The 106,332-nt window shown below is 51.5% G+C and overlaps 4 protein-coding genes across 8 annotated transcripts; 3 read left to right on the forward strand and 1 right to left on the reverse strand.

Annotated features, from left to right (window-relative positions):
• The first annotated feature begins 236 nt into the window (after nucleotides 1–236).
• Iqca1l (IQ motif containing with AAA domain 1 like) lies at nucleotides 237–12,136 on the forward strand. Its single transcript, XM_051203242.1, has 19 exons — nucleotides 237–312; nucleotides 853–1,180; nucleotides 2,247–2,366; nucleotides 3,091–3,276; nucleotides 3,836–3,907; nucleotides 5,130–5,335; nucleotides 5,775–5,859; nucleotides 6,439–6,564; nucleotides 6,685–6,760; nucleotides 6,978–7,084; nucleotides 7,626–7,709; nucleotides 7,801–7,859; nucleotides 9,086–9,168; nucleotides 9,305–9,412; nucleotides 9,925–10,124; nucleotides 10,419–10,505; nucleotides 10,745–10,922; nucleotides 11,237–11,475; nucleotides 11,933–12,136. Exons 1-19 carry the CDS (start codon nucleotides 302–304, stop codon nucleotides 12,038–12,040), a joined length of 2,463 nt encoding a protein of 820 aa, XP_051059199.1. The 5' UTR covers nucleotides 237–301; the 3' UTR covers nucleotides 12,041–12,136.
• A 2,907-nt stretch (nucleotides 12,137–15,043) lies between these two features.
• On the forward strand, nucleotides 15,044–23,498 carry Asb10 (ankyrin repeat and SOCS box containing 10). The gene is made up of 5 exons (XM_051203243.1): nucleotides 15,044–15,421; nucleotides 15,554–15,821; nucleotides 18,106–18,625; nucleotides 22,949–23,062; nucleotides 23,313–23,498. Exons 1-5 carry the CDS (start codon nucleotides 15,106–15,108, stop codon nucleotides 23,496–23,498), a joined length of 1,404 nt encoding a protein of 467 aa, XP_051059200.1. The 5' UTR covers nucleotides 15,044–15,105.
• A 7,236-nt stretch (nucleotides 23,499–30,734) lies between these two features.
• Nucleotides 30,735–51,604, forward strand: Gbx1 (gastrulation brain homeobox 1). Its single transcript, XM_051203240.1, has 2 exons — nucleotides 30,735–31,717; nucleotides 50,969–51,604. Exons 1-2 carry the CDS (start codon nucleotides 31,186–31,188, stop codon nucleotides 51,517–51,519), a joined length of 1,083 nt encoding a protein of 360 aa, XP_051059197.1. The 5' UTR covers nucleotides 30,735–31,185; the 3' UTR covers nucleotides 51,520–51,604.
• Nucleotides 51,605–54,045: 2,441 nt separating this feature from the next.
• On the reverse strand, nucleotides 54,046–105,138 carry Agap3 (ArfGAP with GTPase domain, ankyrin repeat and PH domain 3). Of its 5 annotated transcripts, none has more exons than XM_051203219.1 (18): nucleotides 104,506–105,138; nucleotides 80,514–80,572; nucleotides 80,202–80,289; nucleotides 79,879–79,964; nucleotides 79,657–79,798; nucleotides 78,995–79,129; nucleotides 78,727–78,854; nucleotides 76,884–77,042; nucleotides 73,276–73,368; nucleotides 68,393–68,497; nucleotides 63,122–63,290; nucleotides 59,399–59,578; nucleotides 57,967–58,104; nucleotides 56,264–56,418; nucleotides 56,067–56,157; nucleotides 55,709–55,931; nucleotides 54,817–55,072; nucleotides 54,046–54,695 (listed from the first exon to the last, which is right to left on the reverse strand). In XM_051203219.1, the coding sequence occupies exons 1-18, from the start codon at nucleotides 104,834–104,836 to the stop codon at nucleotides 54,489–54,491; spliced, it is 2,745 nt and encodes a 914-aa protein (XP_051059176.1). In that variant the 5' UTR covers nucleotides 104,837–105,138; the 3' UTR covers nucleotides 54,046–54,488. The 5 variants fall into 5 exon arrangements, with proteins under 5 accessions (XP_051059176.1, XP_051059173.1, XP_051059174.1 ...); XM_051203216.1 differs by lacking the exon at nucleotides 104,506–105,138 and adding an exon at nucleotides 81,794–82,853; XM_051203217.1 differs by lacking the exons at nucleotides 59,399–59,578; nucleotides 104,506–105,138 and adding an exon at nucleotides 81,794–82,847.
• Between the last annotated feature and the right edge of the window lie 1,194 nt (nucleotides 105,139–106,332).

Raw genomic sequence — 106,332 nt, forward strand, 5'->3', positions numbered from 1 at the left:
ATGTACTAACTCTGCCCCCCCCCCCCAAACACATAGATAGCATCAAATACAGACTGTTACTTTATTGATAGGTACAAGAAAAGTGTCAGCTGTCCCACACTGTGCCCAAGGATCTTTCAGTGTGCAGCTTCAGGGGTGTCTTCCTAGACAGTGTTCCCAAGCCTGCATTTCCAAGCCCCACCCCTCAGCTTTAGAACATGGGTACAATGGGTCAGAATTCTTCAAGCCAGATTGTTCTGGCCCTGGCATAGCTTCTGCAGTCCCACCGGCTCACAAAGGGCATTGAGGGGCTGAAGACACCATGTCTGAGGGGTGAGTCCAGGGCTAAAGGGGACAAAAAGCAAAGACCTCACTGACCTGAAAGACCCAGGCGGACAGGGAGGCTGGGTTCTGGCAGGCCCTGGGTGGGTTTGGGCATTCCCATGGCCCCTGGTTGGCCTGCCTGGGACTGGCTTTCAGTCTGCAGACTTCCCCTGGACAATTCATTCCTGACCCAGGACTCTGTGGAACAGACGCATCTCTCCACTCAGATCTCACCCACAGCTCCAGACCTTTACTGCAAAGTGGATGGGGCAGTACTCTTCCTTACAAAGGCCTTCCTGCTTCTAGACTCCCCTCCTCACAGGAACACCCAGGCCCAGGCTATTGACTTCCCAGACTCTCAAGCCCTCCAAGGCAGATCCGTGCCCACTCATTCTCCAGCGGCCCCTTACTTCACTCAAATTCACTTTGACACCATGAAGAGCTTCACTCCCCCTTGCCCCCCAAGTTCACAGTCCCCCAAAGGCAGCACCTCTGTCTCTGTGCCCTTGGTAATGCCGGTGAGGCACACAGCTAGTGCACTCTCCCTAGAGCTTACCAACGCCTCTGGGAGGCCTCCCATGTGACTCTGGAAGAGGTGCTGGAGAAAGAGCCTTCTCTACTGGAACCCGTGCCCAGCCGGGAGCGGCAGAGCTTCCAGTACAGGCTCTCGGTGCTCTACCTGTACTACCTGGGGCTGCTGCGCCGCTTCGACATGGCCTACGACCAGATGGTGCAGCCGCAGAAGCGCCGGCTGCTGCGTCGTCTGCTGGACGGCGTGGCAGGCCGAGTGCTGGAGCTCAAGGATGAGCTGGTGCGTGTTGACCTGTGCGAGACCCACTGCCTGGACAGAGTGCTGCAGGATCTCAAACTGACCCCAGTGCGTAAGCAGCCACTCCAGGCAGGGTGTGGTTTGGAGGGTTGGGCCTGTGCGGAGTCATAGGTCAGGACTGGGCGGACCTTGACCAGAGGAGATTCTTTTAAGGAGCAGGGTGATGAGGGTTGAAGTTTAGACTCTCAGGAAGTGGGGGCCTCACACTGCATCTGAGAACACCTGGGAACCTCAGGAGATGGGTGAGGAGGGCTTATGGAGGCTTGCTTCTGAAAGTATTGTCCCTTAGCAGGGCAGTGGTGGTGCACACCTTTAGTCCCAGCACTTGGGAGGCAGAGGCAGGTGGACCTCAGTGAGTTTGAGGCCAGCCTGGTCTACAAAGTGAGTTCCAGGACAGCTGGGGCTGTTTCACAGAGAAACCATGTCTCAAAGAACTTAAAAAGAAAGAAAAAAGGGAAGGGAGGGAGGGAGGGAGGAAGGAAGGAAGGAAAGAAGGAAGGAAGGAAGGAAGGAAGGAAGGAAGGAAGGAAGGATAGATAGTATGGTCCCTGGTCATTACCTAGGAGTTTGTTGGAAACGCAGAGTAATGTCTCAGACCCGCTAAATCCGCACTTATTTCCTGAAACATCCCCAGAGACTTGTGAGCACAGCCAAGTTGTACAGGTTTCAGAGCTCAGCCCTAGGCAGTCTCCAGTCATGTCCCATCAAGGCCAGGATTCAGTCCTTTCTCCATAGCCAAAGGAGCCTCAAGGTTTCCTCGGCTAGCTCTCAGTGGACTTGGCAGTGGGATGTGGGAGCGGGGTTCCCAAGATCCCAGGTACCTACATAGGAGTCACAATGATAAAGGCACTATCATATCAAATGCTTGCTTCCCTGTAGCTCCTGAGGCACGACTGGGTTTGGTACCCTCAGAATTCATCTCAATCAGGTGTGGGTCAGGATAAGAAAGGGGTGACTCAGGGCATAAACTAGCATCTGTAAGGTTCCCATCCCAGGCCTCGAGGTGGGAGGGAGATGCTGTCAGGGAGTATAGATGTGGCTGGAAACCCAGCAGATGGCCAGAGGGCCTGGGTTTCTAATTCCTGACCCTCCTTCTCCCCATATTGTGCTAAAGGCAGACCTGGAGGTCCCCATCCCGAAATATTTTCAGCTGGAGCAGTCCAGCGCTATGAAGGCACGACAGCAGATGCTGGCTGAGATCCTGGCAAGACTGGAGCCACTGATGTCTCAGGAGGTAATGTCGCTAGAGTCCTTTAGGTCAGCACCTGAGTCTTGAAAGCCTTAACAAAGTAGGTGGGTTCAGCTGTGTGCCCTCCGCTAACTAGTTAGATTTATAGTGATGTATTCAGTGTGACCACCTTGGGAAGAGGCACGGAGTTGTGATTCCAAGTTCATCTTCAGGGTCATAACACCAGATTCAGGGCCAGAAATAAGCATAACTAAGCAGTCCCTAAAAAGTCCCACCCTTCACCATTGTCTGGACTCCAGTCTCTGCTGCAAGGTGGGCTAAAAAATTGTTACAACTCTCTCTTTCTGGGAGACAAGCTGACCCTTGGACTGGCAGCAGGTTTCCAGCACTTTCCTTTTCCTCCCATGACCTTCCTGGGTGAAATTCTAATTCCTTGGGGTTCATTGTCTCAATCACCTGACAATCAAAGAGAGGGGCAAAAGTGTCTCTTCCAGACATCTCCATCCCTGCCAGTGTGCTCCTACACCTCTTTCCCCAGGACAGACAGGCCCTGCCCTGCCCCACTTCCACTTCAGAATGTTCCTTGGCAATCCCCAACCTCCTCCAAGACTGCCTAAGTATTCCCTGGAGCCCTCCAGCACCTTGCAGGAGAGATCTCCAGTGCTTAGGACTATGTACTGATAATACATCCTCGGTGACTGATCTCTCAGCTGCCATCCTGGGTACAAGCTCTCCCCATGTCTTCTTCTTTTGTTCCTGTTATGGCCAGAATTTCCGAGGAATGAGCCGGACTGAGGCTCTAATTCTAGTGCAAAGTGCTGAGCGGGCCAGGCAGGGCCGACTACGAGCCACCTTCATGCGAGAGATTCGGAAAGAGGAGGAACGGGATAGGAGGATTCGGGAAGATGGGCGACAGAAATTCAGTCAGGATCAGGGAGCCATTGTCATACAGAAGGTAACCCTGGGTGGCAGAGACAGGGTATAATAGAGAGAAGTAGACTCCTCTCTCCTAGGAAGAGCTCAGTAATTAATCCCAGGAGTGAAGATGCCTCAAGTCTGTGGTCCACAGCTTGATGATAAACCTGGAACTTATCTTTCAGTGAGCCCAAGTGCCAAAGGTGTCTTGGGGTGGATGTGCCTTGCACCTAGGAAAGCACACTGGCCACTCTGTACCTATATCCTAGGAAAGCACACTAGCCACTCTGTACCTAGGTCCTAGAGACATGGTCTGTCATCTCTAGCCCAGTTCCCATAGGTCAAAACTGTTGAGAGAGGCTGGAAAGGTTAAAAGCACCAGCGGCTCTTGCAAAGGATCTGAATTTGGTTCTTAGCACCCACATGACAACTCACATCCATCTGTAACTCCAGCTCCAGGATTGTCCACCACCCTCCTTTCTCCAATGCCACCCTAACATCAAGGGCCAAGACCTTAGGAGACACCCCTGCTGCTGCCCCCTAGGCCTGAGGTCACACGGCCTGGAGAGCATCTGAGAGGCATGTGTCCCCGCCCCCAGGTGTGGAAAGGTTACCTGCAGAGGAAACGCATTGAGCAGGATCGACGCACGGAGATGGAGTTCATTGGCATGGTAAGCCCTCCCTGGCCTACACAGGGCTCCTCCTTCCCTGTCTGCATCCTCTGCACCACTATCCCAGGGTCCACAGAGGCAGGGCAGTAGATCCTGCCGGAGAAAGAAGGACAGGGGACTTACTGGGCTTTTCCACTCATTCCCCTTCTAGAGCATTCCATAGGATCTCAAATGTGGGGGTGAGCACAGGAAAATAATGGTGCAGAGCATCGTGAACCTTGCATCCCTGCCCTAGCTGGAAGGAGAGGCTGCAGGGATGGGACCAGCAGAGCACCCCATGGTACCCTCAGGCTCCTTCTAGTCTCAGGGAACCACTGGAAGCCATGCTAAGATTGCAGGCTCCCCACTTGCTCCCCACAGGCTCCCCACATGAGCTTCTCTGCTCTGCTGAGTGCGATTGCACATGAGGGCATGCACTGGGAAGGGGTTGAGACCCTTGTATGATGCACGTTGGAGTGAGCAGCCCATTCTCTTAAAGTGTCCTCTGCTCTCAAACCCTTCCCTCATGGCAAGGGTCACAGGGAGAGGAGCTTTGCCCTGATCCTGTGGAGACCTGGCTGGCAGAAGGATGGGAGGAGGGAGCAAGGCCAAGGCCAGGGGGACTAAAAGGAAGGCTTTTCTGGGGTGCAGGTTGGATGATTACTAGGGTACTGCTGAGTATGAGTAGAGGTCAAAGATTTGCTAAGAGGTTGCAGAATGGAGCCCTCCAGGAGGGAAGCAGGGGTGGGGGCAAGAGCAGTGGGTGAGGAATGAGCCCGGCCGCCCGGGCCCATCAACAGTGTGAGCTCAGCGTTTTCAGTAATTGTCTCTGCGCACAGTGATATTTAAAATACATTTGGGAGCCAATGAGGCGGGAAAGTGGCTGTGAGAGCGGCTGCCAACTCGGCCGCCGGGCGGGGCATGCATGGGGGCTGGGGCCCCAGGCTCAAGGGGGAGGGTTGCTGGGGGGGGCAGCCCGGATGCATCTAGCAAACTCATTACCAGGGTAATTTACACAGACAAATTTCAGCTCCAAACACAATTTCTCCTGATGCAGGCATGCCCGTTGCACATGAAGGCATGTGCACAAGAGTTGGGCAAATGTGTGGATGTATTGGGGAATGAGTGGGGGCAGGTGTGTGTGTGTGTGTGTGTGTGTGTGTGTGTGTGTGTGTGCAAACATGGGGGTGGGCCATCCCATGTAAAATCCTGAGCCCCCCTGGCTTCTCTCCACCTCCCCTAGCTCCCCTCGCCCAACCAGACAACACGCCTGAGCATCCTTACCCAGGCCTTCCTCGGGGAGGAGTCACGGAGGGTCCGGCAGGTAGAAAAGGAAGAGGAATTCCAGGATGCCATAGGGAAGACTCACGATTCTCTCACAGAGACTGAGGGACCTGACATGAAGGAGAAGATGAAGGATCAAATCCGACAGTGGTTTATTGAGTGCCAGTCAGTGTCCATAGCCGCAGCTGACCCAACCTTCTATCTTCATCCCTTCTCATTCCATTGTCCTCAGAATAGCGCTCACCTCATCCCAACCTGTTCTCCATCAACTGTCACCTTTTTCTAACACTCTTGGTCTAGACCTTGAGCCCCACTATAAGAACCATCTCCACAACTGACTTCCCACTTGAGAAAAGAAGGTGCCAGGACAAAGTGGGAACAGGACTGTGAACGGCCCCATAGCAGTCTGCCCTTTCCATTCTAAACTACCTATTGTTTTCTATCATCCCAAATCTCTCTGCCCTTCCATCATTTATCCTTCCTTCTGTCTATTCAGCCATGCCCTCTATGTGCCTGTCTACTCATCTCTCCACCCACCCATCACTCTACCAACCCATCTATCTATCTATCCACTCATTTATCTAACTACATTGTATCCACTCAGTGCCCTTACTGGTCGGTTCCCTGATTATCCAGATGAGGCTTCGGGTGGATCCTACCTGATCTTTGCAGACAAGACTCCAGAGCAGGTACTCTTGAGACAGGGACAGGTCCAGCCTGGGATTATAGTCAACAGTGAATGTGAGCTGAGGATGTGGCAGTGGATGGGGAAGTGTCAGCCCAAACAGAGATAGCTGTGACTAGAGGAAAGACGAGTGGCTAAAGAGACTGCATGGGACTAAAGGCAGCGATGGCCCTGAAGAGGGAATGGTCTGGAGAGACCATTGAGGCCCAGAGTCACATGGCCCTGGAAGTGGGCAAGAGCTCCGATGAGAAGGGCCCTCCTCAGCATTCTCTTCTTGTTTGATCCCCCACCCCCCCCAGCGCCATTTCTGAACACTCAGCTGTCTCTACCTTGGCAGTTTCCCCCGGCTGTGAGAACCCAGGTCTGCCTGTGCCAGGCTTTGGGTTCTTCCTGTTTTGTTTTGATTTTCCAGACAGTTTCACTGTGTAGACCAGGCTGGCCTTGAACTCACAGAGATCTACCTGCCTCTGCCTCTGCCTCCTGAGCGCTGGGATTCGGGTGTGAGCCAGCAGCACACTTGGTTGGACTCCCCCATTTCTGTGAAAATCTCGGTCTCCAGAGCTCTGCTTGTTGTTGGATCCAGGTGAGAAGAGAACTGGAGACACAGGCCCAGGAGAATAAAAAGAAGGAGCAAGAGAAGAATAAGGAAAGAGAGAAGGAAAAAAGGGAGAAGAAGAAAAAGAAAATCAAGGATGAAAGGGCCAGGAAGGTTAGCTAGCTCCCAGCAGAGGAGCTGGTGGGCAGGGAGGGAGAGCTCCCAGGGAGGGTCCTCCTAGCTGCCTGTAGACACAGGTCAGGAGGAAAGGTTGGGCTCATGTTTCCATTCCAGGAACCAGATGTGACATTCAAAGTGCTGCCATCCAAATTTATCCCTGTAATTAATGCTGGCCACGAGGAATACACAAGTAAGAAGGGGAGGGCTAGGGCTGCGCTGGACCTGGGGATGGAGTGTCTCAGAGCCCTGTTACAGGTGTGACAATGGTGGACGAAAGGCAAGATGTTAAAGGAGTGAGTGATGGTTGCCTGGGTGAGAATGTTAAAGATGTTAAAGCTAGGAGTCTTAGGAGTCTCTTTCCTCTCTCTTGCTCTCTGGCCTTTTTTTTTTTTTTTTTTTGTGGTCAGGTATATGGAAGAGCCGCTATGACAACAAACACCCCAGCCAGAACTTTGACTCTGAGACCCTCCGGGAAGAAAAAAGGAAGGAAGTAGAGCTAGAGATCCGGGCACAGGTGTGCAACACAGGCCAGGTTCCCCCTGGTGTCCCATCACCCACACCATCCCCGGCTTCCCCCTGTCTCCTTCCCCTTCAGGGACCAGTAAAGATGTGAGAGCAGGAGGAGGGCCCAGAGCCAGTCAGGTGGGCCTGGCGCTGGCAAGCTGCACCCCGCCCTCATGACTGTACCAGGGCTAACTACCGGAAGGGGTGTGTCATCCTTCAGTCCCACCCTTGGTAGGACCGTGGCTTCCAGCAGCCCGCATAAAGCCTGAAGCTGCTCAAGTCCCAGAGATTTTGAAGGGTAGATTTCTGGCTCCAATTCTATTTTGTGGACTCCATCCATGTTAATGGCTGATGAGGGTGGCTTCTCATGTCACTGAGAACAACCTGTGAACTCAGTGCTGGTGTGGACAGGAGCAATGGAGGGGAGGAGTCTAGTGGGGAGGCTGTGGGGGCTGTCTTCTCCTTCCCTTCCTGTTGACGCTCCCCTGTGGCTCCTCGTCCCCTCCCACGTCTCACCTTTTGCGTCACCACACACCCTGCCACGTTCCCAGGTGGATGAGCTGATGAGACAGGAACTGAAGAATTTGCGTCTGGCGGTGGACAAGGAGGAGGGCAGGTCCCTGAAGGCTCCAAAGGCAGATGAGGGCAGAGGGCTGGGGAGGAGAGGGTGCCTGGGGGGTGAGCAGGGGAGAGAAAGGGATTACCTGTATACTCATTGCCCACCAGAAAAAAGCTGGGAAGAAGAGTGGGAAGAGGAAGAAGGAGAAAGATCTGACCCCAGACAGGTAGCGGATGCTGCTGCACGTGCCTTGCACTGTGTGGGGTTGTGGGGGTTCAGGGTGGAAACCCTGGTTTCTGGGCTTGGTTTTGTTGCTGTGTGGCAGTAGGGAAGTTACTTCATCTTGCTGAACCCCTAACCTTGCCCACCAAGTGCCTTTAAAAATGAAAACACCTCTGGGTGTTGGTGGTGCACACCTTTAATCTCAGCACTCAGGAGGCAGAGGCAAGAGTATCTCTATGAGTTCGAGGCCATCCTGATCTACAAAGCCAGTTCCAGGACAGCCAGGACAACACAGGGAAATTCTATCTTAAAAAATCAAAACCAAACAAACAAACAAACAACATCAAAACAGTTGGGCTTGGTGGTTGCCTGCCTGGGGCATACCTGGGGGATGGGGGGGGGCAAGTGGGTCCCTGAAGCTCACTGGCTAGCTAGTCAAGCAAAATTGATTGACTTTCAAACTGAAAGTGAGAGACCTGTCTCAAAGAGAAAAGGTAGAGAGTGAGCAATCAAGGGAAGGCAACCTGGTGTTGACCTCTGACTTCAGTATGCATGTTCACACGCATGCACATACGCGTGCACGCGCGCGCACACACACGCACGCGCGCGCACACACACGATTCATCATACATATTACTTCTCCAACCTTTGGTTGGCTCTGTCCTTTCAATCTGTGCCTGTTTTAACCACACTGAGGGCACCAAAGAATCTACCTGATAATGCCAGCTGCTTGAGAACCACAACTCATAAGGGCATTCATCTATTCTTTGCTTGGGAAGAGGGAGAAGAGGGTTGCAGTGAATCCAAATTTCAAACTGTGGACATGGAAGACTGGTGGGCATTTGTCACGGGGGGCGTCGGCTCCTACCTGCCCCCTGATGGTGGCTGGGACCTTATCTTCTAATTCTGGTTGTCTAAAAGCTTGGTCGATATTTCTTTTTGGTTTATCAAGACAGGGTTTCTCTGGTAACAGCCCTAGCTGTCCTGGAACTCGCTCTGTAGACCAGGCTGGCCTCAAACTCACAGAGATCCTCCTGCCTCTGCCTCCCCAGTGCTAGGATTAAAGGTGTGCGCCACCCTTGCCCCAGCTGCTCTGTTGACATTTCTGATTACAGAATGTTACCAGAGGACCCTTCCACTCCTCTTGTGCCTACAGTGCCCCACCCCCTCCTTTTCCCTTGTCCCCTCCCACTAATGTCTGTGGGATCCTTCTACACAACTCTCCACCAGGTCTGTGGACTCATTATTTGAAGAGCTGGTTGTCATTGGCCTTATAAAGAAGAGTGTGCTGGTGACACTGAGCGACTACATTGGTGAGGCCCCTCTGCTTTTCTTCCAGCAGAGCTCTCCATTACACACCCACGCTTGTGTGCTTTCTTCCAGCAGAGCTCTCCTTTACACACCCACGCTTGTGCCATTCATCAGGTGGCCCCTCCCTGTCCCTCACAGGTGACTGCCTCTATCTTGGGTCCACGCTGACTTTGGCAAACAAGATGCCCATGCCTTCCCTGTTTGACATACGACAGAACGTGGCCTTGTATGGGGTTCTTCGGCTGGGTGAGAACCCCAGTGAAAACCAGGGCTGTGTAGGACCAAGGGGGCGTGGCTGAGGGGAGTGTGCAAGCCTGGTTTTCCCCACCCTTAATGGGTATAAGACCCCTGACTTTCACAGATTCTTCTGCAGTTACACTCAGATTGGGCCATCCCAGAGAGCAAGTGAGTCCATGACTTGCTCAATCCCAAGTGACATCTTATAGTCTTGTTTTTCAGAAGGGCAACCCTGAAAGCTTATTAATGCCAGAGGCCAGGAGCTTCCAAACCAGTGTGCCATGTGCCTTTCACCACCACCCACCATAACCCAGGGGTGGAAATGTGGATAGAAAGCACACGGTTCCCTACCATGGGAGGTGCTAAGCAGGCTGCTGCCGCAGATGGGGGGAAGCTGCTCAGGTGTTGGGCAGCACAGCCCAGACCTGCATCTCCCCCTCTCAGCCCCAGGCCTGGCAGAACTGCTAGGCCCACCACCCACCACCCAACTTTGGTCCACAGCCCTGTCTACTTCCTCCCAGGCTCCCACGACATACATTCCATGGCTCCCCATGTCCGCTCCATCCTCCTGGTGGGACCCTCTGGAATGGGGAAGAAGATGTTGGTCCATGCAGTATGCACAGAAACCGGTGCCAACCTGTTTGACCTGTCACCTGGCAACGTGATGGGCAAATACCCCGGAAAAAATGGGGCACAGCTGCTGGTGCACATTGTGTTTAAGGTCTGCGGCCTTGAGACCGGCACAAGGGTTGGTCTCTCAGAGCGGAGACAACGGCAGGGTGGGTTTTCTGAACGCTGAGATACAGGGACCTGTACCGACATCTTTCCAGCAACCCTTGTGGGATCCTGGGTTCCCCTGAAGCCCCTGTGCTGGGCAATGTGGGGAGGAGATGGAGGAAGAGGAGAGCAGTAGAAGCTAGGGACTGCAAGGTCAGCTGCTGGGGTCTGACCCGGGTGGGGATGTGACCCTTGTCTAGTATGTCTGACACTGGTTTCTCTGCTCCAACCTATCCAGGTGGCCCGGGTCTTCCAGCCCTCTGTCATCTGGATTGGAAATACTGAGAAAACCTTCTATAAGAAGGTCCCAAAGGAAGAAAGGAAGGTGAGGGATGTGGGCAGAAAGGGCTGTGGTGGGCAGCCAGAGCCTGGGACGAGACTGGAAATCCTGCTCAAATCACTGAAAACTAAACTGCCATCTTGCTGGTGTTCTCTGTTCTTGTCATGCCTGCTTTAAAAGGCCGGTGACACTCAGAACTGGCCTAGGCCACGTGCTCTGAGAAAAGGGGTCTCACAGGCCCAGTCACCATGTCTCAAGCCTACAACCTTCCCTCTTTGGAACAGTTGGACCCAAAGAGAATAAAGAAAGACCTCATGAAAGCCACTAGACAGCTGAGCCCCGGTGACCGTGTGATGCTGATAGGCACTACCAACCGCCCACAGCTGGCTGAGTTGAAGGGGCTGTGCCGGTTCTACGAGCGCATCCTCTTCATACCTCGGCCAGATTATGCTTCCCGTTATGGTGAGGCCTGGAACCCAGGGACCCCTGCCCTCCCCATCCCCCACTGCTGCTCTGAGCCTCAGCTCTCACTCCCAATGACAGGTCTGGAAAGGCCACAGACTGGCAGCCAGGTTCACTGGCTCCTGACCTCAGTGTTATGGCCACTGGCAGGACACTGGGTGTGTAACTAAAACACCCCGTCCCTCCAGGTCCCATACCTTCCTGGAGAAACACGTTGCTCTCCAGGGCCTCGTAGCTGCTTAGGCACAGGCAGAGGCTGTGGGCCTGGCTCTTCTGATGCCCTCTGACCCTTACACACTATTCTCTGCCTGCAGTGCTCTGGAAGCGCATGATAGAGAACCGGGGGACACAGCTGACCCGGAGTCTGGACATTAGTGCCCTGTCTAGGGTGTCTGATGGCTACACACCTGGTCACATTCTACAAGCCATCCAATCAGTGCTGACTGAGCGGCGGCTCCTTCAACTGTCCAAGAGGCCACTGGTTGCCTCTGAGTTTGTGGGGCACCTGGCAAGGCTGGATCCAGTGTACAGGGAAGAAGAGGAGTCCCTAAAGGTGAAGTTGCTGGGATCGACAATGCCAGCCCTAGTCAGCCTTCTGCGTGCCGGGGCTGCTCCCATTGTTCCCCTGTTGCCAGGAGATGGCTGGGGTAAAGGAACTTGGGTTTCTGCTGGGAAAGGAACTAGTAACACCAGGGATCCTGGTGTAGGAGCCTGAGCAAAGAGACTTCAAAGTGCCACCTGGGCTGCTGGCACTAGCTGCCACTGTTGATTTCATGACCATCCTCGGAGGCAGGTTAACATTAGGAGTCACAGAGGCCAGTAGGCGTGGAGGGAAGAGGGCGTGTGCCTCTGCAGAATGGCTGGCACTGTGGCCTAGAGACTAGGAGACGCCCTTGCTGTGGTGGGACACCCTCCCCACAAATCCAGGAGGATGATGGGAGGAGATTGCGCGGGGAAAGGAGGATTGCAACCAGTGGACTGAATAGATCCCTGCTTCTGTGCCAACCCAGGAATGGTATTTCAAGACTCCACTGGGAAAAAAGAATATGAAATTTAGCAAGGACCAACAGGAGGCTGAGGAGGCCAGGCTGGCAAAGGAGAAGAAGAGGAGGAGGTGATACCCACTGTCTGTGGGGTGTGCTGTGGTGGATGGGTGGCGCCTCCAGGCTCAAGAGGCCAGACAGACACATAAAGGCCCAGGTGGCTCCTGAGGGCTCTCTTCTCTTGTTTATCATCTCCATACCCTCCTGTCCCTGGGCCCTGTCCCCTTTCCTCACCTCTCTGCCCGGATCATGTAGCCTCTGGTGGGGCTGCCAGAGCCCCTCCTACCACACCTGGGACTTTATCTTGTCATTCCCTGTGCTCACTCTCTACTTCACTTGCTCAGGGTACTTAAGTGGTGGTGTGGGTGCGGGGTGGGGCCAGTGGGAGAAGATCCAAAGGGAGAAAACCAAGTTGAGAAGGGAGTTAGCCCTGCTTATGGCCCACTGGCAACCACTCCCTCTGCAACCTGTCTGAGCCTGCGTTTTCTTCTTCATGAAGTAAGGAGAGGTTGGATAGGGTACCCTCTAAGGTCTTCCCCATCTGGGACTCAGTTATGGTAGGGCAAGGGATTGAAGGAGCTGAGGGTACTTGGGTGAGAGTAGACGTGGGGCTGGGTGAACCATAGAGATGGGTAGAAGCAATGCCCTGAGTGCCCTTCCCTCCATGATGGTGAATGGTTAATATTGACTGTCACCTTGGCAGGATCTCAAATCACCTTGAATACAAGTCTCTGGCTATATCTGGAGGTAGTTTGTAGATTGGGTTGATTACGGTGGGAAAACTTAGCCTAAATGTGCATGGAGCTATTTCATGAGTTGGGTTACTGGAGCAAACACAAAGGGAAGGTAAACTAGGCTTTAGTATTCTTCACTCTGGGCGTCCTGATTTCGGAAGCAATGTGACCAGCTGCCTCATGTTCCTGATGCCTACCTGCTCAACACCATGGGCTGGGTTCCCTTGAACTGTGAGCCATGTGAGCCACAATAAACACTTACTTCCAAAGTTGTTTTGTTGTTATTGTTGTTGTGTAGGGTTTTGTTGGGGGTGGTGGCTTTTTGTTTTTGTTTTGTCACGGCAAGGAGAAAAGTAATTATTACAACCTCTTTCCAACAGACTCCTCCTAGTAGGTGGGAAACTCAAGAGGCCAGGATTACTGTGTCAGTAAGGGCTAAAGAAGATGCAGTGCTCTCAGGAGGCAGACATGCCAACCTTGTACAGAGAGGGTCTGTGTAACTGGAAAAATAAAAATCCAGTGACAGATATTGGGGTTCAAACTGCTGATCAGATAGGCAAAGCAGCTAAACAGAGCTCTACCCAGACTGAATCAATCCTGCCCTCAATGTGCCCCAGACTGAATATCTGCTCTTCTAACAGAGATCCATCTGCCTGTCTTCTGAGTCCTGGGATTAAAGCTGTGTGCCACCACCGTCTAGCTCTATGGCTAACTAGCATGGTTGCTGGGATTAAAGGAGTGTATCGCCATTGCCTGACCTCTGTGGCTTGTGCCTAGCTTTGCATTCCATAACCTCAGGCAAGCTTTATTAAATCATAAATAATATTATCACCACAGGTCTGAGAAAAGTCAAGTCAGTGACCATGGTGCCTAGTCAGTGTGAGCCAGACCAGGTGTGAGCCCAGAGCCCACAGCAGGCAGACTCAACACAACCCAGTCCAAGAGCTTGTCTTTGCTTTCCCTGCCTATCGCTGCCTTCCTCAGCAAAAGCAGTCTCTATTTTCTGGGCTGAATGGCTTCCTATATCACTTCCAGCTAAGACTACAATTATGGAGGGGTAGAGATGCCATGTAGGAGATGATGGGAGTCATTCAGAGAGTGAAGTTGGCACCTGAGATGGGCAGAGGAAGCTGGTGCCTGGGATGTGTATGGGGGCTGGCACTAAGAATGGATGGCAGGGAGTTGGTACCTGGACTGGGAGTGGGGGTCAGCACCTAGGATAAGCACTGAGGATCAGAGCAGGTCAGCAGCTGGGATGGGTGTGGAGTGATTCTCTGGCTGCCTGAGGACTGACCCTGTTTTCCTGGATGGAGCCTGTCTTCCAGAGAACTCCTGAGAGTCTCTGATGCTCGTCTCTACCAGGTTCCTTTGGGTTCAGGAGCAGAAGTTTGTATTCTAGGGACAAGGATCAGCAGCTTCCCTTGGAGTCACAAACTAGGCATTTGGAGCTGACTTGGTGAAAGAACCAGTGACAAGCAGGAAGGACCTTAGATCCAGTCCTGGCTCTAGGGCAAGTTACCTGTGTGTCCCTGGGCACACCCCCTCCTCTGGAAACTTTTCCTGTCTGTGATGCAATGGCTCTGGCAGAGCATCAACCTTGATGCCATTCAGCCACGGGACTGAAGCTGGGGGCTGCTTCCCCAGCACTCCGCTCTTCAGCGGGAGCATTCCATGGGGGCTCGGAGCCCAGTGCCATTGCCAGCTGGCTTGGCAGCTCTCTTGCCCCTCCCACACTGGGCTCTCCCTGGTTGGGACCCATTGCTTGCACAGTCCAACTTCAGTGTGGCTCGTTTGCTCCTTTGTTTCCTTCCTAGAAGCCAGCTATGCCTGGGGGAAGGAGCTCCCCCGCCCACAGAAGACACCGTCTGGGGTGCCTCCCCTCTGCCCCTACCTGCCAGATCTGGAGAGCTCCATCTTATTCCGCCTGCAGGACCCCTCGGTCATCGCCACTGCTGTGCCGTGACATGGCTCTGCAGAATGCACTGTACACTGGGGACCTGGCAAGGCTGCAGGACCTGTTCCCCCCACACAGCACAGCTGACCTGCTGTTGGAGAGTCAGGCCGCTGAACCTCGCTGGAGCAGCTACCAGAGGGGTGAGGGGCAGGGTGGGGGGAGGCCTGAGATGGGAGCTGGGCTGGCTGCCTCAGGAACACAGGTTCCAGGGACTGAGGGCAAGTTGAAGTCCCTAGCTGCTGTTCCCCCACACTAAACTTTCCCAACAATCTAGACCTTGGCCCAAGATAGAAGTCATGTGGATCCCAGAATAGCTCCTGCTGGACATTGTGGCCAGCTCAGGTTCCAGCCAGGGACACCAGGCCTCTGCCCTATCTTCCTGTGTCCCCTCCTTTCATCCTCTCTACCTATAGCCTCTTCCTTTGCCCCTTTGATCCTCTCCCTTTCTCCGAATGCTCATGAGCTGGTCCCCAGAGGAGTGCAGGGGCCAGGGAGAGCCTCAGGGTGACAGACACACCCTCTGTGCCAGACTGGTGGAGAAGCCTGACAGAGAGTCTGAGGAGCACCTTAAGCCTGGCCTGGGACCCATCATCACCCGCACAGCTTCAGGACCTGCCCTTGCCTTCTGGCAGGCAGTAGTGGCTGGGGATGTGGGCTCTGTCTCTCAAATCCTCGCAGACTCCGGCACTGGCCTGGCTCCAGACTCCATCTTTGATACCAGCGACCCAGAGCGATGGAGAGATTTCCGCTTCAACATCCGTGCTCTGAGTATGGGCGGGGCATGGACGGGTCTGAGCGGGAGAGGGGAAGCTTCAGACGAACTTTGGGTTCTTTCATCCCACCTCTGCCATCTTCATCCCTTTGCCTGGCAGCCCTTTACCTCCGTCCCTCTCTTCCTAGGACTCTGGTCTCTAACATATGAAGAGGAGCTGACCACTCCATTGCATGTGGCAGCTAGCCGTGGTCATACTGAAGTTCTGCGGTTGCTGCTGAGGCGTCGGGCAAGGCCAGACAGTGCCCCTGGAGGCCGCACTGCGCTGCATGAAGCCTGTACTGCAGGTCACTCCGCCTGTGTCCATGCACTGCTGGTGGCGGGAGCTGACCCCAACATGCCTGACCAGGACGGGAAACGCCCTTTGCATCTCTGTCGGGGCCCTGGTATCCTTGAGTGAGTGACCTCTCATCCTGGATCCATTCTCAATGGGGCAGGATGTGCTGGTGGGGTCAATATACATTCACTCCCAAGACATCCATTGGTCCCAATTAAGAAACTGTAGCAACAACACCAGCTTGAGGTGGGTTTTTTTTTTTTTTTTTCTGCTCCCCTGGGAGAGAGAGAATGGAGAGCAGGAACAGGGGCCCAACCTCGTGGCCTTCCCTGAGGGCTCTGACCAGCTTTGAAATGGAGAAGATAGTATTGCTGTAAATTTTTAATGTTTTCTTTGCCCATCCAATATTCCAGGCATTGTGTTAAGCATGGTCCTATCCACAGGGAACCTGTCCAGTAGTCCCAAACAGACTATAAAGGACTGAGTAAATCCCAGTGGGTAGAGTGGCAGGCTGGATTCCCACATCAGCAGGGTAGGCTCACATCTGTGGGCTCAAGAACAGCTTAAGGACTAGGCCTCATGGTGCGTGCTTATAATGCCAGCATCGTGAGAGAGGGGGAGAGGAGGGTTAGGAGTTCAAGGCCATAGTTCACTGCATACTGAGGTGGGAAAGGACTAGGTTCCAGGGCTGGAGGTTCAAGGGTGTGGCTCAGTGATGGAGTGCTTGCTTAAGTTTCCCAGGGTCACATCCCAAGCACAACAAAAGAACGAATTTAAGCTCATGAGAAAGTTATTGGCACGTCCAAGTATGTCTGTGATTCATCTTCTATGGGGAGATATTCATTTATGTTGACCTAAATGATTCTGACCTGTGATTCAGGACCCTGAGAGCATGAGACCCACTCACCACTTTGTAATCACCATGGAATCTGAACAGGAGGGGTCTCAGAAACCCCACGAACTCATGCCCTCCCTTCATGACTGCATGCCTTGCAGAAAGGGACAAGTCATCCATTGGGCCCCTCCTATGAACCTTGTCCCCTTGTTAAACTCACTCACCCCCAGAGGATTTCATGGGGTTAGTGACATTACAGTAAAAGGAATATTCTATACCAGCACCGTCCAATAGAAATCCAAAGTGAACCAGGACATAGTGACATACACCTTAGTACTAGCACTGGCACGTGCAGGCAGGAGAATCTGGAGTGACTTTTAGGACAGAGTAGGTTAAGTAACAAGTTTCGGGTCAAACCTTGTCTCAAAAACAAAAACAAAAACAAAAAGCCGACTGAGAGAGAGAGAGAGAGAGAGAGAGAACAAGTGAACCACAGATGTAATTTAAAAAGTAATCTAGAAGCCTTACTGAAAAATTAAATAGGTAATTGCAGCAAAATACACATAAAAATTTCCATGCCATGGTGTAGACCATGGTGGTTCTACATGGGTACGGGGAGCCAAACAAGGATCTTTTGGAAAAGCAGCCAGTGCTCTTAATTGCTGAGTCCCGTCAGCTGCATCTCTTACTAATGTATAAGCCTGTGCAAGGTTACCAGTCCTTGTGGCTTTGGTGTCCCCTGGGATGTGAGAGTAATAGAGTACCAGGAACTGAGGCTGGGCCATCCAAGGAACACATTCCAACCACATGGTGACTCCTTGTGACTTATATTCTTATGAGGATGTGGGGGATGATCCCTGCAGAAAGAATTCAGGTTTAGTTTTGTTTTTAAAGGTTATTTTATGTGTATGTTTTGCCTACATATACGTGTGTGTACCATGTGTGCCTGGTGCCTAAGGAGGTCAGAAGAAGGCTGTAGAATTTCCTAGAGCTGGAGTTTGGATGGTTGTAAGCCACCATGTGGTTGCTGGGAATTTAATCTGGGTCCTCTGGGAGAGCAGCCAGTGCTCCTGATTGCTAAGTCACCTCTCCAGCCCCTGAGGGTTTGGTTTTAAGGCCACTATGCTGGGGCTGAAGAGATGGCTCAGCAGCTAAGAGCTCTGTTTTTGCAGAGACCAGAGTTCGATTCCCAGCACCCATATCAAGCAGCTCACAACTGCCTGTAACTCCAGCTTCAGCTTCAGGGGACCTAATGCCGATGAACACGTGTACACACACACACACACACACACACACACACACACACACACACACACACTCCATGGCTTCGATGGCTACTGCCTGCAACCCAAGAACTTTGGAGGCAGAGACAAGAGATCATCTGAGTTCAGGAGTTGGAGAGCAAGCACAGAGGGTCCACTTTTGATTCTGCCTCCTGTTTCTGGGAAAGCTTGGATGCAAGGAGGGTGTAGAGCCACGAGATTCCTATAGTCCCCGCTGTGTTTGCTGTGCTCAGACCAGCAAAAATGCAGCATTGTTCCTCACCTACATTGTCTCTCCCTGATTAGGTGTGTGGAGTTGCTCCTGAAGTTTGGGGCACATGTGGACGGTCGGTCTGAAGATGGAGAAGAGACTCCTTTGCACATAGCTGCCCGGCTTGGCCATGTGGAACTAGCAGACTTGCTTCTAAGATGGGGTGCATGTCCTGATGCCCGCAATGCTGAAGGCTGGACACCACTGCTGGCTGCCTGTGATGTCCGCTGTCAATCCCCCGCAGATGCTGAGGCCACCACCAACCGCTGTTTCCAACTGTGTAGCTTGCTGCTCTCAGTTGGGGCAGATGCTGATGCTGCTGACCAGGACAAGCAGCGGCCCCTGCACCTGGCCTGCCGCCGGGGTCATTCAGCTGTCGTGGAGCTGCTCCTGTCCTGTGGTGTCAGTGCTAATGCCATGGACTATGGGGGACATACACCTCTGCACTGTGCTCTGCAAGGTCCAGCTACAGCCCTGGCCCACAGCCCTGAGCTCATGGTGCGAGCTCTACTCAATCATGGTGCTGTCCGAGTCTGGCCAGGGGCACTTCCCAAGGTACAGAGGTATGGGGCTGAAGGTTAGGGAGAAGGTCATTATGGTGTGGGGACCAGGAGAGCTAGACCTGTGTTGTGTTTGCTTCTCAAAGCAACTTGGAGCACTTGAGCAGATAGATTAGTTTCTTCTTTCATTCAACAACAATAAGTGAGACCTAAGAATAAGGGTATACAGCAATAGCAATCGTGTGTGTGTGTGTGTGTGTGTGTGTGTGCATGTATGTGTGTGTGAGTGTGCATGCATGTGAGGAAGATGGACTGAGGACTGTGGGACAGTTACAAAAGATAGGAAGAGACAGGAGAGCCAGGACCAATGAGGGGAGCAGCCAGGGCTTGGGGGCGGGCCTTCTTTAGCCCTGAGCTGACAAGATAAGAGTCTGCTGCTGACATAGCAGCAGATCAGCTGAGCAAAATGTGCCCGGGACCTGGGAGAGTCTCCCTGAGGACAGAACTCGAATCTGCTCTGAGCATTTGCAAAGGAACACAACCCTACTTTTTGAAAGTTTAGGACACCCCTCCCCCACCTCTGCCTGCTAGCTGCCACCACCCTCTGAACATGCTTTTCACTGTCCCCTTCGTTTTGATCAATGTCCCTGGAGTGAGTTCTACTTGAGATCCTGGGTTAGAGTGAACTGGGAAGGGGCTTGGCCCATGCCACGTTGAGCTACATTGCAACATGGAGGCTGCTGGGCCTGGAGTGGAGACAGTTGTTCTCAAAGGGGGTATCTCAAAGCTAAATTGGCCTTCTGGGAGGGTGACAGCTATGGGCAGGTCCCCGCCAGCCCAGCACTCCTCCCGGGAGACATCCCTGCTGTCCCTGCCTCTCTTCTTTGCTCACAAACCTAGCAGCATCTGTCTGGATTCCTAAGCAAGACCAAATAATTAAACAGCCCGAGAGTTCGGCAGATTGGTCTCCCCTTTGGGAAAATACAAGAAAATCAACAATTAACACTAATTAATCTCCTATTAACACCAGATAATTAGGAGACAAGCAATTCCCTGTAATCTGACTGTGGTTCTGACAGCTAATGATTTCCCCGCCAGGCAGGGGCAGGAAGGACCTGGTACAGCAGCAGACATCTCCAGACCCCTGCCTCTACCCCTATACCTGCCCCCACCAGCCTGCTCCAGCCCTTAACTGTCTCAGGGAAAAGGGTGACTGGAAGAGTGAAGGACACCATTTGTCCCTTTCTTACAATCTACAGCCCCTCTAGTCTTTTCTAGATGACTCTGAGACTATCTCTGTGACATGCCAGCTTCAGCATTTCTCCAGAAGACTGAAGCCTTGCGCTTGATGCTGAAGTTCTGGATGGGTCCCTAACTTTGGCACTTATTTGTGTGGCTGTATGGAAGTCACTGCAAGTCTTTGGCTCCCAAGCTCCTAGCACAGCATGGCCTCTGCTGAAGGGGGTGGAGTGTTGTAGCACAGAGAGGGCCAGTGGCTACCAGACCGTGTGCACTGGGTTGCTCAGCCTGCCAGCGGCCTACAAGCCTGGTGAGCATGGAAAGCATAGGCTCTGATGCAGGGTACACTGAGTGCCGGTTGCTTCTTCTTCTGTGGCTGTTTCCTCATCTTTAAAAAAAAGTGTGTGTGGTCCTTACATCCTAGGGTTAGTGTAGGAAATATGGTTCACAGGTGTTACCTTAGAAAAGGGTGTGACCTACGCATTGGTGCTCTGGGTGAGTTAGCTGGTGCTCTAGGGTGAGGAGGGTACACGAGAAAGCTCTAAGCAGTCAGGAATCACACCAGGATACAGGGTGAGGTGGCGAGGGAGAGAGCAAGAGCAGCTGGCCCAGCCTCAGTGAGGGCTGGAGGGCCTCCTGAGCCTCCTGGGCTTCCTGGGCTTCTTGGGGGTGGGACTTGGCCCGGGTACTCCTTGGAGGGAGGGAGGAAGGGCACAGAGCAGTGGCGATGTAATGAAGTCCTGGGCAGGCTAGGCTGAGGTGGCTGCCATAAGCGCTGCCCAGAGATGGGACAAGAAATGGAGGCCCTGGGCCCATGAAATGCTGGCTCCTGGGTCTCCTGTGCCTGAACAGGTCTCTGCCGCCACGCCACCTGTCACTGGTGTTCTCCTGAGAAGCAGGGGTTTCCAGGTTCCTAGTGTATGCAGTGTACGATTGTGTAGGTGCAGGTTATGTGTGGAAATACCCCCCAGGGAGATAGCACATGGCAGTTTCACTACCTCCAACTGCTGGGGTTAAAAGCATGTCTGATTTTTTTTAACTTAAGACATTTTCATATGTATGAGTATTTTGCCTATATGCTTGTCTGTGCACCACGTATATGCCTGCTGTCTACAGAAGCCCAGAAGAGGGCGTTAGATTCTTTGGAGCTATAGTTACAATGGTTGTGAGATGCCATGTAGATGCATCTTCTTCAAGAGTAGCAAGTGCTATTAACCACAGAGGCATCTCTCCAGGGAAGACTTTTGTTCTATGAGAAGGGTCTCATGTAGCCCAGACAGGCTTCAAACTCTCTGTGTAGCCAAAAATGACCTTGAACTTCTGACCCTTCTGCCTTTACCTCCCCAGTGCCAGGATGACTGGCCTGCACCCCACCCCAAGTTTAAATGGTACTTAAAATTGAAGCAAATACTTGGTGTGAAAGCAAGCCCTGTACCACTGGAGCTATGTCCCCAGCAGAAAGTCCAGGACAGAGCCCGGGAGAGGCAGTGTAGTAATTGGTAGCCAAGAGCCTGTGTGCCAGCCATGTCCTGCTGGCACTGCAGTCTGGCTAAGCTTCATGACTTTATGTTTTGTTTTGCTTTTTTGAGTAGGGTTTCTCTGTGTAGCTTTGGAGTCTGTCTTGGATCTTGCTCTGCAGACCAGGCTGGCCTCAGACTCACAGAGATCCTCCTGCCTCTACCTCCCGAATGCTGGGATTAAAGGCATGGCCCATTACCACCTGGATGGCTTGGTAACTTCTCCAAGCCTCAATTCCCTTCACTTTAAGTTGGGGACAATGACGGTCCATATCCGGTAGAAATGAGGATTGAGGGTCCATGACTGCAAAGTGATAGAAAAAGAATCTGGCACAAGCCATGTGAACATTAGAAACACAACTGCTGGTTTTCTGGCACTGCTCCAACAAAGCACTACAACAGGGCTGGGCCGCCGTGCGCGACTGTCCTCCTGCCCAGTGTTGAAGACTGCAGCTGGAAATAGAGGTGCTGGCGAGATCGGTTCCTTCTGGAAGCTCCAAGGGAGGTGAACTGTACACTTCTTCCTAGCTTTGGTGATTCCCTGGTATCCCTTGGCTTGTCTGCATATTGCTCTGAGGTTCTCATGGGGCCACCTTTCTTCTGACAGGCCCCGAACTTGTGATAGAACCAAGGGTGACCTTGAACTTTGGATCTTCCTCTTCTCATCTCTTGATTCCTGGGATGGCAGTCATTTCATTATACACACAGTTTATGTGGTACTAGAAATCAGACCAGGGCTTCATGAATATTAGGCAAATTACAAAGCTACATCCAAGCCCTGTCATTCATGTCAGAATAACTGCCATATTAATAGAGACCACCCTAATAACCATTGAGTTGATTGAATCTGCAAAGTCCTGTTTTGAAACTGAGTGCAGTGATGCAAATTTGTGATGCCAGCATTCAAGAACTAAAGGTCCTCTACACTGGGTGGCTTACAACAGCCTGTAACTCCAGTTCCATGGCATCTGGCCCCATTCTCTGGCCTCTGCTGGCACCCTCAAACTAGCATACACACACGGACACATAAGACACATAATAAATAATGAAAGAAAGAAAGAAAGAAAGAGATAACAAAATTTTGCCAAGCATAATGGCACACTTCTTTAAGCCCAGCACTTGGGAGGCAAAGGCAGGTAGATCTCTGTGAGTTTGAGGTCTGCCTGTAACTTAGCATGGCTATATAATGAGGCCCTATATCAATAAATAAATAAAAAGGGGCTGAAAAGATGGCTTGGCAGTTAAAAACACTTGCTGATCTTCTGAAGGACCTGGGTTTGAGTCCCAGCATCCACATGACAGCTCACAACTATCTCTAATTCCAGTTTCAGGGGGAGCTAATGTCCTCTTCTGGCCTCCACAGGCAGTGCATGTATGTGGTACACAGAAATGCATACAGCCAAAACATTCATATACATAAATATAAATAAAATCTTTAAAATTAAATAAGCAAATAAAAATAAAAAGAATCAAGTAAATAAGACCTCATTTTCAAACTAGATCACATACAGATCAGCTGTTAGAACTTCATTATATCTGGGGGAGAAAGTTGACCCTACAGCTGTCATGGAATCACCTATGTGGTCTGATAGGATTCCCTAATGAATCTCTTTCTCTTGCAGGTGCTAGAACGCTGGTGCATGTCCCCAAGGACCATCGAGGTGCTGATGAACACCTACTGTGTGGTGCAGCTTCCTGAGGAGGCCAAGGGCTTGGTACCACCTGAAATTATGCAGGTCAGTGTCCAGGGCCCTGAACACATCACTCAGCATGGCCCTGAGAGACACCATTCCCTAAGGGTCAGCCTTGTCAGTCTTCCACAGAAATTATCCAGCAGCCTACTCGTGTTCTAGAAAAAATATACCTTTTGGAGAGATCTCTGAGGGTTTTTATGAGGTTCTTGGAGTCACCATCCTGTCCCTGTCAGAAGAAATGGGAGCTGGTTGTCCAAGGCTGTCCTCACTGAGCCCCTTTTCCTGTCTCCAGAAGCACCGTGGGTTCTACTCTTCCCTCTTTGCCTTGGTGAGGCAGCCCAGGTCATTGCAGCACCTTAGCCGCTGTGCACTCCGATGTCACCTGGAGGGCAGCCTGCCCCATGCACTGCTTCAACTTCCCCTGCCATCCTGCCTGCTCCGCTACCTGCAGCTGGAGTTTGAGGATATGCTTTACTAGGTGAGCCCTGGCTTCTGGGGACAGCCATCATGCTTGGGGGCAGCAAAAGACTTGGTTCTGGACTGAAGGAGCTGCTTCCAGGGCCACTGGGTTCTTTGATTCCTTGCCTCTCCTTCCAGGTGTCAATGCCCTAGGAACAAAGCAGACTCCCCTAAGGGCACCTTTGCAATGACTCAAGTCAGGTCATCTTGTCAGCACAAAGGCCATCTTCAAATCAGGAACGGATGCCTTGATCCTCACTGGAGAGAAGAAAACAGATGAGCATCCAGCTGATACTGATTCAAACCTGTGTGTTCATTGGAAATCTCCAGGCTGAAGCCCAGAATAATGGTGCAGATGTTAACTTAGCCCTTGGAAAGTAGAGGCAGGAGTGGGGAAAGTGGCCAGATTGTGTTACTTGAGTGACACTGTCTTAAAAAAAAAAATCTGCAAGTTGTGTGGTCTGATACTATCCCCAACAAGCCTCCACCTTACTTGAGGTGACGCCTCACATAGACTCAGGATGGGCTGCATCATTTGCAAGCCGCCTCGCCTGTCCCTTCTGCATTCACCAGGAGGTCCCAGGCCCACCGGCCCTTCTCCTCAGGTGAGACACAAATAGCCTCCAGAGTGAGAGCTTGTCAGAATAGGTGGTCCGAAGGTTGGGGCAAGACAGAGGCGGGAGCAAAAGAAGCTGGTGGACAAGGGCTGGAAGAGCTGGGACAGCCCTGGAAAAGGGGCTCAACATATGCCAGAGAGAAAGTAACCATGGCTTGGTTACTCCCAAGCACCATGGGCCCAGGTTTAGGAAAACAACCGTTTTTACCCCTCCAGGTCAGTGAGCACCGCCCAGTGCACATCTGGTTCTTGCTCCTTTTACTGTGTTCCTTTATTTTTTGTATTCTATGTAAGGGTGTTTAATCTGAGTATGTGTGTGTGCATAGTGTACATACCTGGTGTCCTTGGAGATCAGAATGGGAAGTCAGATCCTCTAGAACTTGAGTTACAGATGGTTGTGAACTGCCATGTGGGTGCTGGGAACTGAAACCAGGTCCTTAGGAAGAGCAGTCAGTGCTCTTAACTGCTGAGCCATCTCTTCAGCACCTTTAATCTATGTTTTGTTTTGTTTTTTCGAGACATGCTTTCTCTGTATTGCTTTGGAGCCTGTCCTGGAATGTGCTCTGTAGATCAGCCTGGCCTCGAATTCACAGAGATCCACCTGCCTCTGCCTCCCAAGTGCTGGAATTAAAGGCATGCACCACCAATGCCTGGCTTAATCTGATTCTTTAAACACAGCTTTGTGGTAGCAAGAGTGTTGAGTTGTCACCAGAGCTGGGTTCTACTCTTGAGTGTCATTAGCTTGTTGTGAAACAAAAAATGTTCTCCCCTAGACTCAAGCTTCTACTTCTGTAAAACGATAGAGCAGTGAGCGCTGCCACTGCCCACACTGAAGTGCCAGGACCCTACAAACTGGACAGTCAGCAGCCAGCAGTGGGCGGGGCAACCCAGCTGCAGAGCACCTGATGTCAAGGGTCACTGGCTTGAGAGCGCTTTTCCAGTCCGCTACAGGAAATCAGACTATATGATGAGGGACCTGGAGGAGGGACCAGAAGGCTGTAGAGACAAGCGGAGTGAAGGTGGGGGACTGGCCTCTGAGCCTGGCCTCACCTTGAACTGGTCTGCCAGCCCAGATTTCAGGTGTGAGCACGTGGCTAGAGGACTGATGAAGACGACGAGTGGCATCTGGTATGATCAAAAGGGGCCAGGATTTGTTTGCACCTTCAGCCATGGAAATGCCTGGCTGTCTGTTCCCTGCAGGCTTGTACTTTACAAGGATAAAGGTTGGGACCAGAAGATGATTTCCAGGTGTTGACAGGGAACCCACTGCAGAAGGTCCTTTGCCATTCTGCAGGAACCTCTCTGGGAGACCCTGTGTAATTCCTGAGATGAGGGGTCTTAGGGAATGTCCCAAGTTCATTAGCTTGCCCATAACTGCTGTGCCTCCTGTGTTCTGGCTGGCAGGCGCAAGGCTGCAGGGGACACCAGGGCTAGCCTTCTGTCCCCATTACTCTGCTGAAAACACTCGGCAAGCAAGAGAAAGCTGCACATAGTACTAAGTATAGAGACGATGCAAACAGTGATGTGACAGCAATAGGGAGTTATTTTGGATTCAGTGACAGTGAAACCTACTCTTTGAGGAGGTTGGCATCTAACCTGAGATCAGAATGAAAGGGAGGAGCCAGCATGTAAGTAGAATGTGGGGGGAAAGCAGAAGAGTAACTAGGCCAGTGTCCCTCAGGCTGCCTGGCTGTGAGCAGAATCCAGAAAGCCAATTAGAGGGTAGAGCAGCCACCCTGGGATGAGAGGTAGATAGCAGAGGAGGAGGAGTGGATAGTGCTTGCTGACAGACTTCTCGTGGGACTCACCCAGCATGCCTCACCGTTTGGTTTTGTTGTTTGTTTGTTTTTGTTTTTGTTTTGTTTTTTGCTTGAACAACTAGGTGGGTGGTGATACTAATTACTAAGGCAGGGGAGGTAGAAAGGTCTGTGTTGCCAGATTAACCTGTTAGACATGTCGAAGATGTGTTCAAAGGCCAGATGGACCAATGAATTTGAAGTATATGAATCTGAAACCTTAATTCAAGAGGACCTTGTTGCCCAGGGGACAACTGCCTATGCATCCTCTTTACGGATTCTATTTAGTCCCTTCCACACACTGCTGGGTGGGTAAATATAAGGCTCTGAGACATGACCCTGCCCTCAGAGGATTAGCAATACGATCATACCACCCTCACAGGGCACATGTGAACTAAAATACAAAGATCAAGGTGTGGAGGATGGGAGTGATTGAGAAGGCTTGGCAAAGGGGTTGGAGCATCAGAGTTTCTTCTGCTGTGCCTGGGAAATACAGGGTGTGGGACTCATTTTCAAGGAGCTAAGAAGGGAAGACAAGAAAGGTGGTGCTGAGTGGTTGGTTTGAAGAGGCTGTGCCTAGCTTCATGCCTTGTCCTTAATGAAGCAGCAGCGTTAGGAAGGCCCTTTCTGGGGTTAGACATCCAGACACTTGCGAGCCAGGGAGCTTCCTCCCCAGCCTCCTGGATGATGGTCCCGCGGGCCCAGAACTTCTCCCTGGTAATTGCTTTCCATAATGTGTTTGCTCCAAACCAATTTCACGCCTCCGTGAGGACTCCGCCCTGCACTGGAGGCGCGGACCTCCCTACCACCAACCTATCCGCCTGTGAGCGGGTGGGCTCACACATACCACATATTCAACATAATAGATACACAGAATTCTAGAGCCTTGACACAATGAAGATGCACAAACCTTCATGCATGCACACTAGACTTCAAGATACTCGTGTACAATTCTCACCCGAACCCCGCACTTACTGTGAAGATGCACAGTAAGCTTGAACCTCTTGCCTGGCTCCAGTCCCTTTGCCCTCGGCGCCTCTCTTAACTAACGCCAGGGGGCACTGTGGCACTCCGTGCCTTCCTCGGGATGACTGTAGTTGCGGTCTAGTGCCACCAGAGGGTACTCGCGGACAGAAGCCGAAGTGGCCCACATTGGGAGGCTCTCGCTCCCGCCTGAGTGAGTCGGAGATATGGACCTGTTGGCTTTGGCTTTAGAACACTTTGTTCATTGTGTGTGTGTGTGTGTCTTGGATGCAATTACCAGAACATAAATGAGAGGCCAGAAGATAAAACCTGACATAGACCAAGCAGAGAGGGTATATCAAATTATGTATCCACTTGTAGAGGAGCATGTCTGTGGAGAAGGAAGGGGGGTAGGGGGAGGGATATCTCCATGAGTTTGAGTCCAGTCTGGTCTACATGGCAAGAACTAGGTCAACCAGGCCACATAACATAAGCTCTGGTTGTTTGGTTTTTATTTTTTATTTTTTTTTATTTTTTATTTATTTATTTATTTATTTATTTATTTATTTATTTATTTTTTGAGCTAGGGTTTCACTGTGAAGCCGGGGTTGTCCTGGAACTTACTTTGTAGACCAGGCTGGCCTCAAACCTATAGAGATCCACCTGCCTCTGCCTCCGGGATTAAAGGTGTGTGCCAATCCCCTGCCTCCCCGAATGCTCTGTTTATAAAAACCAAATGAGAAAATAATCATATTTGAGACCATATTTCCAACAAAGAAGTGAAAAGAGAAAAAGCAACAAATTCCTGTTCAGGAACATTTCCCAAAGCTATGTGCAGTGAGAGCCGGCCAATTCACAGTACATGCACAGCTCCATTAGATTTATTTTTATGTGTATGAGTGTTTTGCCTACATATACATATGTGCACCACGTGCATGCCTAGGGAGGTCAGAAGAGGCTGTCAGATTCTCTGGTACTGAAGTTACCAAAGGTTGAGAGCTGCCACGTGGGTGCTGGGAACAGAACCAACATCCTCTGAGAGAGCAGCTAGTGCTCTTTAAGGGCTGACATATCTCTCTAGCTCCATGGTTCCATTTTAGGAAAGAACAGGGGTTCAGTAGCAAGGTGCCCATTTCCTGCTGGTTCAAATTGGATGGGTTTGATGACAGGAGCATCTGTCCTTGGTCCTGAAGTGCTGCCAACTGGGTGGAAGGTGAGTCCCTTCTCTCTCCGGCAGGTATGTTCTTCCTTTGTTCCCTGCAGGAGGAACTCATTCTGGAAGACACTGTCTCCTACTCATGGAACCCTTGGTTTTTAAGCAATCAGAGTAGATGATATGCTCCCTCTTTCAAACAGAGAAGTTAAGCTGAAGGTGCCAAGGCCATGCGGCTCAGGGAGGGCTGGAACTTGCTTCCAAGTTTTGTTTTTTGTTTTGTTTTTTTGTGTCTCAGTTCCACCCAGAATGCAAGGGCAAGGATAAGAATGTGGGCTTCAGCAGTCACCCCTAAGCATGAGATACTAGCTACTAAGCATCAAAGAGCAGAGCAGTCACTCTTCATGACCCCAGTGGGGCAAGGGGCTGGGTTACACAGCTCAGTATCTGGCACACACACCAGGTCGATACAAAGCCCCCAGGTGTCAGTTAGCACGTCACTTCTGAGTAGGTTGCCCATTGAGATTCATTGGTACCAAAATATAAACTTCAGCCTCTTTGCCAGCTTGTGTCTACTGCTCTGAGGACAAGTTCTAGACAATAAGCTCTTGGTTTGAGATAGGTGACATATATTTTTGAGACCAAAAGATCTTTACCCTGGAGCCCCGAAGAGTGCACAATCAATTTTGTGCCATAGAGAATGGCAGATTTGTTGAAGTGTGCATTTACTGTCAGGGCTTTGGGACTGAGATATTTCAACACATGTCCTTTTGAGCTTTTGAAATTTTGTTCTATGTGATGTTATTACCTATGCAAAAAATGAATGCAATTACTTTTAAAAATGGCTCTTCTCCGTGTGTTATTTGATTGGTGCGGAAACTGCTCATACAGCTTTAATTGCAGTAATTGTAGCTCAAAGTTCCCTCCATAATTCATCAAGTCAATAAGCCTCTATTATGTATCCAACACTGTAAAGCCATCAAACCAAGTACTTGACCTCTCCCTTCTTAAGTACAACATGCTTTTGAAATCTGGTCTTCATTATCAGCCCTGTGGAGGGCTTGGTTAACTTAACAAAGAGTTGTTTGGAAGACTGTCTTTTGGTGTAGTCTACTTCTTTAGTGTGAGTGGGGGTTCCCAGACCTAAGCTAAAGCCCCTCTTCTTTCCCTGAGGTGGCATCTTCTCCCCGGTCTCGTCTCTTGTTTTCATTGGGTGAGTGTAGAATGCAAAGTATATCAGGACTGCATAGAAATGACAGCTTCTTCCATTCATTTCTCTGATGAATTTTGAAGACCTGACCTCCCACCCCCCTCTCCTCCCACTCATAGGGCCTCCCTGTAGCCTTGGCTAATCTGGCCTCTGGCTCAGACTGGTCTAGAACTCAATGTGTAGCTGAAGATGACCTTGAACTTCTGATCCTCCTGCTGCTCCACTTCCCAGGCTGAGAATACCACAACCAACTTCAATACCTGTCTCATTTAATCCTGCCCTCTTCCTGGGTGCTACCTAAGGCACTTAGAGTATTTCAGCCTAACAATAGCTCTGCTCACTAGCTAATATAATATGCCCGACAAAAGTCACTGAGACCCAGCAGTCTATCTGCCCTCCCCTGTCCTCTGTAGCAGCTCTGTAGCTGTGTGATAGGTTTTCCTCTTTACCTGAGTAGGATCACTCGCACTCCCAAACTGCATCTTATTGAACTTATCTGTCTTTGTTATTGCTCCTTCTAACTATCAGGCTCTTCCCGGCCCACCTGAATAGTTTCCTAGTCCAAAGGCTGTGCTTTTTGTTGGCCAGGCTTACTGTGCATCCTCAAGTTTGGGCCACTCTTTTTGTTGATCTTATTCTCATTCACTGACCTGAGGTGCTTAGGCAGCCAAAAGCCGATGACTTCTGCCTCTAGAACAACAAATCTGCTGCTGGAAATCAGAGGAGGGGGACAGTAAAGGCGGAATGGGGGAGGTGAGCAGAGTCATCTGCAATTAGCAGATAATTAGCGCTACTGACCCTTGGGGCTCATCAGCGCTCCTGGGGCCAGCCCCCAGCAATCAGCCAGGGCAGGTCGAGAGTGTCAGGCCCGAGAATGAATAGGGCTCATCAGACGCGCTGGAGCCAGGGAGCCAATCAGGGAAATTAATGGAGAGAGAGAGAGAGAGAGAGAGAGAGAGAGAGAGAGAGAGAGAGAGAGAGAGAGAAGCGCCAGAGACAGACAGACTGACTGACACAGACAGAGAAGAGATATGGATAAAGGCAGGGAATGAGAAAATAAGATTAAGGTAGACTGGAATAGAGAATCAGAAAGAATGGAATCGGAATTAAGGAGGCCAAATGGGAGGGAAGTGTGAGAGGAAGAAAAAAAGAATGTGAACAGTGGGAGAGAGGTGGAGGGGAAAGGGGAAGAGAGGGTAAGTACTTGGTCCGGTGTGGGCACTCAGGAATTCACACAGAAGCGAGACGTTGGAGACAGGAGAAAGAGAGAAGGGGCAAGAGTCAATGCTTAGAGAACCGAGTCCAGGTCAAAGAGTGCGAAGGGGCTGGGAAGACAGTAGGAAAGCGGTCACCCACGAGTGGCCCCAGGCGCGCACGGAGCCCTGGGCGGAGAGCGCGCCCCCTGCTGTCTCCCGCCGGGTCCGGGCTCCTAGGGACCGCCGCGCAGAGCTCCCGGGGTGGGATGCCGTCCGGAGTACATCCTCGCAGCCCGAGCACCCCCGCCCCGCCGCGCCCCGTTCGCCCTTCGAGCAGCGCTGAGCGGGTAGCAGGTCCGGGCGCAGGGAGGGGACCTGGCCAGCTGCCGCCGCCTCCTCCTCGCCCGCCGCAAACTTTCACAAAGCGGCGGGTCCGGCCTCATCAATCTGCATTAATAATAGTTGGTTGGGCCGCGGGGGGCGGGCGGGGTCCCGGGCCGGCCGGGCCGTTGGGAAGCGCGGGGCTCGGGGCGCGGGAGCCGGGAGCGGCGGCGGGCGGAGGGAGCAAGTGAAGCGTAATTTGAGGAAGATGGATGAGTCCGGAGGGCGACACCCCCAGCCCGCCCGCCCGCCCCCTCCCTCCTTATGAGTGAGGGAGCGCGGCGCCGGAGCCACACTGCGCCGAGCCCGCGCCCCGCCGCCACCTCGGCCCGCGCGCCCGCAGCGAGCCCTGCGTGTCCGCGCGGGGCGCACGGCGGGCCCGGGCAGCGCCATGCAGAGAGCGGCGGGCGGCGGCGCCCCCGGGGGCAGCGGCGGGGGCAGTGGCGGCCCGGGCGCCGCCTTCTCCATCGACTCGCTCATCGGGCCGCCGCCGCCGCGCTCGGGCCACCTGCTCTACACCGGCTACCCCATGTTCATGCCCTACCGGCCACTTGTGCTGCCACAGGCGCTGGCCCCCGCGCCGCTGCCCGCCGGCCTGCCGCCTCTGGCCCCACTTGCCTCATTCGCGGGCCGCCTGAGCAATACCTTCTGCGCAGGGCTGGGCCAGGCGGTGCCCTCGATGGTGGCGCTGACCACTGCGCTGCCCAGCTTCGCAGAGCCTCCTGACGCGTACTACGGACCCCCGGAGCTCGCCGCTGCCGCCGCCGCCGCCTCCACCGCCTCGCGAAGCAACCCGGAGCCGGCGGCCCGGCGCACAGAGGGAGCGCTGGACGCAGATGAGCTGCTGCCGGCGCGCGAGAAAGTGGCTGAACCCCCGCCGCCCCCGCCGCCGCACTTCTCAGAGACTTTCCCGAGTCTTCCGGGTAAGTGCTGGGGCCGTCCTGGGCTCGACCGTCAGGAAGTCCCAGACCCGGGACCAGTTCAGAATCCCTGCCACCTGCTTGGAGCCCTGGAGTGCCAGATCCCAGCTCGTGAGCGATGTTCAGTCCCCAACACCTCCAGGTCCCAAAGCCCTGTTCTGGCCTCGGAGAACCTGAAGCCTCACCGGTGGCACGCTGCTACTCTCCGCGGCGTGTTGGAGTCCACAAGGCTCGCCCTGTCTCTTTTTCAGAATTCCTTCGTTTTTTCTCAAGGATGGGATTCCTGAGGGTTCCAGCAGGATCCCACGGTGACAGAATTTGGGGCAACTGTGAGTTTAGAATGTGGGGGGGGGCGCCTTCGGCATCGATCTCTCAGCACTCAAATGGTGGTCACAGGCTTTGTGGGTGCAGGGCAAAAGGAGGGTCTGATGAGCCTGTGGCTTCACCTTAGCAGAGGTCACTTTTGAATTCTCGTTTAGACTAGAACCAGGTAGGGCGCTGGACCATGGCAGGCTGGGACTAGAGATGCTAAAGGTTGGGAGAGTTGGGTGTGGTATAAAGAGGATGAGTTGAGGATCCTAAGATTCAGCTGACAGGTCATTCAAGCACCTTAGGAGGTGGCCGTCTCCACGGAGACACGGTGTAGTAAATGAACCCTTGCCAAAATCCATTCCCTCGAAGTCCTCTTGTCCTCAGTATCCTAAAGCCAAAAAAGCTTTCTCCCATCCAGACAGAGCAAGGTAAGCTGTGATCGAAGCTTATGCAATCTGGTGAATTCTAATTAAGAAAAATTGCTTGTGGAAGGGTAGAGAGCTTAAACTTCCTTCACACTAGGGTGAGTCCACTTCTGCTCGGCACCCAGCCTGGTCAATGGAAATGATCCGAGGGGTCTGGAGGCTGACCATAGCTGGGGCAGGAAGAGGGCCCAAGAGCAGGCCGGGCAGGCTGGCAATTCCTGGCGACAGGTTTCTGCTGTGGAACTGCCCACGGGGCTGTTCACGTCTCGGATGATGGGGGGGCTGTCAAAAAGCCTGTCTTCTAGTTTTGATTTGGTCCTGGGCATTTTGACTGTGGGGATTCATCTGTTGTTAATTCCTTTTTCGAACTAGTTGACCCATGAGGAAGTCAGAGTAGCGGCTCCTCCCGGAGGACCCTAAGCAGAAGGGAAACACCTGGAGACAGGAGACAATGTTTTCAGGCCAAGAGGGCGGTCAGAGCAGAGTGTGACGGATGCAAAACAGCAGGAGGCCCGTAAGAAGGAAGGGTTGGATAGTTCAAACGGGAAAGATGAGGGCTGGCTACCGAAGAGGTGCTGTGGAGGCTACGGGGCCTGGTGGCAGAGCCAGGCACACATAAGAAAGCCTTAAGCTGGAGGGAAGGTGGGAGGGGACCCACATGTATAGCAAACTGAGGGGGTGTGCCCTTACCATGGGAGAACAAGCTGCCAGCGTCCCCTGCCCTTCTCTCCACTCTGATGTATAATGGGGGTCCTTTCCTGAAATAAACCCAACATTGGCTATTAAACTGAATATATCAACAGAAGAAAAGGACGGAAGAGAACCCCTGAGAAGAAAGGAGTAAGGGAAAAGCTGTGGCGGCAGACACTGACTGGAGATTGTGAGTAGGGAACCAGCTGTCCATGCGAAAGGGAACTCTGGGCTGGGCTGAATGGAACATAAACAGCTTCACTGAGTAGGAAGGGTTCTGTCACAGGAGGGATGGGAGAGAGCTACACAAAAATGCCCGGCTTGTCGAGTTTCAGCAGTGCTTTGGGACCGCGGGCCTGTGACACAGACAGGGAGGAAGAACAGATTTCCTGCTCTAGGAAAGGATCTGTGTGCATTGCTGATAGAGCGCTGTTTGTTGGCAATGCAATGGGAAGGAGACTTGAGAGGGAGGGTGCTGACAGCTTCTGTGCAGAAGGCCATGCCCCAGCCTGTGTGCTGGAAGAGCAGGAAGGAGGAGCCTCAGAGGGACTGGAACCTGTCTTCATCCTCAGGACAGCTATCACAGGCTTTGCCCACAACCACCCCCCCAGGTGTGTGTTTTCCTTGATGCAGCTACCTAAATGTTAGGCATAAATTCCATCGGGGAATGACAGCATATGGCACCCGAGGCTGGCTGAAGTGGGACCTTCTTCTGGGGACTGTCTCGGAGTATTTGGGATGAGTCTCCACTGCACATGCAACAGGAACCCTCACAGATGAATTCATCTTTCCTGCTGGGGGCGGGTGGCTGGCTTTGGGCTGAAGTTGTGGCTCATTCACACTTGTTGAATGTTTAATGTGTCCTTGCTAGCCCCTTTAAATGACCTTATAGAATAGCTGGGTGTGGTGGCACCTGTCGCTAGGCTGGCAGAAGAGGAGTTCAGAGCCAACCACAGCTATATATTATGTCAGGGGACAGCCTGGGTCACTTGAAGCCCTGTCTTAAATAAGGACAGAAGAAAACTTCTAGTGAAGATGGGCCAATTTGGAGAATGAAAAAGTTCTATAGTTTGGGAATTACAGGAAAGTTTTTTAATTGGTTAAGAATTAAGAAAGATGTCACTCTATGTGAGAATTGAGGAAGAAAAAAAACAGAACGTCATTATAATTTGAGTGTAGGGGTAAAAGCTGTGGTTAGCAAAAACAAACAAACAACAACAACAACAAAAACTGTGGAGAAATGATGGCTAGAAAAAGCACTGAGAATAGAAGACTGAAGAGAGTTCTAGACTTGGAGTGTGAGGAGCTGTGGGGTTAATGGGGCCTTTTAACAGGACTGATGAGGAGGAGAGAATTTTAAACCTGCAGAGAGGATTAAATATGCATCAATAGGAGTGGGGTGATAGAGTACTTGCCTAACATGTGTGAGGTATTGGGTTCTATACACACAAGTGCTTGCACATACTCAGGCTCTTACACACTCGCATACATACACATGCACACACATGTACACACCAACAAAAGAACCCAAAGAAGTGACAGCTGACTACTAGAAATATCAAGCAAGCCACTTATTAATATATGTAACTTAAAGGCTTTCACTAGCTACATTAAAAAGATAAAAGAAACTAGTGCAATGACTAACAATCTTATTTAATCAAATGCATCCAAAATATCATTTCAGCATTAATCCATACATATTTTGTATCCTCTTTTCATATTGTCTTTGAAATCCAGTGCATATATTCTAAACTCCCAGCTTGGCCGTCTTCAAACTAGCTACATTTCAGGTGCTGGCGGTAACCATAAGGGTAGTCTCATGACAGCCATGGAGGAAGGAAATGGTGTGGCAAATCCTCAGCATCCTAGGAAACTGGGCAGAGGACTGCAGGGAGCTCCCCAGGACAAAACCAGGTTCAGCCCCAACTGGGAGGGTCTGAGTTGGTGATGGGGATCTGGGAGTACCAGTCATAGCTCAGCCATGTGCCAGGTGTGGCCGGGCTGTGCAGCACACAGCTGATGACTGGATGGGATGCTGGGTACTGGGGGGGGGGTAATGGGATAAAACTGCCCTTTGGAGTACTCCCCTTGAAGGCTGGACCTCTTAGATGAGAAAGCATGGACAGTGAGTGGGTGTGGGTGTGGGTATGCCGTGTGTAACCATTAGATGGTGATAAAAAATACCAGGAGAGACCGACACCAGGCATGATGCTATGTTGGCCGTGGAACAAATGAAAGCATTTCGTAGCTAGGGTGGTGTAGAGGATGAGAGCGTGTGAGGGGCAAACCTGAGAGATGTCAGTGGAGTGAACACTGGTTTTTTTTAAAACCGCACAGGTGAAGATTTGCTGATTTCAGAATGGAGATTGCAGTAATAATGGTAATCACACAGGGTACAAGGAAACTTCAGAGCAATGTGGCATCGAGGGCTGATTGCTGTAAGCTAAGCACCTGATTGTAACTAGGGAACATTTTTGGATGACCATTAATTAATTTCTGAATAGGTGCCCATTATGACTGTTGAGATACGACATTTATCTAGGGAGACAGGAAATGATGTGCCTGCTGTAGAGCCAGAGATTTCAACTGTTAAAAACAAGAGGGGGGTTGTTTTTTTCAATGACAAACACCTAGAGTATATTTTCCTAGAACTTTGAGAAAGTGCACAGAGAAACTGATTGTTCCACTGACTTTTTGTTTTGTTTTGTTTTGTTAATTAAAACAGGCTATCATTCTATTTCCCAGGCTGACCTCAGACTCACTCACTGTGTAGCCCAGGCAGTTCACCTGCCTTAGTCTCCCAAGTGTGGGGGTAAAGGTGTGGGCCATTATACTCAGCTTACTCCATTGGCTTTTCACATGTTACTCTTATCTTTCTGAAATATTTTATTTTATTTTTAAAAATTACTTGCATGTGTGCACAGAAGCCAGAAGACTGTTGGGGCTCCTGGAGCTGCCGTTGTTACAGGCGTTGTTACAGGCAGTCGGGATCCACCTGATGTGCTGGGCAGAACTGGGTGTGCACCATCTGCTGAGCCATCTCTCCAGCCCTTTTTGTTTTTATTTTGAGACAAAGTCTTGTGTATCCTAGGCTGACTTCAGAATCAACATATGAAAGATGACCTTGAACTCCTGATGTCACAGGCCCTGCTAACCCTCCCTTCACTTTCTTTCCTGTTCTCTTTCCCTCCCCTCCTCTCCCCTCCCCTCTCTTCTCTTTTTGAGACAAAGTCTCTATGTATCACGGAGATCTGCTGCCTCTGCCTCCAGAGTGCTAGGATTAAAGGTGTGCACCACCATACCCAGAACTTCACTGGCTCTTAAAGGCAGACAAATGTTGAGATAGAGAGATGGTATCAGCTCTTGCTGCCAAGTCTGAAGACCTAAATTCAATCCCTGGGACTGACATGGTGAAAGGGGAAAACTGACTCCCAAAAGTCGCCCTTTGACCTCCACACACGTCCACACAGACACACTAAATAAATAGTAATGCAATTGTAAAACTTGTTTAAAAGACAGACACTGTATTAGCTTAGTGCAGTTGAAGGAACAGTTATTTAGCAGTTCTAACTCAAGGGCTCCAGTCTCAGCTTTGTCACTATTTTGCTCTGTAATTTGGATGCCTGCTTCAGTTAGAGAATATTTTATTGTATGTCTGCTATGGGTCTAGTGTGTTCAAGACACTTTGGGGGAATCACTGTCACATAATTTCCTTAGGCTTTTACTTTCTTTATCTAGATCAAAAGTTTTCATTGAGGTGATTTTGTGCATGTTCGTGTGCTTGTGTGATTTTTGTTTTGTTTGTTTGAAACATGTTAGGCTGCCCTGGAACTTGCTATACAGTCCAAGCTGACCTTGACCTCATGGGGGTCTACCCGCCTCTGTATTAAAGGTGTCTACCACACCCGGCCTGGGAGGGGATCTTTGATGTCCCTTTCTATTCCTACATCAAGTGTTTAAAGCAGGGATCTGAACCTGAATTCCAAGGACCTCCTTGTGGAATCTGTGGACATAGTGGGAGACTGTACATCTTTACTCTTTTTTTTAGATTAATTTATTTGTTATGTGTACAGTGATCTGCCTATGGAGGACAGAAGAGAGTACCAGGATGGCTGTGAGCCACCATGTGGTTACTGGGAATTGAACTCAGGACCTCTGGAAGAGCAGCCAGTGCTCTTAACCTCCGAACCCTCTCTCCAGCCCCACATCTTTATTCTTACTAACCAGTTTAATTTGTGATTATGGAAAAAAAATCATAATTGTCTTAGCAATACATGAAGTTTTTTTCATGAATAGAAATCACATGTTTTCATGAAGGGTTTCATTCTTTGGAGAGATAATGTTTCTTGAATATACCATGATGATAAGATTAAGCTTAAAAATTTAATGACTGCATTATTAAAGTATTTTGTTTTAATTAATTTTTTTAAATTTTATTTTATGCACATGAATGTTTTGTCTTATGTATGTGCACCATGTGCATGCCTGGTGCCCACAGAGATCAGGAGAGCACATCTGACACACTAGAACTAGAGTCATGGATTGTCATGAGCCCCCTACATACCAGGTAGGTGCTGAGGGCCCAATCTGGGTCCTTAAGAGCCAGTGCGCATGCCATGCCTCTAATTTAATCCCAGCACTCAGGGTGCAGAGGTGAGCAGGTCTCTGTGAGCTGAGGACTTTTAAACAGAGGAACCCTGCCTCGAAAATAAACAAACAAATTAATAAGTAATGGTGCTCTTATCTGCCCAGTCATCTTTCCAACTCCTTTTTTTATTTTTCAGGATTTTATTTTATTTTGTTTTATTCAATTTTTTCCCCGACTGCCTCTGCCTCTTAAGTGTTGGGATCAAAGGTGTGCACCAACCCCAGTTGGGATTTCATTTTATTAAACCTGGTTTACATAGTGACTTCCAGAACAGCCAGAACCATGTAGTGAAAGCCTGTCTCAAACAAAAACAAAGAAGATTTTACTTTATTTTATTTATTTATTTTGGAGACTGTTTTTCTCTGTGTTAACAGTCTTGGCTGTTCTAGAACTCTTTTTGTACACCGGGCTGGCCTTGAATTCCCTAGCACTGAGATTAAAGACATGTGCCAACCACTGCCCAGGCTATTTTAACTATATGTATATTGTGTGGGTATTTGCACATGAATACAGGTACACTCTGAGGCCAAAAGGAAGTACTGGATCCTTTGGACCTAGAGTTGCAGACACTTTGAGCTTCCAGCAGATGTGGCTGTAGGAACTGACCTTGAATCCTCCTGCAAGAGCAGTATACACTCAAACCCTGAGCCTTGTCTGCATCCCAGTCCTTGATAACTGTGTGCTAATGTAATAGGCTGAAGCTGAGAAGGGGCTGGCAGGTTTTATTCACCTGCTAGGGGAGCTCATGGTACAAAGAGTTTAAGAACCCCTAAGGAGTGGCAAATCTCCCAGATCCTTTCCTGGGATTCGGTCTCACCATGCAGGTAGTACTGAAGACTTTCGCTTGGGGATTGGAACAGAACTTTGATGCCTTGACTCATACGGAAGATTAGTTTCTGCAGTGGTGCACACAGTGTAGAAGATACATTACAGAGGATTAGGGAGATTATATGGTTTTGTTTTGTTTGGGATTTTTGAAAACAGGGTTTATCATGTAGCCGTGCTGTCCAGGGACTTGCTTCGTAAACAAATCTGGTCTTGAACCCAGAGATCCCCCTGCCTCTGCTTGGGATTCACTTTAGACAGAAAATTCTTTCATAGAGTAATGGGCAGGGTGGCTGTACTAGGAACAGTGGGAGAAAGGCAGTAAGAATAGTGAGGGGGCTGGAGAGATGGCTCGGAGGTTAAGAACACTGGCTGCTTCCAGAGGACCTGAGTTCAATTCCCAGCACCCACCTGATGGCTTATAACCACGTATGGTCTGGTGCCCTCATCTGGCCTGCAGGCATACACAATGGCAGAAAACTGTATAGATAATAAATAAATAAATAAATAAATAAATAAATAAATCTTAAATTAAAAAAAAAGTGAGGTTATAGTGAGAGGACCCTGCCAGGCATGGAGGGAGGGATTCAAGACTATTTTTGTTCTTGAACAAGTCTGAGGTCAGCCTGGGCTACATGAGACCCTGTCTCAAAAGAGAGAATAATAATACATAGCTGGGCATGGTGGTGCATGCCTTTAATGCCAACTCTCCAGAGGCAGAAGCAGGTAGATTTCTGTGTGTCTGAGGGCAGGTTGGTTTATAAAGAAATTCCCAGGCCAGCCAGGGCTACACAAGTGAGCATCTGTCTCAATAAGGCTACTGCTGTTGCTGTGGGTGATAGCCATGAGGGTATTTCCATTGGAATAAGAGGGGACAAAAACAATCTCATGGTTGGTGGTCACCACAGCATGAGGAACGGTATTAAAGAATCGAAACATTAGGAAGGTTAAAAACCTCTGTCTTAGAGGGAATGGGGTGATACCTGGACTGGGTGGGGAGAAGTAGCTCTGTGTGAGCCAGTGTTAGAAGGCTTGTGGTGCATGTCTTTAATCCCAACACTCAGGAGGAAGAGGCAGGTAGATCTCTGTGAGTTCGAGGCCAGCCTGGTCCAGGACAGCCAGGGCTGTTACACAGAGAAACCCTGTCTGGAAAAACCAAAAAGTGAAGGTCTGCTGCAGTGTGCCACCTGCAGCCTGTGTGCATTGATAGGCAAGGCCCAGGAGCCAAGCTTCAGAGAGGCTGGAGGCTTTTATGGAACGTGACTATGCAGAGGTAGGGTGGGGGTGGGGCAGAAGGGGAGGATGGGGTATGGGCAGTTACCGACTGGGCAGTTACTGAAGGGGCTGGAGGAGAAAGGGAGGGAGGCTTGGCTGTGAGTGGTCTGAGCAGGTGGAATTCAGGTGTCCTTAGGGGAGACAGCCCCAAGCAGGCCATGAAGTAGAGGAGACTCGTGAGCCTCCTGTAATGTAACAGGCAGAATCTGTGAGTTAGGACCAGTGGGAACCACAGGATGAGGGCTATGAGCAGAAAGTGCCTTGCAAACACCAGGGCTGGGGTAAACCAGAAACATTTCTGGTCCATGGCGGCAGATAGCTGATTAGCATGGGGGTTGCGGAGAAGCTAGAACTTTCACAGGCAGCAGTAGGGAGAGATGGAGTGCTGGAACCTCATGAATTATGCGCCCACACAGAGAACCACACAATGTGGCCATCTCATCTCTCAGCTTCTTCATCAGTAAAATTAGCATTTGAATTAGGTTATTTTTAAGGTTGTTTCCAGCTGTACTGTTCTATTTGTTTTTTAACATGCTTGAGTTTATTATGTATTTGTTTGTTTTAAAGATGAGGGTAGGTCTCGGTCCCAGGCAGGTCCAGAGCTCACAATCCTCCTCCCTTAGCCCCTCAATTAGCTGGGGTTAGAGGTGTGTGCCTGCAAGCCTGGCTTACAGTTCTGCTTGATCCTTGAGGATAACTTTATTGATGAGTCATTCTTTTATCAAAAGGGTTGGGCTGGAGAGATGGCTCAGCAGTTAAGAACACTTGCTGCCCTTGCAGAGGACCCGGAATTTAGTTCCCAGAACCCATGTGGTGGCTCACGGCTGCCTGTAATTCCAGTTCCAAGGGACCTAATGCTTCTTCTGATACCGCTTGGCTCCTGAGGTGTGTGTGTGTGTGTGTGTGTGTGTGTGTGTGTGTGTGTGTGTGAATTCTGTGCTTCCCAGTGAGGAGTGTGGCAGGCTGGTTGTGTGCACTGTGTGGTGAGGTCTAAGGCTGCGATGACATTACCATCAGATGCTAGGGAGGTGGAAGAAGCAGACTGTGGCGTAGCAATGAAGTGGATTTTGTGTGAACCTGGTACCCTGGTGTGGATAGAGGGCAGCAAGAAGCTGGCCTAGAGGGTCCATGCCTGCCTTTGTGCTGCTGCCTGTCCAGTTTATTCTTTATGTCAGATAACACTGGGATGTAGTCTCTCTACACAGTCAGGGTTAGAGAAAGGAGGAGCACAGAGGGAGCACGGAGGCACCAAGACAGCTGTGCCTGGGAGTGATGGGCATAGACCCAGGGCTGCCACGTCTTTGAGGATGACAGCTAGACTAACCTGTACAGCCCTGGTGGCCTTTACCAGGGAAATGCAGGCCATGGTGTTTATTTCACAGAGTTACCGGGTAACAGGAAGACTGAGTCCTGAACTTAAAGGAAGTGTTACTGGAGGGTTAGGCATAGAGCTCAGCCAGCAGATTGCCTGCTTAGCACGCATGAAGCCCTGAGCCAGATCCCCAGAACAGCATAAGAGCAGGTGTGCTGGTGCATGTGTGGAATCTAAGCACTGGGGAGGTAGGGCAGGAGGATTAGAAGTTCAAGGTCGTTCTTGATGAGCAGTAAATGTGAGGGTTTGAAACTATATCAAAGTGTGGGGGGAGGATGTTGGAGTGATGGCTCAGAAGGTAAGAGCATTGGGTTCTATTCCTATCACCCACATGATGGCTTACAACCTTCTGTAACTCCAGTATCAGAGGATCCAACACTGTCTTCTGGCTTCTATGAGCACCAGGCATGCATGCAGTAAACAGACATTCATGCAGGCAGAATACTCATGCACACAAAATAAATAAATAAAATGAACAAAATCATCATTGTCTTAGCTCTTCAAACAGCTGGTAGCTTTCTACTTTGTTGTTAGAGATCGCCTTACTAGGTAGGGGGACATAGGAAAGCTAACACTACTGATAAAGACAGACATTTCTTGGGTGATGGTGGACACATTAGTTTGAGAACTTTGTAGGGGATGGGCAGAATGGAATGTCATGCTGAGCTAATATAATATAGGCTCCAATTTGTCTTTTTCTTTCCCCCACTTTGAGGGTTGGAGCAGAGACAGTGACTTACTACATAGGCCAGACTGGCCCTGAGCCATGCCCCTCCCACCTTAGGCGCCCCTCCCCCCCATACTGGGGTTACCCCCCCCTGTACTGGGATTACAGATGTGAACCACTGAGGCCACCTGTGTACCTGGCTCTTTCCCTTTCCTTTAGGCTTCCCGTCTCCCATTTTGACCTGAAGCTTTCTCTTGCACCCCGCTGGGGCCTGATCGCCACTTCCTCTCCAACCTTTTCTCTTCATCCAAATTCCTATGCTCTTATCTGCTTCCATTTGATGCTAGGAGCAAAGCTATTAATTGAACGATACTAATCCTTACTCTGGGGGATTATGGAGATGTTTAATGTCCAAACAAATTCCAGACTAGGTGGTGCTCTGAGGAAATGGAGCGGGATTGTTTTGTGTGGACTGTTGTAGGCGTAGGGTGGAGGGCCTCATACAGTCTGATGATCATTGCTGCTCCTTGTGACAGCATAACCTCCCGCCAATCAACAAGTAGCCCTGGCTGGCCTGGAACTCACTCTGCAGACCAGGCTGACCTCAAATTTAGAGATCTGCCTGCCTCTGTCTCTCGAGTGCAGGGATTAAAGGCGCGGGCCACCAACGCCCGGCTCAACCCCCATTAAAAAAAATATTTATTTTCTTATCATTTTATTTTGTGTGTGTGCATGAATGTGTATCCATGTGTCGTCAGATTCCCCGGAAACTGGAGTTGTGAGTCACTGGACATGGTTGCTGGGAACCGAACCTAGAACCTCCAGAATAGCAGCAAGTATTTTTAAACACGAACCCATTGCTTCTAGCTCAGCTTTAATTTAAGCTAAAATGGACATTTGTTGATTCATGCAACTGCGAAATACCTGAGTGCATCCAAAAATACAGATAGTGTTGAGTCTTCCCCTCTCTCAGTCGGGCTCCTCGCTCCATCTTCCCCTTTGTCTCCTTAAGGCACCCACCCTAGAGGGGGGGGGAGGGCACAGCATCAGCAGCTCTCAACCGTCAAAATCCCTGCCTAAAATTCCTGTGTGTACAACTCAGGATGGCACCTGTGCTCAGGGTATAGCATGTTGGTGTGGTCCCATCTAGTCACAGGCCAACCTGAGCTCAGGGCATAGAAAAATGTGATTACCAGGCTACTAGGTACTGTGAGGTCCAAGGAAAAAGAAGCCCTAAAGAAGAGGCATTGTCCCCGAGCAAAGGGAGGACAGCAATCACAAAGTCTGCTTGGCCCAGATAAGGTAGGAAGAACATCTAGTGCCTTTGGGATGGGGGAGAAAAGGTGATGGGAAGGTGTGTAGGGTCCCCATGGGCCAGCAAAGAAAGAGGTCCCCATAGCCCAGGCTGGCCCTTAAATTCACCATCCTTCTGTCTCAGATTCCTGAGTACAGGGATTACAATATCCGCCCCCCTCATTTTGTTTTGTTTTTTAAGACAGGGTTTCTCTTTGTAGCTCTGGCTGTACTGGAACTCACTTTGTAGACCAGGCTGGCCTCAAACTTACACTCACAGAGACCCACCTGTCTCTACCTTCCGAGTGCTGGGATTAAAGGCATGCACCATCACTGCCTGGCCCATTTTTCTCTTTTTAAAAAACTTACTATTAATTCTATGTGTTTGTGTCTGTGTGTTTCTATAGGGAATTATATACACATGTGTCTGTGTATGTCTGTAGGTGGATATTGTGTCAATTTCTGTGTGTTTATCTGTGTTGTATGTGTGTGTGTGTGTGAGAGAGAGAGAGAGAGAGAGTATATGGATGTGAATGACCACAGGGGATCTCCCTGGACCTACTGTTATATAGGTCACTGTGAGCCAGCTCAGTTGGGTTCAGGGGACAGAACTCAGGTCCTCTGCAAGAGCAGAGTGAACAATCTCTCCAGACCTAGATAATACATTTTTAAAGAAAATGAGCATTAACTGGTAAGATTCTATCCCACAAACTACCAAGGGCAAGAAGGATCTGGTGGGAATTCTGTCTTGGGAATAATGAGACAATACGATGCTTGGTGGCAGGCCCTCTGCTGAGGTAATTCCAGGGATCATCTGTGAGCATACTACCTGTAATTCCAGTGATTAAATTAGAGTCTGTGTGTACGTGAAAGAAATGAGGCTTACACTTGGATTTGATATGAAGGTTATTTAGAGCTGCAGAGATGGCTCAGCAGTCAAGAGCACTGGCTGCTCTTCCAGAGGGCCCAGGTTCAATTCTTATCACCCTCATGGTGACTCACAACCTTCTGTGACTCCAGGGAACCAGGTGCCCTCTTCTGGCCTCCTTGGGCACCAGGCACACATTTGGTACAAAGACATGGTACAAAACATTCATACAAATAAAAGTAAACAACAAATTGTAAAAAGGTTTTCTATTGGGGAGGCAACTTGGAAAGAGCTGTTACTTCAGGAGCAGGATGGAAGACCGTTTGCTGGAAAGACTGGAATGGGAGATTTCAGAGACTGAGATTCTAGACATGGTGCCATGTCCCTAGCTGTGGGACTGAGGAAAATCATTTCATCTTTCTGCAACTCCATTTCCTTCAGGTGACAGTCAGGTTAGCGACTCTGCTGTCTGTGCTGATAGAGGGGGGCAAAGCGGCCTATGGAAAAGTTCAAGGTTACTCAGGGGCACCCTGGGCAACAGTGACATCAGCATACAGGAAAGGTTGCTGGGTCTGAACAGCATGGTGTCCTAGTTTGCTTTCCATTATTGGGATAAAACATTCTGAGCAAAAGCAATTTGGGAAGGAACGGGTTTATATGACTGACGTGTCCCAATCACGGCCCATCAGCAAGGGGAGCAGGGCAGGGACTCAAGGCAGGGACTGAAGCAAGGCCAGGGCTTACTTGTGACTTACTCGGCCTGCTTTCTTATATAATCCAAGACTGTCTGCCCAAGAGCGGCGCTACCCTCAGTGGCCTGGGCCCTTCCACTCAATCATTCATCAAGAAAATGCTCCACAGACATATCCACAGCCAGTCAGATGGAGATTTCCTCTTCCCAGATGAGTCCAGTTTGTGTTAAGACAGAAAAACTAGATGGGACACATGGGGACTTGGAACTACCACGAGCTTGTCCCAGAGCTGGGAGAGGAAGAATCACAGTGCTCTAGTGAAGGTCCTATTTATGTGCAGCAAGGAATGCCAAGGGGTCAGAAGAGAATGAAGAGCAACATGGATGTGCCTTATGGCATGTCAAGTTACAGAGAGACAGTGGTGTGCTGACCGTGTACAAGCCCAAGAGCAGAGAAGGAGCTGAAAGACAGCTGAGAAGCCACAAACAGGGCCAAGTCCTGGCCTGCAAAGGTTCAGTAACTGCACCTGGTAAGCTCGTGCCCTGAGCCCGGGAAGTGCAGCCGCTCTCTTTGGGAAAGTGACCTGGGGTTTCTGCCACCTTTGGACTCCACCTACTGGGAAAAGAATGACTGTCAAGGGAGCACAAAAGGGAGGGTCCTTGTCTTGGGAACTAAGTAGAGAAATGTTAGTGCTGTTTTTCATGTGGAAGAGGGAAGTCAGAAAGAACTATGGGGCTTCTTTCAATCATACAGACAGTGGCTTTCCTCTAAGACATCAAAGAGCAGTAGCTGGGACAGTGAGGACCAGCTCAGTCTGGGAGTGTCCCTAGGCATCCGCCTGAGGACACCCTTTCAGTGGTAGTCATCCTCCTTGGTGACTCCATCATAGTTTCCCTCTTTAGCAGGCCAGTCTGGTGCTGTTCCAGGCTGGCCTCAAACTCACCAGGTGTTGACCTCCCTGGTGCCAGGATTTCATGCATGCACTGAGATGCCCAACCTTAGCACTGTGTATTCTTGCTGTTGGGAAAATACCTCCCATAGATTGTATGTGGCTGCTGAGCTCTCTAGCCCAACTGGACCCCTTTCAACCCTTTTGTTTTTGAGATTATAATATAATTACATCATTTCTCCCACGCCTTTCCTTCCTCCAAATCCACTCATATACCCCTCCGTGCTCTCTTTCAAACCCATGGCCTTTTTCATTAATTGTTACTATATGCATATATGTATGTATATGAATACTACTAAATACATCCTGCTCGGTCTGTATAATGTCACTCGTATATATGTTTTCAGGATGGAAACCAGTTGGTGTGCTCTTCTCTGGAGAAGGCTATTTCTTCTACTTTCTCCCTTAGTTGCCTGTAGTTCTTTGTCTAGTGGATGGGGGAAAGCCTACTGAGGCCTCCACACATGGGTCCTGTATGTCCATGGGGCTCTCCGGTCCGGTTGGTTCCTGGAGCCGTGCCCTTCCTCTGGGAAGCAGCAACTGACCACATGTTCCTGCATTGTGCAACCTGAGTGCAGTCTGGGCTCAGTGGGGCAGCAGCTCTCATGGCATAACTCTCTGAGTAATCGTCATTAAAGCTTAGTGATTTCTGGTTCTCCAAATACCTGAGGAACAACCTGTCAGTTCCATAAATCCCAGGATCAGTCCAGTGAACTTTGCCTGTTTCCAGCTCCCCAGCCTTCTGCACTATCACCCACCCACCCTGGCCTCCCTCCCTCCCTCCCTCTCTCTTCCTCTCTTCCTCCTTCCCTTCCTTCCTTGATCTTTTTAAATTTTTTCTCGCTCTTTTTGATAAAAGACTTGTTTTATTTTATGCGTGTTTTGTATGCATGTTTGTGTGTACCTCATGCATCCTTCATGCCCCAGAAGGTCAGAAGAGGGCATCTAATCTCCTGGAACCGAAGTAATGGGTGGTTGTGATAAGCCATTGCTCGATCCTCCTGCATTTCTTTCTTGATTAAGTTATGTGGAAATGGTAAAGTGTGGACTTGCTGCCTGCCAAGGGCCTTTCTTCCGTGGGTAGCTGAGTAGCTCATTCATTCCTGACTCAATCCAGGTCCTCAGTGTGCCCTCTGCTGGTGGAGCAAAGAGCAAGTGACAGCAGCACACGTGTCTGCACTGGGGGTGGGGGTGGGGGAAATGGTCCTGTTTCTCTCTCTCTCTCTCTCTCTCTCACACACACACACACACGCACACACACACACACACGCACACACACACGTTTCCCTGTCTCTGTATGAGACTCAGCCTTTCACGTTGTCTGGGTCATCATTTGACTTTCCGGACCCACTTCCCTCTGGCTTTATTTTCATTTCTGCCTGCTTCCCCCTTCCCTTCAGCCTCCCCTCTTTTGGATCTCCTCATTGTTCCAAAAGCTGTCCTCTGAGGCCAGTGGCTGTGTGTTCCCCTCGGCCGCCCTTCCCCCACCTTAGTGTAGAGGTAGCTTATCAGAGTCTTCAATGTCATGATCATAAAGGCACAGACAGAAACTCTTGCCCCTGCCACTCAGTGTCCCACCGGGATCAAGAAACAGAGAGAGGCCATGAACCCTCGCTCCTCACATGGCTTTAAATGCAGAGGCACTGAGGGTGGCCTGCTGGTGTGGGCTGGCATTTCTGGATCTGTCTAAAGACAGGGGGATGGATGAGATGATCTCAGGAGGGCTCTGCCAGATCGAGGAGCGGGGAGCCTCCTCTCAATCATCATCAATTTAGATTTATTGGAAGCCCCCCTGGGGGGCTTGGCACTGTACTAAATGGTTCTATCCTGCGAGCCCTGAAATCCAGTTTCTGCCTTTTTAACACTGCGCCATCAGGCTATGTTTTTGTTAACACATTATTAATTACTACAGAGTATGTTTTAAAAGTTGAAACCATAGGACTCAGTAATAGTGTTGGGACTCTCTTCACTTTCTTTCAGCACTGTAAGATCCTATAGGACCCCTCTGAATGTGGGAAGACTAGAGGCATACTGGACACTGGAGGGGGTCACACGGATGCTAGGAAAGGGTAGAGTTGAAAGGGAACTCAGGGGAGCCTGAGAAAGGGAACTGATGGAGAGACAGGGAGAGGATGCAGGCAAGCCCTAGAAATAGCTGCTTTTATTTTGTTCAATATTTATTGAATGTCTACTTTATAAGTAATTTTTAAGATACCAAAGCTATAATTGTGAATAAAATTCAACTGAAATCCATATTTTTGTGAAACTCATATTCTAATAGGAAGAGACAGATTTTTGTTTGTTTTTGTGAATGAAGTTGATGTCACATTTTGTGGTAGCAGATGAGTCCAAGAAGCATCTAAATTCTAAGAGGATGACAAGGAAAAAGGACCAGCCTGAAGAGCCAGGGGAGGAGCCAATGTTTGGTCTGGGGAGGAATGGGGTATCCCCGGCAGCCAGAGGGCTGGGGACTCGAAGAAGCAAGTTCAGTGAGGTGGTGGTAAGAAAGGGCTCAGCTCTGGTCAGATCTGAAAGGCAGATTTGTGGGGAGTTTGGATGGTGCCATGTGACAGAGAAATAGAGTGCTGTCGTGGTAAAGTCTGCGGATGGGGAGGAGGGTACCACCAGGCCAAGTATATTGGAAAAAGGTTGAGATTTCCATTTGGGACTTGAGAAATCTGAGTCTATGGAAATGGAAAAAATGCTGTGACCAAGATCCCTTAGCAAGAAGAAGGGCACCATGTCCTGAATCTTTAACAAAAGATTTATTTGTTTGTATTCTATTATTTTATGTACATGAATTTTTGCCTGTGCACCATGTGCATGAAGTGCCTATAAAAACCAGAAGAGGGCATCAGATGCCTTGGACCTATAGTTAGAGATGGTTGTGAGCCACAGCGTTGGTGGGTACTAGGAATAAAACACTGGTCCTCTGCAAGAGCAGCCAGTGCTCCTAACCATTGAGCCATCTCTCTAGCTCCCAGGCCTTAATCCTACAGAAGACAAAATGTTTGTGGCCAGGGATGAGTTGGTACTTTTTCTAGACACCATGAGGCACCTGAGTGGCCAGCTGCTTATGGGAAGGTAAGGGGCGGTTCGGAGCCTGGCTGGGCTGCTGCAAGCTGGGGCCAGGACAACTACATTGCTGGCTGTAATAGCGGGGGCTGGGAACCTGGCCTCAGGCAGAAGTCTCTGTGGATCCTGAGGAGAAGGAGCAGGCATGAAGGGACAGGTGTGGACTCACAGGTTACTGACTACTGGCCCAGTGGGAGGGGCCATCCTCATCTGCCTGCCTGAGGGCTGCCGTGTCTTTGTATACTCCTCTTATACACCATTCACTGTGCTTGGGATCCAGTTCACTCAGCTGAAGTCTGACCTCTGAACATGCCTAAGGAGTGTGTGGTGTAGGTGGCGTGGGGATGGGGCTCACACTACTGTTCTCACCCAGTAGTCTGCTTTGCTCCTGAGTTAAGGCAGCCTTGTGTTCTTTCCTACTGGTCAGTGGGCTGTCTTTTGGATTTCTATTGTTTCCTTAGGGCAGAAAACAAAGAACTTTATAAAACTGAAAAACTCAAAACACTGAAAAGATATTTAAAGGAAATTACTTGTGTGTGTGTGTGTGTGTGTGTGTATGTGTGTGTGCGTGCACACATGTGCGTGTGCACACACATGTGGTCTATACATGTGTGCAGTGTATGTGAATGTGCTAGCCTGAATGGGTACATGCAGAGGCCAGAGGTTGGTGTTAGAATTTCTTCCTCAAATCAGTTTTCCATCTTACTGCCGTTTTAATTACATTTTAAATATATTTCTTGTGTGTGTGTGCGTGTATGTGTGCGCGCACGTGCGCGTGTGCGTGTGTATGTGTGTGTGTGTGTGTGTGTGTGTGAGACAGAGAGAGAGAGAGAGAGAGAGACCTAAACAGAGGACAGATTGTGAAAGCTGGCTCTACCCTCTCACCATATGAGTCTTAGGGACTGAACACAGGTCAGCAGATATGGCAGCGCCCACTGTGCCCTCGCTCTAACACTCTACCTTAGTCTTTTGAGACAGGGCCTCTCACTGAAACTAGAGTGTATTATTTTAGCCAGACTGGTTAGCTGGTCTTATAGCTGGGGTACAGGCATGAGTCGCCACCCCTGACCACCTGTGGCTCTTTATGTTCTGTTGGGGATCTCTATTCAGTCCCTCATGCTTGTACAGCTGACCCATCTCCCCAGCCCCAAATCATTTTAAATGCTTTGTTTACAGTCGTGACAAAGACATCAGTGGTTAGGGTTAAAACCAGTGGTTGATTTAAATTTTAGGACTGAGTATAGGTTAAAATATTTATATCCTGTGATAACACAAGTCACCCACTAGGAGTCAAGATGTCTTCCCACATTCCCTCCCCTAGTTTGTCCTTGTCACTATTCCACACTTCCCTATAGCCTTCCCTGCCGACACCAGAGCCTCAAGAAGCCACCATTGGTGATGTGCAGGCAGCTCCGGCCAGGAGGGTCTGTGCAGGGAGAGATGATGGGATGCTGAAATTAAGGATGAGCCCTGGAAAGGGACCAGGGGGCTGAGTGGCAGGGAGTGGCTCGGCCACAGATGAGGCAGGGCTGGAAGCTGTCCCATCAGGGCAGTCTGATTAAAAACAGGAACCAGGTGGACAAGGAGACCTCATTCTCCGGCCTGTAGGATTTCTTGGCTTCAGACTTGAAATGAGACCAGATGACACTGAAGTTTCCATCTAGACATAAGATTCTGTGACCTAGATCTATTATGTATGTCCTAAGAGTCAGGGTACCACTTGCTCTTGGGGCTGGCGGATCCCTGGGAGCTCCGGTTCTCTCCAGCTAGCTTCCATATCACTTCACCCTGGGACTGCATGTCTGGGTTTGGAGGGTGGGTGTAAGCACAACACTGGACCTTGGATGGGTACCTGGTTTGAAGGAAGCTGGGAGGTGGTAGGGAGCATGCAGTGGGGTGGTGGGAAAGTTGGGGGGGCAGTCATGTGCATTGCCTCCCGGCTCTCCACAGTGAAGTCTACTGGTTAAAACCTGTCTTCCCATTCTTTGTCTCCCCTAACCCTTTTCCCACTCCCCCTTGCATGTCCATCCTGTCTCCTTCTGACACATCTCTTCCTTTCTGATTGTGTTGTTTCTTATTTTCAATTGTTCATTCCTGGCCATGCTCCCACCACGTGCCTCTCCTTCCCCATCCATTGGTTTCTCCACTCCACCCCCCCCCCAGCAGAGGGGAAGGTGTACAGCTCAGATGAGGAGAAGTTGGAGGCCCCAGCAGGAGATGCAGCAGGCAGCGAGCAGGAGGAAGAGGGCTCAGGCGGTGACAGCGAGGACAGCTTCCTGGACAGTTCTGCTGGGGGCCCAGGGGCTCTTCTGGGACCTAAACCGAAGCTAAAGGGAAGCCTGGGGACTGGCGCTGAGGAGGGGGCATCAGTGGCCACAGGGGTCACCACTCCTGGGGGGAAAAGCCGAAGGCGGCGCACAGCCTTCACCAGTGAGCAGCTTTTGGAGCTGGAGAAGGAGTTTCACTGCAAGAAATACCTGAGCCTGACAGAGCGCTCCCAGATCGCCCATGCCCTCAAGCTCAGTGAGGTGCAGGTAAAGATCTGGTTTCAGAACCGCCGGGCCAAGTGGAAGCGCATCAAGGCTGGCAATGTGAGCAGCCGCTCCGGGGAGCCCGTGAGAAACCCCAAGATTGTGGTGCCCATACCTGTGCATGTCAACAGGTTTGCTGTGCGCAGCCAGCACCAACAGATGGAGCAGGGAGCCCGGCCCTGACCAGGCTGCTGGGGACTGGAAGGCAAAGGATCTGTCTGCACCTGTGCCTGTCCAAGACTCACTGGGTGCTGAAAGGGCCGGTGGACCCTGCTCTGGGAGAGGTCTGCTGTGCTCCGTGAATTGCAGATGTGAGTGCTTGGCCTGGGACTGTTCCAGAGACCTCAGAACTAGGGGCTTCAAGGGTGCAGGGTTCAAATTTTGATCCCCGGGAGCTTCTGGAACAGAAGTGGACTCTTGGATTGGGGATATGAAATGCCCAGGGCCTAGAGGGTTCCATGGCTAAGACCTGAGAGGGCAGCTTCTAACAGAGGGGAGAAGCCCTGGATGGTACCAGCCCCGGGGCCACAGTTCCTTATTTATTTTGTGTAAAGTTTGTATATGTGGAACTATTTTGTCTTTGTCTGTCTGTACCCTGAAAGGGCACTGGGAACACCGTTTCCCACCCTCCTGCTTTGTGAAGGTGCCATCTTGCTGCTCAGTATAATGACATGCAAAAATGACTAGTGACTGTCATAGTCAAAGCGCGGGTTCTCCAGCAGCCCCCTCCCTCTCTTAATCGCTGTCCACAGTGCACCCCACCCCTCTTGCTCCCCACTTCCTGTGAACACGCAAACTGCTACTGGTATCGGCTCTTTAGGGGAGTTGGCACACTGGGGAGACACCAGTTTAACCTGGAGAATGTCCAGGTCACATATGTAGAGGACACTGTCCTGACAGTGACTAGGGCAGATCAGGAGGCTCACTCCACCATGTGAGCTAGACAAAAAAAGCTTCCTTTACAGAGGACATGTAGCTCCATCTCTGCCTTCATTTGCTGTTCATGTGCCAGGGCCTGAGGCAGGCGCTCATTGCTTTTCTGCCCCTGCAACCTTAGCTGTGCTTTCTCCTGTCCATTAATTACATTTTGAAGGGTTAGGCTCCCAATAGCCTCTTCTACTACAGAACAAGATGGGTTGAAAGAAGCCGCTGCCAAATAGATAGGACAAGAGTGAGTCTGAGACGATTCTGGAAGGGTGTGGGGCAGATTATGGGCACAGTAAATCCCAGGAGCAGGGCTTTAGAGATCTGCAGATGTTGGGGGAAGGAGACAGAGAGAAGCACACTATGGATGCTGTTGAGGTAACCAGCCTTTGGGGGAGCTGTATGGATTAGGGAGAGTGGAAAAGTGAACAACTGTGCATGAGGCAGTGCCTTGCAGGCCACTCTGGCCACCAGTGAGCCCCAGAGTGGCTAAGTAGTTAATGTCACATTCAGTTAGGTGTTGAATACCTCTAATGAGACCAAGACAGTCTGTCCTTGGCAGTTCATTTCCCCTAAGCAACTCTCTAGTGTGCACATAGATCTAGAGTAAGCTGTCTCTTTCTCTGGTCCTTGCAAATTTAACCTTGAATATGCAGTCCAGATCCTAGTTCCTAGTCAGGTGGACCTCAAAGTCAATAGGTCCCAATCCCTTACACTTGATCTATAGAGGTCACGGTAGAGGTTCAGCAGAACTGGGTGGAGTCCAGGTTCTGGGATGTGAGAGGGTGGCCAGCACCCAGGCTTTTGGCTTCCCACAAAGCCTTCACTGTGCAAAGCAGCATGGAGCTAGCCAAGCAGCTTGTCTTTAGGGCGTCTGAGTTAGCCCATCCTGTGCCTGCAAACCAAGTGCTGTACCTATTTATGGCGCTGTCCAGATTCTGCCCTGTGTAAGGGTCTTAATAGACTTGAAAAGGGGTCGTGGATGAAAAAAATAAAACCTGGTTTCCTCTCAATAGTGTTACTTGATTATTAACCGATATGTGGCGAGTGTTCCTAGGCACAGCAGCAGCCCGCCACGTGGCCACCTGTTCAAGGTGTTTCAGAAAGTAAGGGCTGTTAGCAAGGTGGTTCCAGGAACGGGAAACAGATCCAGCACTGAAAGTTAATATTCTCATCCACCATAAGCTAGGAGAGGCAATTCCCTGGGGTTTCTTTCAGGGATAAAGGGATGGAGTAGGTGATCTGGGCACTGCTTCCAGCTTAGCTGGGGACAGGTTAAGCTTAGAAGCTGTTGGTGGTCGAGGTGGCTCTTAGCCACCAGCGCCCTGCCCCTCCCAGGTCCTCAAAAGGCATGGGCCAGCTCTCCTCAGCACTCTGGGGAAGAAAGCCGCCAAGCAGTCCTGGGTGCTGCCCAAGTGGCTCTGTCAACACTGGCCACGGGAGTCTTGAGTCTTCTGGAAGGAGCACAGGCTTTGCCTTTGCACACTGGGCAGTGCAGGGCGTGGTTACACAGAGCAGTGATGACAGCGGAGACCACTGGCGAGCTGTCAGAAGTGGACACGGGCAGTGAGCAGGAAGGCCGCAGTAGAGCTGGTCTCCCGTCAGGGGCAGGTTTGCCCTGTCAGCTTCCCACAGACTTTACTCCATCCGTGCCAAGGAAGGCTGAGGAACTCAGGAGGTGACTAAGGAGAGCAGGGACACTAAATCTTAAAATAGACTACAAAAGCAGAAAGTGGAGGCGAGGGCCACTCTGGCAAAGCTGGAGTACTGAGGCACAGGGGGAAATGAGGCCACACATACAGCCTGGTTTATTGGCTCATCATACACACACCACATTTATACACAAACATAAATACTCCAATGTACAAATTTTACACGGGACTCAGACCGGCCCCTTGTCTCTCATCTGGCACCCCATCCTGTGTCTCGTCCTTCCCCACCCATGGCAGGGCGAAAGCTTGCGGGAGCTGTCACGAGGAGGCAGGGTTCTGGAGGAGGGAGAGGTCCTGCCCCCCTCTCCTCACAGGTACCTCCAAAGGGTTCTGTCCCTTAATGGCACCATAGGGCAGAGGGCTGCACAACACACTCCTGCTCTGCTGCAGCTCAAATCCTAACCCTCTCCTCCATCCCTGGACCCTTTTCCTTTCTTCTTCACTGCACATCCTTGCTTTTCCATCTGTTTCCTCCAGGCCAAGAGTCTTCTGGTCCCTCTGCCCTCTTCCTGAGCTTCATAGGAGACTAGGGCTGCGGTGCAGCTCTGCGGAGGGATTCGTGCCATTGACAGGCTCTCTGTTGGAAGTGGGTGCTAACCCACAGCCCTCACCAGGGCACCCATGCTGGATCAAGATGTCCGCACACTCCTGGCTGCCGGCCCGGCGGGCATAGGCCAGTGGGGTGAGGCCTCTGGCATCACGGCTCCTCACGTCCACTCCGTACTGCAGGAGAAAGCATATTCAGTTGGCATGTGGGAGGAAAGGTCTCAGCTCTCAGGGGAGAGGCAGCTTTTGAAGGCTGAGGAGGGGGATGCCAGGACAGGACAGAGGTATCCAGACTCACCCATATGAGCAGCTGTGTAAAGACCACATTGGCCATGGCACTGGACAGGTGTAGCGCTGTCCTCCCATCGCCATCCCCGTACGTCTCGTTCACTTCCTCCTTGGACCCGTGGGCCAGCAGCATCACCAACAGCCGGAGGTCATCCTCCACCACAGCCCGGAGTAACTGCTGCCCCAGCGGCACATCCGAGCTTGGCAGCGGGGCCAAGAAGAGCTTCTGTTCATACTTGGCCCGGATCCAGTGCTCCTTTTCCTCTCTATAAGTACAGGCCCATCAAGGCATGGGGCAAGGAAGGAAGCAGGCATTTAGGCAGGGGATGGGGAGGACCACTGTGATGAAGAGAAAGGCACAGAGGAGCCCAGGGATTCCAGGCCTTCAGAGGGGCAAAAGGTCACATAGATGAGGTGGTATTGAGTAAAAAGGGAGGCCTCAGGGCCACTAGGGATATGAGGGCAGAGAGGGCAAGAAGATTCCAAGCAGGCCCGAGTGGCAGCTTATCAAGCTGTCTAAACTCTTTGCGATTGGTAGCACTGGAACAAAGCGGGTGATAGCCTGAGAGGGGGCCATGGCCACCCTATCTACCACCCATTCTCCCCATCTCAGCAGGCAGGCTTGGATGAAGGAGCCACACAGTGATATGCGCCCTGCGCATGCGCCTCCCACTGGCCCCTGACCTGCCGATAACAGCTCAGAAAAGGCCCTGTTGTTGTGAGGCGCCTGAGTGACAGGCACCAGCAGGGGAAAGACATCCCCCCCTTCTGGGGGCCAACCGCCAAGCAGAGCAACAGTGTTTTAACCCTTCTAATACTACTGCTCCTACAGGGTCTACCCACCCCCACAGTGGGGCCTGGCTGTCTCCTTCCCGGGTAGCACTGGAACAACACTAGCTTACCTGCAGGCTTCAGGGCCTGGCTTCGAGTAGCCATCCAGAGCCCCCTCCCAGACACTGTTAGCCAAGGCATTGCCCATTGCAGTCATGACAGCTAGCAGTTCGGGTGGCCAGTCATCAAGGTCCAAGGAGCGGACCCGGGACAGGTGAGCCCCCAGGTGTCGGTGGATCCCTGAACACTCGATACACATCAGGGCACCCAGATTCAGGCTGGCCCAGTCTGGGTCTATGTGGGCAGAGGGAGAGACAGATAGCAGGTGGCACCCAGAGGCCACTGATGAAGGTCACCCCTTCTGCATTCTGTCCACCACCCCTTGTCACTTGACCCCTACACACCCAGAACTATTGTTCATGTACTCACTGGGGGCTTCACAGTCAATACAGAAGCTGTTGCCACGGACCGTGCGGACAGCCTGCACAGCCAGAGCTGTGTTCTGGTTCCCCAGCCGAGTCTGCCATGAGGCAGGAGAGATAAGGATAGTTCATCAGTCCCAAGTCCTCTCTCTGGCTCTCCCCCTAGCCAGGCTCTCCAAGCAAGCTCTCCCACCCCATGCCAACCTTGTCCTTGGCGCTGCGACAGCCCTGGAGGCTGGCAAGGATTTGGGCCTGCACGCTCTGCACCCATAGTTCCCGTTCTTCTGCCGTTGAGGCCTCGAAGTGCCAGGTCTGACCAGTGAGGGACACCACTACAAACTCAAAGGACTCCTCTGCCTCTGGGGAGAGAGCATTTACACTGTTAGGGCTCTTTGCCAGCACACACTCCCAGGGACACACCACTGCCACGACTCCTCCAGACCCTGCTCTGCCAACACCCGCCTTTTCCCTCACATGTGCCGGCCCTAGGGCCACACTACTGAGGGGTATTCACAAGCAGGGACACTGTGACTGCTGAAGACCAGTATGAGTTCCTGCCCTCCATTTTTAACCACCTGTGGAGTCAGGAAATGGTGGGTGCCAGTGCTTGGCTTCCTGACCACTACCAGAAATGGACATCATGAGGGGGCATCCCGGAGGAGATGAGCCAAATGTCTGGAGAAGGATGTGACGGGTGCTAGAAGGCACATGCTGGGCAAGGAGGCGGGTGTGAGCACCATCCGTACGTGTCAGCTGCAGCCTCCTCATTTTGCAGCTCATTAAACCCAATATTCTGGACGGCATCAGCACAGGGCTCCTGGGAGCCAGGCCCCTCCCCCACTGCCCTGGCATAGACAGGCAGGAAGGGCAAGTGGGTGGGGGAGACACCCTCCGGGAACTGGAGGATGGGAACCGACAGGAACCCAAGAACATCTGTAGTGGCGAACACTAGGGTTGCATCGTGACCCCAGAGATCATGCTCTCCCACTCCCGACCCCTAGACCCCTAAAGACAGTAGCCACTGCCCCTAAACAGCTGCCAATAGGCAGAGTGACACAGTACTCATGTGGCCCTAAGGAATGACCCTGCATTCTGCCAGTTCTTGCTGCTTCTGTGTCCTGGTAGCCTCTCACCTTGGGTGATGCCACACCCCTGGAAATCTTCACCTGCTGGGTTCCTGCTTTGAGTGTCCTTAAGAGACCCGCTTTCCCCGTGTGTAAACTCTTCTCTCCAATCCCTCTCGTTGCTTGCACACTCAGCTTTTTAGACTCTGTGGCTCCTCTACCATTGGGGAGGTCGAGTCCCTAGACTACGGTGGACACTGCACTTTGTGTCACTGTCCAGACTCCCAGACTCACTTGACCCACACCCATCCCCACAACAGTCAGAACAGAAATGAGAAATTACAAAGTCCAAGGAGTTACTTATGTGGGACCAAAAGACTCCCAGAGGCGGGGGGGGGGGGGGGGGGGCGGCAGCGGCGATGACACACTGGAGGAGCAGCGTTATGGTAACAGACCAACAGAGAAAAGTCAGGCAGGGGAGCATTTTGGGCTGGACCACCTTTGCTCCCAGGAGACTACTGAGAGCACCAGCCAACCCTACACATGCGAGAAGGACCTGTCACATCCTCAGCACACATTACACTCCTGGCTAACACAAGAGACACAGAACCAGCCTTGCTCGGCAGGTCTTGAAGAGCTAAAGTAGTGGCCTGCTGCCTGCCTTTCTCCAGGGATGGCAGAAGCGAGCTCGCCTCAACGGGAAGGATTCAGTAAGAAGGGTCTAAGTTGCGGGAGGGCCGTGAGCTCCCTTCGTACAAAGTGCTCCTCCATCTACCATGGAGACATCTGTGCTTTTAGGGGACTACACCCAGGCCCCACTGCCCACCTCTGGGCCCCCCTAACCTTCAGCAGCACTGCTGGGGCCGTCTGGTCGGGGGGTCCCGGTGTTCTTTTTCCGGCGGTGCTTCTTCCGGTTGGAGTGGGGAGATGGGGGAGGCTCCAGCTTGGGGTTGGAACTGAGTACCTCAGCTGGGCCACTTGCTGGTGAGGGGAGATGGAGGAGAGCTGGGCACAGGACATGGGGAGAGCTAGTCTTGCTCACTCTAGATGGGTGGTGCAAGGTACCTTCTCCGGGCCAGGGACACCCAGGCCTCCCAACCCCAAAGCTTCCTGCCCTGAAGGAGAAAAACTAAGAGTTGACCTAAGCAGAGCAGGCTAAAGACAGAGGGAGGCTAGTGTTTCTGAAGCCTGGAGGGATGGAAGGCGGCCCAGGGAACTCACAGGGAGCTGAAGCCCCAGCAGCCCCGCACCAAATTTATCCTCAATCACACTCCCCGCTCCTCACAATTAATAGCAGAATTAGAAACAATCAGGGAGCTGCCTAATTACTGTCAATTAGAGCGCGCTAATCAAGCTCCGCTCCCACACCCCGCCCGGTGCTCACCACTAAATGTCAAACTTCATTAGAGGCAGACACACTCCCTCCCTCCCTGACTAACTCCTTCCAGACTCAACAGAGGGGCTTCAGCAATGCCAGACAGGCCATGGGTTGGTGACCCAAGGGAATGGCCCTAGCTCCAAGCTGACTTTCCCCAAGGTGGCCCTGCTTTTGGATGAGGACATGTAGGGCTCTTCTGGTTGAGCACAGAGCAGGGTGGCTGGATTTTCTGTCTGTATTGAGAGGATGGGAGTATTGAGAGGGGGGCAAGAGTCTGTGAGAGGCCACTGGGAGAAAAGTAAAAGTGCCCCCAGTGAGCAGGAGCTCAGGAGGGTGGGCAAGCAAGGCAGAAACAATCTGTGGCCAAAAAGTAATGGAACTGGGGGAGATAATTATTTGGGAAGAGCACTGGAAACACGGTGAACGAAAGGCAGTTTCCAGCTCTTTGAACAGGGGAGGCCCAATCAAGGGAAGCAGGACATGGGGAAGAGGGCCTTTCAGGACAAGCCTGCAGGGACTAGAACCTTCTCTGCAATGGCAGGTCAGTGCTGCCCCATACACGGCTCTCACTGTACAGTCCCCAGCCTCCAATCTCCTATTCTGCTTCTCTGTCTCCCTGCTGAGAGGCTGATGAGCTGACTGTGGGGGGGGGGGGACTGATGGAGATACAGGAGTGCTACCAGCAATGCCTGGGGCCCAAGGAGGAGGAGCTACAGAGGGCAGGCGTATAGTCACGGTTGAGGATCCACACCTAGGCCTGTGTACCCAGACCTGCAGTACAGTATCTGAAACAAGCCCTGAAGGATTCTGCAGGGTCCCACCCCATCAGCAGTCTCCTGGGTGCTGTAGTTTACGCAGATGCCAGAAGAGGTGGGAAGCAGCAGAGCCACCACTCACCAGGGTGCTGCATGCTGGCGGGCAGGGCAGCCGCCTCACTCCACCGGTCAGCACTGGGGTCAGCACTGGAAACCGAACAGGAGCGCTGGTGCAGCCCCTTGGGGCGCAAGCCAGCCCAGGCTGAGCTGCCGTGGGGGTGATCAGAATGCAGGGATGCGCTGCTGGCCGAGTGGGGGGCACCTGGGGGAGGGGAAGGATCAGGCTGGGGTGAGGGGCAGGCGGGGGCTGCATAGAGATGTGCTAAACAGGTTGCAGGGCAGAGCCCGGGTTAACGCCAGCACGACAGTGACCAGAGGAAGGCCTGGCCTTCACTGGGGTGTGCCAAGCCTCTTGCAGCCTCTACACCTGAAGGAGACTACTTCTAGGCTTCATATCTTCCCTTCTCCAAGAACATAAAGGACCACACTCGTCACTGAGATTTGTGATCTGGGAAAGGCAAGGGCATGGGCATGGGGTGCCATACGGGCTCATCCACACCTGAGGTCTCCCGGCCAAGGCTGAGTGCTGCAACTGTCACTCCCTTAGTTAAACCACCTAGGTCCCGGCGTCTAACTTCTTAGTACACATGTCATTTGCTTTGCCTCGGCTTTGCTGCCATTCTGACGAGAATAAGTGTATCAAATTCAAGTAATTATGTCTAATTAGTATTAGTAATTATCCTGTTGGGCTGAAGAAAATTAATCTTTCCTTTCCCATCAGGGAAGAATGGCAGAGCCGAGGGGAATCAAAGGCTTGAGGAGTTCAAGGCTGGGCAGGCACAGCCCAGCGTGGGCAAAGAGGATGAACATTTCAGCTTTCTCTGGCTTCACCCAGGGCCCAGCTAGAGGCCTTCTACAGGGAGTCTGGCCACAGCCACAGAATCTGTGTCACTTACAGGACCTAGGAGCTCAAGCTGCTTTTCCCTTCTTCTTCAGTGTCCCCAAGACTGAGGGTGGTGACGAGGCCAGTAAGAAATGGCCCACCAGACAGCCTAGGACAGGCGGGCCAAACCCAAATGGTTTTAGGCCTCCTGAGAAGCTCCAGTGTGGAGGTTTCAGTGGGAGCGGATGGCCTGGAGCCAGCCAAAGCTGGAGGCGGCAGGTAGAGGCAGGCATGTGGATGGGGTTTCTAGATGTCTAAGGAAGTACAGAGCTGAAGCAGCTGCAAGAGAGAGGGAGAGGAGACCCCATGCTGCAAATGCTCTAAGAAGTGGCCCTTCAAGGCAGAGATGAGCTTGATGCTACCCTTCTATTTGCTGTAACACTCACAATAACTGGACATGGTAAGAGCTTGTAACACAAACCTGGTACCCAGGCCTCAGCTCCCATCCTCGGGTCTCGGGTCCCTTCCTAGTACTTGCAGCCCTCCCTAAACCCTGGAGGCCCCTTGCTTATCCGTATTTTTTCCTAGTCCCTATACCTTCTGGATTCCAAACAGGACCTCCTAACCCCTTGCCTGGACCAAAGGTATCATAGGCCCAACTTCCTCCCCAAGCCCCCAACCTAAAACCCTGAGGGAAGGAAAGTGCTTTCCCTTTTCTTTGTTAATTCTCCCCTCATTACGCCTGCAATCCCACAATCAGTGTGCACTGTAATTGTCGAATTTGATGCTAATGATTAATGAATTAAACATGGAGCCATCAATTAGTCCTCCGAGGATAATTCTGCATAAAGCAGCGGATAATGTAATTACAGTAACAAAGATAATGAGATGTTAACATCGCCCGGTGAGCGAGAGACATGTGTGAGTGTGCATGAGGGTCGGTGTCAGCATGCGGCAGAGGGAACTCGTGCTTGGGAAGCGTCATCCATGTGTTTCTGTGTGGGTGCTGTAATTAGAGGAGCGAGTGGTTGGGGCTCCCTCCTGCATCCTGTGGCATCCTGGGTGAAGGCTAGGTGGGTGGGCCCAGGGTGGATGGCACAGGCCAGAGGCACCTTACTTCTTCCACTTTTGGGGAGACAACACAGTTTTCCTCTTCACTACCCATCTTCACGGAAAGGTCTGCTTTTTGGCCACCTTACTCCCTCCATCCTAGGATACCAAGAAACCCATGCTGAGGATGGCCAGATGGGGATCCCTGCACGAGATTCTGGGACACATCGTAGTGGCTCAGCATGTTTTTATCACCACTGTTTTTGCCACCAAGGTCAGACTCAGCAGCCCTCCCTACTCACAAGACTCTCAGCAAATTACCCTCCTAAGTGGACTGCATTTCCTTGGCCTGCTTCCTTCCCACCACCCACTAGAGCTCTCCCTATGTACACTTCAAGAACTCCTCATTTCTGGCTCAGATGGGTTAAAGGAGGCAGCAGAGTAAACCCTGGATCCCACCTACAGAAGGATTTTCTAGACAGAGCTGTTCAACTCTCAGAGTCTTTGTTTCCTAATGAAAACAAGATAGCAATCTTCACAGCACTGCGGTGGCCCTGGTGCCCGGTTCAGACATCCACTGTGCTGGCTCAGATCAACTGATGACATCAGGTTCCTCTTTCAGTTCTCCCCATACTTCCAGTACACTCAGAATGAACCAACCACAAATAAGGCACCTTGATCCAAACAAGGACCATTCTTATTTGCCTAGTGTGTATAAGGCCCTGGGTTCAAATCCCATCAGTACTTACAGTAAACAATTCTTTTCTGTTTGGGCTGTTCTGCCCATTCCATAGGACTCAGTATACTTAAGCCCACCTGTGTTCTCTCAGCATCTGTGACATCTTCCTATCATGTGACAAGAACTCCCCACCTCCTTACATGACCCTAGGCAAGGTGGCACATCTCAGGGGGGAATCTACATTGCTATGAGTGTACCTTTGTTTGGGGCAAGGCATGGGGTCAGAATTGAGCCACCTGTGTCCTGAGCAGCAGCTTCAGGGCAAGTTAGGACAACTGAGGACACTGAGCCCTGCAGAAAGAATCAGAGCCGGTCTAGGAGCAAAGACAGTGAGTGAGGGGAGGAAAAGAGGTCCAGGGAGGATGAACGGCACTAGGACTGGAAACAGAGGATTTCCCTGAGACCACACTGTTACACGAAGAGGTAAGAGTACAGCTAGGGACCAGAAGATGACTTTGTGACTAAAAGCACACACTGCTCTTCCAGAGGACCTGGGTTTGATTCCCACCACTGACATCAGGTGATTCACGACTCCCTGCAACTCCAGCCCCAGGGGAATCTGGATGCCTCTGGTCCCTATAGAAACTTACACCTATATTCTCGTAAACACACAAGCATAAACACACACAAATAAAAGAATACAGCCATAGAAAAGCTGCCCAGATACAACTGTCAACTTGTGGTCCCCGAGTCTCCATTCCCCATGGGTGTAGAGGACAGTTCTCCTGTCCTCCCAAACCACTGGGTTTAGACCCAATGCTTTTTGTGCAGAGACCCTGCACCCACCACAGACCTGAGATCTTGTCACTCCTGTAGCAAGATGAGTCGCTGGTCAACCTTAGCTAAAATTGCAGGGAGGCCATCCAAGGGATCACTAACTATGTCCATTCCCCAGTCCTAAGGCTCCCAAGCCCCACCTGATAGCCAAGGCTATCTCAACAATCTCCACCAGGTCTGCATACAGGACATGACTCCTGGTGAAGAGGATCTTCAAGTGTGACCTTGGCTGGTGAGCACATCTAAAGCTCTGATGCCTAGGCTGAGAAGTAGCCTGTCCTACCGGACTCATTTACATCCACTCCCCCATTTCTAAAACTTGCCACACTCTCCATCCATCACAGCAGCCACCTTACCTGTGCCCCCACCCAGTTGTGTGTTACTCCGATCCATGGCCAAGCCATTGGCACGGGGACTGGTGCCTGGAGCTGTGGTAGGTGTGGCTCGGGGCAGGCGCTTCCCTGGGACTTTCACTGTTGTCCGTAGGAGATCAATCTCCTTGCCATGGATGTTCTGCATGTAATCCTAGAGGCACACAGACAACAGAAAATGTGTGAGGCTCGGCTCTCCTCGGCAGCTCGTCTCCAGTACCATCTAGGCCTCTTCCCTCACTAACTGGTGTGTGGGGGTGAGGGGAGCAATGACGACACACACACTTAAGTCTCAAAAAGGAGGTCTTTGAGGCACAACTGAGTCTCCAAATCTGGATCACACCCGAGCCTTCATGGTGCCTACAGAAGTGGAGTTCATCTGGGAAGACAGGCTAGGATGAAGGGTTAATGAAGTCTCTTGGGCTCAAATCAATGGCTTAGGTGGTAAAGAGATCGGGTTTAGGGAGAGAGCACCCGTGTGGCTGAAGAGGGGAAACAAACTCTGACTGAAGGACAGAGCGGCCCCAAATTCCCATGATGCTCCTATCACAAGCTAGGCATTGAGAAATGAATGACTAGCCCTTAGGATGACTAGCCCCAGAGAATTTATTGAGTAGTTTATAGGACAGTCTTTGATCCTTTTTGATGGATTTGAGAGTGTATCAACACACATCATGTTTTTTTTTTTTTTTTTTTTTTTTTGTCAGTGGAACCTGTCATCATTAAACTGTCATTTACCCAACCCTGGGTTGTGTGTTATGCACAATATATCTACAGTTCATTTGTCAGTATATTTCAAATCCAAACCAGCTGAGTGAGGTGTTTCCAGGCTCAACTCACAGCAATCCTCCTGTCTCAGTCTCCAGAGTGTTCTTTGCCCTATGTTGGAGATGAGGAAACTGAGGCTTAGGAATGTTAATCTGCCCAAGATCACAGTTGGTACTGGAGCCGGACCAAGCCCAGGTTTGCTGATTGCCAAGATGTGCTTCGCAGGTGACGTCTTTAGCTTGCCTTAAATCAGGGCCCCAGGACTACGGAACCCTCTGTCCCTGTAGCTTCTGGTTAAAGCTGGACCTGACCTGGAGCCTGGCTTTCATCGCAACTTCCCACTTTCTCCACACCGCTTCAACTTTCACGTCCTCGTGTCCCTTGACAGTTCCAAGCTTTCAATGTCCGTACTGTACAGCAAAAACCCCTCCCCTGGGACTGCATAACTTCCCGGAAGAAGAGCCTAGAGTCGCACTGATCACATGTAAAATCGGATCCTCTCATTGCAGCTCTTGAGATCTTGCACAAGCCTTTGCCTACACAGCCCCATGAAGCCTAACTGAGCTTGTAGCCAAGGTGGACATGACATTTTTTCAGGCAGACATCTTCAGGAAGGCCTGACCCCAACCAGCTGCTGGTCTTCCACAGGTGTACAGGGAGGAGGTTCGATCCGTCAACTGCCACCCCTGTATCTTGACTTGTGCCTGTGCCTTCCTGCTATGTCTATTCCTGTGACAAGGTCTGGCTCAGGTACACTTGTTCCGAGATTTCTGTTCATCTTCTTGGATTCACAGAACAATCTACCAAGCAATGAAAGAGAATAGCATCCAACCCAGGACCCTGGCAATTCTGGCCTCAAGGCCGTACACCCACAGAGCTCTAGCAACAGCTCTGGGCCTCAACAGCATCTAGCTACACCAGATTCTCGGCAACACAGCACGGGGACTAGGGCTCAGCTGTGCAGAGGAGCCTGTAGGCCCCTTACTGTCCCCCACACCAAGGACTGCCTCATCTGCTCATTCTCTGCCCCACCAGGCATTGCTACTGGTTCTCTGGTCTTACTTTTCATGTCTAGTTATGTGACTTCACAGTCTCAACCTTTCTCTCTACCTCCATTCCAGTCTTGGTTTACATGTTCTCCTTTATAGTTCCTATACATACTGATCTGAGTCTCTGTACATACTGATCTGTTTCCTGCTCATCTTCAGTCCTTATATATAACCACATCTTACACAGGCTGCCCTAGACAACTGCCAACAGCTGGCTGGGCCAAAGGCCCAGCTGTAGCCCCTCTCCTGAAGGAGGGGCTTGGGTTGCTCCAGTTCACAAGGAGGTCACAGCAATTATAATAGTCTTCAGGCCCTACTCAAGCTCTGAGATGCCCAAAGCTGGGATGTAGCACCAGAAAAATGACCCTAGGCCAAGAACAAGAGCTACACAGAGGGACTTCATTCAGGGCCAAGGAGCCAGAAGCTGGCTAGCGGAGAAAGGACTGCCCAACTTTTGCATCTGATTACACCACATCTTGTGGGTTGGGCAGGGTGACACCCTCAGAAGTTTGGGTCAAGTGTTGGGCTGCTTGCTGCAGTCTGGGCTTGCAGGGCATGCTGAGGAGCCTGGAGGAACAGCAGCAGGAACAGGGGCCTCAGGCAGAGAGAGCAATAGTTTCCCTCCGTCAGCAGAACAGGGGAGCGTGGTGGTGGCAGCGGCTGCTCAGGAGAGCGGTCACCACGGCTGCCTTTATTACCCACCATCAAACAGCAATTTCTTCCCCAGCCTCCTCGCTAATTACCCAGCCAGCGTTCTCATCTCGTTTTATTACTGGAATTAACAACGAGTTCAGAGCGTGGAAAGCTATTAAGATGTGTGATTAAGCCACATTCAATTAGTTTCTACAAACAATTTAATTGATGTTGCAGATAGAATTAACAGAAGGTGATTGTGTGAATGGCTCCGCTGGCTGCAAAATGGGGGAGGCTGTGGCAGGCTCTCTTGGGCCAGGCGAAGATTCGGGCTCGAAGCTTGCGGCCTGCCCACCAACTCATGCTCCATATGCTAGGTCCAACAGCTTCCATTAGTAGGAGAGGCCCAGACACTGTGATCCTGGCTCTCAGGTGAGACCTGTCCCCTTCAGGAGAGTCAGACAGGCCCAATCCTGAGGAAGCCTCTATGAGGCTGAGAATCGCTGGGGCCTTTCTTTCACTGTCAAGATTAAGAGTCCAGCATATCAGGGATCATGATTCTTGCAGGTTAGACTGCTAGGTCACTGCTGTGCTAATGCACTTCTGAGGTTAGGGCGATGGCAAATGGGAAATGCAGCAGCAGCAGAGGGCAAGCAAGCCAAAGCCATAGGCCAGTGAAGAGGGAAAGGAAGAGCCCAGAAGCAATTGGGCCTGAGGGCACAGCCTCACCGCTTCATGATATGTCCAAGAAAAAGCTTTCCCGGGAAGCAGCAACTCTGTAAGGCCAGGCTGACTGCTCTGTCAGTGCCTCCCGATATCCAGTTGGGGGGGGGCGGGCACCAGATTTCTGGCTGCCTTCAGGACACTAGCCACACAATTCTCATAGAGCCCAAGGGGGCCTGGAGGGTTAGAATCTAAGAGCCAATAAGCTGTTGCCTGTTAAGAGTTCACCCTGTAAGTTCATAGGGGCAGGGCTGGAAGATTCTAGCCCCCAGGTCCTGCCACAAACCCTAAGCACACAGCACAGTTATGATGAGAAGGGCTCCTAGGGAACTTGGATGCCCACCAGGCCTCTGGCAGCTTTAACCTGACTTACTTTCTGTTCTGACTTTTTCAGCCAGTCTCAGAGGTAGGTATTTTTGGCAAGCATTGGTAAATCTGGGTAAGGTTGATGATGATGGACCCACACCTTGGCTCAATCGCCAGCTGGGTAGCTTGAACATGCTACAAACGCACCAAGCCACTACTTTCCAGGTGTGGCTGCAGAGATAATTTCCCTACTATCTTCCCTCTTTCCTTCTGGTTCTAAAACCAGAAGTTAGCCTGATACAATCGACCTCCTGCTCCCCGCCATGTTTCTATCCCTCTTCTCCACCCTGGCTCCTCTCACTTTCCAGTGCAAGGAAAGCAAAAGGGATAGACCCCCACACCCAGCCACAATTGCACAAACAGAAAGACACGGTTGAGGATGCAGACAGGAGGCAGTTGAGGCCACCCACACAGGAAGGAGGCAGGTGTCCTAGTCAGCTAGTTCTCAAGCTCCTTGGTCCAGATGTAAATATACAGAGAACATATGCCAATGTGCCTGGTGGACAGAGGGTGAAACTGACTCATGGGAGCTGGCAGGTGCTGGCATGGCTCTGGGTTGCAATCCAGAGCCCACTTCTTCCTGCAGCTGGGGGACCCTCAGAGCCCTTTTGTAGGGACACCCTGAATCTACTATCTGTCTAGAACACATTCCTCTAGCTCTGCCCAGGTGCAGGGCTCCAGGGTGAGGCCTTGTACTGCAGAGGGCACTGTGGGCCTAAGACATCTTTTATCTCTGTAGTCAGTGCCACCTGAATTAGGCAAATGAGGACAAGGGAGAAGGCTGAGGGCTGTGTGGGAAGTAGGAGAGCCCAGATGAGAAGAGGGCCTGCTGCGGTAAATGGATGTGGGCCCTTCATCTCTCAGGGACCACTAACTACTACCTGCATTCTGGCACAGGAACCAAGAGGATTAACTTAACCAATGTTCCCTGAGCTAAGGAGAAAGGCCAGTACCCCAAGGAATCAGAAGAGGGAAAAATCTATGGGAATCCCAGGCTGCAGACTAACCTAAATGGAGACTGCCCAAGGCCTGCTCTGCCCAGGCCTCTTTCTCTGGAAGGTGGTCCAGGAAGGCCTCTTAGGACCAGGTAATGCAAACCCTGGAACCTGTCGAGCAAGGCCTCCCTGACATTGTGTGCAGATTTAAAGATGGGTTAGGGACCCTCTGAGGCAAGCCCAGAGCCTCAAGGTGGGGGTGGGGGGAGGTGGGGCTGGCCCACGTGCTGTGCTCGAGGGGCTTCACAGGAGAACTCATTAGCCCCACAGTGGGGTGGTGACAGAGATGGATTCTGGTGACAGCTGTGTGCTGGAGCCACGCAGTGAGGGGAGGAGAAGGAAGGCGGGTAGGGAGAGCTGCCACAGGGGCCACATTATGGTCACCGGAACACCTATGCCCCCCACTGCACGGGCCAAGCTCAACACCCTGGCTCACCCATCATCACTGGCCCAGGAGCCTAGTGCTCCTCATTGCCATGCTCATCTACAGATGCTTGTCTGGCAATATCCATGCCCTGTGCCAGACATTCTATAGTGACATGGGACACAAAGCCTGGCTGGCAAAGGAGAGGGGCAAGCTGGCCTCAACAGCTCAGCATAGCTGGTGGGGAGCTTACTTTACAGGAAAGGTAAACCTGGGTCCTCTGCTCTTCCCAAAGGAGACCCCATGAGATCACCAGGGTCCTTACTCTGCCCCTCATCCCCACACCTCCTGGACTTACATGCAGGCTGGGGTGGTAAGTAAGCAACCCGTTGTCACAGAGCGTCACATACTTCTTCTTCCACTCCTTGTTCAAGGACTTGCCACTCCTTTTTAGCAGGATCCCCTAAGAACAGAGGTACAATTACGAACCAGGAGTCAGCTGTGGAAAACTGTGCCCCAACGAGAGACCAGCCCAAAGATCTCTGAGTTCTGATGCCTAGGACCTGACTAGGGGCCACGTACCAGCCCAGCACAGGAAAGCCATGATGTCATCAATAACTCAAATCCCCACCCTATTTTCCAAGTAAACCACTACTACATCTGAGCAGAGAGGTCAAAAACCCACAGGTGCACTAGGGAGGGCAGGAGAGCATTTCCCACGGGCTCTGCTTTCACTGCCTCCAGAGGGAAGCACTTGGAGCCACTGTCAATCTAGGACAGCTGCAGAGCCTTCCGGTCTTCTACCGCCAAAGAGAGCTCCAATATAGAGCAGAAAAATCCCCTAACTGCCCCAACAATGCCCAAGGTCCCATGCTATGCACCAAGAAGTCCAAGCCTCTCATCTCAGCCACCAAACTTTGAGTAAGCCTAGTACAGGGTTTTTGGTTTGTAAGCTCTCTACCACCAAGCTATATCCCCAGTTTTCTTTTTATAGTAGGCTCTGACTCAATTGTCTAGACTGGCTTCAGACTCACGCTATAGCCAAAGTGAGCCTAGCACTGATTATCTTCTTGTGTCAGCCTCCTGAAGAGCTGGGATTACAAGCCTATACCCACAAGGCCTGGCATGATATGTTCTTCAAATGTGGAGGTCCAATAAGCAAGGACAAGGCCCATGAATGCAAGGACATTTGTGTGGGTTATGTTTGCTCATAGCGCTCAGCATACAGCACAACACCGGGGCCATATCGGACACTCAGAAGTGTCTATTGGAAGAACTGGGAAAAAGCACACACCCTCCCCCCACAAGATTGTGTGGCTGTCAAGAAATGAGGGCAAGACACAGAACCTGATGGGTAACACCCACCCACAGCCTGCCTGCCTTCCTCCCTGAGAGAAACCCACTCCTCTAATCATCCCTTAAAGAGGTCCCAGCACTGCTCTGAATCACTCCAAGACCACAGCACAGGAAAACAGCTGGAACATGAGCATTGCAGACGGATGGACACCAGGTAGCTGGTCCCTCAAAGCTCCCAACTCAGTACAGGTAGGGAAGAGGCATGTGGTTAGATTCACAGGCTGGGATTTGGTGACTGGAGTTATGACAGACACTTCTGGCAGAGCAGGAAGGTGTATTCTCAGCTCCCGTGGGCATAAAGGGTGATAAAGCACATTTGTGGAGGCAAACAGTGGTGCTGGCCTCGGCCAGCCAGTAAGACAGATAACCATGGAGAAATGCCAAAGAGATTCAGCCACATTCTTCCCTGAGTCCTTCTTGATCTAGTAGATGAGATTAGAACACGTAATTAAGGGGTAAGGATGGTGACACATACCTGTAGCCCCAGGGATTGAGAGGTTGAGGCAGAAGGCAAGTTAAAGTCAAACCAGCCTGGATTACATAAAAGGCGATTTAGGATTTACAAGTGTTCTCACCCCTGGCCACTAGGGGGCGAACGGGAAGGAAGCTGAGGAAGGGTGCTGAACCAGGGAAGCCTGAACAGCTTTAGTTCCCAGCTCCTACTTTTCAACATGTCTCATATCTTTGATAACTCTCCTCCTTCCTCCTCCTTCCTGCCACCTTCAAGAGACAAATGTCACTACATGAGATGCAATGGCACTCCTAGCATTTGGGAACATACTGCTTCCTGATGGTGAGACCCTACCCTCAAATGGCACTTCTGAAGACAGCCTGGGATAATTTTTAAGTCGTCAGTTCTCCAGTCATACTGTCTGTGAAGGGCCCTGAGAAGATTGTCTGGTGCCCTGCCACAGGCTAGCGGTAGAAGCAGAGGAGAGCCAAGTTACTCCCTCTTCCCGACACTTAGCAATGGCCCCCAAGGGCAAGCAGCCTCTGAGGACACACAGCCATCAGGGAAGCAAAGGGAAGGAAGCCAGGTGGAACAGTAAGGTGCAGAATTTCCTGGCAGACCCCGGCGGCTCACAACTCTCTTGACGTTGGTCACCACAAGGCTCTCCTCTTGCTCAGCCTCCAGCTCCAGGCCTCTCAAACCTGAATCCTGCACTCTCACTAGTTAGTGGTGAGCCACTGCCTCTGAGCTCGCCTCCGTGCTAAAACATCCAAAAACCACAGCGGCCCTGAGCCTGTCTAGGTCAGAGCGGTCTTAAGGCTTTAAGGCCACAGGACCTACTCAGGTCCTCCTCCACCTAGCTAGGAGGTCAGAAGTCAGACAGCTGCGGAGGCAGCTCAGGATCGAAGGCCCTTTTTGCCCAACAGAGCACCGGACTCCCTTCTGCTTAATGAGGCTCGTTAGCAAAGGACGTGGGCGTGGCGCCCAGAACTCGCCAACAGGCTAGAAGGCCGTAGAGCGACCCTGGCCCACGCCCTCCACCCAGCCCTGTTGCCTCCACGCTCCAGCCCGGGTTCCAAGAGGGAGAGAAGCTGCGGGGTTCCTGCTCCCTCCCTGGCCGGCCGGCTGCGCACCACGGAGCAGGAAGCAATCTGGGGCGGAATGGGAGCGGTGCGGAGGCGACAGCCCCCAGAGGACCCGTTCCCGCCGCCGCCTCCCTCCCAGCTCCGCCAGCCGACTTAATTGCGGAGTCCGGATTGATTGGGAATGCAAATGGCAACTGAAATGCAATCTCCACTCCCAGCAGGAGCTAGGGGGAGGGGAAGGAACCGAAATGGGGAGCACGGGACAGGAGGACGGGAAAGGGGAGGGACCACAAATGTGGCAGGGTGAGACCTGATGGGCTCCTGAGATCGGAATACAAGGGGGAGGGGGGGAAGGGGCTACAAGGGTGCTTCTGAGAAGAGAGTTGGTCCCCCTCCCTCATGGGCAGCCTCCCACACACCTTTGCAGGTGGACACACAGATCAGCGACCTCATCTCCAGCACAAAAGATAGACACAGGGCCAGACAACTACTAGGGCCTCAATGCGGGAGGGGTCTTTTCAAGAAGCTCAGGGAATGTTAATACCGAAGTGACCACCTGACTTTCCAGGCTGCAAGTTGACAGGACACCCTCTCCCCTGTACCCCTGCATGTGGAGGATTCAGAACAAATACTTCAGCCTCCAGCTACTGCAACCCCCTAGACAGGAAAGCGAGTGGGAGCGGAGGCAAGCAAGTGTTCTTATTCACTCATCAAATGTGTTTGGGTGTGTATAATAACACCGCCACCACTCTGAAAGCACCTGCCAGCCTCACCCTCCCATTTCCACACAGGCAGGTGACGAGCTGTATCCACAGTGCACCAACAGAAGGCCCTGGACTCCTGGGATCATGATTCTGTGGACACAGGAACACACTGCCATACCAAGGATCAGGAGGAGGAAGGGGACTGTCATGCCTGCCATTCTGTGCTCTCAGCCCGTTCAGAGGACCCCCTCCCAGGAGACTAATCCAACTGAAAAGTCCCTGCCAAACATAAATTCAGTCAACAGAGGGGTGAAGCGAAGGCAGGAGAAAGAACAGGGTAGGCCACATGGCCCCTGAACCATCCTCTGGGCCTTTATAAGCCTCCTGGGAGGATTTCTTCTAAATGCACCTTCACAGAGCATCAGAGCCCCCGCCCCCACCCCAACCTTAACACATGTTGCAGACACAGGGACTGGCTGACCCTAAAAGCTTACCCTGCCAATGGACCCACAAGTCCCTGGAAGGGTTAAACCTGCCCACAGGCTCTGGCCACCAATCTCTTCTGGGGTCAAAACCTGGCAACATGTCCCTTCACAGCCACCAAATACTTGGAAGATCTGTACCACACCAGTACCAAGAAGGGTCCATTTGGCACACTTAACTCCTTCCTAGCAGGTGATGCCTGCCCACTCAAATGTTACCCCTCCACTCAGTAGCACCGGACAGAGCCCCCTATTCAACACAGTAACTACCACCACCTTCGTCAGTCCATGCCTTTTCCAGAACAGGCATCCCATTAGGAGGCTTCCATGGCCTAGTGCTCTCAGGCAGTGACTCAGAAAGGAAGTGTAGAGAGAGGTCAGACGGTGAGACCTCTACTAATTTCTTTCCTTAGAAGGTACAGAAATTCACCTGCTTTCTTGATAAACACATCTCACCCTCATCAAAGAAATTTCCATTTGCAGAGAGAACAACCCTAAGAGGGACATTTATAACACAACCCCACACTTAAGGCTTAGGAACACGACATAAGAAAGAACAGAAAGATTCTAAGATAGTTTCTTCTGGACATGACAGGGATCTTGCTGAGGAAGGAGAACCAGCTTTCTTCAGGGATAAACCCAGATATGCTGCCTACACCTAAGCAGTGAGCCTTAACCCATATACATATAGGTAACAGTAATTGGAACCAGCAGATGAGAAACATCATCATCAACAACAACAACAAGAGAGGCTCACAGTGGGAAGACTGCACCAGTAAATCCCAGTCCTGCCTCTTACTCAAACTCCTTTGTCTGGCTTGTGTTTTTAAGACAGGGTCATGCTTATACAACCCAACTGGCCTCCTTCCTTTGCCTCCCAAACCCTGGGGTTACAGACGTGTGCCACTATGCCCAGCCCCTTATGTTACCGCCCTCAATTCCCTTAGCCCAGAGTCCAGGAGACCCTCCTCTCCACCCAAGGGCAGCAAGTGGCTCTCTGCTGCTCTCCGGTGGTGATGAGGAAGGAAGGCAGCTGTCTAGGGACCAGGTTGTTGGGCCTCAAGTTTCAGACCAGAATCACCTGTCCCTTGGTTTAAAAAAAAAAAAAAAAAAAAAAAGGAAGGCCAGGGACATCCTGGGCCAAGAGGAGACAGAGCGCTGACCTGCTTAATGGGGATGGCCCGGCCGCTGCCGATGCTGTCTACTTTGCACTCAGCAGCCTTCTTCTCCCGGTCCAGGTCAGCACCTTTTCGAGACTGAAAGAAAAAAGAAGAGAAATATTAGAAGTCTGGGCCTTTTGGGGAGAACAGCCCGCCTGCAGTTCCCCGCCCTCCCATATTCCTCCCTTTCCTGGGCAGCCCTAGCACTGGGTCCGGCCTGGGCGGCGGGTCGGGAAGGAACCGAGACACGAGTATTCCAATGGGTTTATTCTTACACACGGCACCATACAGAGCAGCACAGGTCACTGAGCCGGGCCCGCCCCTCACAAAGAGCAAGGACATGAAATACAGAGGGCGCGATGTACGCAGCCCAGGGGCTGGAGTGTTGTTAAGTGAAGGGAGGGGAGAGGTGGCCCGGTGGGGCTGAGGGCTGGCCAGGAGAACAGGGCACGACAACCAGGGAGAGCAAAGTCCGGAAGTGAACGGGCAGGTGCTCGTTTGCGGCACAGACACATGGCACCGAGCGCATCAGTGTGGCCCGAGGGGCACAGTGGATGGAGAGAGAGAGGAGAGAGGCCAGAAGAGGCCCTGCGCCCTGCCAAGCTCCTGGGGCAGAGTCCACCCAAATGCGGATCCTAGGAAACAGGGGGAGGGGCCAAAAAGAGGGGGCAAGGCAAGCGCGGTGGCGGCGGCTTCCGGAGCAGGAGCAGGAACGGCAGAAGTCCATGCAGGAAGGAGCAGAGGAGGGGAGGGGCAGGAAACTCCCCCCAGGAGCAGCTGGGCCAGCGGGCTTGAGTGCCCCCGCCCCTCTGGGCCTCGTCGCTCTGGCCGGCCGGCGTGGGCCGAGCTCCCTTCTTCTCCATTCAGCGAGCCTGGCGCAGCGTCCAGCCGGGCCTGGTCCCCCGGCAGCCCCCAGCGCGGGCTCCGGCGTTCCTAGCCTTCCCTGGGGGTGGGGTTAGTTACAAAGGTTCCTGTGGGTCTCTGGAGCGGGGAGCTCGGCGGCCGCTTCTCATCTGAGAGCAGTCCCAGGGCCCGGCCCGCCTCCGGCCCGCACAGGGGGAATGTCCAGAGGTGCTGAGTGTCACCACCTGGTCTTCTAATTTGGAAGGAGTTGGAAAGGCCTTTTTGTTGATGAAAAGTTGGAAACAGTGGCACATATCTGCAAATATCGAAAGAATAAAGATTTTGGCAAGTTATACTTAAGCCCCGCAAAAGTCGGTCAGCACTGGTGAGGGCAGAGACCCAGGCGCCTGGGGAGAGGCGGCGGCGGGATGAAGAGGAGGAGGAGGATGTGCGGAGGAGGAGGTTGGAAAAGGAAAGGAGGAGGAGGCCGCCAACTGCTGGGCATTTGTGGCCCAGCAGTCCATGTCAGCAGGAAATGTTCACCACTCTGCTGCCCGGGCACCATCCCTCCTGTTTTCCCAGGGTGCCAGAAGCCAAAGGCACAGGGTCCGGACAAAGGAATGCAACTGCAATGTGTGAGAAAGCCCAGCAGGGGGAGCACGAAGAACTGGGCAAAACTGCTAAAGATTAAATTGCTGCCCAGCAGCTCCATAGACAGATAGCACCTGCCTCCAGACCTCTCGGGGGGCTAAAGCCCAAGGCTAAAGCCCTCTGCCCCTTTGGCCCCAGGAGGAGGAAGGAGGATGTGTCTGTTCTCATTGGGTCTCCAGACTGAATTGCTGGTCAGGATGAGTGTGACGAGGCCTACCCCCAGCCAGGCTGGTAAGCCAAGGGGCTGCCCACAATGGGAAAACCCCAGGAGCCCAGAGTGGCACCTCCCCATGAAGGATGGGAACTGGAACCAGGGCAAGAGTGGCAACAAATGAATACATGGAGTCATGAAGGGGAGACTGGGGACATCACAACCATGCCCAGAGAGGAGTCACCAGTCACAGAACAGGCAGCACACAACAGGGTCCCCCTGGAGCAGGTGTAACTCCTCTAGGAAGGATGAAGGAAGGGTGGCCCCAACAGCAATGGTGGGGTGAATTCCCAAGATACACCCATAGAGTTGAACATGCCTTGAGGCTGCCTCAGGGACAATGGCGCAAGTGAGGTCACCATGGAAATGATGGAAAGAAAAAATAAGGTCGCCACTGTGAAGATGGAGAAAATGGAAGGGCCTGGAGGGAAGGCCGTGCTTGAAGCAGCGAGGGGTGTGGTGGTACAAGACAGCAGAGCTGAGGGAGGCAGGCAGCAGAGCACACATGGAGGGAGCCCAAAGGTGCTGTGGCGAGGAGGCCAAGCAGGGAGGCAGGGTGCCCTAACGTTGATCCAGCCAGTGGGGGGAAGATGGGACGATGTTAAGAATGGGATCAAGGCAGTGGATGATTGAGACACGATGCTGATGAGGAACAGGCTGTGGAGAGTGCCTATGGTGGTCACTGTGACACAGGCGCTTAAGGGCTTTATAGCAGCAGCAGCAGCAGCAGCAGCAGCAGCAGGTGTGAACATGAGCAGGCAGCCACCAAGACTCTGCATATCTCAATGGATGGAACAGAAAGAAAAGAGGAGCTGTGGGTCTGGAGGGTTGGAGCTGTGGAAGCACAGTGTGCCCCAGCAGCAGCAGCAGCAGTAACCGTCAGCAGAGAGGCCAGTGAGCAAGTGCACACCAGGAGCCAGCAGATACAGGGATGCAGGGCAGAGGTATGTCACGCAGGGCAGATGTGAGGATGGAGGACAGAGGCCCAGGGGGCACTGGCTCTGTCTGGGCAGGGGCCAGAAAGTTTAGCCTGGCCAGCTGGACACAGGCTCAGGCTAACAGCCGAGCCCTGGCTCTCAGAAAGAGGTGTGGAGTGATGCAGAGGGACAGGCTGCTTCACCCACCTTTTGTCTGCCCACAGCTCCTCAAACAGTCCAGCCAGAGCCCCAGAGAAGGGCCACAGCCAGGGCAGGGAGGGGCATGGTGTGTAAAAACTGGGATGGGGAGTGGTAAGCTCAGGGACCAAAGAGCTGAGGGGTTGGCCCTGAGCAGGGAGGCTCAGTGGACCCCAGGTAGGGGCATGAGGTTGGTGGGGAAGGGCAAGGAGCTCACAAGGAGACAGGACAAACCTGAGCGGGAGGCACGAGGCAGCGTGGTGAAGCCCAGGAAAAGATGGCTAAGCCTTTGTTAAACCAATCACAGCGGTGGGTGGGAAGCATGAATGTTCCCCTCGGCAGTGGGGTAACGGAAAAAGAGCCGCCGGAAGGCAGACTGGGAGGCCTGGCTGGGACTCTAGCTCGGCCAGCTAACCCTCTGTGTCGCCTTGGGCAAACAGCCTTCCGGCCTCCGGTTCATTAGCTGTTGAATCAAAGGGAGTCAGGGAAGTTAGGCCACAAGTCCAAAGATCCCTTCAAGCTGATACAGAAAACTCTAGGGTTTGGGAGGGAGGGAGGCTACAGGGGGTGAGCATGTGTACAGGGGGAAGGTCTGAGGGAAGCCCCTCTCAGAGGTAGGGCCCAGAAGAAGCTGCTGGTCCAATGAGGATTCTCTAGGAACCCTGTGTGTTTAAGTGTGAGAGCGACTGCATCTTCTTGGCCGGGGCTGCCTGCCCTCCTGCTCAGGAGCTGGGTGCAGCCCTGCCTGTGCAGTGATGGCAGCTGGGCAGGGAGGAGGATGGGGCACATACCGTAAAGATGTTGGAGCGCCTCTTGGACTGCTTGCGGATGGGCGTGGGGGTGGAGGAGGCAGCGATGGTCTCGATGCGCAACTCCCGCTGGCTGATGCTGGGGGTGGAGGGGACTGAGGACGAGTAGTCACTGAAGGCGCTGCTGCCGCCATTCGTGGCCTAAGAATAGAGAGGGCTGCTGAGAGTGACTTGGACAGGGGCCCACAGCACAAGAGGCAACAGAAGGGCCACTGGCTCCTAAAGGTGGTACCGAGAGGAGCTGGCATGTCCTGGGGGTCAACAGAATCCAACTGCCACCATGAGGGACTTTACACCTTTGTTTTGGGGCTCTAGAAGGGACCGGATGGGGAGGCTTTTGTGACAACCTGAGAACTAAATCAGGGCACAAGCTAACATTCCAGAATCAGGGATATAGCCTGAGAGTCATGGTCTGTGACAAGAAAGGAGGTTACCATTTATGAATGCTCAAAAATCGGGGCAGAAGGCAGGCGGTTGGGTTCCCTGAGCTGGGGCTGGGGCTGGGCTCAGGGTGTTGGGCAGTCTGAGGTTTGCTTTGACAAAGTGTATGGCATAGAAAGTATCAGTAACAGTCTGAGGTATAGTGCAGAACAGAGCAAAGGCTGCTGCGCACAATAAGCTGCAGATGGAGAATGGAAGAGAAGAAAAAGAAAGCCAAAAAATGTTTACCGGATGGAGACAGAGTACAAGGAAGTGTCTTCCCAGGACCAGAGAGGTGGTGCATGGAAATCAGGCCTCACTAGAGTGCCAGGTCCCATCTCCAACACTAAACTGACCACACTAAACTGACCAAGGGACTGCGATGCATCCCTGCCCTCAGCAGCTTCCCAAGGGCAGGCCCACTGCAGAGGGGCAGGCCCACTGCAGAGACGCAGGGTGTGACTTTGGCCCTGTTGGTGGAGGTAGGTGGACCACTTAAAGATAGAAAGACATTGTCCTATGCCCCTCCTTACCCCCTCCTCTCTCCTCTTTTCATTGAGGAATGGTGTTGAGAATCCTTGTGCCTTCTCACAAGTCCTAAGAAGGGTCCTGGCACTGGAGCCAAGCTGTCACTGGAAAGCATAGTGGTTGATCACTAACCACTGTGGATGACGCTGGGCGTGCAGCAAAGGGCAGTGAAGCAGAGCAGGAAGGGTATGCAGGTATGGAACCAAGCACTGGCCCACATGTCACAGGTCAAACACTAATCCAATAACAAGGCCGATACCGACAAGCGTCCAAATGGTATGATAGGACATGCAATGACAGGAACTGGCTCAGAATTGGCACATTCCAAGTGCAGCTGAAACCCAAGCACCCTCATGAGGAAGTGCTATCTTCTAATTAAAAACACTGCCAGAGGGCACAGAGGGCCAGCCTTGGTGACTACTAGGCTTGGAGCTGTCAGCCACTTCCTCCTCTCTGGGAAGAAGGCACTCACTACACCTGCAACCAAGTGGAAGTGCTTGTCCATTAGAGAAGACAGGGCAGGCCTGCCTTACCAAGGGGGCGGTGAGCACACAGAACTTTCTTTTCTCTCTGTGCCTGCCTGCTAAGTAAGGTTTCGTTAAGCAGTAGCTTAGGAGACCATTTAAATGGCGTTCATTAGAGCATGTGTTTGTGATGTTTTGGCTAAAGTAGTTGAGATGGAAGACAGGGGAGTGAACAGCATAGAAATTGGGACAAGGGGCAGTCACCACAAGGAAAAGGCCTGACCAAGGCCAACCATGCAGGCTACAGAGAACTGGAGCCACAAGCAAGGCTAGGAGATGAGCAAGGGTGAGGATGAGGCAGAGGTGCCGGGAAATGGACAAAAAGGCCAGGGAGTACAGGGAGGTGACCGCACCTGATTGATGTGTACGGCTGGGATGGAGGCAGCAGACACGGCCGAGTGGCTGGGTGAGTTGGGCAGGGACTTGCAGGGCCCAATGGCCAGCTGCTGCTTCTTCCGCAAGGCTACCACTTTCTGGGCCACTGCAGGGAATAGCAAAGTCAATTCTTCTACTCGCTGGAGAGAGGGGTTGAAAGCCCAGCTTGGCAGCTCCCCAAATACAAGTAGCATTAATTGCTAGCCACAGAGCCACCCTATACCCAGCTCAGGGGTCCTGAGTTACCATCCTGGAAGACTCGTTCCACATTGAGTCCATAGGTTGCACATGTTTCATAGTAGGTGCAGCGCTTCAGGTCTGTGGACAGCTTGCGGGCCCTGCTGTCATCAATGACCCGGGGATTGGCGGCACTGATGGCATCTGTTGGAAGATGGGGGAATCACTCAGCTGGCTGAGAAGCAATAGAGTATTACACACTGGTGGGCAGGCAGAGGCCCAAATGGGGTGCACAGAGCATGAGAACTCAGGTGCCTGGACCTTGTTTCATTCTACTAATGCCTTTTTGAGTGAAAACAAACCGGTGACTTAATGAGTCCTTGCTCATTCAATGAAAACAAATGTGGATATAGCCCAGTGTTATGGCATATGCCTACAATTCTAGATTTGGAAAGCTAAGAGATCTGTAAATTTAAGGTCAGCCTGGGCTACAGAGTGAGACCTTGTTTCATAAATAAATAATAACAGTGAAAACTATGGGCACAATAATCGCACAGATTTCCAGAATCATCCAGAGAAAGGCAAATTAAAGACCCTAGGTTTCAGGTCTGATGGTAGTGAAGAGCCTGTCACTGTTTGGCAGGGTGTGGGAGCTGGGGGTCTCATGGCCTGTTTATGGAGACTTTACTGGTCCACCACCATACCCTGCTATATAGGGTACCCTGCCTCACCCTGTGTGCCCACCAGCACCATGGGCACCTCGCTGGCATTTCGGAAGCTGCAGAGGCGCAGGAAGTAGTTGTACACTGTCTGGAAGCTGATTTCATCCTCCAGGCTGAACACAAACACCACTGCATCCACCCAGGCAGCAAACTGGGGAGATAAACAGAGTCAGCACCCCACTGGCCCTGGAGAACTTGGGCACTAGACAGGCATGTCAATAGGAGCATCACCTGGAGCTCAGGGGGGCCTCCTTCATCTCTGATCAGCAGCAGGTAACTCTGGCCATCCACCACAATCTCCTTTTTAAATCGGCCCCCTAGGACAGAACAGAAGTCCGGACTAAATGTAGGGAGGGAAAGGGAACGGGAACGTGTGTGTGTGTGTGTGTGTGTGTGTGTGTGTGTCTGTCTGTCTGTCTGTCTGTCTGTCTGTGCACAGGCACATAAAAGCCCTGGGTTCCTGGGGAGAAGAGGATGGGCCAAGAGAGCAGTGAGCTCCACATAGATACAAGGTGGAGGAAGAGGCAATCTATGGCCTAGCTTGTGACGCTCACCTTCAGGGGACTCTTCCTGGACGTAGGTCCCTGTCAGGTATCGGTGCACCAAGGCTGATTTCCCACTAGACAGGTTCCCCACTATGCCCTGCAGAAGAGGAGTGGGTAAATCAGTGGCCAGAAAGCACAAGGGGAAGGTGAGACTGGGTCTTAAGAGGAAGAAACATGCAGGTTGGAAAGGCCCAGAAAACACCAGGGGATGGAGGGAGCAAGGCAACAGAACAAAGAGTGGAAGCCAGGGGAACCAGTGTCCAGACCCGCAACCTAAATAAAGTCTGGCCCACCCAGCCACAGGCCTCTGGGCCCACTCACCACTTTAAGCTCTGGCACAGAGCGGCTCAAGGTCCACTCCTGGCTGTTCACAAATGAGTCTGCAAAGACAGAGCCATTCTATCAGGGCCACAGTAGTACACACACTCCTGCCCTCTCCATCTCCACTGCCACCTGCAATACCCCTCTCTGTCAGGCCAGAAGAGACTACGGCCTTCCATGGGACTTTACCCTTACCCCTAACTCCCTAGGGAACAGAGCAAAGACAGTCTTCAGGACAGGACTGTGAGCTGAGGCTCATCCTTCCTATTCTGGGTCTGTCGTCCCTCCTCATCCTCCTCTTCGTGGTCCATCAGGGGCATAGACTGCACATGAGCTCACCTGGCTTGGTGCCCCAACGCCTCTCACCCAGGTGAGTCTACTCTAGCAGGTCTCAGACCAGACCCAAAATGGGCAGGGCCCTGGCAAGAAGGACCAGTCTCCTTCCTGCGAGTAGCAACAGCTCACCCTTGGCAGGGTGGGGCCACCTACCACATTCCTGAGCCTGGGCGAAGAGGGAGGAGCCTCACCTGGCCCTGTACTGTAAAGACAGGTCCAATGAGGCACATCTACCAGGCCCTACCAGGGTTTCTCCCCAGTGCTCCTGCAGGAGACCAGCTCCTTCTCATTAAACCACACCCAGCACCACCTGCCCCCTAGACTCAGACAAGGTCCTTGGGAAGGAAAGCCTCTTGCTATTCAGTGCCCCTGACTTGACAACCAGTGCTCATCTATTCCCCAGCAAGTCTTGGATGGCCTGGGCTCGACTTTGTCTGCGCAGTGCTTGCTGTCCTGCCCAGCTCCCACTCACTGGCCCGGCCCACAGATGTTTCACAGCATTATCTCATTCAGGTCCACAATCAGTCCCTGACCTCGGCTGCAGAAGCAGCTAGAGTGAGAGGTCCCAGCTCCCAGTTAGGAAACTCCCCAGTCCAGCCTCGAGCACCTTTCCTGAGCAGCCACACTGTACTGTATCCACAGTATAGAAAGTGGGTGACACCATAACCCAAATCCTTCAGGTATCCTAGAACACTACCCCAAGATGCTACAGACAGTGTCACTGCCTGGAATTCTCTGCCTCTGCTATCTCTCCTGGACACTTCCAACAAAGCTAACTAAACATACCATCTGGGCAGCGAGAGAACTTGGGTCAAATCCAGCTATCCCAGGCAATGTGCATCCAACAGTCTATACCAGGTAGGTTCAGACCGTTTCTCACACAAACTGTTTTCAGTCAGACTCCAACCAGAGAGGCCAGCACGGCTCACAGCGTTCCCTCTTACCCCTCGATGCGCCCAGGAGTCCCGGGGCTGGGGCTGCCCGGCGGCTCCACAGTGGCGCCACGGGTGCGGGCTCCCTCCTGCGGAAGCGGCTGGTGAGCAGCTTCCAGAGACTGGCGGCGGCGCGGGGGCGGCCAGACTCCGTTTGTGCGCAAGGAGCGTCGGCGCCCAGCAAGTCTCGGCGGCTGGGGAAGGTACCCAGGGAGCTGGCGTCGCCGTCGCTGCGGGTGCGAGCGCGGGGCGGCCGGGCAAGCAGCCCTGACTCGGAACGCCGAATCTCCTGGCCGCGGCGCAGACGGAAGCTGAAGCTCTTCCTGAGCGCAGAGAGGCCGCGCCGGGGACTCTCTGCACCGCGCCCACCGCCACCGCGGAACACCTGCCAGCGCTGGCTACTCCACAGCGACGCGCCCCGCAGGAAGCCCGAGCTTCCCGTGCGGCCAAGCCCCGCGCCCGGCGCCTCCGGCGCCGCCAGCTCTAGACGGTTCACCTCCAGGAACGTCATGCTGGTGGGCCGTGGCCTGGACGCCCGCTCCCCGGGACCGCGGCTGCGCCGGGCGGGCGCGGGGCTGGGCTCAGGGCTGGGCGCCGGCGAGCCAGACCGTTCCGAGGCTGCAGGGCCCCGACGGCCGTGGCGAGGGCGCAGGAGGCCGAGCAGCAGGCCACGCGCACCGGAGGGCGCTGACCCCGGAGTCCCGGAGCACACACTTCGCGGCCGTGCAGGCTGTTCACGCGCGGCGCACAAGGCGGCCTGCAGGGCGGCGGCCGTCCGATCGGCCCGGGCGCTGTGCAGGTCCAGCGAGTCGCAGACGCTGAGGGCGCGGCGGCAGACGGCCGGCCGCTCCCCGCTGCAGCTCTCCCCGGGCGGCCAGCCCCGCTCCATGCTCAGGGCCCACAGGCAAAGGCCAGGCCCATGGCAAGGGATGCGGGGCTGGGCCCGGGCCGGGGCCGCGGCCGGGGCGCACGGACCTCCGGCCTCTGGGCACCTGGTGCGGGCCAACCGAGTCTCTCAACTCCTCCACCTCAAGCCTGCAAGCCCAGACCTGGAAGGGCCTGGAGCCAGGCTAACCTGGAGAGGCGGCAAGTCTGGCCTGGAACACCCAGGAACGGCGGCGCAGGGCAGCCCCTGGGAGCTCTCAGAAAACAGGAAATTCCAGCCAGGGCTCCTCCTAAGACTGGGCAGGTAGGTGAGGAGCTGTCATTAAGAGCAGGCCAAATAAATAACAGTCCCCAAGCACACCCCACACAACGCACCGTTTTGCACAAAAGTGAGCCATTTTCTCTTTCTCCAAAGAGAAAAGAGCAAGACCAAGGACCCCAGGACCACCCAGATTCCTTAGAAGTCCAAATGGCCCCTCTGGGCTTCAAGCTTCTCTGTACTGGAGAACTTAGCAGAGTGACCACATCTCACTCAGTGTGTGGCTCTGACATTCATAAGGCTGAGTGAGAGGTGCTTGGTGCTACAGTAGCTGCTGTTGATGACTGAGGAAGTCTTTTTCTTTGGAGAGAATAAAACTCAAGAAAATACAATTTTGCTTGCACTAGACCAAAGGTCAGCAGGAAAAGCTAAAGGTAAAAAGCTGAGTGGCCCTGTTGCCTGGCAAGGTCCAGGTGATAGCAGTGAGAATTTGTGGTACTCACCTGCCTGAGCTGACACTGTGAACTAAAACGCCCCTAATGCCAATGTCGTTTTAGCATCAGGAGTGTGGGCTGCACACAATACCCAGAAAATACAGGTTCACCCCAGGATGGGGCCAAACTGCACACTATGACAGACACTGCACTATCATCACCTTTCTGTGTCTCCTGGCCCAGACAGGAGCTCCCATCATCCAGACGACAACCACTGGCACCAGCAACAGATCGGGAGAAACCAGTTTCAGTTAGTGCTTGATTGAGTGTCCCTGGAAACTGATCATCCTCCCGGTTGCCTCCACCCAGCCCAGCCCAACTCCAAGTCCCATCCAGTCTCAGAATCCCATGGTCCCAGTAAGAGCTAGCAGATGAAAGAAAGCAGCACATTCCTGAGGGGGCTGGGGTTAGGGAAATGCTTAGGGAGGCAGGGCCACTCCAATCCAGGTACTCCTAAAAAGGAGAGCTGGAAACTTTCAAGTCCTGGGCTGGATCTCTGGGGCATTCTGCTTTCTTGTAGGACTGGTTATTAAGAGTGGAGACGAGGGTGCTTCCCTGTTCCTAGCAATAGAGGTGGTTCCACAGGAGCCTTTCCCAGGACCTCAGGCAGGCCCAGGGACACAGATCCAACCCGAGCACTCTCGACTCACATTTCCTAATGTTAAGTCAGCCAACCTTCCTGAGATACAGATCAGAAGAATACGGTCTTTTTACTTTTTCTGTGCGGATTGGTTTTGTCAGCTTGACACCAACCTAGACATATCTGGGAAGAGGAACTCCTTTTTTCTTTAAAGTTTTTTTTTTTTTTTTTTTTTTTTTTTGAGACAGAGTTTTCTCTTTGTAGCCTTGGTTGTCCTGGAACTCACTTTGGCTGGCCTCGAACTAAGAGATCTTCCTGCTTCTGCCTCCCAAGTAATGAGATTAAAGGTATGAACCACTAGACCCAGTGGAAGAGGGAATCTTGACTGAGAAAATGCCTTGGTAAAATTGCCAAGTCTGGGGGAGGAATTTTCTTGATTAATGATTATGACCTGGAAGGGTTCCATCTGCTGTGGGTGGGGCCACCCTGGGCAGGTGGTCCTGGGTGTTATAATAAAGAGGGCTGAACAAGCCATGAGGAGCAGGCCAATAAGCAGCGTTCCTTCATGTGCTCTGCTTTAGTTCCTGCCCTGACTTCTTCAGTGGTGAACTGTGATGTGAAGTGTGGGCAAAGGAAGCCTTCTCCTTCCTGAGTTGTTTATGGTCACGGTGTTTATCACAGCAACAGAAACCCTAACTAAAGAGTCCCTGGCCATCATCTATCTGTCCCACTCACAGGAACTACTCTTTAACAAAAGACTAGGACTGCTCATTACAGCACACCCCCTCCCTTGAAAAAGCAGGCACAGGACAGTAACTGAGGAGCCAGTGTTTGCAGACTGCAGGGGTTAGAGGACAAGGTACCTAGTGGGTGGGTTGCTTAGCAGTGGGAGAGCAGCTGGGAGAGGCAGGTCCCAGCCACATCTGTACACTCACACGTGTAATAACCACAGCTCTGTTCCACTTATCAATTACCTACAAAGAGCAATACTTCTGGCTCTGAAAAGCTCTGTGCTGGAACTGTCCAAACAGGACCAAAATCCCACAAAACCAGCCCTCCCTCAGGGCAGCTGTTTCTTGGAGCTCTCTTAAGGGACAGGATGCATCTGTACCACAGCGGCTCCTCTGGAAGTTTTTGAAGGATTAGTGATGACTCTCACACACTCTGACTGCATATTCTAGGTCAGGATGAACAATTTCTTCTTGGCCAGAGTGTGCAAAAGACAAGCACTGAGCAACCCCCTGGCCCTGTTCAGCGTGGGCCTCAAGCCCCCTGCATAGAGGTGTCTGGGCACAGAGAAGTCTCTAGGACTCCCTAGGCAGGGATGAGATGTGAGACATACCTGGGAAGAGAATACTGGCTCCTCAGCAGAGAGGGAGGGCAGCTATGCCATCAAGTCTCCTAGTACCTGCTACTGACACACCGGTAGGCACAGTAACTGCCACAGCCTATACAATCCACAAGAAGCTAGTGGCTGTTATTCTATAAGACAGAAGAAGGGTCAGCTTCTGCTTGGAAACCAAAATTTGCACCTGGCTTCCCAAGAAATGGATTAGGTGTCTTTATTAGGTGTGGCCTGTGTGTCCCAGAGCCTTCAAGACTGTTTCTGGCCACAAGGTGGCAGCAGAGCATCTTCCAGCAGCAGGCAGTGATAGTAAGGCTGGCCACCCTCAGTTCTAAATTGTAGGTGGCAAATAATGCACCACTACCACCCCCATGGGGACAACTAATGTGTCTGGCAGGCTCTTCCCTCAACACAGCTTGAGGTGTCAGGGAATTAAGAGTCCTTGGGTTGGGGACACTGCCTTCTTACAAACTGCAGCAACTCACCTGCAAACTGCCCCTGCCAGGCAAATGGCAGAGCATGTGCCCCTAGGCGCTCAAGCCAAAGATACAAGGGCACTCAATGCCTATTCCCACCACTTCCATACTGATCCTGGCCATTCTTACCAGCACTCTCTCCAAAAAGGGTTTCCTTTGTCCAACAGCCCAGCTATGCCACCATATCAACTTCCTACTGGTTCCCTTACACCATATGCCACCACACTGACATGTATATCCATGCCCGCTGGGGGTGTTCATGACCCTTTAAAACCATGACCTTGTCACGCCAGCAAGGCCTTGCAGCCTGTGACACCTGCATTCCACCCCGAACCTGCCTGATCTCACCTATAACCTAACCTCCACTTCACTAAACAGTCTCCAAGCCTTGTCCTTCTGGCCACTGGGGTCTCAGCGACCCCTGTCAATGGCATCTAACGCACTCCACTCTGAGATTTCTTCCTCATGTTCTTTTTGTTTCCTGATGGAACTCCATGCGAGTTTTAGCAACGCGTGAATTATGACCGGACTTTTCCTTAAGGAGAAGGAGCTGGGCCTCAGAGAGACAGTTCCTGGCAGGGACAGGCTGCTGAGATAGTAAGTCACAAGTAGCACAATCCACACAAGCCCAAAGCAGAAGAGTACAACCTGGCTCAAACTCACCCTCCAGCACTCCAGTGACGGACTGCTATCATCAACCTGACAGAAGTCATGTCTGTAAGGAAGCTTCTACGTTGGATTAGCTGAGGTGGAAAGACACACACCCGCACTGTTGGGTCCCGCACTGCACAGAGAGAAGGGGTTGAGCACCAGCAGTCATCTCTCCTTGTGCGGTGTGACCTGCTGCCACTCTCTGTCCCTCTACGATGACAGTACACTCAAACTATGAAGCAGGATGGACCTTTCCTTCCTCAAGTTGCCCTCTGGCAGGTACTTGTAACAACAACACTAAAAGGACCTACTAGCAGTGTGACCACCTAGCCTCACTGAAACTTGCTGAACCTAGGGTCTGGTGTATAAAACAGAGGAAATCCCACCTCCCCAGCTCAAGTATACACAGAGCAATGATAAGGTCTTGGTGCCTGGTGGGCAGCAGGTGAGCAGTAAAAGGTGCAGGATCTGTTGTTAAGAGAGGGTCGTGAGAGAAGGGTGATTAAAACCAGCCAGATGCTTAACAGGATAGGTAGGAACGCAGCCCGACGCCTGCGATTTCACATCTGGCAGGGAAGTCAAGCCTAGGTTGGCCCCTTCTACCTTTACTCTACCCTTCCAAGCTGGGGGACCCTGGAGATTTGAGGCCCTACCTCTAGATCTCAGACATAAACTAAGAACTTGTTGCACATGTGGTTACTTATGATGAGGTCAGAGAATGGGCATCTGACCCTGAACCCAGTGTCCTTATAAAAAGGGGACATTTGTCCTAACCAGGCAGGGGAACGCTGATATAAAGAGGGACAGCGGGGCTAGAGATGCAACCCAGCTAACAGAGTGGTTCTTCCTTTAATATACATAAAGCATACTGACCCCACAGAGCATAAGCCAGCCACTTAAAGCACACCTATAATCCCAGGACTCAGAAGGCAGGATCAGAAGTTCTACATCACTCTCAGCTATAGTGAGTTGAGGCCACACGAGGCTACACAGAGACACAAAGAGAAGAGGGTGGCTATCTATAAGGCAAGTAGAAGAAGCCTGTGACAGATGTGTTCCTAGTACCTTCAGAAGCAGGTGGCCCCATGGTGTCTCGGTTTCATCAGACTTTTGCAATCCTGAGAGAAGGCAATAAACTGCTATCTGGCTCATGGTAATTTGTTATAATTCTTTGCCCAAGGGATCTATAAAAGAAAGACCCTAAAGAAAAAAAAATAAAAAAGGAAAGAAACAAAGAAAGAAAGAAAGAAAGAAAGAAAGAAAGAAAGAAAGGAAGAAAGAAAGGAAGGAAGAAAGAAAGGGACAAAACTCTATGCTGGGGTGGCTTTTAGGTTTCCAGTCTCCTTCAGCCTGCCAGGGTGTCAGGTCAGAATCCACAGCTTAGTTTTCTGGAGGTGGTAACTGTGATGTTCAAGGTTACAAGGAAAATGTTCTGCCCAAGGTTACACGGCTTGGGGGGGGGGGGGGCGCGCGTAGGCCAGACCCTGTGATCAAGCCTCAGGTTTCCAAATATATATATTAAATATGTATGTCCCAGGACTTTTAAGTGAGATTTTGTGAATTCTTGGAGCCAGCTGTGGCAACTTCACCTAGGGTAGGCAGAGACATCTGCCTGTGCTTTTAAGGCCCTCTTAACACTGCCTGGCTTTGACTTACACCAGCAGCTCTAGAATAAGAGTGAGTGTGTGAGTGAGTGTGTGTGTGTGTGTGTGTGTGTGTGTGTGTGTGTGTGTGTGTGTGTGTGTGTACACTTGCTGGTTCCTCTTTATCCCAATTCAGACCCTTTTGGACCAGAAGGCAGTAATTTTGCAGCAACACCCCTGATCTATTTCCTTCCTTCCTTCCTTCCTTCCTTCCTTCCTTCCTTCCTTCCCTCCCTCCCTCCCTCCCTCCCTCCCTCCCTCCCTCCCTCCCTCCCTCCCTCCCTCCCTCCCTCCCTCCCTTGTGTGTGGTTTTTCTGTTGTTTTTGGTTTTTTTTTTTGTTTTGGTTTGGTTTTTTTTGAGATAGGGTTTCTCTGGGTAGCCCTGTGTCCTGGAACTCACTCTGTAGACCAGGCTAGCCTCAAACTCACAGATATCTTCCTGCCTCTGCCTCTTGAATTCTAGGATTAAAGGCGTATGCCACCTTGGCCTGGCTTTTCATGTGTTTTTTATTTTTAAAGATGTATTTATTTATTTATTTTGTATGCAGTTCTCTGCCTGTGTGTCTGTCTGCAGGCCAGGAGAGGGCACCAGATCTCATTACTGATGGCTGTGAGCCACCATGTGGTTGCTGGGAATCGAACTTAGGACCTCTGGAAGAGCAGGGATCTTAACCTCTGAGCCATTTCTCCAGCCCTCATTTTTAAAAAATGGTCTCTTCCTTCAAAACTGAACACAAACAGCCAGATGTGGGGTTCATGCTTGCAATCCTAGCACTAGGCTGAGGCAGGGCTGCCCTGAGTATGGCGCCAGGCTACTGGGGTGAAACCGTCTTCTTTTTAAAAGGCAAACAAGCAAGAAAAAAAAAAGAGCTGAAGTTCTATGAATTAAAATTCTGCTTCACAGCCAGGTGGTAGTAATGCACACCTTTAATTCCAACATTTGGGAGGCAGAGGCAGGAGGACCTCTGTTGAATATGAGGCCAGCCTAGTCTACACAGCGAGTTTCAGGACAGTCAGAGCTGTTACACAGAGAAACCCTGTCTCAAAAAACCAAACCAAACCAACAAATAAATAGAATTCTACTTCACTTAGATGAATGGATTTCTGTTACTCTTTTTTCCCTTCCAGCAGTGGGGATTGAGGCTGGAACAGGGATTCTCAACCTGTGGGTCACAACACTTTTGGGGGTCAAAGACCCTCTCATACTGGCTCCTTAAGAGCATCAGATGTTTACATTAAGATTCGTGACAGTAAGCCAGGCAGTGGTGGTCCCAGCACTTGGGAGTCAAGGCAGGTAGATCTCTGTGAGTTCGAGGCCAGCCTGGTCTACAAAGCTACACAGAGAAATTCGAAAAACAAAACAAAACAAACAAACAAACAAAAAGATTCAGGACAGTAGCAAAATTACAGTCATGAAGTAGCAACGAAAGGATTTTATGGTTGGGCATCACCACAGCATGAGGAACTGTATTAAAGGGTTGCAGCATCAGGAAGATTGAGAACCACTGACCTGGAGCCTCATGCATTCTGGCAAGGGCTCTACCACTGAACTACCCTCAGTCTCTGAACAGGTTTAAGTTCCAGGACAGCCAGGGCTACATAACAGAGACCCTGTCTAAAAAAGTGAAGGGTTTGTAAGTGAGGCTAGACCTTGGTTGATAGAACGTTTGTCTAGAATTCAACCCCTAGCACTCCATAAACCTACCATGATGGTATATACTTAAAATCCTGACACTGGGGAGATGTGAGGCAGGAGAATCAGCTCAAGGTCATTCCCAGCTACACAGACATTATGGGACTTTTTCAACATCCACCAGAAGCACGACATGCATCTATCTCTCTCTCCCTCTCCCCCCCCCCCACACCCCAGTAGAACTTTCAGGTTCTGCTCTGCATTTAGGGCATGCAGTAGCTGCTGGCTCCTGGATGTGTGTTTCTGTAACTGCTAGGAGAGCATCTTTTCATGGTGACTGACCACATGAGTCTCTTTTTTCTCGTCTCTCGTCCTATTTTTTTTGCCTACTTTTCTCTTGGGTTTTTCAAATCTATTTCTTAACAACTTGCAGGAGCTCTCTGCAGAAGGGAGCATGTTAGCTACTTATCCAGTACATGCGCACTGCGTGATGAGAGATTTAATTATACTGATAGGCTTGTAATGGATTAGAACATGTGAACACTACCACCAGCCACAAGAGCAGTATTTGTGGGGGAAAGGGAGAGGCAGTCTCTCTACTAACACCCAGCATGACTACAGACACAGGCAAGGACCACCAATGTACACTAATGCCATGGCAGAAGGGCTGTATACAGTTTCTTCCCAGGGTATACAAGTATCCTGTACAGCCTAGCTTACTAACACAGGATAAGAGATGAGCTCTTGGCATGGAAACTGGTTGCTACTATCCTATTGCTTCAAATGTTCTATGATGATGATCAAGTATCCTAGGGCATTTTTAAACTTCTTCATATCTCAGTTTCCCACCTCAAAAGTGGAATCAATAATACCTTGTAAGGATGGTTCAAAACTTACACTGTTAGAATGACAGGTGTGGGGGGCAGTGTCTGGGCCACTACAAGTGCCAGACCAAAGTCCCTCTCTCACTGCTCCTCTACCTGAGATGGTAGAGCCTGTCCTGCAGCTCCAACTCAGAACCCTGCAGCTCCTCATCACCCACAGCAAGAGCTGTCAATCTTGTGACATTTGCAGCACAAACACAAAAAGTGCTAGAGTGAGGGGTGGCACGTTTGCGTGGTTTAAAACACACCACGGCAGCAATTTTCATAATAAAATCACTACTCCAGTAAAATTGTGTCTGGCAGTATTTGTCAAGGCAGCAGGCTAGTACTGCACCCACGAGCATCTGCTCAGCCACCTTTGCCCCACGGCCTCTAGGCAGCACCTATTTCCAGTGCACTCAGGATTCTGCTAAAACAAGAGACTTTGCTTTCTGAAAGCACAATTTTTCTTTGATGCTAGCTTATATGCATGCATGTGTGCACACCTGCCCATCTCCTACTTAGAGCAATGGAAGAGTTCTCACATGCTCACACCCCCTACCTCCACCCTGGGTACCCGGCCTAGCACTTGCATTCTAGCTTGTCACAGAAATAGATTGATTATATTGTTGATCAACTTTGGGGAACCTTGAAAGAAAAGGCTGTGATATTGTTGTTCTCATGTTTAGATGGCACCTCTGCCCTCAGTTTCCTCCATGGTACCCTCCTCCTGTACAGTCCACTGTGGCTTCCCAGGAAGAAAGGGATGGAGGAATAGAGTATCCAGGAAGTGATCCCCTGCCAAGCTTCCTGAGATGCTGTCACCACCCTCCTAAATTTGGCCTATTTGAGGCACCTCCTCTGAAAAAGAATCTAGTCTTCCTCCTAACCAACCCAAAGCTCTATGAAGGTCTATTGCTCAACAAAGCCCATGGAAGGTATCCCTGTTAGCAGGCCCAAGACATTGGGAAAGAGGTCTACAGCTCAGAGAAAGGAAGATGCAGACACACATACTTGAGATGGCCCCATACTGTCCTCAGAGCTGGTCCTGTCTAAGATGGACCACAGCTTCCCAGGCTCATAAAAAACTCATGAATGGACAGGCATGGTGGTGCACACCTTTAATTCCAGCACTTGGGAGGCAGAGGCAGGTGGATCTCTGTGAGTTTGAGGCCAGCCTGATCTACAGAGTGAGTTCCAGGAAGCCAGGGCTGATACACAGAGAAACTCAAAAACAAAGCAGAACTACAACCAACCAACCAACCAACCAACCAAACCCCACCTTGTGACTGGCTGCTCTAGCACATACTGAGAGGGTATGAGTCAGAAAACTCCGCTTCCTCAGCAAAGCACATATGCCACCATAGATGTTCCCTCTGACCCCAGCTCATAGAGAACAGTGATGTATACCCTTGACCTGGTAGCCTGGATACCCATGCTCATGGCCCTGGCTGCAGCTGGCCAAGGGAGCCCCACAGGCAGCCTTCTCTACTACTCTAGAGCATTCTGACCCCTGATCCATGTGCCAGAGGAGCATGGTCAGGAGACAGGCTTTTCTGACCCAACATGGAACCAGAAAGATTCCTTGAATGTCCAAGCACCTGCCACACCAGGCAGTACACCAGGCGGGGAACCTGGGATGGCCTGGACAGCTCTGCCACAGGCACAGGGTTCAGGCTCCATCAGGAAATAGAAGTAAAGCAGACACAAGCACATGACACATGCCAGCTAGATGGCAGCAGTTGCTCCAAGTCACTGGAAATTATCAGAGTAGGGAAGGCTGTGTTAGAGGAGAGGGTTTAAAGATGGACAAGGTGAACCAGGCTGGGTGAGGGGCTGCCAGAAGAAGCAAAGATGTGTAGGATCTACAATGAGCAGGCTATACTAGACAGCATCTCCCCAAAACCACAACAAAGCTGAGAAGAACCGGCTTTTAACTGATGGCTACTTTTACATCGGTATGACAGGCCAGGCAGGAAGTACCTGGCTGGAGGCACGGTGGAGGGGCTGAATCTACAGACTGATAGTGGCTTTGGACAGAGGTTCGGCCTAACCCAATGTACATGACTACTAGAGAGAACATCTCCCATACATAAAAGGGCAGTGACTTGTCTGTCTCTGGTGGGTCCTAAGGGCTCAAGTCCTACACGAAGAAGTGTACATACTAGGAATCTTCTGAGCCGCTAAGTTGACAATGAAGCTGGCTCTAGATTCTGGGCCAGATACGCTGAGGATCCAAATATGTTAAACAGGCTTAGGACAGCATCTACCAGTGACAAAGATGGAGAGAATTAACTCCGTTGTTTTTTTCTTTTGTTTGTTTTTTCATCAAGACAGAGTTTCTCTATGTAGCCCTGGCTGTCCTGGAACTAGCTCTGCAGATCAGGCTGTCCTTGAATTCACAGAGATTCTCCTGCCTCTGCCTCTCAAGAGCTGGGATTAAAGTTGTGTACCACTGCTACCTGGCTGAGAACTCTTAAACAAGATGATCACTTCAGGCCTCTCTAAGCTGGACTGGAAGAGGCTTGCCTGAGTGACACATGGCAGAGGACAACAGGGTCCAACTCATTCATAGGCTCCCTGCTGGCTGCTGGGTTCAGGTATGGGGACAAGAGGAAGGAGCTATGGCAGCTCTATTTACTGCTGTAGCACTCTGGGACACTCAGTACTCTGTTCTTTATCAGAGGCTGGGGTGGGTGAGAGGGGGAAAGGAATAGGAGACAACACAAGGAATACACCTTAGGGAGGAGCTGGAGGAGCTCCTTCAGTACTGCCCATTTCCAAGAGGAGAATGTGTGCACCAGCTTGCTGTGAGAGTCATGATACTTCTTACCATAAGGACTAAGGACAAACCATAAACAGCTCTTACAACAAAAGTCTCTGCCTAAAATGCCAGAATGGGGTGAGGCCTTTATTTCATTCATCCACCCCCAGGAAAACCCTAACAAGTGACCAGGATGTTGACCTATGCGCAAAGCTCCCACAGCTTTCCAGACTGGAACATTTTATAGCATGGGAACAAGAACTATTCCACACAAAACTTATACTTTGAGGTTTTCAGAAGATATACAGGGTTAAACACTATTGCGGCAGGGGAGGCAGGGGGAGGAACTGGCAAGATGGCTCAGTTGAGGTAAAGGTGTTTGTAACCAAGCAGGATGACCTGAACTCAACCCACATGACCCATGTAATGGAAAGAAAGGAGACCCTGAAATTGTTCCCTTACTTCTACATGCCTGTACACTATGGCATGTGTGTATGCACACACAAATAAATGCAAAATAACAACCCTTCGGGGTATACCGTGATGCTCTTAAGTGGATGTATTTGTCATCAGGCATCTTGGTGGGTGCTCAATAAATGAATATTTATCAGCTTGGGAATAGTAGCACCTGTTTGTAATCCCAAGCCCTTGCAAAGTTGAGACAGGGGAACTGTTGGTTGTGTGGTTGAGGCCAGCTAGGGATAGGCAGGGAGACCCTGTGTTGTCTTCCAAACAAAAATTAAGTAAAAACATTTGTTAGGCGCTAGAGAGATAGCTTAGTGGTTATAAGAGCACTTGTCACTCTTGCAGAAGGCCTGGATTTAGTTCCTGATACTCACATAGAGCAGCTCACAACTAACTGTAATTCCAGGGAATTCAATGCCTATTCTGACCTCCATGAATATCTGCACACTAATACATATCCATATATATATATATGTATGTATGTATGGATATATATATATATATATGTATGTATGTATGTATATATATATATTCAAGCCTTCACATACACACACAGAATAAAAAAATCAATCTTCAAAACTGAAAAAGAAAAATAGTTAAATGACTGAATGAAAATGGGTATTTATAGAAAAAGCATGTCTATTATTACAGAGACTGAAGGAATCATCCTAGACTGCAGAGCAGAAGAGTAGCTATGACATTCAAATCTACTCAGTCTGGTTCCAGAATGCAGTTCCATTTATTTGTTCATTATTTATTTCATGTACATGTATGCATACGAGCACATGCAAGTCACAGCACACACATGGAGGTTGGAGGTCAGAGGACAACTCCCAAAAGTTGGTTCTACTTTGTGGATTCCAGGGATTAAACTGGGGTTGTTAGGCTTGGTTGAGCCATCTCACTGACACTGATTATGTATGTGTGTGTGTGTGTGTGTGTGTGTGTGTGTGTGTGTGTGTAGGTAGGTATATGCTCCAGGGTGGGGGTCAGAGGGCTACTTTAAGGAGTTGACCTCCACTGTAGTTCTCAAGAGTGAACTCAGGCCCTTCAGGCCTGTGCTACAAGTGCTTTTATAAACTGAGTCATCCACCAGCCCTAGGACTGGTTCTCAGCTCTGTTCTTTACAAACTTTGACTATTTTCAACATAGAAAGTCAAGAAGGAACTTGAGACAAGAGCCAGGCAGCACAGTTTTGAATCATGGAAAGCAGACAAATCTCCATAAGTCTCCTCAGAATAAGGAGTGTGGGTAGGGTAGTTAGGGTGTCCTAACAGAAAATATCCTCCAAACAAGAGTGAAACTCACTGTTCTACAAATGCTAGGAGGGCCTGCCTGGCAGGAGCGCCTGAGGGGTCTACATTCCCCTCACCCCTCCATCTTGGCTCCTAGTTTCAGGGTTGGCTTTGATCCCACTCTCAAGCTGGGTTGGATGCATGTGCAACTGCAACATCAGATTAAAAAGGAGAGATAGGGCTGGGGGTGGTATCCAACTGGTAAGGAGGGGAGGGAAAGAGAAGCATCCATCAAAGCAGCAGACACCACCATAGTCAGGGACAGGGCCTCAGACACATCAGGTGCCAGCTTAGTCAGCCCTGCTTAGATCACAGTGGGCCATGGTGCTGACAAGAAAACTCGGGGTGGGGTGGGAGAGGGGATGACTCCCCAAAACCAGAAACAAACAAGAAAAAAATCAATACTAAGAAAGAGTAAACTTATTTAAAGTATGAACAGATACAGGAATAACAAACTAAAGGGACCTGCACAAAGGAGCAGAATTAAATCAAATGAGAATGAACAGCCAGGGCGTGTGTGTGTGTGTGTGTGTGTGTGTGTGTGTGTGTGTGTATGCGTGCATGCGTGTATGAGTGTATGTGTGTGCGATTGTATGAGTGTGTGTGTGTGCCTGTATGCACATGTATGAGTGTATATGTGTGTATGCGTGTGTATGAGTGTATGTGTGTGTGTGTGTGTATGCGCGTGAGTGTATGAGTGTATGTGTGTGTTGCCAGGAATGGAAGCCAGAACTCTGTTTGATAAGCAAAAAACCTTTTGTGATTTTCACTAACAAAATCAATCAAATAGCAAAAGAAGCTATAATCAAAGAAATACAGGTGGAAACAGGAAAAGCCATTTAAATTGTTCCCTCTTTTCCTCATCTGCCAGGGAAGCAGGCAGGGAAAAGGCTATCTCCACCCCTGGGAGTCAGAGCAGTGGCAGAAGTCCTAAAAATGTGCAGACTCTGTATCTTACTATCTTCATCTGGGAAATCATCCAAAGGAAATGATCAGACAAATGTACAAGTAGGTAATAAACAGTGCGCCCTTACATCAGCATCAGGAGGGTTCTGCAGCCTTCTGGAATGATGACTGCCATCAGTACAGGCTGACGTGTACCAGGCACCAGCCTAGCTCATGCGTGATACTGTCATCCTAAGCACACCAAGACTAAGACATGTCAAATGTGTAAACTGAGGCACAGAAACTCCCCTTCCTCCCACAGGCTTTATTCCATTGTAGGCTCTAAGGTAAGATACCTTAGAAGCCTCAAGAGAGAAGGCTCTGTACTAAGATTGGATTCCTCCTCAGTCCCTAGTTGGCAGCTGGGACCCCGGGCACAAGAGCCAAGCCTGAGATGGTTCCAAATACTGTAACTGTACAGTTGTTAGGTGGATACAACTGAAATATGACTCTGGAAAGATAGGCACAGAGCCATGGAGTAGATTCCCTAAACTGTCCTCGCCAGGCAAAGGCAGAACAGGGACAAGGACCCAGTATCCTTACTCCCTGCCCAGGGGGTTGCCATTTAACAAATGAGTCTTGCTATGAGGAGTGAACCTCTGGCTCCTCTTCTCCCACAAAACAAGACAAATGCCAAGTATAGGGGTAGGGTGAGAGTCGCTGGTGAGGTGGCTCAGCGGTTAAGATCACTTGTTGCTCTTGCAGAGGATTGGGGTTCAGTTCCCAGAACCCACATGACAACTCACAATTGTCCATAACTCCAATTCCACTGGTACCAGGCATGCACACATTGTGCACATTTGTACTTGCAGGCAAAACACTCATGCATATAAAATAAATCTTTTTGTTTGCTTGTTTTTGTTTTTCAAGACTAGGTTTCTCTATGTAACATCCCCTGGCTGTCCTGGAACTGGCTTTGTAGACCAGGCTGGCCTCAACTCAGAGATCTGTCTGCTTCTGCCTCTCAAGTGGTGGGATTACAGGTGTGGGTGTGCACCACCACTGCCTGGCTAATAAATCTTTTTTTTTTTTTTTTTTAAGTGTAAAAGGCAAGAGAAGCAGTAGTCCAAGATCCTCTCAGCTAGGACCACAATGAGTCTCAAACAAAGAAACAAAGCATAGGGACTTGAACTAAGTCCCTAGCGCCCACATAGAAAAAAGCTGGGCATAGCCGGCTGGTTCAAGGAGAGGTTCCAAAGCTACACAGAGAAACCCTGTCTCAGAGAGACAGAGAGAGACAGAGACAGAGAGAGAGAGAGAAGCAAAGCAGGGCATGGTGACATGTGCACATGCCTGTCGTCACAGCACTGGGGACAGAGACATAGAGGAGAATCCCTGGGACTTGCCAGCTAACCAGTTTAGCTGAATCAGTGAGGCCAGGGTCAGGGCAAGAAAGACCTTGTCTCAAAAATCAGTGGGAAGAACTGGGAAAACACTCAGCACAGACCCCTCCCTCCACCAGCACACACATGCTCCTGCACACAGACCCCTCCCTCCACCAGCACACACATGCTCGGGTACACAGACCCCTCCCTCCACCAGTGCACACATGCTCGTGTACACAGACCCCGAATCCCAAAATTCTACCTTTACTATAAAACCAGCAATATAAAAATCCACCAAAGAGCCACAGAGGGAAAAGAGCTTAAAAGGAGCAAGGCAGATGCCCCTGATAGCAGCTTCCAGGTAAACTGCCTGCGCTAATATCAGTTGGTTATAACAAACACATACTTATTTTTAGCTCATAAACATGTATTTACTAAATGAGATTTTTAGTTCTGGGCAGTGGTAGCATAAGACTTTAATCCCAGCCTGGTGTACAGAGTGAGTTCCTGAACAACCAGGAATACATAGAGAAAGCCTGGAGAGGGAGAAAGAGAGGAGGAGATGGAGAGAAGAGAGGGTGAAAAGGGAAAAGGAGAGGGGGAGAGGGGAGGAGGGAAGGAAGGAAGGAAGGAAGGAGGGAAGGAAGGAAATTACACCAGGGAAGAAGAATCCTGAGTCATTGTAAACTATATTCTTTTTTTTTAAATGATTTTATTTATTTATTATGTATGTAATGTTTTGCATGCCTGCCAGAAGAGGGCACCAGGTCTCATTATAGATGGTTGTGAGCCACCATGTAGTTGCTGGGAATTGAACCCATGACCTCTGGAAGAGCAGTCAGTGCTCTTAACCTCTGAGCCATCTTCCCAGCCCAAACTATATTATTTCTAATAGTTAAACCCCATAGCAGGCCAGCAGTTAATCCCAGTGCTCAGGAGGCAGAGGGAGGAGAACTCTGTAACTCTGAGGCCAGCCTGGTCTACAGAGTGAGTTACAGGATAACCAAAGCTACAGAGAAAACCTGTTTGGAAAAACAAAACAAAAACAAACAAAACTCCAGGGCAGTGTGAATCTCAAAAACTTCCCTTAGAGCCATCTATGTGGACCAGCCATGTACCCATCTAACCAAACCTTCTCTAGTCTACCCAAGTGAGGAGCAGAAACACCAGGCCAAGGCCCTGGCCCTAGGGCTCATTTGGGGACTTCAGGAAAGCTATTCTAAGTCCCAAATCACTTCTCGTGCAAAGTGGAAAGAACATTTTGGGAAAAGGGGGAACTGTGCAACACTAAGGAAGATTTTTGCCTTGCTTCCAGGACATTAGTTGAAGACCAAGGAGCATAGGTAGCTGGTAGACAACACATCTGCCCCATCTGCCTGCTCACCTTCCCATACTACCTCCAGCCCAGGGCTGGATTGGAAAGTAAGTAGCTCCTTGTCCTGGACACACTATGAGATGGAGGGTAGCTGTGGAGCAAATCACCAGGATGTAAACTAAATTTAGTTTACCTGATAGAAATTGTGGCAATGCAGGCTGATGTTCAGGCAATGAGAAACAGGAAAGCATCTGTTTCCCTAAGTCCCTGTGGTCCCAGTGATACCTGCCTGACAAGGTCAGAGCTTCCCTGCCACCTGTGCCAACATGCCATGTGCTAACCGCTAGCCAAGGGCTCACATGCACACATGATGAGGGGCCTACCCTCCTGCCGGCCACTCCACTCGTGAGCCCTCCCAGGCCACCTATGTCCTACAGAAGGAAGTACCGATGCCCATGATTTCTTGAGATCATGGAAGATGGAAATAAATAAATATAGGAGAAAGCATTACAAATTCCATTCCCAACCAACACAGACACCTACAACTGGACAAGAGAGTGAGAAACTTGCTATCACTCAGCTCTAAATGGGATGTTTTTATCAAACCTCTTCCTTTAAACCTCAGGGAGCTATGCACAAGTACAGACAGAAAGACTATACCAGCCAGAGGTGATAGATGACTCCAAAACCACAGTGTCTCCCAGACACCACAGGACTGATGCACACATGGACTCGCAGAGGCTGTGAGTGCACACATGACCTGCCCAGGCTGAGGGACTATGGGGTCCCCATGCTGAGAGGAGTGCACACAGGCTCCCAAAAGCTGGGCAGTGGTGGCGCACACCTTTAGTACCAGCACTTGGGAGGCAGAGGCAGGTGGATCTCTGTGAGTTCAAGACCAGCCAAAAAAAATTACAATTACAATTGATATGGAAAAGAAAAACTTAGTTTTCTCCAATGGAGTATATTAGCCACACTTCAAAGCAGGCCTCATGCCCAGGAGTAATTGGCCAGCACAAAACAAACTCAATGGTATTTGCCTTGTTTTGTTTGAGAATTTTTTTTCCTCTTATTGATCTTTTACTGGTATATTTTAGGTTCTCTCTCTCTCTCTCTCTCTCTCTGTGTGTGTGTGTGTGTGTGTGTGTCCTTTTTTAAAGAAGAGTGAGAAAGAAAGTTGAGTGGATAGAGATGTAAGGAGGACCTGGGGAGAAGTGAAAAATGGATAAAACATGATCAAATATGTATGAAAAAAGATTTTTTGCTTTTTCAAGTAAAGAACTTTTCTTTCCCAGGGTCCTTCCCTCTTCACCCATCTGTCCCCTATGGACACAGAGGCTAGCCACAAAGACCAACTTGCTATATGTTCTCAGACCACTCAACATGACCCTGTCCCCTCTGGGTGGGAAACCCTCCCAATCACCACACCCAGCCCATACTTGAGAGAGTGACAGCAGGAAGAGGAGCCAGCCGATGGCACTTGGGGCAAAGCCTGCTCCCCTGGTGAGGAGGTATCAATAGGCACTAACCCTGGAACCAGGAAGATGAGGGTTTCCTGAGGTCATGGAGCCTGAAACCCTCCGCCTGTCCCTTCCAGCCCTGAAGCAGGGTCTCCCAGCTTCACCCTGGTTTCAGAAAATCCAACCTCACTGCTACCACCCCGGTGCCCTGATACCCCATCCCCAGGGCAGCTGGGCCCAGCCCTTACTGTGTCTGTCTCCTTCCTCGCCTTTTGTTCTCCAGTGTTCTGAGGCTCCAGATGCAACTGGGCCACCCAGTAGAAGTTAAAGAGATGGATTGGGAACAAATACACTTTTTACTGCCAGCACCCCACAGGGATATCCTCTTTTTCAGAATTCCTAGAACCCTTGTGTGCAAAGTCCTACATAATATGCAGCCATGCCCCCCAATAGGCCTTCCCCACAAAAATAGCTAACTGTAGGAATTACCGAGTCACAGATGTAGGTTCCAGCCCATTCCTGACCTGCACGTTGGGCATCTGGGGAAAGCATAATTTGGGATCTGCACAAGCAAAGCGAGAATCCTGGCCAGGTGGAGACTACCCAGAATAATTAGTAAAGTGAGGAGCTCAGGAGCTTCCTCTCTCTAAGTGGAACTAGCTCCAATGTCCTTTCCTTATGGCAGGAATATGGTAAGAGAAATCGCAGGACAATGGGAAAATGCAGTCAAAACACCCAAAGCGAGTCAGGCAGGGACCGTGGCTGGAACCCTCTTCCTGCTTCCTCTGGGCTTTCCCAATGGACCAGGCCCCTTCTAGCAGAGACTTGGAGCAAACAGGAAGAAGCCCGTATCTCTTCCTCCTGGTTCCTCTGGGTTATCACTTAACCCATAGTCTGGGTAGGAAGGCGGGCAGAGTGGGAACTGCATGAATGAGACTGAGAACAATCCACGGAGATGACAGGAATGCTCAAAGGAACTTCTCCCTGTCTTAAGAAACACAAACCCTGCTGGGTGTTTGTGACACACATATTTAATCCCAGCCTTCCAGAGACAGAGGCAGGTGGGTCTCTGTGAGTTCGAGGCCAGCCTGGTCTACAGAGCAAGTTCCAGGACAACCTCCAAAGCAATACAGAGAATCCCTGTCTCGAAAAACAAACAAAAAAACCACAAACCCCAGGAAAAAACAAAGGGGTTTCATGCAGAAAACAAAGCCGGGTCCCTGCATACACAATAGAAGCCATATGACAAGCACACACAGGCACTTCCAGGCCCAGAGCCCAAACCTGAAATTGAGCTGGGCTATAGGCCCTGCTGCCCGACACCCCGCAGACATACACTTGCTCAAGGGTACGTACCTAAACCACTGGATGCTACTCTCAATACCTTCTCTGGGATATGGGATGGTCCTACTCACTGCTATCCACTGAAGTCCTGGTGTCCCTGCATTCTTCTAGGTCACAACCAGGAGACTGGTGAAAGCTGGGGGAAATCTTCCCTGGGAGAGTGTGCCGATAAGCCCGGTGTCAGGCTGGATTAGCATGTGCCCTTCCCTTCTCTGAGCCTGTTTCTCACTGGGGAGGCTGAGAAGCATGGAGGTCCTGCACGCAGTATGCCTTCCAAGCCAGAATGCTGGCTCCTTCCTGGTGGGTGCTTCTTTCTTTCATTCCCTGGGGCCTAGTGATGGGCAGGTGTTCTCTCTTTATTAGAAAAAAAAAAAAAAAAAAAAAAAAAAAAACTCTAATGTTTTAAATGGTTCTGGCAGTCACCTTCTGATAAGACAAACAAGCCCTTCACCAAAGATTAACTGAAGCAAGGTGAAATGTCAGTCCTTTGCACAAGGAAGCTCAAGCCCTTGAAGCACAAGGTCCTGGCAATTCTGTGTTTATGTAATAGCCTGCCTAGGTCTGCTGCGCTCAGGGGCTCAGTCCAAATAGAAAGAGCAAGGGCATGCAAAAGATGCTACTATCTCCCTACTCTGGGCAAGGTGGGAACACCGCCTTATAGGACAGATCAATATGGTTAAGCAGATGGAAAATTCTACTGCAGGAAGCATTACAGGGTTAAATACTGGAGAAGGAGCCTGGTTGGTTGGGCTTTTTTTTTTTTTTTTTTTTGTAGCCTGCCCCCAGTAGAAAAGCTGGGGCAACAGAAGTGTGAAAGCCAGTAGGGTAGGGGTAAAATAAAAAACAAAAACAGGGTTCCCAGGAGAGGCTTGGAAGGGGAAAGAAGGTGCTAGAGCGCTTCTCCAGACAGGAGGGACAGGGAGGAGACAACAGAGCTGAGGACTGGTGTTTTGGGAGTGGCTGGGTCAGTCTGGTGACAATGATCATCAGGTTCCAGAATTTCGTGGTGATACAGAGCTTCCAGGCTAAGCAGATGGAATGGTAGGGTACTTCCAAACCACAATGAGGAAGTTAAGTCTGGGGGAGAGCTCTATGAAGGGAAAAGCTGCCTGTCATGTTCAACTTAAGACAGAGATAAAAAACAAACCAAGTAATTCCCAGGTCTGTGACTTGCACAGAAGATACCCAATCTGGTATGTGAGTAGGGGTGACTTACATCATTAGTAATATTAATAAACAGGAATTAGATATAGAGCCTGATTAGAATATCTTCTCCCTGCTCTGGAAAGTCTCTGGGACAGCTGATAACCCAATACACACACACATGCACACATATACACACATGTAACACACGTTGCCATCCAGTAAGTTGCTTCATCCTCCCAAAAAGGCAAGGACAATCATCTTGGGAGTTCATACTTCCTCCAGGAACAGGGAAGCACAGAGAACCCTCTCTGAAACTAAGAGAAAAACTGGATCTCTTCTGAAGTCCCTGGGCACACACAAATGCCACCCTCCAATCTCCAGCCACAGAAATGAATCAGGCCATTTACTCAAATCCATGTTGATGAGTTTTTTTTTTTTTTTTTTTTTTCTTCTGTCACCTAATTAGTTCACAGTGAACTCTGCCTTGAGAGGGAAAAGAAAAAAGCAGGCTGGGAAAAGATCAAAAGGAAGTCAGATGGGAATGTTACAACAAAAGGGCCCAGATCTAAAAGGAGAGGGAGGGGGCTATACTCACTAAAGATTCAACACTAATCAGCTATGGATACGTTTAAAAAGAAACCAGGGATGTTCAAGTACAGAAGGCTCCAAAGCCTCACACAAGATGAAAATGGGAACAGGATCTGAACTATAAGGCCCAAAGAGTGGGCATACCCTTCTCAACTCCATGTCAGCAGCAACTGGCTCTCCCTGCATTGCCAGTAAGGCAGAACCCACCTCCTGCTGGTGGGCGTCCCCTTCCAGCAGAGTTGGAAAAGGAAGCAGATGGACCAGGGCGAGGCCCATCTGTCCAAGCTAGCTAGAAGGTCAACACTGCCACGGGGGTGCCTGTTGCTACTGCCAGCGGGCCTCCCCTACACCAGAGGTCGTGGGGCTACTTGCCAGCAGTGTGCCCACACTTAACGTGCCCTTCTGAGGCCAGACAGAGTTCAGGGGCCAAGTGCCCACAGAAAGGAGCATTGTTAGGACCAGCGAATGGTTTGGGGTCTATAGTCCCTAGATCCAGGCCCAACCTCCCTGGTAGCCCCATATATGCCTCTGGGATAAGCAGGCATGAATGTTCTGGGGGTTAGAGGACACTGCCAGTGCGCAAAGGGGCCATCTAGCGCCTACCACGCGGCCACAGCTCCCCAGCCCTGCGCCAGGCCAGGCCCGCCAGGCCGCAGAAGCGTGGGGGTGGGTGTGCGTCGGGAGAGGGCGCCGCGGGGAGCGCCACCCTCCCGAAGCCTGCAGGAGCGGCCCAGGAAGGCTGCCATCCACTAACCCGAGGCTCTGATCACCCCTCCTGCCAGTCAGGGCCAGGGCGGCAGCTAAGATTATTCCCGAGCATCCGCCCCACCTTCACCTTCACGACCCACCAAAGTCTTCCGTCGCGCCCACCAGCCCCAACCATGCCTGGCCAGATGTGGCCCCAAGGCCCTGCGGTCTTTGGCGACTCATAGTGCATCAGTCCTTGGAGCGACACCACCTTCTCATCCCGGGTCTCGAAAAAAAAAAAAAAAAAAAAAAAAAAAAAAAAAAAAAACGTGTATACTAGCTCAAGACAGTATCCCCCCCCCCCCCCCATATAAGTGTTACTGGATGAGACAGAGAAAAACCTGGACCAGGGCTCTGCAGAGCGGATTAGCAAACTGCGAACCTCAGCTTCACAACACCCCTGAGCGCCAGACAGGGGCCGGGTCGGGGCCGTGGAGCTCCCCGGCCAGGGGTGCAAAGGCTACCGCGCCCCAGCTCCCGCAGCCCCCCGGCTCCGCTCACCCTCGATGGAGATGACGTGCTCCCGGATCTGGTTCTGCAGCGCCAAATCCTCGATGCGCTCGATCAGATCGTAGATGGCGTAGATGTTGGGGTGTACCGACTCGAAGCGCTGGATCTCGGCCCGGATAGCGGCCGAGTTAGAGAGTGCGAACTGTTGGGGGGGCCCGCTGGCTAGCTGCTGCGAGGGGCCGCCACCCCCGGCTCCGGGCCCCGCGCCGCCGAACTGCCCGCCTCCCCCAGCTCCGCCGCCGCCGCCGCTGCCACCGCCCCCCGGTGCCGCCAGGCTCTGCTGCTGCTGAGGACTTTGGCCCCCGCCCGCCTGGAAGTTCATGGCTCCGGAGCCGCGGGGCCCGAAGCGGGCCCAGCCAGGGCCCGGGGCGGCGCGGCGGCGGCGGCGGCGAGCGGGCGCGCGGGGCTGGCGGGACCCGAACTATGAAGCGCGCGGCGCCGGGCTAGCGCATGAGGCCCGGGGCCGAGGCCAGAAGGCGCGGCCGCGCACGCTGGGGCCGCCGCCCGGCGTTTACCGGCGCTGAGATCCCACCGCCTCGGAGATGCCTCCAGCGGCAACAACAACGGGACCGGGAGCGCGCGGCCCGGGCCCTCCCCCCGCGTCATGCGCACGCACCGCCGCCCCCGCCGGCTCCGACACACGCAGCCGAGCCCCCCTCCCAGCCGCCCCCGCCCCTCTCAGCGCGTCGCCCTGCACCCCCGCCCCTTTCTCGCTCGCAGGCTCCGCAGCCTCCACCCCCAAGAATCGCGCGTTGGTCGCGGCGCGCGGCCCCACCCACCCGCCTAGGCCCTTCCGCCGGCTCGCTCGTCCCCACCCTCGGCGCCCCGAGGGCCACCCGCCTGGGGACAGGGCCGCAGTGTCCCCACGTCCGGCCAGCTGCCGTTTTCACCTCTCTTCGTTGCTCTAGGCCGGTGTGGAATCCCTGGCCCACTCTGAACAGTTCACTGCGCCCGAAGGTGCTGATAAATGGGGCTGTTTGGCCGAGAAGCTCTCACAGGCCCAACGGCACCACTCTCTTTTATTGGGGCACCCGCACCTCTGTCCCCAAGCCTGGAGGTCAGCCCTAAGGATCGCGCCGCGGTTCTCTTCCCTGGCTCTCTGCCCAGGTCTCCACTGCCTGCGGCTGGGAGACTGGGACGGTTCCCGCTCCTATTTCCAGTTCTCCCTGAGAGTTTCACCAGAGGGCCCCTGCAAATGACTCTTGAAATAATAGTGTCCCAATTCTTGTCTCCCAGTGACAGCCCTCTCCCAAAAGATCCTTCCCTGCCATACTGAAGAGGTTTTATTGGTTCATTAAAGAAACTAACCAGAACCCACATGGGATTCATAATTTTTCTTGTCCAACCCTCTTGTTTATCTTGTCCCCTACTAAGGCCAGAGAGTGCCTTTCTCGGGTCCAGTGCTAACCCACATCCCCAATACAGATCCCCAAACCACCAAGAGGTGGCATGTGCAAGCACAAGGGAGTGACCCTGTGGAATAATTTGCTATATGACAGGTGCCATGATGTACACTTGTTATCCCAGATTGGGGGAGGGGGAGTAAGAGGATTAGGAGTTAAGACAGCCCAGGCCGAATATGCGCATACATGCCGATGATCCTTTTACTATGAAGGCAAACCCTAGAAGAACACAACCCTGTCACAAAAAGAAAAGCAACCAAGGTCAGAGGTGACACTGCCTTTAATTTTAGCACTGGAGAGGGGAATCTGTGAGAGGCAGGCAGGGTCCCTACCTCAAAAAGGGGAGGGAGGCAGGAAGGGAGGAGAGAGGGAGGGGGAGAAAGAGAGAGCGCGCACCCAAATTCCGACGGGCCTA

Source organism: Phodopus roborovskii, unplaced genomic scaffold (assembly GCF_943737965.1).
Source record: "Phodopus roborovskii unplaced genomic scaffold, PHOROB, whole genome shotgun sequence".
Classification (NCBI taxonomy): Eukaryota; Metazoa; Chordata; class Mammalia; order Rodentia; family Cricetidae; genus Phodopus; species Phodopus roborovskii.

Bases quoted from the DNA above. Each gene is read 5' to 3' on its own strand.
- Gbx1 (XM_051203240.1), top strand. From the start codon at position 31,186: ATGCAGAGAGCGGCGGGCGGCGGCGCCCCCGGGGGCAGCGGCGGGGGC. The intron at 31,718-50,968 runs GTAAGTGCTGGG...CCCCCCCCCCAG, and splicing joins GACTTTCCCGAGTCTTCCGG to CAGAGGGGAAGGTGTACAGC.
- Asb10 (XM_051203243.1), top strand. From the start codon at position 15,106: ATGCTCATGAGCTGGTCCCCAGAGGAGTGCAGGGGCCAGGGAGAGCCT. The intron at 15,822-18,105 runs GTGAGTGACCTC...CTCCCTGATTAG, and splicing joins CGGGGCCCTGGTATCCTTGA to GTGTGTGGAGTTGCTCCTGA. The intron at 23,063-23,312 runs GTCAGTGTCCAG...TCCTGTCTCCAG, and splicing joins TACCACCTGAAATTATGCAG to AAGCACCGTGGGTTCTACTC.
- Agap3 (XM_051203216.1), bottom strand. From the start codon at position 82,670: ATGGAGCGGGGCTGGCCGCCCGGGGAGAGCTGCAGCGGGGAGCGGCCG. The intron at 78,855-78,994 runs GTAACTCAGGAC...TATTCCCTGCAG, and splicing joins GGAACGAGTCTTCCAGGATG to TGGCCCAGAAAGTGGTAGCC. The intron at 54,696-54,816 runs GTGAGTCTGGAT...TTTCTCCTGCAG, and splicing joins TTACACAGCTGCTCATATGG to TACGGAGTGGACGTGAGGAG.
- Iqca1l (XM_051203242.1), top strand. The intron at 6,565-6,684 runs GTTAGCTAGCTC...TTTCCATTCCAG, and splicing joins AGGATGAAAGGGCCAGGAAG to GAACCAGATGTGACATTCAA. The intron at 7,710-7,800 runs GCAGATGAGGGC...ATTGCCCACCAG, and splicing joins GGTCCCTGAAGGCTCCAAAG to AAAAAAGCTGGGAAGAAGAG.